At 32.1% G+C, this 129,789-nt stretch overlaps 3 protein-coding genes and 1 long non-coding RNA gene across 4 annotated transcripts; 2 read left to right on the forward strand and 2 right to left on the reverse strand.

Annotated features, from left to right (window-relative positions):
• Window positions 1–5,047: 5,047 nt before the first annotated feature.
• LOC114324748 (proton-coupled folate transporter) lies at window positions 5,048–76,142 on the reverse strand. The gene is made up of 7 exons (XM_028272578.2): window positions 75,992–76,142; window positions 74,768–75,025; window positions 45,885–46,059; window positions 26,374–26,551; window positions 24,996–25,377; window positions 13,373–13,613; window positions 5,048–5,366 (listed from the first exon to the last, which is right to left on the reverse strand). Exons 1-7 carry the CDS (start codon window positions 76,059–76,061, stop codon window positions 5,261–5,263), a joined length of 1,410 nt encoding a protein of 469 aa, XP_028128379.2. The 5' UTR covers window positions 76,062–76,142; the 3' UTR covers window positions 5,048–5,260.
• LOC126888028 (uncharacterized) lies at window positions 65,499–66,226 on the forward strand. The gene is made up of 2 exons (XM_050656034.1): window positions 65,499–65,757; window positions 65,834–66,226. Exons 1-2 carry the CDS (start codon window positions 65,550–65,552, stop codon window positions 66,046–66,048), a joined length of 423 nt encoding a protein of 140 aa, XP_050511991.1. The 5' UTR covers window positions 65,499–65,549; the 3' UTR covers window positions 66,049–66,226.
• A 14,472-nt stretch (window positions 76,143–90,614) lies between the features above and the next one.
• LOC126890665 (matrix metalloproteinase-16-like) lies at window positions 90,615–92,276 on the forward strand. The gene has a single exon (XM_050659789.1). It carries the CDS (start codon window positions 90,615–90,617, stop codon window positions 92,274–92,276), a length of 1,662 nt encoding a protein of 553 aa, XP_050515746.1.
• Window positions 92,277–121,720: 29,444 nt separating this feature from the next.
• On the reverse strand, window positions 121,721–124,511 carry LOC126888033 (uncharacterized). Its single transcript, XR_007699359.1, has 3 exons — window positions 124,263–124,511; window positions 123,705–124,011; window positions 121,721–123,284 (listed from the first exon to the last, which is right to left on the reverse strand). It is a non-coding gene; the product is annotated as an uncharacterized LOC126888033 (long non-coding RNA).
• Window positions 124,512–129,789: the final 5,278 nt, after the last annotated feature.

Raw genomic sequence — 129,789 nt, forward strand, 5'->3', positions numbered from 1 at the left:
AGTAGAGTTAGAGGATCAACCAACTCATACATATAATCCATATTCACAAAAGTGGAATTTAAAGAATGCCGACTGGAAATTATATGAACAGTATTCGGAAGATGTATTCTCTCAATTTAAAGATATAAATTCTTATGAACAAATTTTGCACAATATAAATACAACTGCATCCTACTGCATCCCCAAATTTAAAATAAAAAAACCGACTTCCAGAGGAAAATACTGGTGGGATTTAGAATGTGAAGAAGCAGTCAGAAGAAGACAGGAAAGTTTTTGTATATTCAAAGAAAATCCAAACCATGAAAACCTACTTAAGTATAAAAAAGATGATGCACATGTCAAGAAGATCACTAAACAAACTAAAAGAAATAGCTGGAGAGATTATGTCGGATCCCTAAATAGGTCAGTCCCTATTAAAGATGTATGGTCAAAAGTTAACCGAATAAAAAATAGAAAAACAAAGAACAAAGTCCCTGTTATTCTGTCGGAAGCTTCGTGGATAGAAGAGTTCCATCAAAATATCACACCGCCGTCTGCAGAATTAGTAATTCCTGATTTACAATTAAATGCTCTGTACGACTATCCAGAACCAATCCGTTTCCTAGTCAAACCATTTTCTGCCACTGAACTAAACTTTGCGTTGAAGAAAAACTCAAATTCAGCACCAGGTGCCGATAATATCCATTACTCGATGCTATCAAATCTTTCAAGAATTGGTAAGGCTGCACTACTAAATATATATAATGAAATTTGGATGCGCCGCATAAAGATTCCTGACGATTGGCACGTTTACACTATTATCCCGGTTTTAAAACCAGGAAAATCATCAAAGAATTGGGATTCTTACCGTCCAATCGGTCTGGCTTCCTGTATACTAAAAACATATGAGAGACTTATTAAAAACCGTCTGGAATTTTGGCTAGAAAAGAACGACCTATTACCAAGAAGTCAGTTTGGTTTTAGAAAAGGTAAATCCACACAAGATAGCCTCTGCCACTTTTTAATAGACATTTATAGTTCCTTTACTTATAAGAAAGCAGTTAGTGCTTTGTTCTTAGATATAAAAGGGGCTTACGACAACGTTAATCTTCACATACTATACGCGAAAATGTTGGAAATAGGAATACCCGAGATAGTAACATGGAACATCATTAACTTATACATTAATCGAGCAGTTCACGTTAGATTAAATGGAGATCAATCTAACTCCCGATACACATCTTTGGGACTACCTCAGGGTAGCATTCTAAGTCCTATATTATATATACTGTATACTGCTGACTTAGAAACTAAACTTCCTCAACACATAAAAATCCTACAGTACGCTGATGATGTTGCGATATATGCAGAAAATAAGTCAATAGATAGATGTAATAACTACCTTAAATCGACATTGAATATTATAAAAAAATGGGCTACCGATAATAACTTAACAATATCAGAGAGTAAATCAACCATTGTTACCTTTACTAAAAAACGATATGTTCCTCAAAGCCATCTACAATTTGATAATACTAGTATTCCTTATAAAACTTCAATAAAATTTCTTGGCGTATTTTTAGACTCCAAATTAAATTGGAAAGAACACACAAATTACATATTACGAAGAATGGAAAATGCAATGAATATCATGAAGACTGTAAGTGTCAGTAACTGGGGAGCTGATCCAAACATATCAATATTACTATACAGAAATTTGATAAGATCAATCTTAGACTATGGATCTATTTTTTATGGCTCAGCATCAAACTCTGTACTCCAAAAAATCGAGAGGATCAAAAATAAGGCACTTAGGTTATGCACTGGTTATCTTCGTAGCACACCTATATTGGTCATGGAATGTGAGCTTAATGAACCTCCACTTTCATTACGCAGGGAATACCTAAGTGAGAAATTTATAGTTAAAACAGCGGTTAACGATAAACTGCTATTAAATAAAATTGTTCATTTAACCACCTCATACCTAACTCATTATTACTGGGAAAAAAAGAAACTGCTTTTAGTTGTGGAAAGCTTCCTCAACGTTTCTAATTCCATTGGCGACATACACCAAATTGAACAAAGCTCGTCTCGAAAGCTAAATTATGAAGATTATTTATCTCCAGTTAACTGTCATTTAAGTAATATTCGTGCGACAGACTTCCTTACTAAAATAGACCACCTTCAGTGTGTACAAAAGAACTGGGGGAGTTATCAGAAATTATATACGGATGGTTCAAAAATGGAAGGAAAAGTTGGATATGCTATATATTACCCACAAAAAAGTATAAAAATAAACAACAGATTACCTGATAAAATGACAATTTTCACAGCTGAACTCATTGCAATCAAAGAAGCATACAAAATATGTATTAATCAAAAAGAACTCAATTATGTTATATTTACAGACTGCCAAAGCATTGTAAAGACATTGAAATATAATGTACATAATTTTGCAGAAAATTATATCATCAGTGACATCATAGCAATGAACAGTGAAGCTTTGAAATCGGGCAAAAATATAATATTGTGTTGGATAAAAGCACACATTGGTATAAAAAACAACGAAATAGTAGATGATCTGGCTAAAAAAGCAACAACGAAGGAATCCACTCTGCATACTTATCAACTTCCTATGGGAGACATAATTTCTATTATGAGATCTATCAAACGGACGAAATGGCAGGAACAATACAATAATTCAGACAAAGGAAATTATTACAAAAAAATCCAGCCTACACTTCCCATCAAGACATGGTTTAATCAAGTTTCCAAGAAAGGCTTTATCAAAACTATTTGTCGAATAAGAAGTAATCACTGTCTGACTCCAGTCTACAAAAGAGAAATAGGACTTGTAGATAATGATGAATGTTTATGTGGAGAGCTAGCTGATCTACAACATATGCTATTAGAATGTCCTTTACATTTTATTGAAATATCAAACTTTTTTGCCAATCTAGTTCAAGTTAATGTACAATTTCCTTTTAATCTTATATACCTTTTACAATCAAACAATCTAGATGTTTATAAAATTTTGTACAACCATGTTAATTGTTTAAAATTAAAGCTCTGAGAAAAAAAGAAAAAAAAATAAAAAAAAAATAATTAAATAAAATAAAAAGATACTAAGATCTAAACCTCCGCGAGGTTGAATCGGGTTTAGGTCTTAGCGCGATAAAAAAATATACAAAAAAAAATATACAAAAAAAAATATACAAAAAAATAATAATAAAAAAAAAATAAAAAATGTAATAAAAAAAATGTTAAAAAATATAATAAAAAAAACAGAGTAAAAAAAAACAGTAGTACTAATAGTTTTAAATTTAGATACTAAGCATATATTTTGTAAAAGAGAGAATTCAAAACACATTGACTGGCCAGTTGGTTGCTTAAACCAGTGCCAATAAAACGTAAACACACACACGTAGCTACATATTGGGAGGCCTAAGTATTTAAACTACATCATTTGTTTTATTATCCGAATCTCCAGCTCTACTTTACATCTTAGTAGATTTACTGTTATCACCATATACAGTGACGAGCGCACTAATAACCGGCAAAATAACGCAAAAGATGGAAAACATATTAAGTTGTGGGATAAAAAGGGATGAACCTAAAAGAGGTATTAAATTTAGTGATAGTAACTTATAGATTGACATTATATTGATTGTTTCCCACTTTAGACATATCGGATGAATTTGAGAAATGCCATTGTCACAGTGACGGTTTTAATTGACATACTTCTCTGATACCTCTAAAGGTGAGAAACAATCAATATAATGTTAATTTATATGTTACTATCGCTAAATTTAACAACTCTACTAGTTTTATTTCTTTTTATCTCACAATTTAATATGTTTTCCATCTTTTGCGTTATTTTGCCGGTTATTAGCACGCTCATCACTGTATATTTTATCTTTTTGGTGAAATTAACATGTTAAATTTTTTGGCGGTTACATGAAATTGGTGCAGAATACGTTGTAAATGATCTTCACTTTGAGAGATTATTATTGCATCGCATGTACAGCAGATTATTTTAAGGTGTTTCTCTAATATTTGGTCTCCTCTTATAGTTCTTACTTTTTTTATTATTTCATCCATGACCAGATTGAACAATACAAGACTTAGGGAATCTCCCTGTTTTATTCTATTGCTAATTTCAATTGATTGATTTCTTGAAATTTCTCCTTGGTATTTTTCTAGACAGCAACCTTAAATGGTCCCCTCATATCGATTTGTTAAGGAAAAAACTTTCTTCAGCTTGCTCTGCTATAAGATCTGTCTCGAATGGACTCAATTTAGCATCTTTCAAAATAACATATTTTTCTTTGTTCGAGTTGCATCTTCGATATGGTCTTTCTTTTTCTGGTTCTGGTACAGCTACCCAATTCGATTTTATTTTCAAATTATAAAAAAAGAACAATAAGAAAATATATCTCTTTGGCCTCAGAGGAACAACACATTGCAGAAGTCACTTCAAGGATCACGGAATTTTAACCCTTCCATGTTTGTATATTTTAGAAAGTATTTGCTCAATTCTGGTCATGTACAAGTTGTCACCTAAACTCTGCCATGTAAGGTTCTACCTACAATTTTCCAACCAATATGGTTGATGTCATGTGATGCCAGGGGTTAATCTAGAAATATTTTTAACATCCTTTAAAATCAGATAACATAATGTAACCCCAACTGTTGAAAATCAATTTAAGGGTTTTTACTCGTACATTTTGGTGGCTTAAAGCATGTAAACCTGTGATAACACTGATGATGGAATATTAATTTCGAAAACATTTTGTGATACAGCCCTTTTTAGGGATTTTAAATACATATACCTTTTACAAAATAAGGTTTTTTTTGTGATTTATGGTATTTAGGAATTTTTCCTTGTAATATTTTTATATTGCAAACGGTAACATTTCACATATTGTTTGTATTTTCAAAACCGCTCTGTAAATATAGATAATATATCATAGCATAATATTATGCTATCTGTAAAAAACTTTTTCTAAAAAAAACAAACTACCCACTAATAACCCCAGGAGCTGATGCGGTTAAAGAAAACTCAATGTGGAACCGAAAGGTCACATAAATTTTTTAATAATTATTTTGGTTAATAAAAAAGTGTAATAAAATAAAAACATATATTTTTCACATTTAAAAGGATAATTTAAAAAATCGGTATTTAAACCAAAGAGAATTTGTTCACAGAACATAATAAAAATATCTTGGTTCATCCATAATAGTAAGTACACCAGCGGACTGCATAATGTAGATTTACATTTTACACTTCACTTAGGTTTTTCTTAGTTTCCACTTCTTTTTCTTTGGCTTCTATCTTACCATTACTGTCAATTACTGGTTTGGGCATTTCATACCTCATTAGGTTTCTAGAATAAAAATGATATTACAACTCTTCCCCCACTGCCTCCCTTCCCCCTCCCTTCCAGTTCCCCCACCCCTTATTTTTAGATAGGGAATAGGGGTGGTGTGCTAGCTCATTTGAAAGGTTATTCAATTATCTCTTCAGTAATATTAACATCGACATAACTCTTTATACAGAGTGTCCAAGAAAAATTATTTTGAATTAAATTAATTGACTCAAAAAGAAGAATGTATGTAATTTATTTAACTCAAAATACATTCTACTGCTGACAGAAACAGAAAATAATATTTATTTGATAAATAAACATTGTTTGTTGCTTAAATTCAATATTCAACCTACCAAAAGGCAGATGTGTACCAGCTTTAGCATTGAAATTAAGCGAAAAGTAATGTTTATTTATCAAACAACATTTTCCTTTGTTTTGCGACCGCAGTGGAATGTATTTTGAATAAAATAAATTACATACATTCTTTTTTTTGTGTCAATTAATTTAATTAATTTTTTTTTCTTGGACACCCTGTATAAATAATTATGTTAATGTATAGAATACTGAATAGAGAATTTGATAACCTTTCAAATGAGCTAGCACACGATTTTATTAAAAATAAGGGGTGGGGGAAGTGGAAGGAAGGAGGTTAACAAATGACAAATGTATGTACCGTAGAAATGTGTCTCAATTAGATCAAAAATCGACCTGTTTCATGTCATTTCCTTCAAATCCAATAAATACTGCCAAATATCGAGATGGACTGTTTTCTTTTGCTCACCCTGTATAATAAGATTGTGCTACTCCAATGCGATAAACAAAAACCAACTGAAATAAATTGAATTATTTTTATACTGGTATATGAAGTTGCTTATAAAGTTGTGAAATCCACCTTGTAATACATTGAAATTTTTGTTTAGCTTAGTTGTTATGACTTGGAGGGCTACATAGTAATATTTATTTTATGTCTATATTTCTATTAAGTTAGCCTGTCGTTCCTACTACATTTAGGTCCGGTTTCACCAACAACAAATAAAACAATGAATAGTTATTCGGCAAATAAAATTTATTAGACGTTTATATTTTTATTTTGTTTCAATATAATTTTGATTCTTTCATTCATAGGAGATTCTGACCAATAGAAAGCTACAGAAATAAAAGTTAAAGTGATTATTTCATTCATAGGAGATTCTGACCAATAGATTCTACAGAAATCTGAATTAAATTGATAATTTTTGATAATATCCCGTCGTTAAGTATATTACGTCAGATGCCCTTCGTTGCTACGAAAAAATACATTCAGTGACATTAATGACAATTAATGTTTTAAAAATTATAAAAGTGATGACTTTCAATCGTCAAATATTTATAAAAACTGTGTGTTTAATGGTACTTACATAAATAAATTACAATAAAATTTTGGTTTTGAACAGGTTTTATTCATGAAATAATCGCAACAAATTGCACTCGACCTCTGAAATTAATATAGAATTTTTGCTCTCGTGACACTTTGACATACTGTCCAATTAAAACTGTCAAAGTGTCACTCGGGAAAAATTCAATAATTTCAGAGCTCTTGTGCAATTACTACTGATAATTTTTAATAATATCCCATCGTCAAGCATTACGTCAGATGTCCTTCGTTACTATAATCCGTCCCACCTTGACTTTACAATATAGGGAATACAGGCAATGCAGTCCTTATGAGAGATTTTAGCGCGATGATGCCGATTTTATCAAAAAAAAATTTGTATTCGAACATTATAGAGAGTCAGTTAAAACTGTTTTAGAAAGGCAATCTACAATTTTAAGATTCATATGCGTAATAACTAAAGCTCGGATTATAGGCAAAAAGAGGCATTTTAGGCCTATTATATTATTATTTATATTATTATATTATTATATTATTATTATTATTATTGGCCTATTATTTGCCTAGGCAAAATGCCTCTTTTTGCCTATTGTGTCTATTATAATTGTTTTTTGCACTTTTTGCCTTTTTTCGTAAATTCCGCCTATTTGTGCTTTTTTTAAAATTTCATGGTACTACCCATGATATTATTCTATTACTAAACCATTCTATAATAAAATTTTGGGTCAATAATAAAATATCAATGGTTTGTTTATATAACAGATTTCTAGGAAAATGTACCTGATCGAGACGTGAGGGTTAACTATTTGGAAATCCCTAAGCTTTATTAGTTTATTATCAGTTGTACAGTCGGTTACTGTATCAGAGTTTAGTCACAAATTGCTATATCCTAGTTTAGTTTTGTTGCGTATACCGAAAAGCAAAGAACACGTTTTAAAACGTTTTAGACATTTGTGTGAAAAGATGACATCCAAATTAAGGCTATGGATCGCACCTTATTCGGAACTTTCTCTAGAAGGAGATGGAGCATTTTGCAAATCGGTAAGTTTTATTTTTTCTCTTTTTTTCTCGTCCCACGACATAACTAAATTCTAAAGCGGTTTTAGAATTCTAATTATTTTTTTTTAATTCTCAGATTTCAAGTAGAAAAAAGTACTTTATTGACCAGCATTGTGGAACCCCACTTCATAAACGTAATTTGGAAAAATTAAATTCCTCTAAGTTAGCCCAAATATTTCTGCGGGATAGTTTAAGCAGTTCAAAAAAAAAGGAGCAAGACGCATTTAAATTTGATTTATGCCAGATGATGATTGCATCAAACATTCCTTTATATAAAGTTAATAACCCTAGTTTTAAATGCTTTTTCGAAAAATATCTTAATAAATCCTTACCGGATAAGAGTACATTGAGAAAACATACTGTGGAAAAATGTTATGTGGAATGTATTTCAAAAATTAAGCGGGAGTTAGAGGGCAATTTTTTGTATATTATCGTGGATGAAACGACAGATGTATGCGGCAGGTATATAGCTAATTTAATGATTGGAATTTTGAACGAATACTTTGCGAGAAAACCTTATTTAGTTGCCGTTAAAGAATTGGAAAAAACAAACAATTTAACAATAAGTCGATTTATACAAGATAGTTTAACAAACCTCTTTTTACCCAACCCTATACCAGTGAATAAAATAGTTTTAATGCTTTCAGATGCTGCGGCATATATGTTAAAAGCTGCTGTTAATTTAAAGATTTCTTATCCTAATTTAATTCATTGCACTTGCGTAGCCCACGGGGTAAATAGAATTGCTGAAGAAATAAGAAATCTGTTTCCGTTGGTAAATAATTTTATAAATTTTATGAAAAAAGTTTTTGTAAAGGCTCCGTTGAGGGCGCAAATATATAAAGAAAGACTTCCCGGTGTCCCTTTGCCACCTAAACCAGTAATTACGAGGTGGGGAACCTGGCTCGAAGCAGTTTTTTTTTTACTTTGAACACTGCAATGAAATAGAATTAGTTATGTCAGAATGTGATGATGATATTTCCGAAGCCATTCGAAAAGCAAAAAAAAATATTAAAAAATCCCAAATTGAAACAGGAACTCGCTTATATCAATGACAATTATAAATTAATAGTTACCACAATTACCTTATTAGAAAAACAAGAGATAAATTTATGTGAGTCAGTAAAATTAATAGATAATTTAAAGACGAAAATTAAATCGGCACATGGAAGTAACGGTCAATTAATTTAAAAAAAAAATGAAATATGTTTTCAACAAGAATGAAGGTTTTTCGTTTTTATCTAATATTGCTCAAGTTTTGAATGGGACATTTTCCGAGGAATTACAAATTATGCCAGATTTATTATCCGCTCTGAAATATGCTCCAATGACATCTGTCTATGTCGAACGTTCGTTTTCAATGTACAAATTAATTTTAAGTGATCGAAGACATAGTTTTAAGACCGAAAATATTGAAAAACATTTAGTTGCTTCTATTAATGATACAATTTTAAGTGGTTATAAATAATAAGTTGTATTCCTTTATTGCCTATATTTTGCCTAAATGTTAATATTCCTGCCTTTTTTAATAAAAATCTTTGCCTATATAGGCGCCTTTTTCTTCAATTTTTGTGGCCTATAAATCCGAGCTTTAGTAATAACTATAGTATATCAAATAAACTTAAACGCACTCGGATCCTAAAATTGTAGATTTTCTTTCTAAAACAGGTTTAATTTAATCTCTCTAATGTTCGATTACAAATTCTTTTTGATAAAATCGGCATCAGCGCGCTAAAAACTCTCACAAGGACTGCATTGCCTATGTTCCCTATACTGTAAAGTCAAGGTGGGATGGCGTGACCCGTCAAAATAGCCCGGTCAAAACAGCCCCGTCAAAAAAGCGCCGTCAAAATAGCTTGAACACAAAATAGCCCCGACAAAATAGCCCGCAAACAAAATAGCCCCGACAAAATAGGTCGCACACAAAATAGCCCCGGTCAAAACAGCCCCGGCTAAAATAGCCCCGGCTAAAACAGCCTCTTATAAAAAATTACATAATTATTTATACAAGGTGTCCAAAAACTTTTTTTAATTTAAATTATTTGACAAAAAGGAAGAATTTATTTAATTTATTTAGTTTAAAATGTATTTTACTGTTGCCCGAAAACAGAAAAAATGTTTATATCATAAATAAACATTGATTTTCGCTTAACTTAAATGTTCAATCTTCCAAGAGGCAGGGAAGACAGGACTCGAGTTCTCTGAAAAGACCATTTTTATTTAATGTGGTTAAGATAAACATCCGAATAGATGATAATTACCATGTCCGAAAAAATGTATTTTTAAGGAATTATTTCATGATGAATTCTGAAGGGAGCTTTTTTTGTCGGGGCTATTTTGACGAGGCTATTTTGTCGGGACTATTTTGTCGGCGGGCTATTATTCCGCGGCTATTTTGTCTGCAGGCTATTTTGTCGGAGCTATTTTGTGTGCGGGATATTATGTCGGGGCTATTTTGTCGGAGATTTTTTGACGAGGCTATTTTGACGGGGTACCGTGGGATGGACATAGGCAAAAATGAACATTAAGTGATTAATTGTCATGAATAATTAATGTTTTACAACTTGTCATAGAGAACATCAAGAAACCATTTAGCAAATATTCAGGTGAAGATATGAATAAAATATTAGTCAAAATTATTTAAAAAAAAAGACAGTTTTATTCATGAAATAATCTCAGCGAATTACCCTCGATCTCTAAAGTATGATCGAGTTGTTGTTCTCGTGCCACTTTGACATAATTTCACTCCCCTTTTAGTCGTGAAATTAAAACTGTCAAAATGTCACTCGGAAAACAAATCAACAATTTTAGAGCTCTCATGCAATTACTACTGATAATTTAAAGTTAACCTGACGAATTTACTTTTTTATAGATATTTACAGCGAGATTAACTTGCCAATGTATTCGAAGAGTAAATATTTATTTGAGAAATAAATAAAATAAGTCTTATTTGACATTAGTAAAATGGAGACATGGCAGGTTATTGGTCGAATAACTTTATTCATAGAATAAACTACTATTTGTCGTTGGTGAAACCGGCCATTGGTAATATGTAGGTAACTAGTAATAAAAAAGTGAAAAAATTTTTGACTGAACTACAAATACTTAAGAGGATGGGTACGTATTTTCGGCTGCAATGCTATTCAAATGGGGATTCATTTTTTTCCAATCCTGAGAAAACTAGTAAGTATGATTGAAAAATTTAAAAGCAGAATGAAAGATTACGTTATTAGCAAGGGTCAAAAGTTCCTGAGAACTTCTATAATGTTTATTTTAATAAATTACAGGGGTGAAAATCTAAGATAAAATTTAGTGTGATTTTTAATTTCAAATATCTGATTCAAAATAAACTTTTTATTTATTCTAAGGGACTTTCGGCCCTCGGTAATAATTTAGTCTCATTCTGCGTTTAAATTTTAAAAAATATTTATTGGTTTTCAGGATTCGAAAAAAATGAACACAATCTCCGTGGTAATATTTTCCAAATTTATCTTTGTCTTACAACGCACTCAGTCGAATAGAATATTGTCAGCATATTGTCAGTCAGACAGTGTCAATCAGTGACAATTTTAAATATTTGACATGGCATCGGAAATATTTTGAGTTGTTGATTAAATACTATTGATATATAGGGTATTTGATAAATAATTGATTGAAGACGTGAACTTAATAAAAAGTTATTTATTGTGTACTATTTGTGGAAGATCCAAGCAGAGAATACATCAGGATGATATATCCTGTGATCCAAGTATTTTGTTATTAAAGATGTTCAAAATTGTAAGCGTTCCATAGTAACAATATATTATTAAAAATCACTTTAAACTTTTGCTCTTTTCTCGATTGAGTATTATTTTTTGTTGTACATAAAAATTATTACCATCACTGAATACATCGTTAGTGAAAAAATTATCAGTAGTAATTGCACAAGAGCTCTGAAATTATTGAATTTTTCCCGAGTGACACTTTGACAGTTTTAATTGGACTATGTAAGTACCATTAAACACACAGTTTTTATAAATATTTGACGATTGAAAGTCATCACTTTTATAAGTTTTAAAACATTAATTGTCATTAATGTCACTAAATTTTTTTTTCGTAGAAACGAAGGGCATCTGGCGTAATATACTTAACGACGGGAGATTATCAAAAATTATCGATTTAATTCAGATTTCTGTAGATTTCTATAGGTGAGAATCTCCTATGAATGAAATAATCACATTTATTAACTGAATTAATAATTTGCAATTATACAAATGACAGTTATCCAAGAACATTTAAAAGCCATCTCTTTATTAATGATGACATTTTCAAGTAGAATGGCATTCTAGTAATGTTTGTATATCTATACCAGTGTCAAATTTTACTACACGTAATTTGCCGTGTAAAGACAGAAAAAGTAGGGACAGCCGTAAAATATTTGCGAATTATGTACCGATGGCCTTAACTAGTACATTTCCCATTAAGCCCGGATTACACTAGGTTTCAAATTTCATGAATGTAAATACATACATAGGTGTCAAAATTTCATAATTTAGTGAGGTAAACTTGCTTGCGGGTGGACCAACTACAAACAAGCATTGCAGCACGATAAATTTAAATTACTCCTCCTATTTGAAAAATGAGGATCGATTTTTCCATTTCTTTTCCATTTGGGGTTGAGAAGATTATGACGAATTTTTGGAAACAGTTCTTAATAATACATACATTTTATACATAAATTCGAAAAAAAAAATCGTTAAAAACTAATTATTAAAAATTTTCAAATTCACAATATGTTCGTACACGGAGCGAATATGGGATTGAACCACAATAAAATTATTGGTGTAATGAAAATTATATTTTTCATTCACTAATGTTTGTTGTTTCGATTTCCCTCCGAAAACAGTTCAAAACAAAATAATCTAAAAAATCTGGGAAGATTGTACATCCTAGATTATGTCTTTTCAAAACTTGACATATTTGGGCTAGAACTTACAGTCCAAAGCAAGTGTGTATTTAAAAAAATTTCTTTGGATGTGATTTTATTACCTGAGTGATATATAATTCTGACTGTTTTTTGTGATATTTTGTGTTATTTTTTTTTGTAAAATCTCTATCATAGATGTGGTTGTATAAATTAGAGAAGTTTTTGAACATTTTCTGTAGATAGAGTTTGTTCGTGTAGTTTGTGTTGCATATGTATTGTGCACGAGATTGTTGGTATTTATTCCTCGGCTTCCTTTACTCGCTATTTTTGGTATGTTCCTGTTGTTGACTTCTTTTTTTAGTATGGGGAACCAAAGCTGCTGAGATTGGTTGCTACATATTTTTCTTTGTTAAGTAGGATAAGGGCTTTTTGACTTTTTCAATTCTATTACTTTCATGATTATTAATGTTTTCATTGTACTCTCTGCTTTTTGTCCCAGACATGTCTTCATATCTGTGATTTCTCGTACTCTACATATCTATGTATTGCCTTTCTCCAAAGGTATTTAAATAAAGAACTAATATCTATATCACAGAACACTGTTTCCCATTAGTCTACCTTCGTATAAATTTAAAATTAATAAGTAAAAAAAACTGAAAAAGAGATAGGTGCCTTTTGGATACTTACAAGATAACCAGCACCAATATGCCATAAATTCCCATATTGACAAAATAGAAAAAACCACTGTTTGTGTTAATGGTAGCATTATATATTTGCGGATAAACGCTCGAAGACAGTAGTTGCGCTACACTGTCTATAGCAGAAGAAGTAGCGTAAACTTTTCCTAATTCGTGTGATAGTACCATAAATGATATCAAAGTTCGAACCATTGATGTGCATAGTGTTCCAAAACACCGGATTGTATAGGCTAGAAATACAAGGAATATCATATTATTAACATATTAAGTATTTATTTTACATAGCGCATTATATAGTCCCGAAATTGTTTTCAATAGTAATTTCAGCTTGCATGACAGGTCCTGTCGATAATAAACTATAAGTCACAAAATATTCTCTGGATTTTTGGTTTGGGATTTTACTCAAAAAATATATACTAAGATGGTCTGAAATATTGTTATTCTAATCCAGATATCTCATGACTAGGGAGCGGATTTATATGCGATCAATTTTGATGAAATATGCTTATAGGGTGAGGCAGATAAAGGGCCTATTAGAAATATCTCGAGAACTAAAGGTAACTGAATTATGAAAATTGGAATAATGGGGTTCTGAAGACTGATCTATTTAATGAAAATATTTTCATCTACTTGGTACTTCCGGTTATACCGGAAGTTGCTTATAACTTCGTTTTTTAAATGGGACACCCTGTATATTTTGACATTTTTGGATTCTTCTCGATTTCTTCTTTCTTAAAATATAATGTTTTGTAACATTATAGAGGGTAGGTTAAAGGATAATTACGTTTTTTATTAATTTCGTAGCAATATTCACACCCTGTAGGATTGTAGTAGTTTGACATAATAAATTCTATTTATATTCAAATGATTTTCAATATAGTCTACTTTTATTAGCAATTATTAGTATAGCTAAATTTTTAATTTTAGTATACAGGGTGGGTCTAAACTCGGAATGAGTATTATCTGAGTTTTCTTAAATGGAACACCCTATATTTTAGTATTGTAATGAAATGATATTTCATGGTACTTTTTTATTTTTTAAGCATTCCCTATACCTAACTGCTTTAATTTGTGCTTAATTGTTAATCGCACCAACAATCTTAACTTCGATGGTATTTTGACAGTTCAACCATTATTGGCAATTTTAAGTATCAGTCTAGATTAATATGTATTTATTTCCAAAAAATTATTTGTGATTGAATATTTTCACGGCCAACCTAATACAATTTCACATATTTTGTGTTGCAATTAATGTTTTGCTTGAATCACCAATAACTCACAAATTAAAGCAGTTAGGTATAGGGAGTGCTTAAGTAATTAAAATGTACCATAAAACAACATTTCATTACAATACTAAAATACAGGGTGTTCCATTTAAGAAAACTCTCATTCTAAGAAAATACTCATTCCGTGTTTCGACCAACCCTTTATATTAAAACGAAAAATTTAGCTATACTAATAATTGTTAACAATAGAAGACCATATTAAAAAACATTTGAACATAAATAGAATTTATTATGTCAAACTACTACAAGCCTACAGGGTGTGAATATTGCTACGAAATTAATAAGAAAACGTAATTATCTTTTAACCTACCCTGTATAATATTACAAAACCTTATATTTAAAGAAAGAAAAAATCGAGAAGAATGCAAAAATGTAAAAATATACAGGGTGTCCCATTTAAAAAAACGAAGTTACAATCAACTTCCGGTATAACCGGAAGTAGCAAAGAGACCAAAATATTTTCATTAAATAGTTCACACCTCAAAACCCCTGTATAACAATTTTCATGATTTTCTTACCTTTAGTTCTCGAGATATTTCTAATAGGCACTTTATCTGCCTCACCCTGTATATGCAGTAAAAAATTACGTAATATGCACACGATATCCACAAAAATTCAAAAAATGCGAATTTCGAGAAACCGCAAATTTTTCTTTCTATTATATTTTAGGAGGTTCTTTTATAGGTGGGGCGGCAATCTTATTTATTATCTTTCAAATAAAATTATTATTTGTTTTATGTGCAATTTATTCACATTTTTTACAAAAACTGATACCAATAGTTCCCTATTTAAAATAAAAAAACAATATCACCATATATTATATTATCTTCGATTATAATTCACTACAATGTGTTTTTCCAACTTTTTTACGAAGAAACATTTTCTTTGATCAGACAAAATATTTTTATAACTTTAAAAACTCCTTTCAACATCAACAGAAGTTATTCAAGTGTATGTAAAATAACTTGTTTAAGCCGAAAATTCTGCACCAAAATCAATTTCAAAATTTCCATTATCCCTTATCCGGGCAACACATTTTACTTACGTAACAAGGCAACTCGGGTCCGTTGGGCCCACAACTGTTCGTGAATGTACTATTCATATTTACCCATATATTTCTAATATTTTTTCATTTTTTAATAAAAGGAGCTACTATAGTATGCGGTCTACCTTGAGGGTGCGATCTACGTGAAGAACTTACCATATTTTCATGCCATACTTATCTGACTTTGAAGGCATATACTGCTTGAAAGATTACCTACCTCTATAAGTAACAAGTTGCTCATCTACCGTTGTTTTTTCGTGGTAAATAGTATTTATTAAAGTTTTGTTTGACTTGATTCCACACATCGCGTATTGCTGCTAATTTGTCGTCCCTTCTTCGTTCAGACCTCATGTCCTTATCGTCAAATCGAACAAATCTTAGCAAATTTTTGAATCGTTTTAACCCCATGGTAGCTTTAAATATAGTAGGTCCATAAAACTTAGTCCAAAGTATTATGGATTGTGGATCCACATTATGGATGTGGGCACTCAGGTGCCCTGCAGTTAGTAGTAGTCCAATAAAGGCATATAGCTCTGTAGAGTCGCAATATTTCCAGTTCTCTATCCCCAGGACTTTTTCGACTTCTTTATTTGTACACTTCACTATTTCGTTCATAATTTTTCTGTCCACAAACAAACAAAAGGAATCAACAGGAACATCTACACTTTGACCAGGGGCTAACATTACTTTGTGCGTTTTGCTTTTTATTATATCGCAAGATCGCATACGTCCTGTCGGTTGTGGTTGACTCTTTCAGTTAATTCTATCCTTAGTTTCAAAAATTACATACTCTGAAATCTGGGAACCTGTAGCTACACATTCTTCTTCATTATCACTCAATACTACTTGCTGATCATCCTCTTCTTTTGCTTCCAAAAAATGATCTTGAATTTCACAGTCACTTTCAATGCCACCTACTTCAGGAGATTCTTCATCATCGAAATCCCATAAATTATTAGCAATATCTTGCAGTTATGCAGCTGATGATGGTTTTCGGGACATTTTATTTGCACTATCTACTTTCACTGTAATTCAATATAATTTTAGGAACTTAGTTGTCGACACTACCATCGATAGCATACGATTGATAGCAGATGTATTATTTATTTCAAAATATGTATAGGTACCTACTTAACAATATTATTGCATTTCAACCATGATTATCAGAAAATTCATTTAGAATATATATAACACCTATTTTAAGCATATCTTTGATGTTCACATCAAAGAGATGTTTATATTGTTTGTTTCAGGTTTAGACTTTATTATTGGATTTCCGGAATCATAAAAGTCGTTTAGATAATCGACGAAAACATTACCTGACTGCTAGATTAACATCTGTAACAAAGATTTAGATTTTAGGTATAAATACAAATAGGATCCGACGGGCCCGTGTTGCCCCTTTACGTGACAAAATTCTTTCGACGCAATAATTTCAAAAATAATAACGTATATTTTGAATAGCTCATGACTATGTTGAAAGAAACATACTTTTAAACAAATTCAGTGATGCATAAATCTCAATAAATTTTTTTTATCAGTTTATGTTAAAAGAATTGCCGTCTCGGGCCTGTTGGACCCACCTTGCCCGGATAAGGGTTAAAAATTTCGCATGTTATGTCCTCCAAAGTTTTAAAGCCGTTTAAAGACGGGATCTGGTCTAAAGCATGAATATTTCAATTTCCGTTAGAAAATCGTAAAACTATGGTTAAAGGTGTAAATTCTCTTAACAATAGGGGATTTAAAAGAATCACCAGAATTATAATAAAAGTAAATAAAATTCAGATTTCCCGGTAAACCATCCTTCATCATTTTAACATCCTACAATCATTTTAAAGATCGACGTAGCGTAGAGACTTTGTGTAAAGATCGGGTATTTTCTAAGAAAAAATGAAAAGGCAGAGAATGAGCCGTCTCTCTTCAGGTAGTTCTCGAATTAATAGAACAGGTTTTGCGGGGAAATATTTTGTGTTGAATTAAAAAATTTAAATTTCTTTTGGACTTAAATGTTTTTAAATAGGCACAAAATATGCATGTTTCTTTGAAAATATGCAAAATTTAGTAAAGTTCTCAAATATGCGAAATATTCCTGCAATATGCATTTAGCATAAAGTCCGCTCCCTACTCATGACCACTTGTCATGAGATTATGTAAGTACATATTAGAAGAAACCAATAAAATTTCAAGTGAGTCCAATCAGTATGTTACTTTAATTAGCTTTGTAAAGCAAAAGTATTATGGTGCACGTTATGTTAAATATTGTTTCTTCGAGCTGTATTCGTTTTTACGAGGTAGGTTGCTAACCTTGCCAATCACCGTCCAAATTTTATTCTGGATTTGGACCGGCTACCGTAACGTTACTCGATCCACCCCGCAATTACTCCAGGCTAGAGATGTATCAAGTCAAACTAGTTTGATTCTATTCAACAAACTTGACTTGACTTGAAAACCAAACTTTTTTTCTAAAAAAGTTTGACTTGACTTGATTACGATATCTTTAGATTTGACATGAAATCAAACTTCTTCAAACAGTTTGAAGTTTGAATATCATATTGCGCAACGTGTTTATTTCCATTTCTAATTGAGAGGGTACCTACTACCTACTGACTTTTGTTTTGACTTATTTGGAGAGGTCTAAATCTGTACTCTGCTACTCCTCAAATTAGTTTGTAGTTCATATTAAGAAGTATGGGCTTGGCTTGTTTATTACGTTCGTTTTGAAGTATGTGCTTTGTGAAATAATATCTTATCTACTTCTTCTTTTTATATAGACATTACTCTCTCTGTTTTTCAATGTGCCTCCAGTAAGTTGTCATTTTATCTTTTTCGTGGTCTTCCCACTGATCGTCTTCCTATTGAGGAACCGTCTCTCGCCGTCCTTACTACTCTATTTGTTGTCATTCGGCTTATGTGGTCGTTTCAATCTACTCTTCTGCTTTTCACCTAGTTATTAATGTTGTCCACCTTGCATCTGCTTCGTATATCTGCACTTCTAGCTCTATCCCACAGCGTTTTACCATCGATTTTTCGCAATGTTTTCATCTCTGCTGTTTCTAGCATTCTTTTTGTCCTTTCTGTATCAGGTCGTGTTTCTGCCGCGTATGTCATTGTTGGTCTGATGACTGTTTTATAAATTCTTCCTTTCACTTCTTTTCCGATGTTTTTATCTCTCCATATTGTTTCATTCAGGCAACCTGCGGCTCTGTTTGCTTTATTCACCTGATCTTCCACTTCTGTTTCGAGCTTTCCGTAGCTGCATAGTGTGATGCCTAGATATTTAAACTCCATGACTTGTTCTATTATTTGACCCTCCAGCTCTAATTTACACCTTATTAGATCTGCTGTTATAACCATGCATTTAGTTTTTTTGGGGAAACTAACATGTTAAATTTTCTAGTGGTTATATTAAATTCGTGCAGCATACGTTGTAAATCATCTTCACTTTGAGAGATTAGTATTGCGTCGTCTGTATAGCAGATTATTTTAAGTTGTTTTTCTCCCATTTGGTATCCTTTTTTTGTTCTTACTTTTAATAATATCTGAACCTAAGTATTTTTCGGCTCAGAATAAGTACCAGATCAAATTGAGTCTGATTTTGAAGGTATCTCTTCTCTTCCACTGCAAAAATTAAGCGAAAAATATACTGATTTATTTGATATTGCGGCAGGTGATTTCAAAACAATGTAAATTGAAAAGTACATACTTGTATTATGTAAAAATAAAGAACGGTGTTATAAAATGACAATAAGTGAACTAATTCTTTAAGAGGACATTGCAAAAGTCGCAAAAAAATCCATTAACCTAGTCTATCAAAAATATAATATTTTGTTCCTCCTTCATAAATTTTTGTTAAAGGGGCTGTTCAAGTATCGTAACACAATTTTACAACCTCTTTATCCCATCTGTACCTTTTCATCTTTTGTTGTGAAGAACGGTCCAGCTATTTATTGCCAACATGTGTTACTGTGCTTGATCTTACAAATTTTAAGATTTTTTCACTTGAATACTATTGTCCTATTGTAACATGAGCGGTGCGTGTGGAGGCAATATAATACAATCCAGGGGTTCCATGTAAAATATAAACGAAAGTTGAAAAGTTGGGAGATTGTGATTCCGTAGTTTTTTTTATTTAAGTTAAAAAACAATGTTATGTAACGCGCTGTTCGCATCATCATCAGTAGCTCGACAACCCTTTTTGGGTTCTGGCTTGTTCTAAGATTTTCCGCCATTCTAATCTGTTCCCTGCTTTGTTCTTCCAATTGGTAATCTCAAGTGTTTTCAGGTCTTGTTCCATGTATCTAAGTTTGGTTCTTCCCTTTGACTTTCTCCCTACTGGTGTTTGCCTCATTATATGTTTTGGTGTTTCGGTCTCCAACATCCGTTTAACATGGTCCATCCAGCGCAGACGTCCGATCTTTAAGGATGTTATGACCTCGGGTTCGTTGTATGTTGCGTATAGTTCAAAATTATATCTTCTGCTCCTTAGGTCATTTACTTTCACCCCCTTATAATCGCTTTTCGACAGTGTCCATGTCTCTGATCCATATATAAGAACCGGTTTTATCAGGGTTTTGTATATTTTGCATTTGGTTTTTCTCGTGATGTTGTTAGATCTTAGATGTTTAATTAGTCCATTTACTAACTTGCGTTACCCTCCCCCAACTTGCGTTACGTAATGTTTTAAAGCTTCCAAAGTAGATTAAATTACACTTAGTATGATAAAAAACTATCCAACGAATTCTTTGTTTTAATCTAATGCCACTCTAATATAAAAAAGTTATATTGATAAAACAAAACTTACCAGCAAGCAATTATTCTAAGAATACATACAGGAATCATTTTCAAAAAATTTACCCTATTTTGATTATAATCGCTTCCTGTATCAATATACTTTTAAGTTGCACTCATTGTAATATTAATTTTCTTATCTTAATTAGCAACTAACATGTCAATCTCGACAAAAAAGTATATCTACTAAATAAATTATTTTTCAAACTCTTTCAAACTAGTTTGACAAACAGTTTGAATTTTCAAACCTGTACGATTGACCAGTTTGACTTGACTTGAATTATTTGTCAGAAGGATTGACTTGAGTTTGACTTGAAGTTAAGTCAAACTCAAGTCAAGTTCAAACATTCAAGTCAAACTTGTGCAACTCTACTCCAGGCTGAATACAACAAACCGGCATATTTTTGTTTCATGGACCTGAATAAGGCATTTGATATGGTTAAAATAAAGGACGTTATCCATTTATTGTACTCGAAACAGGTACTTCTAGGAATGTTTAAACGATGTAAATATCTACCAGAACAACACAATAAAAACAAAATAAAAAACAACACAGTGTATTATACATATGTATCATAAAAATAATACTGTAGTACTTATGTTATAAAATAAGAAATTTATGACTATTAATCTGCAATTAATCACAAACAAGTCTGGCTAATTGGCTCTGCCAAAGCCATTTTTCTGGAAAAGAAAACACAATGAAAGTAGGTAAGAGTAGAAGGTAAACTGACCGAATTGAAGCTGGCAATGGGATAAGGCAAGTAAATTCCCTGATTCTTCTATTGTTCAACCAATCATGGATGAAATAATAAAAAAGCATACCAAATGGGAGAAAATTACTAAACATACTCTGCTATGCAGACGATGCCATACTAATCTCTCAAAATGAAGATTTATAACATATGCTTCAATAATTTAATATAACCGTCAGAAAATATTTAACATATTAATTCCCTCCGAAAAATACAAAAGAATTGGTTACAACAGCAAATCCAATAAGATGTAAATGAGAGCTGGAGCTGGAGAGATAAAACTAAACAAGTGGTGAAGTTTAAATAATATTATCTACGCATCATACTAACTACCCAGGCAACCAAACCACGTTTTTTATAACGTAGATAAATCGTCATAAAAATGACCAATTGACGTGTTTCTAGGACGTAGTACTAACGTTAAAAATTACGTGTATTGGTCTCATCGATTTGACGTCATAATTGTGACGATTTTAAGACGCCATCAAACCTACGGTTTTTTCACGTCGAGATTGTGACGATTTTCAAACGTCAAAAAGATGACGACTTTTGTACATCGGTAAAATCACGTCTTTAATACTTTTATATATATCTATTTACTGTGTCAATCACTGAAACAACATATAAACTAATAAATAAATTTATTAACAAATTATTTAACATGCACATAATTATTAGTTCATTAATAGAAAATAAACATCCAAAATAAATAACCATAACCTCAAATAGTTGTCAAGAAGAATCACTGCATTAAACTAACTCACTGAGCAAAAACGAAAAAAATCTCTTAACACGTTTCTTCGACTAAATATGTAAATGAAAATCTTATTATATCACACAAGACACAAACCAGGTAAACAATAAATGAGAAATTTCTCATGAACATTTAACGTTATACATGAAACCGTTTGGAGTCAATATAAACAAGATTTAAGCTCCTCCCAATTTTGTGAGGTCAGACTTAGGCTGTCTGAAATGAAAACGTTTTTTAAACGTATTTTAACGTCATTGGTCTTACATATTTAAAATCACCTACAAAAGACGTCTATATAACGTAATGTTCAACCACGTGTGTATATTCAACCAAAAACTGACGTTTCCTCGACGTTATATGACGTCTCTTGGTTGCCTGGGTAGCTATGGAATGCTCGAAACCGAACTGGAAGATCACGTGAAAAGAGCAAACAGAACTGTAGGTAGACCGGCTGAAGCAATAAAAATATCGGAAAAGAAATTTACAAAAGACAGAATTTACAAAACAGTCATCAGACCAATAATGACATACGCAGCAGAAACACGACTTGATACAGAAAGCACAGAATGCTAAAAACCGCTGAAATAAAAACTCTGATAATCTTATAGTGAAGTAGCAACTTGTTCAAAGATACTTTCCCACATTCTCCTGTCCATGGCGGAACGTGACAGTATAAAAAATTGTAAAGTTCTTTGATGAAACTGGATGAGTAAACGGTGACATTCGAACGGTCAATATGTGCCTATCCGCATGTCAGACATTAGAGTCAGTGTACGGAGGATAGGGCCAATACAAACTAAATGAGAATTTTCTTGACAACGTTGCCGCTCTCAACCGCAACGGCTGTGAAAGGTAGTATTAGGTCCGGCGCAAATTGAACCTAAGCGAGACACAACCTGCGTCGGCGAATTGCGTATAGAGTATTGCTCATCCTACAATCAGTTCATGCGTTCGCAGGTCTCGCCTGGGAACGTGTGTCATCGGCGCGTACAGTTTTCTTGGCCGTGGGACGCGTGACTCACCGCCAGATGTTTATTTTTACGTGTTTTTGTTTGCGAGATGGAAGTATCTGAAATGAATACGAATGGTACCTAAGTACAATTTATTATGATTTATGATAAATAAAAATATTAGCATAGTCAACACCCCGAGTGAAAATTGCGTTGTCTTTGTCATTAAATTCTGACAACTTTTGGCAGACTAAATAAGCAGCGATACGAAATTAATACTTTTAAAGTTATGCCTTTACAAAATCACATTATTAGAAAAATAAGGTGAAAAATGAGCATGTTACTTAAAACCGTAATCGATAAAATATCGTATTACCCTCAAATTCAACTTGTCGGCATATTAGATTTTTGTTTATTACATCATTTTTGTTTATGCTTAAAAATTAGAAACGAAATATGCAGATAGTGTTATTTTTTATGAGCGATCAATAGCGGAGGGATTATGAATTATGACCTGCAGTAATTGTAAATGATTGCGATCTTGCAGTAATTGTAAATGATTGTTATTCGAGCAGTAAATTGAGGAATATGAGTTATGACCGAGCAGTAGGAGAGAGATTATTTTAAATAATATAATGTGTATGTTTATGTGCAGAAATAAAATACTCAGTGTAAGATATCTTTTTATGCACCCGCTTATGATCAAATTCGGGGTTTTCGAAAGTCATACCGCTATGACTACTAGGGACGTGTAAGATATTTTTAAAACGCTACTAGTTACAAGTACGGAAATACCGATTTTAAGTTGTTTACTCAATTCAGTACAAGGATCAGATACATCAGTATTTTGTAATAAGTATTTGTACTCAGTACCACTTAGAACCGGTATCAAAAGTAACCGTTACATGTCCGCACTCATTTTGCCCGTCTCTATTCGCACGTCGATGGCCAACGGTTGGGTTGGCTTGTGTTCAATGCTAGAAAAATAAATGCACGGGTCAATTCAATGGGCACAGACCAACTGAGTTGGTCTGTGCCCATTGAATTGGCAAGTACCTAGTATCTTCGAGCAGGGAACCATGGCACCCTTTTAGCATGTGTTCCACTTTATCCATTAACATCGACTTGTAGTCATAACATTTTAACATATTACATTATGTAAACCATATATGATGATGTTAACACTATTTACGGTGTGCTAGTTTCAAAATACTCGGTAGGATGCACTGAAGATGTTCTGTTTAGAACGAAAACGTTCTGCATTCGATGACATTTTATAGTTTTTAAATAAACGATTTTATACCAGAATACATCTCGAAGTTTTTACTTCTGTATTGGTTTTTTAAACTATGGTATACAGCCAACTATTGGGATTTTCCCATTGATTTTTTTTTATAAATAGGAAACATACATTGGAAAAGTAGAATTAGTAAAACTAAACCAGCAAGAGTTTCAGAGATAAGGCAAAAAAATATCAATGAATCTATTTAATTTCTAGAGAAACATGGACACATGTAACAGACGCATTCTACCATTGTTTAGGATACTATCAAATTAACAATGGAGGACACTGTGAACACTAGATTAGGTAGACATTTCATATTTTAGCAATGTTGTAAACTTTTTATTATTATGTTCAAAAGTTGCACATACGTAATTTGAATCAAAAAAGTTATTGAGACATTTAAGCGATTCTAAGGTTTTGTTTTACCTTTTTGTGATATTTCTGATTACATAAAATCTAAAGTACTGTATAAAGTTAAATTGGTATTTAAGTGTAGATTTCAATATATATATAGGTACAATATAGAGTGTGTTGTATTTAAAAAAGATTAAAGTGAACAATGATACGAGCAAAATGCTACATCTGGCAACGTTACAAACATCAAAAATTTCAAATCTTCATATTGCAAAATACAAGTTTTGTGTAATAAGGACCAACCATTTAAGAGGTTATTATGCGTTCTCAGACTTTTAGTCCATTCTGTAAATATATACATAATATTAAATGTATGTAAATATAATAAATCTTACCTGCATATATGTAGATGTCACTAGTTGCTAATCCATTAAGAATACACGTAACAATAGATATTACGAGTGACAAAACAACAAGCTGAAGTTCTTTCATTTTAAGCTTCTTATATAATATTGTAGTTCCAAATATTGTTCCTATAATCACTACAGCTTCACCATAAACTTGGGCATTAGTAATTTGGGACAATGTCCAATGAACTTTTTGTCGCAAGAAGAGGGTTCTTACTGACATATCCCCTCCCATAACAAAGTTGTAACCCACAAGTGTCCCCATCAAGGTTAGAATGTAATATCTTGTGTTATCTTCCCTCCTTATAAACGGAACTCTAATAATTTCTTTAATATTTACATCTGACATCAATTCTGTTAAAGAGGGCATCTACAAAAAAAATATATATACCGGTATTTTAGGCGTCAACTCCCTTCCGGTAGGGATCTATGGAAGAGTATCACCGAGCCGCAAGCCATTATCCCTTGCCGTACTGCTCCCTGATAGGCCGATCAGATTCCCGCATATTCCAGTCTAAGCACCAGATTCATATTTAGAATTTTATACTGACGCGTTAGCCTTTTTGTTTTTCGATGTCCTGGCTTGGGCTTGAACTCACATACCTCACGGCAAAGTGAAGTGCGAGTCAGCCGCTAGTCGCACTGAGCTATCCGGGAGTTTCAAAAGTTTAAAAATCAAATAAATACTAAAATATTTTTTTAGCTTGGTCAAAATTTTTCAGTGCCAACGTACATTTTCTAAATTTAATATACAATCATTTGAACTCAAATATAGTTTTTGATGTCAAATACAGTTCTACAGTTCTACAGGGTGTGAATATTGCTACGGAAGTAATAAGAAAACGTAATTATCTTTTAAACTACCCCGTACAACATGTCAAAGCCTCATATTTCTAGAAAGAAAACATTGAGAAAAATCCAAAAATGTAAAATATACAGGGTGTGCCATTAAAAAAAACAAGGTTATAAGCAACTTGCGGTATAACCGGGACTAGCAAATAGATGAAAATATTTTCATTAAACAGCTCTCTCTTCAAAACCCCTTCATTCCAATTTTCATGATTCAGTTACCTTTAGTTCTCGAGATGCTTCGAATTGGCATTTTATCTGCGTCACCCTGTATATTATGGTATAGTTCCCTGTGCGTGGCAAGACAAATTCTTTTTTATTCTGGTCTACAATATTCCTGCTTTATTGTCCTTTCGTTATACGCTTTTTCTAGAATACCTATTTGCAGATAAAGTTTTTTTTACATTTATTGGTTTAAACATACCGTATAATTAAAAGATGTTGATTGAGAAAAAAAACGTTTTTGTAAAAATATAATATAATAGCCAAAAATTAAAAATTTTAAAAATGTTCTTACCTTTTTTTCAACTTTGAGAGATTCCGGTACCAAAAATATACTATACAAAAGACTGACACACATCATTGAAGTTGAAATTATGTAGATAGTTACGTAATTGGTAGCATAGAATAGATAAGAGGAACAAAGACTGCCAATTATGAATGAAAGAGCGACTCCTGCTTCAAAAAATCCCATTCTGTAAAATATAAATAAAATGTTTATTTGTTACGCTTTCAGATTACATACCTGGGATATCTGGCAGAATACACAAGGTTAACAATCAACAATAGAAATAACATAACACTTCCACAAGGAAAAAGTTTTCATGTAGTTGGCTGTATACCATGTAATACAAAAAACAGTAAAATCCTTTATAAAAGGTATACTTAAAATCCCTCAAAAAGGCCACATCAAAATCAAATAACTGGTTTACCAGTCATCATCAGTGCTTACCTAAAATGAATATAACCTGATAAAATAATACAAAGGTATTGAAATTTTGACTACGGTTAAAAAAATTATAGGTTATACTCCTGTGCAATGTACATGCTAACCACCAAGATGTTATTTAACAAAAATATGTGGGTCAAAGCCCAGTAACAGTAGTCCGTCAAGGAAACATTGGTTTAAAATGCTACATTAAGCGTGGATGTGTAAAATATTTTGCTAATCTGTCCCAGGTAACATCTGAGCTGTGGATTTGACTTGTTCACATGTTAAAAGTATGACGGCAAGTGACAATGAAATGGATAGAAACCTCCGAACGACGACAAGACAGAAATGACAGGTCCACAGTAAGTTGAAAATTAACCTGTCATATTTAAAGACTATGGTGTAACAACACACTCCATTGTGAAAATTATCCTTTAAAATTCATTAAACTAGTTGTTATAGTTAAAAATGTATTCACGTATACTGTAAGTGGAGTTAGATAGGCAAACCACACTACACAAAAGTTTTGTATTCGAGAACTAAATTCAGTAATCAAATCTTATTATCAAGAGATCTAAGATTTAAAAAAGCAATTTTGTGTTGATTTAAAGTTATCGAATTTATTTAACTTATTGGTAGCTGTTGGAATTTGTGTAGGTAAGTGTGTAAGAAATCACAAGACCTCGCAGGCTGCCCGGATCCCTAAGGGTCCAAAAACCAAAACCGTAATAGGATGATGACAGTAGGGGTTGGGGGGTAAGAAATGTCTGTGAGGAAATTAGTGAGAAAGGACCATGACCGAGACCCAGAAAGAAAATTAGATTTTTGAGTTTTTTTTACGAAAGATGAGATAAGTTAGTAATGACAGATTGAATAGATAGGGTGAGAATAGCCATATGTAGAAATATGGTGGTGGGTTGTATGTAGACGAAAATTTGTATAATATGGATGATGATATCAGTAATTTATATGTATGTTATTAATAGATAAAAGTGGTTAGATGGCTAAAGATGACAAAAGGATTATTGTGGCTAGTATCAGATAAATTATTATAAGTGTGAATGTGAACGAAGCAATAGAAGGGGGGTGAAAAGTGATATTGTAAATGTGTTAAGAAAAAAGTTGTCGATGGAGTGGTTGGAAGTCCAGATTGAACGAAACATGGCGGTTGACACAATTCGGACTTTTTTGTTTTTTTTTTTGATTATTTCTAGGTCCTTGAACAAGTCTAATTTTAAGAAGTTTTTTGTGGGATGTTGTGAAGTAGAGCGACATCATCTGGGATATTCAAGGTATGATTTTTTTGTTCGAGATGTTGAGAAAAGGTAGAGGTGTTCTCGTCAATGTTTCCTTGACGGACTACTTTTACTGGACTTTGACCCACATATTTTTGTTAAATATCTTGGTGGTTAGCATGTACATTGCACGTGAGTATAACCTATAATTTTTTTAACCATAGTCAAAATTTCAATATCTTTGCATTATTTTATCAGGTTATATTTATTTTAGGTAAGCACTGATGATGACTGGTAAACCAATCGAAAACTAGTTATGTGATTTTGATGTGGCCCTTTTGAGGGATTTTAAATATACCTTTTATAAAGGATTTTACTGTTTTTTTAACATAACACCTTTTTTCTACAACCGTGTTAAAAATGAAATTTTTAGCACTCCATACGAGCGTTAAAAATGCTACTTTTAAGGCACTAGTGCTTTAAAAATTTTAAGGCACTGCAGTTCGTATTGACCGTATAGGCAATTTTGATGTAATTTCAAAAAAATATAAAAATGGAATGTCAGTTCCAGTAAGTTCAAGTCAGAATGTTCAAGTAAAAATTTTTGTAGATATTGTCCTGTAATTACGTTTGAAGAAAAAATATTGTATGATATGCGTGTTAAAAGTACATTTTTAAGGCACTCAGGTGAATTGCAGAACTCGCTTCGCTCATTCTGCAAACTTTCACATGCGTGCCTTAAATGTGTACTTTTAACATTTATATCATAAATAACTATTAATATAAAGTTGACAACATCTATCTATCGTCCGTTCGGCAAATTCAAACAAAAATATAACTCCAGACCATCTTTTACTACCTTTAGTCCAGGCAAATTAATATATGTATTTAAAATATTTTTACCACCAAAAATGAGACGATTTAATCAAATATTGCTTCAATTATAATCTGCAGAATAATTTTGAATCACGTTCCGCTAATGAATTTGTTTTTTGTCCTTAAAAGTAGAGAAAAGTTTCAATTCTATTGCTTAATATTTCATCTAAATATAATCGTCTATCAATTTTAACTGTACTAATGCCTAAGTATACATTTTCAAGTGTTAAACTGATTGATTTACGATGAGTAACCCGGTTGTAAAAATACGGGCATGTGCCTTAACAAAGGGACATCGGTTTACTCGAATTTCATAAAATACAAATGTTATCTGTTTGAATTTGCCGACGGGCGAAATATCTATGGACCCGACTTTAATATGGTCAGATCACAGTTTGGTGATCTAGACAAAATTTCTTATCAAAATACTGACATTTAAAAAAACCTCCAAATACTTTCAAAACTAAACAGAGTATGTAAATGAACTGAAAAGTCTCAGATACAAAATGCACCATTACAATAAAAATTAAAATGGTAAATATTTATTTAAATCTGAAACTTTTCTTGTTGGAAATCATTTCTGGTACGTCCTTAATCTGCGACTTTTACAATTTATAAGACAGCAGACGAAGAATAAAGAAAATAAAACGGACTCCACTATATGCAGTCACATTACGTTTTCATTCGTCTAGGAAAAGGACATAAATAAACTTCCTAGTACTCAAATCTGAGTAAAGATAGAAAAGTAAAAGATGGTTTTGCTTGTTTTTGATTCAGAGGGATGCACATGCACAATTATTGGACAGCTATTACAACTATTTCAGGCTTTATCAATAGCTCTAGCGTGCACTCCTCTGAATCGAAAAACAGCTTCCCATTAATTTAAGGGGAATTTGAAAGATCATTCAAATTCATATTGGGACGCAATCCAGCGACAGATCTTAACAAATTGAAGAGCCTCAGATGCAGAATCCACCATTAAAAAGGTAATTAGTAATTTAAATCTGAGACTTTTCTTGTTGGAAATTCTTTCTGGTACATCCTTAATCTACGACTTTTACAATTTATAAGACCGCAGACGACGAATATTGAAAACAAAAAGGATTTCTTGCAGTCACATTCCGTTTTCATTCGTCTAGGAAAAGGACAGAAAGAAACTTCCTAATTGTACTCAAATCTAAGTAAAGATAGAAAAGTGAAAGACGGTTTAAAAACCGTCTTTTACTTTTGGTGTATGTAAATGTTAGAAGATCAATCCACAAATTTCAAGTATAGCAAATGATTAGAAGAACAATTTAAGGTAAACCTTGTAAAAAAAGAAAAATATGTAAATGAAATATTAGCACAAATCTAATGGACATAATACAGATATTACTAATAGAAGTTATACCAATTAGGAAAATTAACTTAGTCGAAACAAAAATATCGAAGCAGTCGTTCAACACAACGAATATTGGATTCAATGTTCCAAAAAGATGGAATAAGACCTGTGTTAATTATAACGAAAAGTGTTAAGGACAATCCTTAAAGAATATAAAAGCAAAATAATAAATTAAAAATGTGAACAAAGCAATGGATGGTCAAGAAAAAATAATTTAAAATGGAGCAGCACTTTGCATGTAGCAGTAGAATAAAAAAGTGGAACTGATGATTAATTTAGCATTGATATCACAAAACGGCCATCAGGGATTAGACCAGGGACTAATTTGTAAAAAAAAGTATATTTTTGGATGTGAGAGGTGGCATTCGGATTTTTGCAGATAAAGTTAGGTGACACCTTCAGTAATAATAATTGACTTATGCTCCTTCTTAAATATGCCCGGAACATTAATAAAAAAATTAAAATATTTAAAAATTTCGAAAAACATCGATTTTTTCTGCTTTCTTTGCTTATAACTTTAAAACGGCTCGTTTTGGAACAAAGTCGTATAGAAATAAAATAAAGATAATTGAATATTGTATGATATACGACTGGTCAAAAATGTCTTAACGTATTACCTTTTCTGCAATATAGAAATAAATACAAAATAAGGGGGCAAAATACGCCTGTTGTTATTCAATGTTTCTTAACTACTTTGGTGGCACTTAGAACCTTAGTAATTCGCTTAGAAAATTCTTATGACTGACTTAAATGATCTACCAAATTTTATTAAAATCGACATAATAGATTTTGCATAATAAATTTGCAATCTAAATGTTTTTAAAAAAGTTCAAATTTTTTAAAATCGTTCTGAACAAAAAGTAGACCATTTAGAAGTAGGCTAATTTTTTTACATATAAAAAGATGCTCTATCTATCTAAACACTTTACAGAATTAAAATCGGATTATTTAAGGGGCCTCAGCAATGTTTTAAAATTATAAACAATTTTTTGGCTTATAAACAAATATCTTTGTTTAATAATAAAAAAATTAATTTTTAGCAATGCAAATAGATAAAACCGGTATAATTTGACTAAAACTTTTAAATGCTGTCAGCAGAATTGCTATTTTGTTTTTTAATCAAAAGTTATTCTCGTTCAAAAATGACAATTTTTCGATTGTTTGAATGTTTCATCGCGTTTATCTCGAAAATTATGCATCCTACGAAAAAACTTGTAAGAACATTTTTTGCTTAGAATTACCCACGAAATGAAAAAAAAATGTTTTATTTTGCGAAAAATCGATGTTATGTAATTCCTCAAGTTCTTTGTTTATAACAATCTTATCGACATCCGGATCAACTTTTACCCAAAAAATTCGTGTTCTACGGGTCAAAATACATAAAAAAAAACTTGGGTATGTCTATCTATATAAAGGAGTCCGTAGCACCCCCTCCTGGACACAGCACTAATTTGTTTATAAGCCAAAAAATTGTTTATAAATTTAAAACATTGCTGAGGCTGCTTAAATAATCCGATTTCAATTGTGTAAAGTGCATTAGATAGGTGGAATGCTTATTTATATGTAAAATAATTGACAAATCTTTGTATGTTCTAGTTTTGGTTGTGCAAGATTTTAAAAAATTGTAATTTTTTAAAAAAAGATTAGATTGCAAAATTATTATGCAAAATCTAGTAAGTCAATTTTAATGAAATTTAATTGACGGTTTTAGCACTACAAAAATTTTCTAAGCGAATTAGGAAGGTTGCAAGTGTAACCTAAGTGATGAAAAAACATTGAATATGGACAGGCTTGTTTTACCCCCTTATTTTATATTTATTGCTATTTTGCAGCAAGGGTGTTAAATTAAGACATTTTTAACCAATCGTATCTGATAGAAAATTTAATTATCTTTGTTTTATTCCTATACGACTTTGTTCCACAATGAATCGTTTTAAAGTTATAAGCAAAGAAAATAGAAAAAAAATTTTTTTTAAATATTTTATTTTTTTTATTAATGTTCCAGGCGTATTTGAAAAGAAGCATAAGTCAGTAATTATTAACGAAGTTATCACCTAACTTTATCCGCAAAAATCCGAATGCCACCTCTCATATCCACCTAAAAACAGATCCTTCCTGGTCTAGATAGCATAATATATTAATGAAAAACTACAAAACTCATGGACCCGATAACAAGGAGCGAAAACAATAGTTGGAAGCAAAGAGGGACACCTTCAACAGGATGGAGACCTTCTTCAAGAACCACAACCTATCTATCTCTCTCTATTGGCATAAGATTAAGAATGCTGCGATGCTACGTCTTCTCTGTCCTTTTTTGTGGCGTTGAATGGAGAATCTTGAACGAATACATGTGCAGAAAATTGGAAGTATTTGAGATGCGACTATATCGGAGAATTCTTCGACCAGAACGAACAGACGGCTGTTCGTTCGTCTTCTAAAACATGTAAGTTACTTTATGTTTCATTTTTTGCAGGAATTTTTTACAAACAAGTATTTCGTCGCCAGAACTAGGTTAAATAGGCTTGTCTTGTTTTCTTTGGTTGGATCGTATTTTTTCCTTTCCTTTTATATATATGTTATAGGTATGTGAAAATAGTCACCTTGAACCACTCAAGGGTTACCGACTCTTTGGTTTCTCAATATCAGTTCCTATTTCATCATCCTTTCAGCAAGCGTTCCCATAGAGATAGCTGACCATGCATGGACATCAACCTCTGACCAAAGCTGGCCTTTCGTGGGAAACGTCGACATCACATTTTGTAGGAAGATTCATGCACTAACCATTCATCGACGAACATTTGCCTTGGTTCACTATACTGTCTTTATCATTAATTATCATTCTAGTTTTTGTATACATCTTCTGCAAATGTAGACGCAAAAGATTTCCAAGACTTGCCATGAATTATTCGCAGGACTCACCTCCACCTTCACCACATCGCAGCAGTTCCATTAAACAGAAACTTAAAGGATTAACCTTTAAAAGAAGACCAGACGTACACCCAGAAAATGAAGAAGTATCAGAAACCCCAATTGAACTTTAAAAGTCGAAGCAACGCATCGACTTTTCACTAATGAGGGGAGCTGTTATATGTGAAAATAGTCACCTTGAACCACTCAAGGGTTACCGACTCTTTGGTTTCGCAATATCAGTTCCTATTTCATCATCCTTTCAGCAAGCGTTCCCATAGAGATAGCTGACCATGCATGGACATTAATCTCTGACCAAAACTGGCCTTTCGTGGGAAACGTCGACATCACATTTTATAGGAAGATTCATGCACTAACCATTCATCGAAGAACATTTGCCTTGGTTCACTATACTGTCTTTATCATTAATTATCATTCTAGTTTTTGTATACATCTTCTGCAAATGTAGACGCAAAAGATTTCCAAGACTTGCCATGAATTATCCGCAGGACTCACCTCCACCTTCACCACATCGCAGCAGTTCCATTAAACAGAAACTTAAAGGATTAACCTTTAAAAGAAGACCAGACGTACACCCAGAAAATGAAGAAGTATCAGAAACCCCAATTGAACTTTAAAAGTCGAAGCAACGCATCGACTTTTCACTAATGAGGGGAGCTGTTATATGTGAAAATAGTCACCTTGAACAACTCAAGGGTTACCGACTCTTTGGTTTCGCAATATCAGTTCCTATTTCATCATCCTTTCAGCAAGCGTTCCCATAGAGATAGCTGACCATGCATGGACATCAACCTCTGACCAAAGCTAGCCTTTCGTGGGAAACGCCGACACCACATTTTGTAGGAAGATTATAAATTTATAACATATTTGAATTATACAATTTTATTTGCTTTATTTTATCGTAGAACGAAGTGTAACTTTTAATTTTGAAATAAATCTTTTTTTTTTAAGTCAATTAAGAAGTTAGTGATTTAACATATAATTACGGTGACCATATGTACTTATTTAAGTAGGACAGTACTTATTTTTAAATATTGTCCTAATGTACTTTAAAACCTTTCTAAGGACACGCAAATGTACTTATTTTTTCTAAAAAATGAATATTTTTTATCTTTTACTACTTTTAAACAAATTTCTTTGTATACTGCTCCATGTATTGCAGCTTTTGTGTCTTGATGGTTTCCAATATTTCCATTCTTTTGTTGACTCTTCTCATGACTTCGTTGTTTGTTATAGGCTCGGTCCATGCTATCTTCAGGTACCTTCACCCACAGTTCAAATGCTTCCAAATTTTTAGTAGTCGACGCGTTAATTGACCATGCTTCTATCCCGTAAAGCAGAGTCGAGAAAATATAACACCTTGCCAGCCTAACTCTCAAGTCTTAATTATTTCAATTGGAAAAAATATTGCCGTTTCAATTGCCGTTTTAACCTACTTAATTATTTCAGTTCTCTTGCACAAACTACCTTTCCCATTTTATTGAAGTTTGTTCTTGTCTTCTCTATTCGAACTTTGATTTCTTTGGAGTAATCGTTTGTGTGATTAATTATTGTGCCAAGATAGTTGTAGTTTTCAACTTGTTTTACCTTTAATTGTCAGTCTTTTATCATTACTTTGGGTTTTTGATATCCTCATAAATTTAGTTTTCTTGATGTTTACTGATAATCCATATTTTCTCCATACTCAACTATCTTGTTCATTAGCTCTTGGAGGTTGTCCGCTATTATGATAGTATCGTCCGCATATCTAATGTTGTTAGTTGGCGTTCCATTTACCTTTATTCCTGCTGTTCCTCCCTCAAGAGCTTTTTTCATAATTTCTTCAGAGTATGCACTGAATAGTAGTAGTGACAATAATACACACCCCTGTCGCACTCCTCTTTTAATTTCGAACTGTTGTATGTGTGCCTGCTGTTTATACTTAATATAGATTTGTTATAATTCAAAAGTCATTGTATTGCAATTTTTTTGCTTTAAGGACGTCCATTAGCTCTTTGTGGCCGACTTTATCGAAAGCCTATCGTAATCTATGAAACAGACGTACATATCCTGGCTCACATCCAAGCATCTCTGGATTAGTACGTTGAATGCAAACAGAGCTTCACGGGTACCTACGCCTCTACGGAATCCAAAGTGGGTTTCTTCAATATCCATATCAAGTGTGTGGTAAATGCGTTTGTGAATGATCTTTAAAAACCTTTTAAGTGTGTGAGACATCAGGCTCAGGCAGATCTCAGACAAACAACCGGTATCGCAGATGTTGTAGAACGTATCACCAGGCTCAAATGGAACTGGGCAGGACACGTCGCCAGGCTGAAAGATTCAAGATGGGCACGAAAGCTGATGGAGTGGAGACCAAGAGAAGATAAACGAAGTAGAGGAAGGCCGCCTACACGATGGACAGATGATATCAGGCGGATTAGTAAAAACTGGCAAAAATCAGCACAAAACCGTGAGGTGTGGAAACAATTGGGGGAGACCTATGTCCATCAGTGGACGTGAATTGGTTGGATGATGATGATGATGATGATGAGACATCAGGCTTATGGTGCGGTGGTCGTGCACAAGACTTTACTGCACAAGTTAAACATTTTTACACAAAATACCTACCTTTTACCTACCTAGAAAACTGGAGTACAAATGATCATTAATTTACAGTATTCAAAAGGATAGATCTAAGAAGTGAAATAACATGGAACGATGTTTGTTATTCTCTCGAAGCTTTTAAATTGTATAGGTATCAAGGCAACCATGTTAAATGAAGATCAACTCTTTGACGAACTGGGAATTTTGAAAGACGTGGCTACAAAAGAAAAAATTGCTGAGTGGAACAGAGAAGAAAATAGTCAGGATCGATGGCTTCAAGTTTTTAAGTGTGTGGATCATGGACGTATAAATAAAGATCTTTATAATTAAAAATCTTTATTTATACGTCCATGGTGTAGATCAATTCAAACTTAAAAACTTACAAATATTATGCGAATTTATTTTTTGTCTTCCGGGTACTGTTGCGGCTATCGTGCGTTTATTTTCTGTAATAAATAATTATTGGACGTCGGAAAAGTCACAAATGTCCATATTCACTCTCAAGGCAGCGATGCTGGTGTACGCAAATTTTGATGAGACTTGTATGAAATGTTTCATTTACTTCAGTCGAAGCCGGACCTTCTTAAATTAATTTTAAGTTCAGAAAAATATGAATGATGCAGAAAACCGGAAGAAGATGAGGCTATTCCAGGTCCCTCATCTAAAAACTCTTAATTACAGGCTTGTAACTTTTTCAAGGTTAATATAACGTGTTATGTTTAGTTTAATTTATATAATTTTTTATGGTTAGCTACATAGCTTATTTATTTTTAATGCCAAAAAGTTATATTTGTCCAATAAAAAGATACATTTTGCGTTTTTAATACATTTTTGTTTTTTGTACTTTTTTTTTCTTTAAAAAGATATGGTCACCGTACATATAATATAACGGATTGTTACGGCTATCGCCGCTTCTCCGCCCTCCATTTCCATATTTTTCTGTCATATGCAGTTCTTGCTTCTTCTAAGTCTCTTGCCGCCATTGCTTCATCAATATCGTTGCGCCAACTTCTCCGTGGTCGTCCTCTCTTTCTTCTTTCAGGAGGGATCCATTCCAGTACTCTTCTAGGCCATCTGTACTCTGGCATTCTTTTAACAGGTCCGAACCAGATTAATTGTTTTCTTTCTATGTCATCATTGATATTTCGCTCCATTTTCATTTCGTTTCTTATTTGTTCGTTTCTAACTCTCTCCAGTTTCGATCTACCGCAACTTCGTCTCAAGTAATCCATTTCTGTCGTCATAAGTTTGCTTCTATTAGCTTTGGTGACGTCCCATACTTCCGAACCGTAAAGTGTAATACTTTGGACAATACTACCGTAAATGTGTTTTTGGTTTCTCGTCGAATTGTTTTTTGCCAGAGAAGGGAGTTTAAGGCACGGGTCACTGCTCTGCCCTTGTTTATTCTTTCCCTGATTTCATCTGCGCTATTTCCCTTCTTGTTGAAAATTACCCCCAAATATTTGCAGGATTGCACACCTTTGATTTTGTCGTCTTCCAATACTAGGTCACATATTTCATCTGTTCCCGATATCCACATTTTGTCATATTCATGTTTAGACCTGCCACCTCATATTCTTCGTGCAGTTTTCTTACCATATAGCTAAGATCTTCGCTGTCTTCGGCAATTACTACCTGGTCATCCGCAAGGAAAAGTGTATATAGCGTGTTTTCTTCCACCGTTATTCCCATGTTTCTACATTTTTTTACCCATTTCACTAAGGATTTGTTCAAATAGATTTTAAATAAGGTTGGTGACAGGCAGCAGTCTGGTCTTAGTCCCTTTGTTGTTTGAAAAGAAGAGGTGATTTCTTGTCCCATTTTAATTCTTGCAAAGTTTTGTTCGTAGTATTTTTAAGTGGCGTTAATAAGAATTGGGTTTATTTTCACGTTACACATTTCTATCCATAGTTGGTAGATCGGTACACTGTCATTTGCTTTTTCCAAATCTATTAAAGCTATATGGGTTTCTCTATTTCTCTGCATTCGTTTTTCCATTGTAATTTTTAATGTGAAAATATTATCCATAGTGGAGCGTCCGACCCTAAATCCCGCTTGTTCTTCGGGTTGTTTGTCTTTAATATCATTTTCTGTCAGGTTTCGTAGTACTTTTGAGTATAGTCGGCCTATAGTAGCAATCACTGCGATCCCGCTATAGTTTTTAGGATCCGTCTTTGTGCCTTTTTCTGTATTGGAGAGATATACGATTGTCTCCATTCTTCTGGAACTTCTTCTCCGTTTAAGCATCTTTCGAATAATTTTCGGATCATTTCAAACAGTCAAACAGTTTTGATGATCAATACCTAATCAACTCTGGATTTATTCCGCCTGGGCCTGGAGATTTTTTTAATTTCATTCCCTTAACTGCTTCTTTCACTTGTTCTTTCCTTTGTTCTTTCCTTTTACTATTCTTTTATTTTTATTTTTACCAAACTTAGCGTCGAATTCTTCTACTACCATCAGCATGTTATTTACGGAAATGTCTTCATCCACTGATTGCTCAAAAATCTATAACTCTGTTTTAATTTTCATAAGGTCATGAAAGCGGGTTCTTACCGTTTCCTTATTTTTTGTCCCGTAGGATAATGGCAAGTTTTTCTTTTTTAATACTTTCTTCTTTTCTCACCCTATTATTTGAATTGCTTATAATAATATAAATATAATGGTAGGGGAGCCCAAGCGAGGATTTTACGCGTTACTCGAGAGCGTCAGAAAATCACATAGGGAGAAACCTTGAATCCACTCTGTAAATGCACTCCTACCATATATGTGGACTCTTAATACAGGGGCGTACGTTGGAAGCAGTCCGTAAAAAAATATACCCTTAGAAAAACTCGAAAACTTCACATTAAGACAACGTAAGTTAAGTAGGTACATGAAGAACAGTGTATATTTTAAAAATGTTACGATTTAAGCGGGCATAAGGAAATGGGCAAGTCACAAATGTTCACAAAAAAGCGACTATTTCGCTAAACGAACATCAGACTAAAACACTGAAAAATACGTGTTCAATATTTTTTAAATATCAATCGATTGATACAAAATACGATACCCCACAGAGGAGGTGGGGGTAACTGTAAACTTTTAAAAAAGAACCCCGTGATATTTTGCTAAATGAACATCAGATCGAAAAACTGAAAAATACGTGTTCAATATTTTTCAAAAATTTATCGAATGACCCCAAACATGACCCCTAAAGAAGTGGGACGCCGGGTTATTTTAAAATAATAAATAGGAACCCCCATGTTTTATTGCAGATTTGGATTATACAGTCCTAGTCAAAAGTCCGTACCCCCCCCCTCATATCTTTTGAACGGTTATACCTATAATAGTGAAATTTGGAGGGAGAAAATAAACGGACGTAAGCTTCTTAACTACTAGTCATGACAGGTGACGTAATAGTAACAGATGACGTTACAGAGCCACTGTGACCGATAATTTTAAATGGGACCTTATGGTAAGTCATACCTCGTTTGAAAGGTATTCAAAATACCTATTCAGTCATAATAATTTTGTTTGAGTTTAAGCTAATTTTGATAAATAAATGAAATAAATATAAAATTGGAGTTTCACATTTAATTAATAAAAATTCAAAATTCGGCATATAATTACTTGTCAAAAAGGATGACATTGACGTAAAAACTAATAGAGAATTGAAAAATGTCAATCTTTTTGACAAAGAAACCATAGGCGGATAGTGGAATTTTTATTAATTAAATGCGAACCTATAATATTATATTCATTTAATTTATTCACCAAAATTCAGATCAACTAATACCAAAAAAAAAATTAGTATGACTGAATAGGTATTTTGAATACCTTTCAAACGAGGTATCACTTGCCATAGGGTCCCATTTAAAATTATCGGTCACAGTGGGTCTGCAACGTCATCTGTCACTATTACGTCACCTGTCATGACTAGTAGTTAAGAAGCTTACGTCCGTTTATTTTCTCCCTCCAAATTTCACTATAATAGGTATAACCGTTCAAAAGATACGAGGGGGGTACGGACTTTTGACTAGCACTGTATGTAAAAATAAGTAACTTTTATTCGAACACATTTGGTTTGGATGAATTCGGTGAACATTATGGCTAGATGGCGCTATAATTGGAAATAACGATTTTTGGAAGTGGAAAATTAAATTAAAAAATGAAAACTTAACTTAAGTTCTTTTCGTTTTAGGACCAAATCATCACAACCCATTAGCTGTTCATGACGCTTTAGTAACTGCAAATTTAGCATCTAAGGCTCCCCTACTATCAGTATAGAGGGTGTTTCATTAATAATTGTCCATATAGTAACTGGAGAAACCTTAGCACAAAATACGAAGATTTAACCTAAAACACTTAAATAAAATGTGGTTCCTTACTGAGTTACATGGTGTTTTATCTAAAAATTTAAAAATTATTTTTGCTAAGCATTTTAAAACTATTCGACGTATCCTTTTCGTACTTGACATAAAGTGCTACTACTATACATTCTACTAAATTATGATAAACAATCGTTTCTAGCTACTACCAGAGGCGTACGACAGGGGATAGTGAATGGTTGACCCTTCTCAAATTCTACGCCACTGGAGGAATTACTATTTTAGTGCCATTATTAGATTCTACAATACTTTCTACGTAAATAATATACTCTTCATTAGTAACGATAAAGTCATTAGTTTTCGAGATATTTGAAGTTAAATATGAAACGGCACAGTTATTTTGATTAATTTATATGATTCATATATGATTAAAATTTAAAAATTATTTGTACCCAGTATTTTAAAACTATTTGGCGTATCCTTATCATACATGGCAGAAACTGTAGGTACTCTACACCCTACTAAATTTAGATAAATAAAGGTCTCTAGCTACTACCAGAGGCGTACGACAGGGGATAGTGGCTGGTTGACCCTTCCCAAATTCTACGCCACTGACGAAATTGCTATTTTAGTTTAATTTTTTAATTTTCCAACACTTTTTATGTAAATAATATACTCTTTATTCGTAACGATAAAATGATTAGTTTTCGAGATATTTAAAATTAAAAATGAAGTAATACACTAATCAAAATAACCGTGTCGTTTAATTTTTAATTTCAAAGATCTCGAAAACTAATTATTAATCATTACGAATAAAGAGTATTATTTTCGTAGAAAGTATTGGAGAATCCAAAAATTTTACTAGGATAGCAATTCCACCAGTGGCGTAGAATTTGGAAAGGGTCAACCATTCACTTTCCCCCGTCGTACACCTCTGGTAATAGCCAGAACGTTTGTTTAACATAATTAAGTAGTTTGTACAGTACCTATACTTCCTGCCAAGTCAAAAGGATACGTCGAATAGTTTTAAAACACCGAGCAAAAATAGTTTTTAAATTTTTAGATAAAACACCCTATAACTGAGTAAGGAACCACATTTTATTTAAGAGGATCGGTACGTATTTTCGGCTGCAATGCTATTCAAATGGGGATTAATTTTTTTCGAATCCTGAGAAAACTAATAAGTATTTTTAAAAAATTTAAACGCAGAATGAAAGATTACGTTATTAGCGAGGGCCGAAAGTCCCTGAGAACTTCTATAATGTTTATTTTAATAAGTTTCAGGGGTGAAAAACTAAGAGAAAATTTAGTGCGATTTTTAATTTCAAATATATCATTCAAAATAAACTTCTTATTTATTCTAAGGGACTTTCGGCCCTCGGTAATAATTTAGTCTTTCATTCTGCGTTTAAATTTTTCAAAAATATTTATTGGTTTTTTCAGGATTCGAAAAAAATATACACAATGTTGTGGTAATATTTTCCAAATCTATCTTTGTCTTACAACGCACTCAGCGGAATATAATATTGTCAGCATATATTGTCAGTCAGACACTGACAATCATTGACAATTTTAAATATTTGGCATTGGATCGGGAATATGTTGAGTTATTGATTAAATATTATTGATATTTATGTATTTGATAAATAATTGATTTAAGAAGTGAACTTAATAAAAAGTTATTTATTGTGTATTATTTGTGGAAGATCCAAGCAGAGAATACATCAGGATAATATATTCTGTGATTCAAGTATTTTGTTGTTAAAGATGTTCAAAATTGTAAGCGTTCCATAACAATATATTATTAAAAAATCACTTTAACACTTTTCCTCTTTTCTCGATTGAGTATTAGTCTTTGTTGTACAAATAAATTATTACAATCACTGAATACATAGTTAGTGAAAAAATTATCACATTTATTAACTGAATTAATAATTTGCAATTATAAAAATAACAGTTATCCAAGAACATTCAAAACCCATCTCTTTAAATTAATGATGACATTTTCAAGTAGAATGACATTCTAGTAATGTTTACATATCCATACCAGTGTGAATTTTACTACACGTAATTTGCCGTGTAAAGACAGAAAAAGTAGGGATACACGTAAAATATTCGCGAATTATGTACCCATAGCCTTAAGTGCTTTAGGTTAAATCTTCGTATTTTGTGCTAAGGTTTCTCCAGTTACTATATGGACAATTATTAACGAAACACCCTGTATTATATTATGTAATTCCTTCTTTTTCTCTGTTGGGCTATTGAATTCTTTCTACTGTTAGGATAGTTTTTACATTCCACTTTACGATATTTACTTTATTCCTCATCTTTTTTACGTCTTTTTTGATTTTTGTGTATTGATTTCCAGTTTTGTGATTTCTATTATTAGTGAATTATTTATCCATGGTTTCACAGCTTTCACGTACTCAGACAAGATTTGTTTCTTATCACTTTACTTCCTAAGGGCTCTGGAGTTACTGTATCATTAGCCTTGTCAAATTCACTGAATATTATAAAGGTGTTTGTCTGTTTGTATCCATTTAACTCAAATTTACACACATACAAATCCATGGAGACATAATAGACACACAGAGGTAAGTTGCATAGTAAAGATATCTTTTATGAAAATATTATGTAATAGTAAGGAACATGTTAACTAAGAGTCAAATATGGGTACATCACGATGTCTGTACCTTTCCCCAGAATATAATAATATATAAGAAAGCAGTTTATTAACGAAAAGACTTAGATTTAAAATATTATTTATTATATTTTTATTTCAATTATTCTAATTTTGTTTAAAAAGTAGTAAACTTTGTATCTAGGGCTTTTCGTTGTTTTCCTCGTAATACGAGAGAGAGAGAGAGAGAGAGAGAGAGAGAGAGAGAGAGAGAGAGAGAGAGAGAGAGAGAGAGAGAGAGAGAGAGAGAGAGATGTCTCTAGATTGCGTCTCAAAAGGTAGAATCATTGTATCGCGATGGTTTGCCTTAAATAGGCAGATTGTTGATATTTTTTCTTTCAGAGTTGTGACTGCATAGCTTCACTGAAGATGCATGAGGATGCTGAAATAGCTATATGGAGATAGTGGTCCAACTCTGAATCAAATGTAAACAAAAACTGCCTTTATCTTTTTCATTTTTACTCAGTTTTGAGTATTTAGAAACTGTTTTTCGGTCCTTTTCCTAGACGAAGAGAAGGTAAATGCGTGGCCTAAGTGTCCTTTATTTGCTTTCTCCTATTTTCGTTGTCTCTGTGCTTATATATTTTGTAAAAGCCAGAGATACAGGACGCAGCCAGAAAGCAGTTTATTAACGAGAAGTCTTAGATTTAAAATACTGTTTATTATATTTTTTTTTCAATTATTCTAATTGTTTAAAAAGTAGTAAACTTTGTATCTAGGGCTTTTCGTTGTTTTCCTCGAAATAGGAGGGATGTCGCTAGATTGCCTCTCAAAAGGTGGAATCATTGTATCGCGATAATTTCCCTTAAATAGGCAGATTGTTGATATTTCTTTCAGAGTTGTGACTGCATAGCTTCACTGAGGATGCATGAGGATGCTGAAAAATAGCTATATGGAGATGGTGGTCCAACTCTGAATCAAATGTAAACAAAAACTGCCTTTATCTTTTTCATTTTTACTCAGTTTTGAGTATTTAGAAACTATCTTTCGGTCCTTTTCCTAGACGAAGAGAAGGTAAATGCGTGGCCTAAGTGTCCTCTATTTGCTTTCTCCTATTTTCGTCGTCTCTGTGCTTATATATTGTAAAAGCCGGAGATACAGGATGCAGCCAGAAAGCAGTTTATTAACGAAAAGTCTTAGATTTAAAATATTTATTATATTTTTATTTCAATTATTCTAATTGTTTAAAAATAGTATAATATAGTTGATCCAAAAGATGGCATAACCCAGACATCCAAAGTGAAAGTTATCCTTCAACACCAAATTGTTCTATATGGTCCACACAATGTTTGGGGGGGGGAGGGGGGGGAGAAATCGGTAAATTGGTAGTGTAGTTTTTTAAGTTTTTGTCAATATTTCTAAAACTGTGCGGTTTAGCATGAACAACCTTCTATACAAAATTGTTCTACATTAAATTTGAAATAAAAAAGGCTCTATGCATAATCTTTCTAAAATGCATGGTTCCAAAGTTACGGAGGTAGTATAGTAAAACTGGTCCAAAAGAAGGCCTAACCCAAACATCCAAAGTAAAAGTTTTACTCCAACACCAAAAGGGCACCAAAAGAAATAAAAAAGGCCCTATGCCTAATCTTTCTAAAATGCATGGTTCCAAAGTTACGGAGGTAGTATAGTATAACTGGTCCAAAAAAAGGCCTAACCCAAACATCCAAAGTAAAAGTTTTACTCCAACACCAAATTGTTCTGTATGGTCCACTTATTGTTCAGTACAAAGTTACACCATTTTGAGCGTCCGTTTTGGGGGGCAGATGGGGGAGAATTCGGTAAATTAGTAGTTTTTTTAAGTTTTTCGTCAATATTTCTAAAACTATGCTTTAGCGTAAACAATGTTATATACAAAAATGTTCTACATGAAATTTAAAACAAAAAATCTTGTATACAGAATTGTTATAACATCAACGATTTCATAGTTACGGAGGGTGAAAAGTCGAGGTTTTCGATACTTTTTATATTTTTTGGGCAATCTATGGTAAAACTATACCAAAAACCCAGACATCCAAAGTGAAAGTTATCCTCCAACACCAAATTGTTCTATATGGTCCACATAATGTTCAGAAAAAAGTCACACCATTTTGAGCGTCGGGTTTGGGGGCGATAGGGGGGACAAATCGGTAAATATAAAAAGTATCGAAAACCTCCAATTTTCACCCTCCGTAACTCTGGAACCGTTGATTTTATAACAATTATGTATAAACCTTTTTTGTTTTAAATTTTATGTAGAACATTCTTCTATAGAACATTTTTTACGCTAAAGCATAGTTTTAGAAATATTGACGAAAAACTTAAAAAAAACTACTTATTTACCGATTTCTCCCCCATCTCCCCCCCAAACCAGACGCTCAAAATGGTGTAACTTTTTACTAAACAATATGTGGACCATATAGAACAATTTGGTGTTGAAGGAAAACTTTTACTTTGGATGTCTGGGTTAGGCCTTTTTTGGACCAATTATACTATACTACCTCCGTAACTTTGGAACCGTTCATTTTAGAAGGGTTATGCATAGGGCCTTTTTTATTTCAAATTTAATGTAGAACAATTTTGTATAGAAGGTTGTTCATGCTAAACCGCATAGTTTTAGAAATATTGACGAAAAACCTAAAAAAACTACGAATTTACAGATTTCTCCCCCCTCTCCCCCCACCCCGCAAACCCGACGCTCAAAATGGTGTGACTTTTTTCTGAACATTATATGGACCATATAGAACAATTTGTTGTTGGAGGATAACTTTCACTTTGGATGTCTGGGTTTGGGTACTATACTAAAAGTAGTAAACTTTGTATCTAGGGCTTTTCGTTGTTTTCCTCGTAATACGAGACATGTCGCTAGATTGCGTCTCAAAAGGTGGAATCATTGTATCGCGATGGGTTTCCTTAAATAGGCAGATTGTTGATATTTGTTTCAGAGTTGTGACTGCATAGTTTCACTGAGGATGCATAAGGATGCGCTATATGGAGATGGTGGTCCAACTCTGAATCAAATGTAAACAAAAACTGCCTTTATCTTTTTTACAATAATATATCTTTGCTATAAAACATATAGTACATATATGATATTTCTAATAAAATAAAATAATATTTACCTAATGGCCCTCGTCTTTGGTGTCGTAATATCTGCCATATAAAGTGTAATAATGAGAAATGTTGTACTAAATCCTCCAACTAAACTTCCTGGTAGTGAAGCAATAACAAAATACCAAGGTGAAAGATATTCATAGTATGCAACGAAAGTATTTAGAAGAGTATGTATTGTTGTTCCTAAAAGTGATATTATGTAAAAGCTATTATTATTATAAAATGCATGTACAGTGCGTCCATAAAGTAACGCATAAATTCGTTATTTCGTAAACCCGCAACTTTAAGGTAAAATCCCGTAACAGGTCGATTTATATTTTTAAATTACGATTTTTTGGCATATATATTATACTAGTTACGTAATCCGTCTGGGTGTGATGACGTAATTGATGATTTTTTTTATTGAGAATAGATGTCATGTGATAGCTCATTTGAAAGGTTATTTTCAAATGAGCTATCACATGAACTGAATAGATAATTGAATACCCCTTCAAATGAGCTATCACATGACTCCTATTTTCATTTAAAAAATCATCGATTACGCCATCACGCCCAGATAGATGACGTCACTAGTATGATATATATGACAAAAAATCGTAATTTAACCCTTAATATCCTGAATTTTAATTTCTTTGCAACATTTTATTTTTTTATTTCGATGTATACGGGAGTAGGTTTTAAAAGAAAATACTTACACTTTTTTTCTTAATTATTTTGGATTTCCTAGAAAATTGCCGTGACATATATGTTACGCTAGGAAGATATAGAAGCAAAAATATTTAAAATATTCCCTGTTATAAATATAAAAATAAAAAGCAAATACAAAATTAGATAAATGAAAAAATATAATCAAATTATTATAGATGAAAATCTATGTTGCACTCGATGCATACTCCCACATTGCACTTGCAACACTTGGTACGTACATGCCAACTGCAGCCCTAATGTGCAGAACGTCTCCTTTTTATCAGGAATATAGGCCAGAAGCTGGTCAATCTTATCATTTCTTATATGTCTGACTACTTTGGACGAAGATGGCCTGTCTGCACCTTTTGGTACGGTATCATATTTCTTAATATACAATGTTACTAGATACCATCGAAATTCTTGATGTGGTATAGGATCATGGGTTTTGTTATAAAGGTACGAAGCATTTTGAATAGCTATGCCCAGCATCCGTGTAAATAGACACGACAACCATTTTTAGAGTGAATTCCTACTCGGTATCTATCTACATTCTGGTCCATAAGATCAACTTCAACTCTTCTTTCACTTGCTTATTAGCCTTTGCTGATGATCTGGAAGGCCCAACCTCGTCAATATCATTATATATTTCGGAATATTTTTCACTATTTCGTAAAGCAAAGTTCAACAGGTGCCGTAAGAATTCTCCCGGACAACTTGTTCAAATCATTATCTTCCTCATCACCAGACTCCTCGTCTGTACGCACATTAAATTCTGGGGGTTCAGTATATATATATATATATACAGTACCTAAATTTTAAACGTATCTACTAGTGGGTCTGTCCCTATGTTTTTAACATTGTTTTATTTTGTGACGTCTATTATTGTTATTGTTCACTGCCAACTTTACATGCAGGTCACGTAATGATCTTGAAAAAGGCAAGGATATTCCTGTCGAAACGTCGATTAAATGATATGACATAACATCATAGCCATCTCTTTTTCTTTGTGAACCTAAGCCCAAGAAACCCAAATTAAAAAATATATATATATATATATATATATATATATATATATATATATATATATATATATATATATATTTATGCACAGATATCAAAGTGAGGTCCTGACATTACGCGCACTTAGTGAGGACCGGTAGAAAACGTAGACATAATCGTTTCAACTCTTCATAGTGACCTTGACAAGTCAATAGCAATTAAAAAATGACGAGTATACACAAAAAATATTACGTATATGTGCCCCGTATTGTTCAAGTATATTGCCACCCAAGTGAGGCCATTACACGCAGCTATTAAAGTGAGACTGTATATACTTTTTCGTTATGCGCACAAAGTGAGGACAACTTTACGTGTATATTTCCTTACAGCTCATCAAGTGAGGACCATACAGTGTTGTCGATAAATATGAGATTAATCGTTTCTACTGCCTTTTTCTGTATAACACAGTAAGAATTATTATTGTTTCGTTGTTTCAGTCACTTGTAGTTATAAAAAGGATGTGGACTCTTTGTTCTTGCTCGTACTGTTTGTTAATTTTATAACATTTTAGTACCTCAGCATTAAATCACGGTAGCCTTATCGGAGACTAGCGTTAATAAAGAAATAGTTTTATATTTTTTAATAATTTACGTTAAAGATGGATAGGAAAGCAAGAATTTTGAAAATAGCGTTAGTTGAGAACAATAATAATCAAAATGGAGGATACAGTGATAGTTCAGTTATGTGAAATTTATATTGAACTTAACATATAAATATAAAAGCCCGACTTTTGATCTAAGGGGAACACAGTTTTTACGGTACATACATATCTGTCATTTGTCAACCCCCTCCCTTCCATTTCCCCCACCCCTTATTTTTAAATAGGGAATAGGGGCGTGTGCTAGCTCATTTGAAAGGATATTAAATTCTCTATCCAGTATTATTAACATTGACATAATTATCTATACAGAGTGTATTTTAGTATAGGTACTGTTGCCCCTGTCGATTTTCATTTTGAAACGACAATTTTCCAACCTTAATTTTAGTATACAAGATGATTTACTTAATTTAATTAAACTTAATGTACCTTTTTTACTGACTTAATTTTACAGTTATTCCACTAGATGGCAAATACAGTGAATATGATCATATGTTTTATTTCGAATAATCATTTTAAAATAGTTTTAGTTTTCTATTTTCTCTGAAAGTTGTTGCAAGCTTCTTGTTCTTATACTTAAAATCATGTCACTACAAATTTATACGAGACTACATATTAAGAGTATAGAAAGTATTATAATATATGACATACATGCTTTTTTCCATTTATTGAAGATATTTCACCTTATCCTGAAACAATGCAATGTGAACAAGTGTCCTCAACTAAAAAAATATATCAGACTATTTTAATACTAAGTGTATAGTTTGTATCATAAACCGTATTGAAATAGATTGCAACATGTGTGTGTGGTTGGGATATTGACTGCGAAACCTAAGGCTTCATTCGCCTAATCATATTTACCTTTGATTCTTATAACAATAAATAAAATTGATTAACATTTTATATCAATATTATTAGTGTTTTTAAACAATATCAGTATGATATATCAGTATGATAAAGTCAAGATAAACAATACTATAATAGAAAGCTTTGAGGTCAAACAATGACTGCGGCAGGGTGATCCATTATCGTCAATAATGTTTAGCATATTACTAGAAAAGGTTATACAGGAAGCAAACATTAATAGAACAGGTCTGATCTACCACAAAAAACATCAGTGCTTGGCATTCGCAGACGATTTGGTAATCTTGGCTAGGAGCAAAATAGAACTTATAGAAACAGTCATGAAACTCGAGGAGAGGGCAGCAACCAAAGGATTGTATATAAATGAAGCAAAAACAAAGTATATGGAATGAACAAATAAGCAATTCGTTCGGGGGCAATACATAACAATGACAACAGCGAAGGGAACACAGTATAAATTCGAAGAAGTTTAGAGATTTGAGTACTTAGGAACTGTCTTCACAAGAGATCCTAACTGTGAAGAAGAAATACAAAAGAGAATTATGTCGGGCAACCGCGCTATATTTGCTTTTAATGGGTTGTTAAGAAGTAAACATATATCACGAAGAGCAAAACTAAGAACTTACAAGACCGTAATAAGGCCGATAGTAACGTATGCTTCTGAAACATGGGTCACAACAAAAAAACATCAAGAGTTGTTGTTCCACCCGGTGGGAAACTGAGCTCTATCAAGATCCTAACATACTAGCAGTAATTAAGGCGCAAAGACTTAGATGGTTGGACCATGTGCAGAGGATGATTCCATCTAGAATTCCCAGAATGGTACTATCTAGTGCATTGGCAGGGAAAAGACGAAGAGGAAGACCGAGGTCACGATGGAGTAATGGAGAGAAGATATGAGAAGAATTAACTTAAGGAACTGGGAAACAAAAGCGACTGACAAAAGGGAGTGGAAAAGAATAGTACATCAAGCCATGGGCCTACTAGGCTCGTACTGCTTACATATTATAATATCAGTTTTCTAATATTATCCAGTTCCATATCCAGTTCCGAATCCAGTGGTTATATTTCTTCCGTATTGTTTAGTTTCGCTTCCAGTGATTGTATTTTTTTTTCTTGTTTTTTTTTGAAATATTTATTTATTATTTTATTACTATATTTTTTTATTGTGCTCATAATAGATTGCAACATGGTCTACAGACATGAATGCAGTAACAATAAATAAAAAAATCGGAGATCCACACCCCGGATTTGAAATCGAAACCTCTGCTTTACGAATCCGAGATCCGAGGTCTACCCACTAGGTCACTAGGCTATCGCTCTTAAGACAATATTTTTTCCTGAAACGGGGAACTTCTAAAGCCGGGTCTAGACTATGTAACAAAACATGCTAATAACAAAGTTGTACAACAAATTTGTTGTACAACTTTGTTATGTAACTTAGTATAATATAGCATGAGTATCCAGACTATATAACAAAAAACAAAACAACAACATGCGAATAAATTTTGCAGCATTTTAGATGGATAGCTGGTAGGTTAGGTAGTATATAGAATTGCGTCATATAAGTATGGAGGATCTCTTCATAGCAACAGCAGCTTGTGTAATATTGTGGAGGCGACACCGGCGTGTTAAATTAATATTTTGGATGTGTCCTTCATTAGCAGCTCGAGCAAAATATAGGTAGTGGTACAGCTCTTTTAGCTGATCTGGAAAGAGATAACATAGACCCATCGACAGGAGACATTAAATGTGATGGCAGTTTTAAAAACTTCTTAAGAATAGAAAGTTCTGATTTTGAATTTCTTATAAATGACATCGGCCATAAAATAGGCAGGAAAGACATTTCGAGATGCAATTCCAATAAGAGAAAGATTAACAGTTATATTATTAGCAAAGTATATTTTTTAAACTTTTTACTCATTGTTTCAGAGAGGAAGTATAACATTTGTGTAAAATTTAATTCCTCAGTATTATCGTCTTCACCTGTTCATGATTGAGTGTCACTGTCTGTTTGAATTGGTGTAGCTGGAGAAGTAGCGGATGTAGGTGTAGTGGACGGAATAGAAAGGCTCAGATATATTGTATGATTGAGTGCCTGTTTGAGTAGCTGATGAAGCAGTCTGCATCTGTGTAACGAATGAAGTGAATGTTACAGGTTTTATGTCTGAACACTCTGCTCTGTAGAGAATAGTATTTATGTCAAATTTAGAGTTGATTTGCACCGATTTGCTGTTAAGGTTCCGCGTACTGCTTTTCTTTTGTTGGCTTGAGTTATAGGCGTACGTGCATTGCATTAGTTTTAACTACAGTTTCTGTATCTATTTTCACTTCTATTTCAGTCTATTCATCGTGTTTTTTATTTGTTTTTTAAATCAATAAATGTAGCTCATCCCATAGCAATCCCATAATACTCGTTACTTACGAAATAGCTCAATTAAATGAGTAGTCAGTTCTTTCGACAATTTCATCGCGTAAATGACCCTACGTGAACAGAGCAAAGAAAAATCTAGCACAATCACTCCAGAATGAACAAGGCGATATGACTCCAACGGTTGCTGCTCGCGTAGGTACTATGCCAGAGAATGTTTCAATAACATGTTTTTAGGTGTAGATCAGTCGCGGTGCGGTTTTATAATTTTCTTTGATGTTTACCGACATCTGTTGGATAACATAAAACATGCTATATAACCAGAAAAATGTTATACAACACTGTGTTTTAAAACTTGTTTTTTTTAAATTTTGTAACAAGTTACAAAACTTTGTTATTTAACATGTTTTGTTACATAGTCTGGACCCGGCTTAACGGTAACTGCTTATAGGTAATACACTACAATTTCTGAATATTTTTTCTGAAATCTATCGAATGGTACCAAACACGACCCCCACGGAGGTGGGGGGGGGGTTACTTTAAAATCTTAAATAGGAACTCCTTTTTTTATTTCAGATTTGGATTCTTTGCGTAAAAATAAGCAACTTTTATTCGAAACGTTTTTTCTAATCACGGATAGGTGGCGCTATAATCGGAGAAAACGGGTGTTGGAAATGGAAAATTAAATTAAAATATGGAAAGTCCCCACCAAAATGGAAAATTTTACTTAACTTTTTTGGTTTTAGAACCTAATAATCACAACCCAATAGGTCCCCAAAGCGCTCGAGTGACTGCACATTTAGCATACTTTGCTCCCCTACTATATGTATTATAAATAATATGCGAAGTAATTATTAACCCAAACAACCATAATTCAACTTTTATTTACTAATAAAGAACTGGACGAAAGTGTCACATCAGCTTTTATGAAACACATGAATATTTACATAAAAAGGTATGTGATCTGCTTGAAATCGATATTCCCAAAATCATCTAAAAATTGTTTATACATGAGTACTTTGAGACTCTTGTATGAAATGTGAATACCGAAATACGATTAGGAATCTCCATTATGTAAATTTTAAATAATACATAATTCTTAGGAAATGAAAGGTATTATACAAACGTGTTAAAAAATACTACCTACTGAAATTTTTTGATGGCAATAAATGATGAATTGGTTTATCGAATTTATTTTTAAGGTGATACGGTAGCGATCAACAGGTAGCCAAAACGCGTTCCAAGATTGAGGCTGTAATTTTGAATATTTTTTCGAGATATTTGGCACACGTATTTATAATATAATAAAGAATGGCGGTACAGAGCCCAATTTGAAAAATATATTAATATGTGGAAATTACTCTGTAAATAAATACAATATTAAAAAAACGAGTCTGTACCGCCATTAAGAAGAACAAAAAAATACACTTTCTTCAAATAAACTTTTTTATCAGATGCCTAGATTTTGTGTCATTTTGGAACTACTAATGAAATAAAAAATTTTAGTAGTTCCAAAATGACACAAAATCTAGGCATCGGATAAAAAAGTTTATTTGAAGAAAGTGTATTTTTTTGTTCTTCTTAGTGGCGGTACAGGCTCGTTTTTTTAATATCTATTGTATTTAATTACAGAGTAATTTCCACATATTAATATATTTTTTAAATTGGGCTCTGTACCGCCATTCTTTATTATATTACCAATACGTGTGCCACATATCTCGAAAAAATATTCAAAATTACAGCCGCAATCTTGGAACGCGTTTTCGCTACCTGCTGATCGCTACTGTTTCCTCTTAAGTAAAATATGTCATTCGGATATTTTTTTAAACTCGATAGATCCTAGGGACATGTCGGTAGATCGGTAGGATCATCACTTTTGGGAGTTTTGGGAATATCCCAATTGACAACGCAATATACACCGACGCCGTCTACAACGAGCGACGAATCAGAGATGCCAGATTGGGGTACTTTCGCCCATTTTTAGGGTAATTTGAAAGCACATGGGAAAATTTTTATAGGTTGAATTGGTTGGGGAATTTTTCGGGAGGAAAATTGAGCAAACTGAATTGCAATATAAATGTATGTAACATATAACATTATATTAACATTATAACCTATCGAGTATATAAGAAGGAAGAGAGACAGACCCCGAAAATCTTTTAGAGATAAAATGGACGAAGCAATATTAGAAAAGAAACCTGCAGGACTGGAAAAACAGAAAGAACTGAAAATAACGGTCAAGTGAAATAATACAGGAAAAACTATGGAAATCCAGGGTGGTCAAGAAAAAACAGGATGTTTCTAAATAAATGCGACAAACTTTAAAGGGTAATTCTATATGAAAAAATAATGACAGTTTGCTCTATAAGCATATGTCAGCAAATACTTCGTTTCCGAGATATGGGGTGTTGACATTTTTCTTACAAACTGACGATTTCTTTATTGTTCTAAAACCGGTTCAGATATGCAAATGAAATTGGATGTGTTTTAAGAGGTAATTATTGCGCATTTTTTGACATAAAATTAATAATTTTATATCTACTGTTGAAATGGTGTGAATTTTTTTAAAGAAAAACATAGTACGCCACTGAGATATTTCAAATAACAAATCATTTTGGAATTACTCGTTCAATTTATGATATATACAAAAATCTATTATTCCTTTTTTTCATACGTCGTTCGTGCCGTTTTTATGCAAAAAGTGAAACATCTTAACGCGTACAAAGTATTCGAAATAAATTTCTATATATTCATATTATGAAAAAGAAATTGTCAATTCTAATTCATATAGATATACCTGGTTTGTTTTTTTTTATTTCAAATTACACACCCACGGACACACGACAATGTTGATAAAGCAAAGTTTACAGAACAGGAAGACAAAACTATTTAACCATTGAGGCTATAATGACAAGCAGCAGTATAATAATATCACTGACTATTCATAAATTTGTTGATACTTCGTAAATCTGATCTTCGTGTATTTTAAGTATGTATGTATACCATTGTAATACCATAAAAGTGATAGGTATTACCTGACAAATGACCTTTAAAAGCCATAACAATTTTTAGGTTGCATTATTTTTATTAGAGAATTTTTGTGAGCTAGAAATAGTTTTCTTATTGTTACAATTATTTAATATTAATTGTCTTAGGAGTAATCTTAGCCCAAAGATAATCTATAAAGTCCAAAAAAATAATGAATGTAAAAAATATTATATTTTTTTTTGTTTAGCTAATGCCTCGACAACTAATGGCCATTGGCATGGTAGGTACGGTAATTTTGAACAGTTAGGTACCTAGTGTCATGTGTAAGTAGTGTGTGTTGAGTAAGCGCCTTGTTACTTTGCAATGTCGACGTCATTGTCTTTGCAAAGAGACGCTAATTGTATCCGAACGTCTGCGGTCCCTCCGGTGAGAACCGATCCCACGAGGACAGAAACTATATTCATTTATTAATTTATAATAAATGAAAAATTTCCGACCCTGGTGAGATTCGAACCCACAACCTTTCGGATTTTTTAGATCCACAGGCAGGCGCTCTTACCACTGAGCCACGGAGGGGGGTAAATATTATATTTATATATCAGCGTCTCTCAAAATTTGGCGCCCCCAAATTCTGGCGCCCCGGGCGGTCGCCCGGCTCCCCTTTATCCGGCGCTGCTTTAAGGCACTAGTGCTTTAAAATTTTTATGGCACTGCAATTCGTATTGATCGTATAGGCAATTTTGATGTAATGTCAAAAAAATATAAAAATGGAATGTCAGTCAAGTTCAAGTAAAAGTTTTTGTAGATATTGTCCTGTAATTACGTTTGTAGAAAAAATATTGCATGATATGTCTGTTAAAAAGTGCATTTTTAAGGCACTCATGTGAATTGCAGAACTCGCTGTCGCTCATTCTGCAAACTTTCACATGCGTGCCTTAAACGTGTACTTTTAACACTTATATCATAAATAACTATTGAAATACTGATTACAAAAATTTATAGTATTTTAAGCCTTTCTGAGAGCATATGCGCAAAAATTTCGCTCGAATTATTTTTAAATGCGTTCATTTTTTTCGAATACTGAGAAAACCTTAAGTATTTTTAAAAAATTTAAACGCAGAAAGAAATATTACTGTATTATCCATGGTCGAAAGTCCTTGAGAACTTCTATAAATATTTATTTTAATAAGTCACAGGGGTGAAAAAAAATAGTCTGATTTTTAATTTTAAATATATCATTCAAAAGAAACTTTTTGTTCATTATAAGGGACTTTCTGCCCTCGGGAATAATGTAGTTTTCTATTTTGCGTTTAAATTTTTTTAAAATACCTATTAGTTATCTCAGGATTCGAAAAAAATAAATGCGTTTAAAAAGAACTCGACCGAAATTTTGCGCCTAGGCTCTCAAAAAGGATTAAAGTATTAAACATTTTTGTACTGTTTGAATTTATGCGACGATTGACGATCCACTGTTTTAAAGATTGGTTGAACAGATGTTGCCAGTTGTATGGTCCTCACTATGTGTATCGTAAGTTATTCAACAGGGCATAGAATATACATGGTTAGAAAATATACGCCAAAGTCAGCGCCTCTATGCGGAAAATCTCTGAACTAAAAATTGATGTGGACCATACAAAGTGAGGTCCCACTTTTTTTTGTAAAAAAACAGTGTTTGCTATCAGTACATGTCTACAAAAAAGTCTTACATTGATTGACTAAGTGAGGTCCGTATACTGGACCTCACTTTGTACAGGACCTCACTTCAACCGCAGTTTCTTTTGATATGTGGCTCACTTCATACGCTGGGAGTAAATATATATATATATATATATATATATATATATATATATATATATATATATATATATATATATATATATATATATATATATATTGATGTGATCTTGATTATTGATATGAGATAATAATTTTATATGTCATTTAATTTAATCAATGCTTTAATAATAATCTAATTAATTTACCAGATCACATATCAATATGTTTTCAATCTCAGGGCTTTTTATAAAATTAATTACTTACATACGTGGCTTCTAAGTATTTCTCAATGGTTCCTAATCGGGATAGGAAAGAAAAGAGTAAAATAATAACACATATGGGTTACAATTGTAATCAAAATATTGTTTATTTTATTTAAATGGCAATCACTGCTTATTAGTTGCTATATCTTATTATTCTTAAAAATAACATTTACACATGGGAATCTTATTTCCTTTTGGTTTCCAATTGAAAGTTTTTATTAACATTTAACTATTATGATTTATTAGCAACAATTCTATTTAAGTTTGATGAAGCTTTTCTGATATTATTGACTATGTTTCTTCAATTTTAAATGTGGTATTTAATACGAAAAACCCATACATTCATGTCCAAACAAATGAGACTGACCTTTTTCTGGTGAACTGAGAATGTCTTCACACAAGACCCGTTTCCTGCTATCCTTGGCTGCAATCAAAACCTCGTCCTGGCTTCCAGTAATGTTCTCCTCTGAAACTAGCTCGTATAGCTCTCGTTTCCTGCTTCTGTCGTGATGCTGTGTTCTACCTTTTTCGAAACTGCAATCAGCTACCGGGAACTCTTGGCTCAAGGAGGTTCTTTTACTCTCAACCTGGCCTACCTCTCGTTCCGCGATAGATACTCCACACTCACGGAACTACACCGGCTTTCTCACTCTCCGTACACTACCGTCTACTACTCGACTTCACTTCTCGACAGCTCAAAACATTCTGATCTCTATTTGTCATTCATTCCCCTACTTTCTAAATATCCCTTCCAGATTCACAAATCAAACTTCCACCACCAACTCTCATTCGCAGTATTCCTCAAAACCAATTTTTAAACTTTCTAAATATGCTTAATGGATTTCAAAGAAAATAGTTAATTCCCATTCTAAAATTACTTTCTACTATATACAAATTTTAATGACCTATTCTCTATTTCCACTTAGTCTTATTTAGCATCGGCTAATGATCGATCCTTCCGCGAACAACGATAATGACCTATTAACGATTTCACTTGAGTCTTATTTAATCACTTCTTAAAATTAAATATAACAATTTGTTGTATACAGGTTGTTCTAAATTTATATGCCCGTGGTTGAGAAAATTGAAAATATTTTATATTAAATTGAATTCTGTTTATAATTATCAAATTTTAATTTTCATATCAAATAGAAATATAACAATATATATATATATATATATATATATATATATATATATATATATATATATATATATATATATATATATATATATATATATACGAATTAAACGAAAAGGTTTCTCTGGTATACAGAAGAAATCTTTTCCGTAGCGGACGCGAAAATGTAAATTTCAAAGTCTTCATAAAAGACGATGAACGACAAAAGACACCTCTTTGTGTCACAGATTTGTCTACAAAGCCACGTTATTCGCTACATATTCGTCAATAACGGAGAAACCGTGATATGAAAGGAAACGGCGATTGCATTTTATTTCACTTCGACCACCACCGATATTCTACACGACGTGTTTCGAGCTCATGTCAAGCTCTCGTCAGGAACATCTAGGTGGATGGTAGAGGTGTAACAAAATGCATTTGGCCTTTCTGGTAATAATAAAATAACCAGACTTCAGTACACTTGGTACGACATCTATATGAATTAAACGAAAAGATTTCTCTGGTATACAGAAGAAATCTTTTCCGTAGCGTACGCGAAAATGTAAATTTCAAAGTCTTCATAAAAGCCGATGAACGACAAAAGACACCTCTTTGTGTCACATATTTGTCTAAAAAGCCACGTTATTCGCTACATATTCGTCAATAACGGAGAAACCGTGATATGAAAGGAAACGGCGATTGCATTTTATTTCACTTCGACCACTTTTATTTTATTATTACCAGAAAGGCCAAATGCATTTTGTCACACCTCTACCAACCACCTAGATGTTCCTGACGAGAGCTTGACATGAGCTTGAAACACGTCGTGTAGAATATCAGTGGTGGTCGAAGTGAAATAAAATGCAATCGCCGTTTCCTTTCATATCACGGTTTCTCCGTTATTGACGAATATGTAGCGAATAACTTGGCTTTGTAGACAAATCTGTGACACAAAGAGGTGTCTTTTGTCGTTCATCATCTTTTATGAAGACTTTACATTTTCGCGTCCGCTACGGAAAAGGTTCTTCTGTATACCAGAGAAATCTTTTCGTTTAATTCATATAGATGTCGTACAAAGTGTACTGAAGTCTGGTTATTTTATTATTACCAGAAAGGCCAAATGCATTTTGTTACACCTCGACCATCCATCTAGATGTTCCTGACGAGAGCTTGACATGAGCTCGAAACACGTCGTGTAGAATATCGGTGGTGGTCGAAGTGAAATAAAACGCAATCGCCGTTTCCTTTCATATATATATATACATATATATATATATATATATATATATATATATATGAATTAAAACGCCATAATACATGGCATTGGAGCACAAATTCGTCAAAACTTCCGCGATTTAACTGGTACCAATAGACTGATATATCGATATTTCAAGGTCTCCCTCTCATCAGTCAGTCGAGCTGGTACTACAAATTAAATCACGGAAGTTTCTCTGAACGTCTCCAAAAATTTCTCCACTCTAGTGGCAGCTTACAGAGGCGCCATCTCTTTTGATGGCAGGTAACGAAGACGATTTAATAATACCGTCTCCTATCCTCTGAGCTATCGGAATGTGCAAAAAGAATAAAGCTTCTAGCAAAGCTTGCTATTGCTTTTATGAATTAAAACGCCATAATACATGGCATTGGAGCACAAATTCGTCAAAACTTCCGCGATTTAACTGGTACCAATAGACTGATATATCGATATTTCAAGGTCTCCCTCTCATCAGTCAGTCGAGCTGGTACTACAAATTAAATCACGGAAGTTTCTCTGAACGTCTCCAAAAATTTCGCCACTCTAGTGGCAGCTTACAGAGGCGCCATCTCTTTTGATGGCAGGTAACGAAGACGATTTAATAATACCGTCTCCTATCCTCTGAGCTATCGGAATGTGCAAAAAGAATAAAGCTTCTAGCAAAGCTTGCTATTGCTTTTATGAATTAAAACGCCATAATACATGGCATTGGAGCACAAATTCGTCAAAACTTCCGCGATTTAACTGGTACCAATAGACTGATATATCGATATTTCAAGGTCTCCCTCTCATCAGTCAGTCGAGCTGGTACTACAAATTAAATCACGGAAGTTTCTCTGAACGTCTCCAAAAATTTCGCCACTCTAGTGGCAGCTTACAGAGGCGCCATCTCTTTTGATGGCAGGTAACGAAGACGATTTAATAATACCGTCTCCTATCCTCTGAGCTATCGGAATGTGCAAAAAGAATAAAGCTTCTAGCAAAGCTTGCTATTGCTTTTATGAATTAAAACGCCATAATACATGGCATTGGAGCACAAATTCGTCAAAACTTCCGCGATTTAACTGGTACCAATAGACTGATATATCGATATTTCAAGGTCTCCCTCTCATCAGTCAGTCGAGCTGGTACTACAAATTAAATCACGGAAGTTTCTCTGAACGTCTCCAAAAATTTCGCCACTCTAGTGGCAGCTTACGGAGGCGCCATCTCTTTTGATGGCAGGTAACGAAGACGATTTAATAATACCGTCTCCTATCCTCTGAGCTATCGGAATGTGCAAAAAGAATAAAGCTTCTAGCAAAGCTTGCTATTGCTTTTATGAATTAAAACGCCATAATACATGGCATTGGAGCACAAATTCGTCAAAACTTCCGCGATTTAACTGGTACCAATAGACTGATATATCGATATTTCAAGGTCTCCCTCTCATCAGTCAGTCGAGCTGGTACTACAAATTAAATCACGGAAGTTTCTCTGAACGTCTCCAAAAATTTCGCCACTCTAGTGGCAGCTTACAGAGGCGCCATCTCTTTTGATGGCAGGTAACGAAGACGATTTAATAATACCGTCTCCTATCCTCTGAGCTATCGGAACGTGCAAAAAGAATAAAGCTTTTGACGAATTTGAGCTCCAATGCCATGTATTATGGCGTTTTAATTCATAAAAGCAATAGCAAGCTTTGCTAGAAGCTTTATTCTTTTTGCACATTCCGATAGCTCAGAGGATAGGAGACGGTATTATTAAATCGTCTTCGTTACCTGCCATCAAAAGAGATGGCGCCTCTGTAAGCTGCCACTAGAGTGGCGAAATTTTTGGAGACGTTCAGAGAAACTTCCGTGATTTAATTTGTAGTACCAGCTCGACTGACTGATGAGAGGGAGACCTTGAAATATCGATATATCAGTCTATTGGTACCAGTTAAATCGCGGAAGTTTTGACGAATTTGTGCTCCAATGCCATGTATTATGGCGTTTTAATTCATAAAAGCAATAGCAAGCTTTGCTAGAAGCTTTATTCTTTTTACATATATATATATATATATATATATATATATATATATATATATATATATATATATATATATACTGATAAATGACACGTAACGGAGCCCGAAGACAAACGGGCAGTTTCAGAGCCCTGCACTTCCTATTGGTTACGGCGTGTATACTTTGTACCTATCGCCTTAAAATCACTTAAAACCTATAGAGGGGAAAGCAGAGGGGTAAAGTTTTTTCCGTAGAATTGTCGTTAGAAACGAATTTCACCTTTTGAAGCCCAAAAGATATTACTTGAACCTTTAGAAGCCCACTGTTTAAAAATCTATATACTATTGCAACGTTTTAAAGCCTAGCGGTGTTGCCAGGTTACTGATACTATTAATAGTACATCTATTTTTAGACTCAAGGTTATATTTGAATATTGTCCATTATTATTATCAGTGTTATAGGAGAAGAACCGGGCTTCTCACAGTTGCATTCGTGTTGTTTGCTTTTATATGGTAGTATTACTACTTTGATATTGGGAATAAAGTAAGTATTATTTTACTATTTATTTTAAACGATTTTTTCAGTTTAATATGGACTGAATCGTATTATAACGAAGATAGATTATAGAGGCTCTCTATCAGATTATCAAACATTGCTTAGGAACTATTGCTCATCTACGGAAGATGATGAGAGAAGGTTAATAAAACTCTTATACAGTGTATTTACATAAGTTTTAGCATACAGGGGAAAATATTTTATTATAATAATTAAGAGAAAAAATCATTTTCCATCAAGATTTTATCAATATTATACTAGTTTTGCCTGTGAATGTGATTATTGCTGAAAGTAAAGTACATTTATTTTCGACAATATTAAAAATCATTATAAAGAAAAGGGGTTTAGAATTGAATATATTGTTTATTTACATAAAAAAAGTTAAAATAATTTTTATTTTTTTGTCATTTACTTTGCGATAAACTTTTAAAATATAAGTTTGTACCTACCTACATTAATGTATAATAAATATGGGAATATTGTTTATGTTTGAAAAGGTAGAACTACAAGCAGCATTAACTACATAAGGAAGATAAAATTCACCTAATCATCATGGCCTATGAATGAATACTTTGGATGTTTTTCTCATTATATATTTGTTATAATCTGACCTTGACTCCAATTGATTGACTTGCTCTTTTCCAGAATAAATTAACCTCCATCAGTCATGAAAAAACGAACGGAAAAAATACTAAATCTGACGCGGCGTGACGAGAGTAATCTACTTTTTTTACCAGATTACGAGACAACAAAGGGTTTACAAACATATTATAAAAATAAAGCATTAACCCATCTAAGTTTGACAGCTGCTGCAAAAGGTGAGCTAAAAGATGTCTATGATTTTGAAGATCATGAAGAAAAAGATGTACAGCTAGTTAAGAGACACAATATTGAGAAATCCAATGAAGAAATAAATAAAGAAATAGTTGTATTGGAAGATCAACAAATAAGACCGCAACCAGACCACACCAGTGAGAAAATTTTAGAAGCGTACTCTCCTCTTAGACATGTACCTCGAAGACAAAGACCCAATAAAGAAATGGAGAAAAAAATAGTTATATTGGAAGATCTACAAATACTACCACCATCAGACATCACCAGTAAGGACATTTTAGGAGCGTACTCTCCTCTAAGAAATGTAACTCGAAGACAAAGAGAACCGTCAGAAGAATCTAAAGAAAACTATGATATTGATGAAATGGAAGAACCTTCTCGATCTTCTGGGAGTGAGTATCTACCTTCAAGCGATGATGAGGAAAATGAAGAATTTCCGCTTATACGTTATGAAAGAATTAGTAAAGCTGAAGGTAAAAGTACCAAAAAAACAAAAAAATATATAAGCAACAATTATTCTTACAAGTCTAATGAAATATCCACAACTACTACCTTGCTTGATCAAAATTTAAAACCAAAAGAAGAAAGCTTTGAATTAGAAACTACAAGTAAGCACGTAGACCCTTTTATAGTTAACTTCGGTAAATTTGTAGGACCCTCTCATGTTAAAGTTGAGTCACACTTCAGTCGTTCACAAGACAAAAAAACAACATGTCCGTATTGCTTGGACGATGTAACCCATTTTGCACGACACTTGATTAGAAGACATTGTGATCAAGGTGCTGTTAAGGAATTTTCGTCATTTCCTCCAAATTACCACAAAAGAAAATTATTGTTAGATGCTATTCGCCGTCAGGGAAATTTTGTTAATTCCTTATCAACTAATAATATAAGACCTGTACGAAGACCCAAGGAAGCTGAAGATGTAGATACATCATTATTTGTTTCTTGCCCCGATTGCATGGGATTCTTTAGAAGAACGTATTTAAGAAGACATAGAAAGCAATGTCCTGCCAGATCTAAATGTAAAACTGTCAAACGTGAAAATCATTTATCTTTATCACAAGTATTCACTGTATGTTCAGGTGTACACGGTGATTTTCTTGCTTCTTTGCGTTTAAAAGAAGAAGTTTTTCCAATTATGCGAAGTGACGAGATTTCAAGAACTGCTATGAAAGATATGCTCATTTGCTCATATGCTGAAAGCTTGCTAAGAAAGCACAAGCGTGCTCAAATAAGAAATGTTATCTCAAATAAAATGAGAGAATTGGGACGACTTTTTATAAGTTTGAGAAATACAACTGGAATTCAACTACTATTTGATGCTTTGAAACCACAGTTTTTTGATAATATTGTCGGAGCTGTAAAAGTTATTAGCGGATATTGTGAAGAAACCAAAACCTTTCAAGCGAGCAGTTTGGCACTACACATGGGGACCACGCTTAAACAAGTTTGTGACATAGCTACAAAGAATATTATACAGAAAAGTCCTATTATAATCTGTACTACTGCCGAAGAAAGTCTTAAAGACATTAAGCGTTTAAAAAATCTTATTGAAAACCATTGGACATCTGAGATTTCAAGCCTTGCACTGAAAAATTTAAAGGAAAATAATTATGTTTCTCCAAAATTGTTGCCATTGACCCAAGATGTTATAAAATTCCAAACTTTTGTAATGAACGAAGCCCATGAAGCTTCAGATGCATTGAAGAAGAATATCCACATTAAGTTGAACTATCGAAAGCTGATCGAGTCTGTCTTAGCATTGACATTATTAATAAATAGAAAGCGCATTGGGGAAATTCAGTACCTAAAAACCGAGACTTATAATTCAACAGTCAGTGAAAACCAGCAAACCGAGTTTCTAGATTGTCTTTCAAAAACTGAACAAACTTTGTGCAAGAATTACAAAAGAGTAGTGACCGGTGGAAAAGGAAGCAGACCTGTTGCAATTTTATTTCCACCGGACCTTCAGAAATTCATTGAACTTCTTCTAAGTTTCCGAAGTATTTGTGTGACTCCGACAAATCCGTATTTATTTGGTAATCCTAACACAGAGCTGTGGTTGAGTGGCTATCATATTGTGAAAAAGCTGGCGACAAAAGCTGATGTTTCGGATACAACTCTGTTTACATCAACCCGTTTAAGAAAACAAATTGCCACATTATTGCAAGCAATCAATATTAAGGATGACGAAATGGAACAGTTTGCTACTTTCATGGGACACACCAAAAAAACACATGAATCGTATTATAGGTAATTATAAATTCAATTTTTTTATCATTTTTATCAACGACCATTTAAAAACTACATTCACTTGTGTTTTATCAAGTATAATGATGAACTTTATTTAGTCGTGAATAATGAATCATAATTCACAGGTCATAAATAAATGACAATTTGAGTTTATTTATATAAAAATACAACAACTTACATCTGAAGAAAAAATAAAAAACTTCTTACACCGTAGGGGATCGAACCTATATGTTTAGAATAGTATTTGGGGTTTAAAATCTTAATTTCATTGCTTTTGTTCCAATTAAACAAGTTACACCAAAATCAAGTAGTATCTACTACATTTTTGATTTAAAAAAATTCATGTGTAGTACAAAAACGTTTTCATTTTGCTTTATTTATTTAAAAACCGTGCTTATTACCTATTTTTTGTGGCACTGTCCATATTTCGCATACATTTTTAATGGGAAAGTTCTGTTTTCCAATCCTCTTTTAAAAAACAGAAACTAAAGGTCAGTCTACTTGGCTACATACTCAAATGTACGTACTTCTGATACTTTAACTAGTTCTGTCTCGTAGGCTTCCTCAAGACTTGTATCAGACAGCAAAAGTTGCCAAATTACTTATCGCTGTTAATAGTGGACAAGTAGCAAAGTATAAAGGAAAATCCCTTGACGAAATAACTTTGTCAGACAATGAATCATTGCTGGATGAGACTGAAGCAGAAAAACCTTTATTTCGTGGTAAGAAATTCATAATTATTTATTTTCTTTTAAGGTACCAGAATGAAGGAAACTTTTTTATGACAATAAAGTTTTTTGTAAAATCAACAACATAAATTCCAATACCGTAAAAGTGAATATTTTGTTTGAAAATTAATAGGTTAATGAAATCGTTTGTTATTTGCTGTCATTAGAACACGAAGTACTGCGCCAAATTCATTACTGTAATATTGATTCGGAACACAAACAATAGTGCAATGAAAATCTTTAAATTTCAGTTTATTTTCAAAATTCGCCCCGTTAAAAAAATATAGATGCTTAAATTTTCAGTTAATACGTTAACTAGTATCTACGAAATATGGAGGAATTTAAAACATGCTTTACTCACCACGTAACTTTAGCAAATCAGGTTGATATTTCATTAGGATTACTAGAAAAAATTAATATATGCAGGCATGAAGATTTAATATATATATTGTTTTTAGATCAAAATATTAATGAAAATGAAATAGAAGAGACGTGGGAACAGCAATTCGGAGAACAAGCAATGAAAAATGCGGTATTAGGTAATTATCTATTTTTCCTTATCCAGAACTAAGAATTCAAAGAACGTGGAATGAAAGATAAACTGTTATGTTTTAGATGAAAGGGAAAATAGTATAAAAAAAGGAAAGCGAGGAAAGTGGAATTCAGAGCAAAAAAATGTATTGAAAACAGCTTTCAAAGATCACATAAAAAACAAAAAAGCTCCGAGAAAAGAAGAAACCGAGTTGATAATGAAAAAACATAAAGATTTATTCAAGGATAAGACGTGGGCCACAGTGAAAGCTTTTGTTTATAACTGTTATAAAGGTTAAACAATTGCTAATTTACTTTAAATATTTTAGACTTGCACTGCGCTAGTATAAACGTTTAATTTTATTTCAATGTTTAATAATTATTTTAGTCATTCTCAGCATTAATTATAAATAAGATAAAATGTAAAATAGCTATTAACCAAATATTTAATGAAGTACTCGTATTTACTTTTGTACTTTTTTTTTCTTGCAGCTGTTTGTATTTTCAGTTTAAATTTTTTTCCATAATTCGAAATATAATATTTTATTTATTATTTTGTATTATTTTCTGGTTTTTCAGACATTTTTTTTAAATCTGTAATACCTGTTGCAGGAAATTTACTCAATGAAATCGAGTAAAGAAATATTTAACAATACATATAGGTATAGGGTGTTTTATTATAAAACAATGTATTTGTTTTATTTTATACTAAATACTGTATCAAATTTTGTTTTCAAGATGAAAAGAAGGAGAACTTTATATTTCACCAATACTGTCGATTTTTCCAAGGTGGGCATTACCCACTCGTGTCCCTGAGAAGCTACACCGATGTTTGTGTTCTTTATTGAATTAGGCACTCTGTATAGTATTTTTAAGATTGATTATCTTTATATATGTGTGTCGTTCTTACTTCTAACAATTGTGATTTACGCCCAATGGTATATATGTGAAAATAAATTTCACGCACGTTTTCAAGCCCAGCGGCGTTGTCAAATGTCGGGCTTCATAGCGATTTATTTAAATATAATAGTTCAAATGTATAAAACTTATACACGAAAGCGCCCCCTACCGCATGATTTTGGAAACTTTTTGTATAAGTGTATGTATAAGCTGTACGTTGTGAAGCCTTCGCAAAAATTTGTCCAGTTGGGTAAGAAAGTAAGGGGAATCCAATGGTTGTTAGATACTCGGGCGACGTTTCGAAACCCGCAGTCGGGCTCCAAAAGGTAGTTGCGGGCTTGTAAACGTTCAAAATATATCTTGTACGGGCCTGTATAAGAGCGTTTATATGTGTATATATATATATATATATATATATATATATATATATATATATATATATATATATATATATATATATATATATATATATATATATATATATATATATATATATATATATAGCATTAACGTTCAAAGTTTCAGTGGCATCAATCACATCCAGCGCTTCTTGAAGAGAAAACCATTTTCTGCTCCCACATGTTCATAGCGTTACATATATGTAACACCAAAAATAAAAGGAATAATTTACAAAACCATGATAAAATTTCGAAAAATTTATATTATCAATAAGAAAAGACATTAATTTTGGCTCAATTGAAAATACTTTAAACAAAATATAATAACAAAATAATAGTAAAAATATAAAATAAAAATGTATACAATTTTTATTATTCAGCTGCAATGCGAAGGCAAAACAATCTTACTGTTCAATTAGAATACGGAGTGCAATCCAGCTGTCTGAATCGCGATTTTTGATTCTTATTGGAATCTCATCGGAGAGAGCGCAGGCTTGTTCTCCATATCCTAACTGACAAGCACCGAGAGCTTTTCCCACACATTGCAACTGAAACAAATAGGGTAGGTGACTAGCGTCATCTGTCAATTGAAAGATAAAATTTTTCCATCCTAAAAGCAACATTAATAATATTGAAAATATTAAAAATATTACTAAAAGATTTTTAAATTGAAAAACTTATTGGTACATTTTCCTGGTGACACCTCCAAGGCTTCTACAATTTGCAAGCCAAATGGATGCTGCAGTGAAGACAAAGGGAATGAATTCTACACTATACAATTCACATCCCCGTCTGCAGCTTGGTAAAGTTCCAACGGAAAATGCACCTAGTTACTCTACGGAGTAATACGAATATAAAATAAAAATGTATACCATTTTTATTATTCAGCTGCAATGCGAAGGCAAAACAACTTACTTTTCAATTAGAATACGGAGTGCAATCCAGCTCTCTGAATTCGCGATTCCTTCCCTTTTTCTTCACTGCAGCATCCATTTGGCTTGCAAATTGCTAAATCTGCAGACGGAGATGTGAATTGTATAGTGTAGAATTCCTTCCCTTTGTCTTCACTGCAGCATCCATTTGGCTTGCAAATTGTAGAAGCCTTGGATTTGTTGTAAGAAACTCGCCTTAGCTTGCTATGCTATAAGATTTATTTCGGAGGAAATCAATGTAGGATCTCATCGATCAGGATATTCGAGTCTCATCTTCGAGATGGTCTTCCTTTTTGGGGTTCTAGTAAAGCTGTCCAATCTGATGTTATTTTTAAATTACAAAAAAGAGCAATAAGATATCTGTTTGGCCTCAGAAAAACAACACGTTGCAAAAGTTACATCAAAGACCACGGAATTTTCAGCTATCCATCTTTGGACAGGGTGTTTCATTAACAATGGAAAATCCATATCGTAACTGGAGAAACCTTAGCACAAAATACGAAGTTTTTATCCAAAACCTATTTAAATTTAGCCCATTGTTCAAGCACCTTTTAATATTTTTTGTTCAAACTTGACACACAGTTTACATATGTTAGGGTACTTTAACTAGTCTTAAAAAATAGTTTTTCGCTGTACCAGAGGCGTGCGGTAGAGATATATACTTCATTTTCGCCCCTTTTTCCCTCTCACAATCTACGCTACTGTCGTAATAATCATTTCAGCATGTTTTTTTATTCCTTGTCACTGTTTACATAAATATCACCCTTTTGTCTCATTGCGATAAAGTAAGTAGTTTTCAAGTTCTTCTTCTTCTTCGTCTAACCATTCATGTCCACATCTGAACATAAGCCTCTTTAAGTCTTTCTTTACATTATTTTTTGTTGCACGCTACTTGTAGCCAATTTTCTCCGGCAGTCCGTTTCAGATCATCTGTCCATTTCATAGGAGGTCTGCCTCAGGGTCTTTTGTGTTGGTATGGTCTCCAGGTTGGAATTTTTCTGTGCCATTTGTTTAGATCGCTCCTAGCTACATGTCCAGCGTATTCCCATTTCAATTTTAATGATTTTTGTACCACATCGGTGACTTTGGTTTTCTGTCTTATCCATGTGTTTGTTTTCCTGTCCTTAAGTGATATACCAAGCATTGCTCTTTCCATCGCGTGTTGAGTGACTCTGAGTATGTTAATATTCTTTTTGAAGTTATACTTCTTTACGGGCGTAATGACGGTGAAATTTTATATGGGAAAACCTAGCGACCGGGCGCATGCGCATTATAACTTTGTTCTGATTGGATGTTCAAATGACATGACAAAAATTATCCAATATGGCAGCTGTGGCACAGCTGTGGAACTGTGCATGGTTTGGTTATAATGTATGCTTGTTGCGTTTTAAAATTTGTAGGAAGAGAAACAACAAACAAAAAGTTAGATAATGGTTATACTGCCTTTTTAAATAGTTTTCATATTATATTTTTTGACTTATTTACATAGAAGAGATGATTGTTGCATGCCAATGTGAAAGCTCATCAAACTGTGCCTAGTATGAGTGCCGCAGATCTCGCTTATTCAAAGCTAAAGAATCTTTCACTGGTAAGTGTTTTATAAATAGTTGATCAAATTTTGTTATGATATTTGAACATAGCCATTTTGCACGACGCAAGTGATTGCGAAATTTATTAGTCGTTATACGGGCTCCGATACCTACCTTGAACCTACCAAAATACATAAGTAGTATGTAATACTTTTATTTACATAATTTGATTACCATCAAAATTTCTATCAATATTCACCTAATATATTGTCTTCTTACTCTATGTTTTGTTGTATTTTTTCAATTCTAAATCATTTCAATTCAAAATCAAAATAATTTGATTTACATAAGTTAAAAATGTCAAAAGGTTAATCTGTTTAGTTAGACGATCTTCGCACATAATGACAAGCTGTCTCTGTGGCGAAGTTTTAATGCGGGTGAATCCCAATACAACGCAAATACCAGCCGCGTGGTAAGTTGGTTCGAATCCCAATAGAAACTTTTATTTTTTTATTTTTTTTATACATTTTATGATTGTAAGTATATTTATTATATAATTTTATTTTCAGAAAATACGTATTTAGTTAAAAATTTTTCCGACAATTAATGTTCAGAAATCATTTGTGGCATTTTTAATGTGTTTTTTGGCATTGTTTTAATAAAAATGTTTGAGAAGTAGTAAGTATAAATTAATTTAATATTTAAATAAAATATAAATAAAAAGTATATTAATTTCGTTTATAATCATATAATCATATAATAGAAGTATAACTTCTTACGTGCGTACAAAGTACACACACATTCTTTTTTTTGTGATTTTCCATGTTTGTGCCCCATCTGGTAATATCGGAATAATGCATGCATCAAAAACTTTAGATCTAAGATGTAGTTGAATTTGCTGATTTCTAAGTATATTCAGTAGTAGTTCAGTTTGCTGAATGCTACCCATGCTAACTTTCTTCTTCTTTTTATTTCTTCCGTTTGAATTTCCCTATTTAGTATTATTTTTGTCCTAAGTGTATAATATATTCTTCAACTTATTCTATAACTTTGTCATTTATTATTGTCACGGTTTCTTCGGAGTGCATGACTTGTGTTTTGTTTAAATTCATTTTCAGTCCTATTTTAAAAGATTTGGTGTGTAGTTCTGAAATCATGGTTTGCCGTTCTTGTAGATCATTGATGTTCATTTCCTTATATTTTCAATTTAGGTTTTTAAAAAACGTCCTCTAAAACTAAGGTGAACAGTTTGGGTGATAGAGTGTTTGACTCCCCTGTTTAATGGTACAGGGTTCGTGTATTCATTTTCATTTAGGTAATATGTACCTGTAGCTTGGTTCATAGTTTCTTTTGGACCAAGCTACAGCTACATACTACCTAAATGAAAATGAATACACGAACTGTGTACCATTAAAGTTGCTTGCATTTAAAGGTAATGGATTCGATAAGACTATGTACCTACTTTAAAGTACATTCAATAAGATTATGACATGTGTTTAAAACACATAAATCTTATTGAATCCATTACATTAAAACGCAAATAACTTGAAAACTACTTACTCTATAGCATTGAGGCAAAGGATGATATTTACGTAAAAAGTAACGAGGAATCAAAAAAACATGCTGAAATGATTATTACGATAATGGCGTAGATTGTTAGGGGAGTAAGGGCGAAAAGGAAGTATATATCCCTACAGCATGCCTCTGGTAACAGCGGAAAACTATATTTTAAGACTAGTTAAAGTAACCAAGCATGTGTAAACTGTGTGTCAAGTTTGAATAAAAAATATTAAAAGGTGCTTTAAAAATGGGTTAAAATCATTTTAGAACATTTGTAATAAAACGCTGTATTTCGGTAAGGAAGAATATTTTATTTAAGTGTTTTGGATTAAATCTTCGTATTTTGTGCTAAAGTTTCTCCAGTTGCGATATGGACAGTTGTTAGTGAAACACCCTGTATATTTTAGAAACTGTTTGCTTAATTCGTAAACACCTACCAGTACATGTCTTTTCAGCAAGGCCTCATCAAGACTACTCTACCAGAAATTCAACCTTTGATGTCTATTTACCGATCACGTCCATTGAGTTAATAAAGAAATCTATATTATATTACGCAAAGAAACTATACAACCATCTCCCTTTACAACTTAAATCTGCAACTTATGTATTTCCGTAAGTTCTGTAAAATGACAAAAGCCCATCCCTCTAAAAAAGACCATATTATTCAGTAGACGACTTTCTTAATGACTAACTAATAAATTAAAAATAATTTAAGTAACTAAACTATATTAATCTATATTTGGGTGTCATACTATTATCATATATGCAACTGCTTAAACTTATTAGTTACTATGGTTGTATGTTTTATTTGTTATACCGGGTGTCCACTTATATTTTCCCCCATTTTAACTGCCTATAACTTCTAAAAGGCTTAAGATAGAAATATGCGGTTTTCGCCGAAATGTTTTATTTTAGTAAAAGTTTTGTCAGAATGGACTGAGTTTTTTATATCGCTTTCAAATACAAAAAGAAAAATGGCGGATTTGTGAAAAAAACGTTGTTGACTTTTTTTAACGGAACACCCAGTATATTTCTCTTTAAACTGAAAGAACGGTCATTCACCTATCCAGCGATATAAAGTTTTTCAAAATCGGTTGTTAAATCACTGAGTAATTAATTTTTAAAAAGAGCGGTGCAACGTAGATATCACATACCTAAATAACATAAATAGGCAAAATGATATTATGTTATGTGATTTCCACATTGCATCTTTCATTTTAAAAATTATTTGCTCAGTCATTTGACAACCGATTTTAAAAAATTTAATATTGATGGATAGGTAAATGACCGTTTTTTCAAGCTACAAAAAAATATACTGGGTATTTCAATAAAAAAAAGTCAACAACGTTTTTTTTTACAAAAATCCGCCATTTTTTATTTAAAAGCGACATAAAAATGGTCATTTTCCTAAAAACTTGAAAAAACGGTCATTTGCCTATCCATCGATATAATTTTTTTTAAAATCGGTGGTCAAATGACTGAGCAATTAATTTTTAAATTGAGAGATGCAATGTGGAAATCAAATATTATGTTATTTAGGTATGTGATATCCACGTTGCACCTCTCAATTTAAAAATTAATTACTCAGTGATTTGACAACCGATTTTAGAAAACTTTATATCGCTAGATAGGTGAATGACCTTTCTTTCAATTTGCAGAAAAATATACTGGGTGTTCCATTAAAAAAAAGTCAACAACGTTTTTTTCAAAAATCCGCCGTTTTTCTTTTCGTATTTGAAAGCGATATAAAAAATTCAGTCCATTCAGACAAAACTCTTACTAAAATAAAACATTTCAGCGAAAACCGCATATTTCTATCTTGAGCCGTTTAGAAGTTATAGGCAGTTAAAATGGGGGAAAATATAAGTGGACACCCGGTACCCCTAACCTAACCTAACCTAACCGAACCTAAACTAACTTTTAATTTCGTAATTATAACCTATTTTTAAGAAAAAATGTCTTAAAGGTATTATGTTTAATTTGCAATTTATACAAATTTTTCAATTATATTGTTTTTTCTTTACTTTAATAACTTGTATTTTTGTATTATATACTGCTAAGTTTTGTCCATAAAACTGTAAAACTTTCAGTGACAATAAAGCATATTTCTATTCTATTCTATTCTAAGTATCTTCAGTGAAAAATATAGACAAGAAATGAATATATAGGGTGTCCCAAAAGTAGCGGAACGGTCTAATATTTCGCGAACTAACATCGCATCAAAAAACGAAAAATACGTGTTCAATCATTTTCAAAAATCTATCCAACGACACCAAACACCAATCCCCACTACACCCCCTGGAGGTGGGGTGGGGGATAACTTAAAATCTCAAATGGAAACCCCCAGTTTTTCTTGCAAATTTTAATTCGTTACGTAAAAGTAGGCAACTTTTATTCAAGACATTTTTTCGAACTGTGGATAGATGGCGCTATAATTGGGGAAAACAATTTATAATGGTAAATAATAGGTAAATTATAGAAACGGTCTAATATCTCACGAAATACACTTCCAAATCAGAAACCAAAACACAGATTTTTAATCTTTTTCGAAAACTTATCGAATAACAACCAACATGACCCTCTAACCCACCCCCTGGAGGTGGGGTGGGGGGTAACTTTAAAATCTTAAATAGCAACCCCCACTTTTTATTGCAGATTCGGATTCGCTATAAAAAATTAAGCAACATTTATTCGAAACATTTTTTAAAATTTCTAATAGATGGCGCTAATAAATCGTAATATTCCAGTTAAAGCGCCATCTATTAACAATTCTAAAAAATGTTTGGAATAAATGTTGCTTAATCTTTCATGACGGATCCGAAATTGTAATAAAAAGTGGGGGTTGCTATTTAAGATTTTAAAGTTACCCCCCACCCCACATCCAGGGGGTGGGTTGGAGGGTCACCTTTGATGTTATTCGAAAGGTTTTCGAAAAAGATAAAAAATCTGCTTTTAGTTTCTCATTTGGAAGTGTATTTCGTGAGATATTAGACTGTTTCTATAATTTACCTAATGGTATCAGGATAAATCGTTTTTCCCAATTATAGCGTCATATATCCACAGTTCGAAAAAATATCTTGAATAAAAGTTGCTTACTTTTACGTAGCGAATTAAAATCTGCAAGAAAAACTGGGGGATTCCATTTAAGATTTTAAAGTTACCCCCCACCCCACCTCCAGGGGGTGTAGTGGGGGTTGTTGTTTGATGTCGTTGGATAGATTTTTGAAAATGATTGAACACGTATTTTTCAGTTTTTGGATCCGATGTTTAGTTCGCGAAATATTCGGCCGTTCCACTACTTTTGGGACACCTTGTATAAAAAATCATACAATGTAGGGGAGCGGATTTTTGCAGTTACTCGAGCGCGTCAGATTATTACATGGGTAGAAACTTTGTACCCTGAAAATGTACCTCTACCATATATTGGCTCTTAATGCAAGGGATTTCGTTAAGGGGGGCCGAAAAAAAAATCTATCCTTGGAAAAACACGAAATCGTCAGATTAAGTTAAGATTAGTTAAGTACATGCAAAACAGTGTATATTTAAAAAATCTGACGATTTGAGCGTAAGGAAATGGGCGAGTCCCAAAGTATCACAAGAAAAAAGCGAATATTTCACGAAATGAATGACAGATCGAAAAAATAAAAACCTAATCTACTATAACTTCTAAAATTAAAAGATAATTTAATTACAAATTACCTGTAATACCCATCACCAGGAACGGCTTTCGCCCAAGTCTATCTGATAATGTTCCAATAAAGAGGCTGAGAAAAATTGGCAAAATTGACCCTGAGATTCTCATAACAGTTTCGATATTATTAACCGTCGGTTGAACTAATGGCTCTAGCCATTCGGTAAGATTATTCCTTTCATTTCCTAGTTGTTCACATTGTGATTTATCATACTCTAGTATTACGTAACAGGTTCTGTAAATAAACAGATTGGATGAAATTTGACCTAAAAATAAAAAAGGATTTTATGGTGACAATATTGTAAAATAAACATGTAGGTGCAAAATTACATAACAACTATATAGTATTAGAGAAAGTCTAGCCATTGACTGATTTGGTGCTACTTATAAGTACATCCTACATCTAGTTGTACTCTACATCAAATAGTATATCTGGAGTCATACGATATTATACCTACTATTATTATTACAAATAGTGGGAAGAATACTACAAATCTGTATTGTCTGAAGCAAGACCTTATTGGGAAATAAATTACCGAGACTTCAGAAGAAATCCAATAGACTAAGACGGAGTACTTATAACCAATCAGTGTGGACTAGATAAGACGAGCCTTAAAGGAAATATGTTGGCCACATGTTGTACTTCAAAAATATAGAAAAAAGAGCAGCCAGAAATTTACCGACTCATTTAGTGTTTGTTGACTTAGAGAAGGTGTATGATACAGTACACTTAAAAATATTGTTTTGAATATTGACAAGGGCAGAACTAAGTAATGCATACGTCAACGTGACCTACGGATCGGTCGCCAAATGACGATGAAAAAACTGGAAGGGGTAGAAACTGACTATCTATGAAGAGCATCTCAGATATCTAAACTTGATCGCATCCCAAATGAAGACATAAGAAGAATATGAGTAAATAACATTACCGTAGATACTAAAGAAGCCAAACAATTTTGATGGTACGGACACGTAAATGAGAATCAAAGACGAACAATGGCCAAAAAAGATAAGCATTAGACTGAAGAGAAGGAATCAGGGGAATAATAAAAGATAGAGTCATAGATGAGGAGAGATGGACAGACCGAAAAAGGTAGATCAAAATGCGAGACGTGGCAGAGACAGTGAGACCCCGTAGACTTTTAGAAAATTTTCTCGTGAAGCTTTTAAAAATATCTTTCAAATTATATTAACTATCCAACACTCACAAAAGAATAAAATGGATTACTTGCCTAGCAACGTTTGACTAAGACTACATAGCACTAAGGGAATTTCAACAGGAAAACTAAATTTGAAAACCATTTTAACCTACTGAAATATTTTATCAGATCTTGAAGAATTAGGTACTGCAATCAGAATGTGGTTATTGGAAATATATATACTCTAAATGTTAATCGTTAAGAGATAATCTCGTATTTTAATGATGTAAATAGAATATCATCAAATATGATAATGCATATTATTAATTTGTACTTTATATATTCATAGAGGTGATTTTTAGAAAAAATTTGTGCGTCTGTCCGTCTTATCTTTTGCATGTATAAAGATACATACCTACTATTTTTTTTTCTTTAATACGTATTACTGTAATCTCAAAGAAATTTGCTGTTGATTATTTGCGAACAAAATCTTTTTTGCAGTAGTAAAATCGATTTCAAATCTTTACTATATGGAAAACTAACATATTAATACAGTCGTATTGTATATCTATACATATTATACTAATGGTAGGAGAGCCCAAGCGGGGAATTTTGCAGTTACTCGAGCGCGTCAGATTATCATGTGGGGAGAAACGTGGTACCCTGCAGATGTACCTCTACCATATACTGGCTCTTAACACAGGGGAGTTCGTTCAGGGGGCCCGAAAAAAAATCTATCCTTAAAAATATTCGAAATTGTCAGATTAAAATAAGGTAAGTTAAGTACATGCAAAAGAGTGTATATTTAAAAAATCTGACGATTATAGTGGGGTGTACGGAAATGGGCGAGTCAAAAAGTTTTACAAAAAAAAAGCAAATGGAAAATTAAATTAAAAATGGAAAGCGCCCACTAAAATGGAAAATTTTACTTAACTTTTTTTGGTGTTAGGACCTAATAATCACAACCCAATAGGTCTCCAAAGCGCTCGAGTGACTGCACATTTAGCATACTTTGCTCCCCTACCAATATTATGCTTATAATATGGCTATGTAGTAGGCTATTGATTATGTATTTTAGAAAGGAACTACAACGCTAACGGGGTTTTATCGTTTCATATAGTCAATGGACCTCTATATATGAAAAACCCGTGGAGTGCTACCATTATTAAAGGGGTGCGTTTTTGAGAAAGGAGTGAATTAGTCCCTAGGCACAGGGCAAATTAGGGTGAGTTCTATGGCACCTTTGGTGTAAACACGTCTACAGGAAAATTGTTCCAGATTAAATTTAATATCGAAACATCATATTTTAAAGTCAAAAATTTTATTTTTTTACAAACAATTTTCAAAAGAAAAGCAAGAAAAATACACGTAAGATATCAATTCTCTTTTTTGCCCCATAACTTTTTTCTACGGGGATATAGGTATAGCCAATTCTCACAGAAACAAACTTCTATCCTTCCTCTTTAAAATGGTGTCAGATAGAAGTTTCTATGATTTATCGTTTCTAAAATATGATTTTTCAAATTTCGCCACTCACAGCGATTTTGGCCCATTTTTCTTGTTACTTCTCAAACATTGTTCTGTAAGTTTTTTCTACGTAGCTTTAGGTATATGAAATGTCATATTTAATAGGAAGAAAAGTCAATTACCTTTAAAATGGTCTATTATAGAAATCTCTATGACTATTTTTAAGCAAGATATGGTTGTTTTCAAAGTTTTATACTTTTAAGGATTTTTGATATATTTTATGATTATTTTTAAATTTCTTATTATAACTTTTTTATTGTATCTTTAGGTATACACATTGTACAGTAAACAAGAAATTTTATTTTCTCTACTTTAAAATGGTGTATTGTAAAAGATTCTAGGACTATTTTTAAACAAGATATTATGCTTTTCAAAATGTGACATATACACATGCAATAGGTCCCACTAAGTTGGAACCATATGGAAAACTTATTTATTATATGCTCCGCATAGTCTAAAACCTAAGATGCAATAATCACATAAAATTCTATCAATAGTGTACGAGGTATTTTAAAAAATGTGAATTTCGCTCATGAGTAAAGTACCTTTGTATTTCACAATATCGAAAAGTGTTATTAAGAAAACTTATTTGGAATTAAAAATTATGTTATAATATGTAATTATGTTCTTCTAATTGAAAAAAAAAATAAAAATAATTTAAAATGTTTTCTCAAATTACGGATACCCTTGGATATCCTACGGATATCTTGTTTAGAAATAGTTCTAGAATTTTGTGCAATACACCATTTTAAAGTAAAGAAAATAAGCTTTCTTTTTTTTCACAATGTATGTACCTAAATGTACAAGAAAAAAAGTAATAATGAGAAATTTTAAAAATAATCATTAAAAATATCAAAAACCATCAAACCTTGAAAAAGCATAAAGAGCTGTATAGTCTTATACAATAGACCATTTTAAAGGTAATTGACTTCTCTTTCTACCATTGTATATACTTAGAGATGCAGAAAAAGTTACAGAAAAATGTTTGTGAAAATAATGGGGAAATGGCCCAAAAATACTGTGAGTGGCGAACTTTGAAAAATCCTATTTCGGAAACTATAAAAATCATAGAGACTTTTGTAAAACTTCATTTTAAAGAGGAAGAATGGACGCTACTTTTTCGCTGAAGCAATGGCTATACTTTTATTTCCGTGGAAAAAAGTTATGGGGCAAAAAACAAAATTGCTTTCTTTCTTGTTTTTTTCTTGCTTTTCTTTTAAATATATTTTTGTAAAAAAACATATTTTTGACTTTAAAATGTGATATTTAGATAGTAAATTTAACCCGGAACAATTTTCCTGTCGACGAGTTTCTACCAAAAGTGCATAGAACTCACCCTAATTCACCCTGTGCCTAGGAACTAATTCACCCCTTTCTCAAAGAGGTCCATTGACCATATGACATAATAAAATCCCGTTAACGTTGTAGTTCCTTTTATCTCTCTTATTTTGAACATAATCAATAGCCTATAGTGATGAGGCTGATGACAATAAAATTCTGTTAAAAATTTTTAAAAATCATTGGAATTAAATTATCCGCAAATTAATAATTCCGTTTTAGTTGACGTTCAAATTTGATAATAACTGTTTACTCTATATTGATACAAAGTGCTATTGAATGTTTAGGAATAAAATATTTGTTACAGTAATTAAAACAATTTCCAAACTTTAACCTAGGGATAATAAACAATTTTTCTATTAATATGTTTATATGGGATTGAGCCACAATTGTTGGTGTAATTAAAATTAAAAATCTTAAATAACTATTGTCGACACTCCGGAAATCGTCCTCAGAAAACTAAAAGAAAATTAGGTTTATAAATTCTGGGAAAATTCTCGTATCCTGATTTTTACGTTATGTTTACCTACTTTCCTTCAAATTTCGAATAAAATTTTGGTCTCGATCTTAGAACCCTATCTATCTGTGGTTGAAAAAACATTGTTTGAAGTGATGTTGCTGTCACCAATGGTATACAATTCTGACTGTTTTGGGAACTTGGGAATTTGAAGGAATTTAGATATACATAACGTAAAAAGATGAAAATCATTATGAGAATGAGTATGAGAATCTTCCCAAAATTTTCAAACCTAATTTGCTTTTAATCTTCTGAGGACGATTTCCGGAGTAGAAACCGAAACGTCAAACAATAGTTTTTTAAGAAATGTACTTTTCATTACACCAATAATTGTTGCTTAATCTCTTTCTCCCCTTCCTTATACCCTTTCAGGTGTCGGATGTTGCTCAATCTCATATAAACATAATACTAGATTAAACATGACACAAGAAAACCATTTCGAACCTTGCAAACATTTTATCTATACAATCATAATTGTTTATGTACATGTAAGTAGTGTAATTATGTACTAGCAAAATGAGCAGAAATGAGCAAGGGCCATCTGGCAGTGAACACCTGCATCCGGTCTAAAAATAGGGTGGGGGAATATATGATATTGTATGAGCAAAATGAGAAACATCTGGCATCCTAAAAATAGGGTGGGGGAATATATGATATTATTGTGTGCAAAATGAGGAACATCTGGCATCCGGTCTAAAAAATAGGGTGTGGGAATATATGATATTGTGTACAAAAATGAGGAGCCCAATGAGGGTATATCTAGTCTAATATTTATCCTTTTAGGGAGAGAAAAAGATTCTAAACAATATCCGCGTTAAAAATAGTCTAATTAACCACTGGTCACCCACCCAGCAGGATATCGATTACTAAACAATAATTTTAAAGGTCATTTCTGGCTGGAGTGGGCATTTTTCAAATAAACAAAAAGAAATTATTTTAATTTTTATCATAAAAAATAAATTACATAACTCCATTACCGATGGACATCATGGACAGTGGTCATTTCTGGTTGGGTTGGACATAGTCCCAAATAAACAAACATAAATTATTTTAATTTTTATCATTAAAAATAAATTACATAACTCCATTATCGATGGGCATCATGGACAGTGGTCATTTCTGGTTGTACTGGACAGTCCCAAATAAACAAAAAGAAATTATTTTAATTTGTATCATTAAATATAAATTACATAACTCCATTACCGATAAACATTGATCACGAAACAATAATTTTAAATGAACTTCTAGCTGGCTGGATTGTCGCAATGCATGTTAATTGCATAAATTAAAAAGTCATTCCCGCCAAATATGAAAACTAATTAGACGGGAATGTAAAATACCATTCGTTCCCAGTGGCTTAAAACAAAACAACAAAAAGTTTAGACAAACATATTCCCCGGCAAATTAACTGCAATAGTGTCTGACTTTCAATTCCCATCGCATCTTTAATCACATCTGGCTTGCTATTACGCACCATAAAAAATTTTCCATATATGCGGGATGTTTGCCTCTACTTATTATTAAACGTTATAGCAAGCACAGGGGCGTCCTAAGATCTATTTATCTCTCTTTAAGCTATCAATTATGTATACATATTTTTTAAGACAAAAATTATTGAAAATAACCATATAATAATGCTCTTATTAATAATATATGTTATAGCAAGCACAGGGGCGTCCTAAGATCCATTTTCCTCCTCTTTAATCAATTTATGTATTAATATTTTTTAAGACAAAAATTATCGAAAATAACCATATAATAAGTTGTCATACATTGTTTCTGTCTTTTAAAATCAGACTCATTGAAAAATTATTCAATAGATGGCTACGTTTTTATTATAATCGGTTGCATGTGATTTTTTTCAATTATTTAGGTATGCTTCAAAAAATAAGTTTTATAACTTAGTCAAACTTTGGTTAATGCAAAAATCTTTATGTAAAAATTAATAAAGCGTCCTTTTATCTTTTCAAATAATTATCAGAAATACGCAAACACTGTTTAAATTTTTTCTTAATAACAAATGAGAAAAAAAAGAGTAACACATGATATTCATGTGGGAATTCATTTCATGGTTTTTCTCACGCAAATTGGCAGAAAACAGTTGTCGTAAAGCATAAAAGACATCTGGACCTAATTAAAAATTTAACTGAACCCCTACACATACGTGGGTGGTATTTTTTGTGAAAAATATAACTATGCAGAAACATAACACAAACAGACTGTGAGAGACACATGGATGGTGTTTTTTTGCAAAAATCATATAGATGGTGATTCAGTTCCCACAGTTCCTTAAGAAGGAAGCTCTATTTCCATGGAGGGGGGGGGGGGGGGGTAAAAACTTACAAGCCAAGCACCGATATGGGCGTGGTCTAGCTATCCCATTGGTGTGCCTCGTGGGTAACAAAATGTTCTAAGAAGCGGGGGATTTTAAAATTTTTAGATTGGTCTACTTTCTTTCCCACTTCAAAAAGCTATAAAACCATAGGTAGCAAGTAGATTAGTTTTATTAAAATCAGTAAGTTCTGTCGAATATTCCAAAATGAAAGTGAAGTTTGCAGTACCTGAATGTTCGACATCAAGTGCCAAAATTATTTCGCACTTCAGAAAGTCCCCCAATGGGAAAAAATTTAGTGAAGTTAAAATCCAACGCGGGCGGGGAAACATTTAATGAAGTGATCTTCCAGCGTAGAACTAACCGAAGGAGATTTTACTTGCCACAGACCAATGGAGGCCATTTGAGCAACAAGTTATGGCGTCATCCACCCCAATGATCGACCCAAAATACGATACTGTATCATCTGACGACGAAGAAGAAGAAGAAATAGGTAATCTTATTCAGAGTGATGATTTTAATGAAAGCATGGAAGTGTACCTCATGGTGAAAAAGAAGAAGACGATCTAAATATTACCACAAATTATGATAATATTGACAAAACTGTCAAAACTACAGATGATGAATATGACAGTAAACATTTGTAAGTGAAAATACTCGTTATTTGGAAGAAAACCAGATGGGCTGTGCTACTTAAGAAGATTAGTGGTTATGAGAAAAAACGCGATAGGGCGCAAAGGAGTTTGGACAAAGTTTGGACATTGGCATCTGCAACCAAATTCTGACATCTATAATGACCTGTAAACCTGTGGATAATTAGTGTGGATTGCAGTGATAAAAAACGTTATATTTTTATGTTGTATTCTAAATTGTTTGCTTAACTATGTAAATTAATTGTTTTTTTAACTATGTAAATTAATAGCATTTTTTGCTTATTGGTTTATTTAGTTAAACAAACATATTCCAAAATGAAAATTTTACTTTCATTTTGGAATATTAGACAGAACTTACTGATTTTAATAAAATAAATATTTTATATAATATTTTAGTTTTTTTTACCCACACCTTAATAGCAAATCGTCGGTGATGTGGCAATACCTTCTACCTGCTATTACATGATTTTTTGCAGAAGTGATAAAAAACCTTTTTCCTGTTTTCATATGATATTTTTTGACTTATTTTCTAGTAAATTCATAATGAATTTACTAGAAAATAAGTAAAAAAATATCATATAAAAACAGGAAGTGAACCTAAAAAAAGACGCTTGGTCGCTTCTAAAAAATCATGTAATAGCAGGTAGAAGGTATTGTCACATCACCGACGAAGTGAGTTATACTATAATGCACACAATAATAACATGCAAAATTACAAAATAGAGCCAACAATACAACTACCTAGTTTGCCAATAATTACCTCGTAATATATAAACATTCACCTATGTAATATTCCGATATTTGTCATCACAAAACACAAATCAAATTCCCTTTATAAACTTCACTAAACACATTATTTGTCCCTCTCGAATATGACCCGCATTTCAACCGGAGAAGACTAAATTTAAAAATAGGCGCCGTGCTCTCTTCATTATGCGAGAGGTCAGAATGTAGAAATGCATCCTAAAATAATTATGTCATAAACGTACTCGAAAAATTTTTAAGCTAAAACATTTATTGATTTAAAAATTAATTTTTCACTTCATTTATGAAAATTAAGAAAAGATATTTTAGAATCATATTTTAGAAGTATAGGTCTAATCAAAACTTGGAAAAAAAATTTGTATTAATAATTTTTAACGGGGGGGGCCCATCAACAAAAATTTTGTCAAAACAATATAATGTCGCATATCAAGAGGAAAAAAAATAATAAATTCGAAAATATATAACTTATTTGTTTAAAATTCAATACAGGGGGCGTTTCATTTGCACATAAATAAAATTAAAGGGAAAATGGAAAAGGGAATTGAATAAAAACCTTTTTATTGTTGTAGATTTATATTATTACAAATAATACAGTATTTACATAAGCAGTAAATATATAAGTTCATATTGCAACAAAAACAAGTATGTGTACTAAGATTATCTGCCTTCCCACTTGAATGTTCCGTAATATGAACAGCTGGAACGTATGATGGCACTCCGCTAACAGTCTCAAAAAAAACAAGAAGGGCACAAACTTTCATTGTCTATTACGTAATAATATTTGGTCATACATACTGTTTGTCCGCTTTCATATGACAGAAAGCGGACATTGTTGACATCATCCACTTTCATTATTTTGTTCTCTGCCTCTGGGGAATCCATATCTAATACCTCACAATCTTCCAGGTCTGACAAATTTTCGGTGGATACCGAAAAACAAAACTTTCGTTAGAAGAGGCACTATCACTATCTTCAGCTTCATGTGGTGGTATGACATCCAATGGATTAAGAACTGCTTCATCCATTGCTTGATTTTCATGGTCACTATCTTCAGCTTCATATGGTGGTATAACACCCAATGGATTTATAACTGCTTCATCCATTGCTTGATTTTCATGGTCACTATCTTCAGCTTTATATGGTGGTATAACACCCAATGGATTTATAACTGCTTCATCCATTGCTTGGTTTTCATTTTCTAGCACCATTTTGATATTATCACAAAAATTATAAATGCATCAGTTTATATATTTTCAAGTAGAATAAAGAGGGGGGTTAGTGCCATATGCTTTTCACATCTAAAACTAGCTCAAGGGTCAATTAACTGGACATCTGGTGTGTATAGACAGTATCCAATCTAAAAATAACTCAAGGTTAACGGCCAATGTCTAAAAAATAGCTCAAGGTCAATGAACTGATCATCTGCTTGTCTAGACAATATCCTGTCTAAAAATAGCTCAAGGTCAATGAACTGGCCATCTGCTTGTCTAGACAATATCCTGTCTAAAAATAACTCGGGGTTAAGGACCAATATCTACAAATAGCTCAGCGATCTGGGCATCTGTTAGTCTAGACCATATCCGGTCTAAAATGAGGTAGAGGGGGGGGGGACCCATCTGCAACTGGTATCAATGAGAGTGGGGAGGATGTAAGAGTACAGAAACATCGATAATGTTAACAGTATGTGCTCAAGAAGTCTTCGTGAACGTGTTGAACAATTTAGTAAAGGTATTAACAGAATAAAGCGTGATATTTTAGTTTATGAAAAAACAAGAAATATTAAACAGTTAGAAAAGAAAACCAGTTAATAAAAAAATATAAAGACAAAGAATATATGTTTAAAAACTTTTCACGACTTAGTATAAGTGATGCGTTTGCGTAGTGGAATACTCCAGAAGAAGAAAATAGACTATTTTTTGTTTCCGCAATCGAGGAGCAAAAGTGGATAGACTTGGTGTTTAAAAACATTAATCGTTTTAACAATAATGGAATGTTGCCAGAAAAGAATTGTGATGAATCAACACCCACAAAAACCTTTGTACCTATTCACAGAAGCAGAACTACAAAACTTTACCATACCATACATTAGAAAATTTGTGGATCCATACGAACTACTTCAGTCTTGGCATCTCCTACCCCAGAAATTTGTGCAAGATTTTGAAATTCGAACTCGACTTCCGTGTTTTGTTCATTTCAATCGTCCCGAATGGAGAACAGAGGAAGAAGGATTAGCTTCTGCCCAATCCAGTTGCCGTTTATGCAGATTTGCACTGGAAAATTTATGTAACAATTATAGCGGTTAAATAAAGTACTATTTTTTATTAAGGTTTTTTATTAATAAAACAAAATGTAAAAAAATTCTTTATTACATCATAAAAGTATCATACAAATAAAATACATTAGATAACGCACATACACTATTATTATTTAAATGGTAAGGACATTTGGGTTCCATAAATTGAGTAGGGAGCCGCGGAAGATAAAAAAACAAAGAAAAACTGTGGGTTGGTTTAGGGTCATATAATAATAATAACTTTTCTGGAAATTAGCAAACATCTCACATAGTTTGGTAAACCTATTAGTTTTAAAGTCTAGTTGAAGGTCATTATAGGGATATCTTTCAGAATTTAAAAACACTTTGATATTTTTTAAATTGCAATGATCAAATTTACTCACATCTTTTGTTAATTTCAATTTTTTGGTTCCCACTGACCATGTATGACGTGTATAGTTAGTTAGCGCTGGATATGGTAGAGTTATATAGTGCATAAGACTAGGGTAGTTAAAAGTGTAACTATGGTAGTTTCACCCCAAAAGTTCCAAATTCTCCGGCAAGATGGGAGGGACTATTTTAATGGAATCTACAATATAGGCTGTCATAGTTCGGTTATTATCCGCTAGGTGGCTATTTTTACGACATTTTCTAATTTTAATTAGAAATTAATATGAATACATAAAACTTGATTGTTGTAAGGATGTAGGTATATTCATAAACTAAACATATTTTTTACAATTAACTATATATAGATGTAAGTTTAGATAGCAGAGTCTTTAATTGATATAAAATATTTTCGTTTGGACAAGGCACTCCAAATAGATTCCAACTAAATTGTCCACCTGCGACAACTTTTACTTTAGTCGGACGGAAAACTGAATGGTGATAAGTTTTCCAGTTCCATGCAGAAGCTTCAAAAGATAGTAATGGTGATTGCCTACCTCCGTGGAGGGAAAGGTATGTGGAGAAAAAATATAGAAGGTGGAAATAATAAATTTCGAAATAAAAAACACAAAAGAGAAAAAGGATTTAGACCGCGAAGATCATGAAGGAGGACATGGAAAGACGGGGACCTCATTTGGCAGGTCAAAGGAAATGTTGACGGAAATCGACTGCTTTCAGTATATCTACGAATTACTTGAAGTGAAAACGGAATGCAACTCTAGTAAAAATTCAGAAAGTATATGTCTTCAAAAAATATGTTAAATTAAAATTAAATATTACAAAAAAATAAATTTATAAGATTTTAAGCATAAGTAAAAAGATTGCAATACTCAATTTTTAGTATCAGTCAATCATAACTAGAATATACAACCTGAAATGAAAACAATAACTTATTAAAACCATTTAGAAGGACCTATCTACGTCTCTGGTAATCTAAAAATACCATATTAGTAGTTCAAGTATAAAAATATACGGTCATAAACTTCCAGATGCGAAATATGAATGAAAACGTAACGCGTAAAGGCGGTGTAAAAATAATTCTTTAATATTAATAAAAATACATGAAATAATTATCTTTTCAGTATGTTTATTATTAAAAGTATGCTATATTTATAAATTCTTCCGAAAAGATTGTTAACAGCGGTTAGAGAAAAAAATTTAGTTCAAACAAATATTTAAACACAACAATGTTTTGTGTGTTTTTTTAGAAACATTTGATTTGATTATATATGAGCTAGCGTCAGAATTAGGTAGTATTTCGCCTCGACATACAAGAAAGAATGAGGAAAAGAAAACAACGGTTTACAGTTTTAAAATTAATGTACAATATGTTAGATTTAATTATTTCGATTATAGTCTAAGTGAAACACTCTCTATAATTTACTGAATTTATTTAAACAAAATTTTAATAATTGTTAAGTTATAAAGACTGAGCATGGTTGAAAATAGAAATTCGTAGTATAAAACAAAAAAAAACATATATTAAAATCATTACTAGGTGATTTCAGAAAGGAGGATTAAATAGTTCAGTAATAAATTTAAGTTATTTTAGAACAGATGTAGGATAGATTTAGATTTCGTGTGAAAATAGGGACACATCAGGGATCCATGTTAAGGGCATATTTCTCCCCATTAGAGCTGAATCAGTTAATATCCAAATTGAGCCATGAACTCCGCCTCCACTCTTGTCTGTGGCTGCTTTTCCCCATACACGGACTCCTAAAAGAGCTTGTACGTCGCTGTTTACTGTGTCTTTCCAGCGCATTCTTGGCTTTCCAACTGGTCTCTTTCCCTGCATTCTAGCATTCAGTGATCTTTTTGGTAGCCTATCCTCTCCCATTCTTATCACATGTCCCCCCCCCAATCTTTGTATTCTAATATAGTCTGACAGAGGTGTTTCCTTATGAACTAACTGACCCAACTGAAGCCAGCAATGGGATAAGACAGGGGGATTCCTTGAGTCCTTTATTGTTCAACCTGATCATGGACGAAATGGTAAAAAAGTAAGAACTAAAAAAAAAGGATACCAAATGGGAGAAAAACAACTTAAAATAATCTGCTATGGGGGACGATGCAATACTAATCTAAGTGAAGACGATTTACAACGTATGCTGCACCAATTCAACATAATCGCCAGAAAATTTAACATGTTAATTTCCTCAAAAAAGACAAAATGTATGGTTATAACAGCAAATTTACTAATATATAAATTAGAGCTGGAGGGTCAGGTAATAAAACAAGTGAAGGAGTTTAAATATCAAAGCATCACACTATCTAGCTACGGACAGATCGAAACAGAAGTGGAAGATCAAGTGAATAGAGCAAACAAAGCCTGAACGACACAATATGGAGAAATAAAAATATTGGAAAAGAAATGAAAGGTAGAATTTACAAAACACTCATCAGACCGATAATGACATACGCGACAGAAACACGACCTGACACAGAGTGGACAAAAAGATTGCTCAAAAGAGCGGAGATGAAAACCTTTCGAAAAATCGATGGTAAGACTCTATGGGACAGAGCTACAAGTACAGATATACGACGGAGATGCAAGGTAGATAACATTAATAACTGGGTAAGAAACAGAAGAATAGAATGGAATGACCACAAAAACCGAATGACAACAAATAGGGTAGCCAGGGCAGTGAGAGACGGTTCCCACTAGGAAGACGATCAGTGGGAAGACCACGAAAACGATGGAATGACAACTTACTAGAGGCACATTGAAAAAACACACAGAGTCATGTCTATACAAAAAGAAGAAGAATAATAAAGTATTTAACAAACAAATTGCAAGTAGAAATCGATAGCATACAAAATTTTAATATTTAAATTGTTTTTTTATTTATTTTTGTGTTTTGTGATGATATTATCTAATTATGTTTAATATTTTCAAATTACTAATTATAGAAATAGCTTCCATAACTTCATCATTTTTCACTAAATTTTTTAATCTACCTACTAGAATGTTTGAATCGGTTTCATACTTAAAGTTTTCGTGTAAAAACAAATGTTTCGTAACTCTCACATTATCAGTATTCTGTATATGAGAACATAATCGTTTATTTTTTTTAATAAATAGAGATCTAATGATATTTTCAAATTTCTGTGGGTCGGCTCGGTGGTTTAATCTACCTTTTAAATCACGGTGAACACCTGTTATTTCTAGAATTTGCTTATAAATATATAAATCTTCTTGCGTAAAGTTGGTTGGTTGTTTGAAAAATATTAAATTAAGTAATCCGGGGGTAGCCTTAAATTCTTTTGTTTCAAGATAAATTTTTTCATCTTTAAAAGATATTTTATAATTTCCCATATTCCATATTGAAGTTCTCCAGTTATAGTTAGGACCGTATGCTTTATCGATATCTATTGAATCTTGCCAATATTTTTGAAAATATGAATTCTGTAGATCTTTTATAGTTTGTGTCAAACCAGATTTTGGTGTGGATTCCTTATTTACCTCATTTTGATTCATTTTTAATTTTATTGAGCTGTTGTACTGGTGCAATATTATAAACTGAAACTTATCTATGTTTTCCTTATATATACGGTTAATTCTATAGACAAAAACAGTGACGGGATAGGGGGGGCGAGATAAGCACGTGATAAGCACGAGATAAGCACGAGATAAGCACGCGATAAGCACGAGATAAGCACGTGATAAGCACGAGATAAGCACGTGATAAGCACGAGATAAGCACGTGATAAGCACGAGATAAGCACGTGATAAGCACGAGATAAGCACGTGATAAGCACGAGATAAGCACGAGATAAGCACGTGATAAGCACGAGATAAGCACGAGATAGTGACGAGATAACCACGTGATAGGGGCGGGGGTAGTGACAAGGAATGAAAAATAATTTTATTTAAATTTTTTTATTAATTATCTAAGTCAATAATATTTTCATCAATCACCTATCATTTCTGTCCATCGAGTCTTTTCCACCCTTCCTCTAAAGTTCTCTTCCAGAAATTTCTTTCATCTTCTCCTTGATGAAGAAGCTTTCTTCTAAGTAAGTATCTCTAAGTTAATATAGGTCTCGATTCATTCATTCTAACAGAACTATCATTCGTTACACTTAGTTTTCATTTTTGCGTCTAATGTGACGCAACTTCAGTATTTGTTCTTAAATATTTTTTTAAAGCCTTAATCAAGCCGTTCCTGTTTAACTTAGCATCAACTGTAACATTTTCATTTCAGCTACCTCCATTTTTCGAATCTTCTTTATATACTACACTTCACCAACACACTCTCATTACACTCTTGAATAGCTTTTCTTCCGACCCTTTTCGATTTTGTGTCTTTCAAGTAATCCAAAAAGTGTCATAGTCGGCTTTTATCTCACTTTTTTATTGTTTAACAAAGACCATTTAAGATTTATTGGTCATTTGTATTAAGATATAACTCCGTCTACAGTTTGTGTGACTGTGACGATTATCAACGATACCGTAATCTCTTTTGATATAATAATTTGTTAAGACGAAGGTTAAGTGGTATGACTATTTATAGCGATAAAAAACTATTACATGAGATTTAAGAACTTATGTCAATATTTGTTGGGTGCAGCATTTCGATATAATAAAGTAAATAAAATTTGTAATGCCATTTTTGCAGTAAGGCAATGATAGAAGGTAAAGAAGACATACTGCAACTATCTTAAATAACTCATGTGGTCCTGTTTGCTGGATAATTAAAAGTGCGAATAAAGTTGCAGAGCGTAGAAACCTGGTGTCGCTTTTACGAACTTGCACGGTCCCAATATTCCCATCACCAATATGAATAAAAGTAGAAATCTTAAAAAATTCGTAAGCGATTATATTCTTGTTATTTAATATTTTAAAATTAGTCTTCATCAAGATGTTGAATGGGGTAGATGTATTAGTTTTTCTCCTAAGTCTCACATATGTGCTTTGTGCCGATTTTTCTGAAAAAGATGCTATTGTTTATCTAAATAGATATGAACATAATATCGATAATAAAACAGATCTCTCAACTTCGTTGATTACCTTCCAAGAAAGGTATAATTTACCGGTGGATGGATTGCTTAATAATGAAACTATCAAATTTATGCGTCGCCCGCGTTGTCAACACAGTGATAACGATTTTATAGCAAGAACAGCATGGAAGAAACATCACCTGCAATGGTATTTTCCTCAAAGAACGGTTGATGCTCAGAAAGATGCGGAAATGGCTTTTCAGATGTGGCAAAATGTTTCAAACTTAACATTCACAATGGTTACAACTCCAGGTGTGGATCCTCCTGATATTACCATAACTATGGTAAGTAAAACTCATTATTTTAGAAGAAATTGTATGGGTGGTGATGAATGCCCAACTAAAGTAGGTGGAGCTGTTTTAGGGCATTCTTACTTTCCTAATGCCGACGGAACATGTATAGAAATCCATTTAGATATAGATCAGTCCTGGCATTTTGGAACTGATTCTATTCCCGAAGGTCGTACTAGTTTTCTTATGGTATTAGTTCATGAAATCGGACATGCTCTCGGAATAGCTCATAGTGCTACTCCAAATGCTATCATGTATAGCGTCTATGCAGATAAGATTCGTGTTTTACATGATGATGATATAAATGCTGTGCAATATTTATATGGGGCTAAAAGTAAATACGCTCCAATCCCAAAGTTCACAAACATGCATATACCAACAAATATCTCAACAACCACAATACTACCACCTTCTAGTAGGCAGTCAATCCACCCGCACCATACAACGCCACATTTAACATCAACTACAACCACAAGACCAGCACCTCCTAGGCAGTCAATCCACCCACACCATACAACGCTGCATACGCCATCAAGTACAACGACAAGACCTACGACTCGTAAACAGCTGATCTTCAAAAATTTGTGTGATATTATTCCAGATTTTATGTTTCTAGCCACTGCTCCAGAGTTCTCAAATTATCGATTATATATTGCTCATAACAAATTTATATGGAAACTAGACTTAAATGGAATGATTATTCCATCTCAACCAGAACTCCTTATCGATTATGTACCTACAGAATTACGTCAGTACACTTTACAACACATTTTTCAAACAACAAGCGGTGATTTGGTTACAATTGTGTCTCCCAACAAATATTTCTCAGCATCATTCCCTAGTATTCAATATATTGATAATTTTTCACTTAATATACCTAATAAAGCGCGCATCAATGCTATTTTTCAATCAAATGCAGGGCGATCCTATACTTTTTATAATAATATGTCATATATAGAATTTTCTAATGATTTTATGACTGAGAGTGGTAGAGGTAAAATAAAAGACCTATTTCCTGGTATACCTGAAGATATTTCTCTCGCATTCCGATGGACTGATGGCCATATTTACTTTTTCCGTCAAAGTAATTACTATAAATTTAATGAATTTACAAGAAAAGTTGTCGCAGGTGGACAATTTAGTTGGAATCTATTTGGAGTGCCTTGTCCAAACGAAAATATTTTATATCAATTAAAGACTCTGCTATCTAAACTTACATCTATATATAGTTAATTGTAAGAAATATGTTTAGTTTATGAATATACCTACATCCTTACAACAATCAAGTTTTATGTATTCATATTAATTTCTAATTAAAATTAGAAAATGTCGTAAAAATAGCCACCTAGCGGATAATAACCGAACTATGACAGCCTATATTGTAGATTCCATTAAAATAGTCCCTCCCATCTTGCCGGAGAATTTGGAACTTTTGGGGTGAAACTACCATAGTTACACTTTTAACTACCCTAGTCTTATGCACTATATAACTCTACCATATCCAGCGCTAACTAACTATACACGTCATACATGGTCAGTGGGAACCAAAAAATTGAAATTAACAAAAGATGTGAGTAAATTTGATCATTGCAATTTAAAAAATATCAAAGTGTTTTTAAATTCTGAAAGATATCCCTATAATGACCTTCAACTAGACTTTAAAACTAATAGGTTTACCAAACTATGTGAGATGTTTGCTAATTTCCAGAAAAGTTATTATTATTATATGACCCTAAACCAACCCACAGTTTTTCTTTGTTTTTTTATCTTCCGCGGCTCCCTACTCAATTTATGGAACCCAAATGTCCTTACCATTTAAATAATAATAGTGTATGTGCGTTATCTAATGTATTTTATTTGTATGATACTTTTATGATGTAATAAAGAATTTTTTTACATTTTGTTTTATTAATAAAAAACCTTAATAAAAAATAGTACTTTATTTAACCGCTATAATTGTTACATAAATTTTCCAGTGCAAATCTGCATAAACGGCAACTGGATTGGGCAGAAGCTAATCCTTCTTCCTCTGTTCTCCATTCGGGACGATTGAAATGAACAAAACACGGAAGTCGAGTTCGAATTTCAAAATCTTGCACAAATTTCTGGGGTAGGAGATGCCAAGACTGAAGTAGTTCGTATGGATCCACAAATTTTCTAATGTATAGTATGGTAAAGTTTTGTAGTTCTGCTTCTGTGAATAGGTACAAAGGTTTTTGTGGGTGTTGATTCATCACAATTCTTTTCTGGCAACATTCCATTATTGTTAAAACGATTAATGTTTTTAAACACCAAGTCTATCCACTTTTGCTCCTCGATTGCGGAAACAAAAAATAGTCTATTTTCTTCTTCTGGAGTATTCCACTACGCAAACGCATCACTTATACTAAGTCGTGAAAAGTTTTTAAACATATATTCTTTGTCTTTATATTTTTTTATTAACTGGTTTTCTTTTCTAACTGTTTAATATTTCTTGTTTTTTCATAAACTAAAATATCACGCTTTATTCTGTTAATACCTTTACTAAATTGTTCAACACGTTCACGAAGACTTCTTGAGCACATACTGTTAACATTATCGATGTTTCTGTACTCTTACATCCTCCCCACTCTCATTGATACCAGTTGCAGATGGGTCCCCCCCCCCCCTCTACCTCATTTTAGACCGGATATGGTCTAGACTAACAGATGCCCAGATCGCTGAGCTATTTGTAGATATTGGTCCTTAACCCCGAGTTATTTTTAGACAGGATATTGTCTAGACAAGCAGATGGCCAGTTCATTGACCTTGAGCTATTTTTAGACAGGATATTGTCTAGACAAGCAGATGATCAGTTCATTGACCTTGAGCTATTTTTTAGACATTGGCCGTTAACCTTGAGTTATTTTTAGATTGGATACTGTCTATACACACCAGATGTCCAGTTAATTGACCCTTGAGCTAGTTTTAGATGTGAAAAGCATATGGCACTAACCCCCCTCTTTATTCTACTTGAAAATATATAAACTGATGCATTTATAATTTTTGTGATAATATCAAAATGGTGCTAGAAAATGAAAACCAAGCAATGGATGAAGCAGTTATAAATCCATTGGGTGTTATACCACCATATAAAGCTGAAGATAGTGACCATGAAAATCAAGCAATGGATGAAGCAGTTATAAATCCATTGGGTGTTATACCACCATATGAAGCTGAAGATAGTGACCATGAAAATCAAGCAATGGATGAAGCAGTTCTTAATCCATTGGATGTCATACCACCACATGAAGCTGAAGATAGTGATAGTGCCTCTTCTAACGAAAGTTTTGTTTTTCGGTATCCACCGAAAATTTGTCAGACCTGGAAGATTGTGAGGTATTAGATATGGATTCCCCAGAGGCAGAGAACAAAATAATGAAAGTGGATGATGTCAACAATGTCCGCTTTCTGTCATATGAAAGCGGACAAACAGTATGTATGACCAAATATTATTACGTAATAGACAATGAAAGTTTGTGCCCTTCTTGTTTTTTTTTGAGACTGTTAGCGGAGTGCCATCATACGTTCCAGCTGTTCATATTACGGAACATTCAAGTGGGAAGGCAGATAATCTTAGTACACATACTTGTTTTTGTTGCAATATGAACTTATATATTTACTGCTTATGTAAATACTGTATTATTTGTAATAATATAAATCTACAACAATAAAAAGGTTTTTATTCAATTCCCTTTTCCATTTTCCCTTTAATTTTATTTATGTGCAAATGAAACGCCCCCTGTATTGAATTTTAAACAAATAAGTTATATATTTTCGAATTTATTATTTTTTTTCCTCTTGATATGCGACATTATATTGTTTTGACAAAATTTTTGTTGATGGGCCCCCCCGTTAAAAATTATTAATACAAATTTTTTTTCCAAGTTTTGATTAGACCTATACTTCTAAAATATGATTCTAAAATATCTTTTCTTAATTTTCATAAATGAGTGGTGAAATAATTTTATTTCAGTACAAATGAAACGCCCCCTGTATTAAATTTTAAATAAGTTATATATTTTCGAATTTGATATTTTTTCCTTATTGATATGCAACATTATATTGTTTTGAAAAAATTTTTGTTGATGGCCCCCCCGTTAAAAATTATTAATACAAATTTGTTTTCCAAGTTTTGATTAGACCTATACTTCTAAAATATGATTCTAAAATATCTTTTCTTAATTTTCATAAATGAGTGGTGAAATAATTTTATTTCAGTACAAATGAAACGCCCCCTGTATTAAATTTTAAATAAGTTATATATTTTCGAATTTGATATTTTTTCCTTATTGATATGCAACATTATATTGTTTTGAAAAAATTTTTGTTGATGGCCCCCCCGTTAAAAATTATTAATACAAATTTGTTTTCCAAGTTTTGATTAGACCTATACTTCTAAAATATGATTCTAAAATATCTTTTCTTAATTTTCATAAATGAGTGGTGAAATGATTTTATTTAAGTACAAATGAAACGCCCCCTGTATTAAATTTTAAATAAGTTATATATTTTTGAATTTATTTTTTTTCCTATTGATATGCAACATTATATTGTTTTGACAAAATTTTTGTTGATGGGCCCCCGTTAAAAATTATTAATACAAATTTGTTTTCCAAGTTTTGATTAGACCTGTATTTCTAAAATATGATTCTAAAATATCTTTTCTTAATTTTCATAAATGAAGTGAAAAATTAATTTTTAAATCAATAAATGTTTTAGCTTAAAAATTTTTCGAGTACGTTTATGACATAATTATTTTAGGATGCATTTCTACATTCTGACCTCTCGCATAATGAAGAGAGCACGGCGCCTATTTTTAAATTTAGTCTTCTCCGGTTGAAATGCGGGTCATATTCGAGAGGGACAAATAATGTGTTTAGTGAAGTTTATAAAGGGAATTTGATTTGTGTTTTGTGATGACAAATATCGGAATATTACATAGGTGAATGTTTATATATTACGAGGTAATTATTGGCAAACTAGGTAGTTGTATTGTTGGCTCTATTTTGTAATTTTGCATGTTATTATTGTGTGCATTATAGTATAACTCACTTCGTCGGTGATGTGACAATACCTTCTACCTGCTATTACATGATTTTTTAGAAGCGACCAAGCGTCTTTTTTTAGGTTCACTTCCTGTTTTTATATGATATTTTTTTACTTATTTTCTAGTAAATTCATTATGAATTTACTAGAAAATAAGTCAAAAAATATCATATGAAAACAGGAAAAAGGTTTTTTATCACTTCTGCAAAAAATCATGTAATAGCAGGTAGAAGGTATTGCCACATCACCGACGATTTGCTATTAAGGTGTGGGTAAAAAAAACTAAAATATTATATAAAATATTTATTTTATTAAAATCAGTAAGTTCTGTCTAATATTCCAAAATGAAAGTAAAATTTTCATTTTGGAATATGTTTGTTTAACTAAATAAACCAATAAGCAAAAAATGCTATTAATTTACATAGTTAAAAAAACAATTAATTTACATAGTTAAGCAAACAATTTAGAATACAACATAAAAATATAACGTTTTTTATCACTGCAATCCACACTAATTATCCACAGGTTTACAGGTCATTATAGATGTCAGAATTTGGTTGCAGATGCCAATGTCCAAACTTTGTCCAAACTCCTTTGCGCCCTATCGCGTTTTTTCTCATAACCACTAATCTTCTTAAGTAGCACAGCCCATCTGGTTTTCTTCCAAATAACGAGTATTTTCACTTACAAATGTTTACTGTCATATTCATCATCTGTAGTTTTGACAGTTTTGTCAATATTATCATAATTTGTGGTAATATTTAGATCGTCTTCTTCTTTTTCACCATGAGGTACACTTCCATGCTTTCATTAAAATCATCACTCTGAATAAGATTACCTATTTCTTCTTCTTCTTCGTCGTCAGATGATACAGTATCGTATTTTGGGTCGATCATTGGGGTGGATGACGCCATAACTTGTTGCTCAAATGGCCTCCATTGGTCTGTGGCAAGTAAAATCTCCTTCGGTTAGTTCTACGCTGGAAGATCACTTCATTAAATGTTTCCCCGCCCGCGTTGGATTTTAACTTCACTAAATTTTTTCCCATTGGGGGACTTTCTGAAGTGCGAAATAATTTTGGCACTTGATGTCGAACATTCAGGTACTGCAAACTTCACTTTCATTTTGGAATATTCGACAGAACTTACTGATTTTAATAAAACTAATCTACTTGCTACCTATGGTTTTATAGCTTTTTGAAGTGGGAAAGAAAGTAGACCAATCTAAAAATTTTAAAATCCCCCGCTTCTTAGAACATTTTGTTACCCACGAGGCACACCAATGGGATAGCTAGACCACGCCCATATCGGTGCTTGGCTTGTAAGTTTTTACCCCCCCTCCATGGAAATAGAGCTTCCTTCTTAAGGAACTGTGGGAACTGAATCACCATCTATATGATTTTTGCAAAAAAACACCATCCATGTGTCTCTCACAGTCTGTTTGTGTTATGTTTCTGCATAGTTATATTTTTCACAAAAAATACCACCCACGTATGTGTAGGGGTTCAGTTAAATTTTTAATTAGGTCCAGATGTCTTTTATGCTTTACGACAACTCCAAATTTGCGTGAGAAAAACCATGAAATGAATTCCCACATGAATATCATGTGTTACTCTTTTTTTTCTCATTTGTTATTAAGAAAAAATTTAAACAGTGTTTGCGTATTTCTGATAATTATTTGAAAAGATAAAAGGACGCTTTATTAATTTTTACATAAAGATTTTTGCATTAACCAAAGTTTGACTAAGTTATAAAACTTATTTTTTGAAGCATACCTAAATAATTGAAAAAAATCACATGCAACCGATTATAATAAAAACGTAGCCATCTATTGAATAATTTTTCAATGAGTCTGATTTTAAAAGACAGAAACAATGTATGACAACTTATTATATGGTTATTTTCGATAATTTTTGTCTTAAAAAATATTAATACATAAATTGATTAAAGAGGAGGAAAATGGATCTTAGGACGCCCCTGTGCTTGCTATAACATATATTATTAATAAGAGCATTATTATATGGTTATTTTCAATAATTTTTGTCTTAAAAAATATGTATACATAATTGATAGCTTAAAGAGAGATAAATAGATCTTAGGACGCCCCTGTGCTTGCTATAACGTTTAATAATAAGTAGAGGCAAACATCCCGCATATATGGAAAATTTTTTATGGTGCGTAATAGCAAGCCAGATGTGATTAAAGATGCGATGGGAATTGAAAGTCAGACACTATTGCAGTTAATTTGCCGGGGAATATGTTTGTCTAAACTTTTTGTTGTTTTGTTTTAAGCCACTGGGAACGAATGGTATTTTACATTCCCGTCTAATTAGTTTTCATATTTGGCGGGAATGACTTTTTAATTTATGCAATTAACATGCATTGCGACAATCCAGCCAGCTAGAAGTTCATTTAAAATTATTGTTTCGTGATCAATGTTTATCGGTAATGGAGTTATGTAATTTATATTTAATGATACAAATTAAAATAATTTCTTTTTGTTTATTTGGGACTGTCCAGTACAACCAGAAATGACCACTGTCCATGATGCCCATCGATAATGGAGTTATGTAATTTATTTTTAATGATAAAAATTAAAATAATTTATGTTTGTTTATTTGGGACTATGTCCAACCCAACCAGAAATGACCACTGTCCATGATGTCCATCGGTAATGGAGTTATGTAATTTATTTTTTATGATAAAAATTAAAATAATTTCTTTTTGTTTATTTGAAAAATGCCCACTCCAGCCAGAAATGACCTTTAAAATTATTGTTTAGTAATCGATATCCTGCTGGGTGGGTGACCAGTGGTTAATTAGACTATTTTTAACGCGGATATTGTTTAGAATCTTTTTCTCTCCCTAAAAGGATAAATATTAGACTAGATATACCCTCATTGGGCTCCTCATTTTTGTACACAATATCATATATTCCCACACCCTATTTTTTAGACCGGATGCCAGATGTTCCTCATTTTGCACACAATAATATCATATATTCCCCCACCCTATTTTTAGGATGCCAGATGTTTCTCATTTTGCTCATACAATATCATATATTCCCCCACCCTATTTTTAGACCGGATGCAGGTGTTCACTGCCAGATGGCCCTTGCTCATTTCTGCTCATTTTGCTAGTACATAATTACACTACTCATGTATCCTTAAATCATTATGGTAGGAGAGCAAAGTATGCTAAATGTGCAGTCATTCGAGCGTTATGGGGATCTATTGGATGGTGAAGAGTAGGTTCTAAAACCCAAAAAAAAGTTAAGTAATGTTTTCCATTTTAGCGGGACTTTCCATTTTTAATTAAATTTTCCATTTCCAACAATCGTTTTTTTAGATTATAGTGCCATCTATCCATAATCGAAAAAATGTCTCGAATAAAAGATACTTATTTTTACGTAAGGAATCAAAATCTGCAATAAAAAATGGGGGCTCCCATTTAAGATGTTAAAGTAACCCCCATCCCACCTCCGTGGGGGGTCGTGTTTGACGCCATTCGATAGATTTTTCAAAAATATTGAATAAGTGTATTTTTTAGTTTTTCGATCTGATGTTCATTTCGCGAAATATCGCGGAATTCGTATATAAAATTTTAAATTTGCCTCTCACGCCTCTCCTTGGGAAGTCGTGTTTGGTATCATTCGATAGATTTTTGAAAAATATTGAGCACTTATTTTTTAGTTTTTCGATCTGTCATTTATTTCGCGAAATATTCCCTTTTTTCTTGTGAAACTTTGGGACTCACCCATTTCCTTCCGCCCCGCTAAAATCGTCAGATTTTTTAAATATACACTGTTTTGCATGTACTTAACTCACCTTATCTTAATCTGACGATTTCGAGTTTTTTCTAAGGATAGTTTTTATTTTCGACCCCCCCCCCCCTTAGCGAACTCTCCTGCATTAACAGCCAATCTATGGTAGAAGTTCCTTTTACAGGGTACAAGGTTTCTCCCCATGTAATAATCTGACGCGCTTGTGTAACTGCAAAAATCCCCGCTTGGGGGCTAACCTACCATTAGAATGTATCGAGGTAAAATAAAATTAATCGGCGTACACTCAACGAAAAAGGTATGTAATATCAATAAAAATGTTAATTCAGACAACAAACGCAATACTTAAAATTTGTCAAATTCTTGGTTTTATTGGAATGACAAAGAGATGTTCATCAATTCATTCTTTTCGTTAGTTGAGCCAATGTATTACGTTCATTGAATGTATGAACATTCATTATGTATACCATAATATCACTTTTTCTATTCTCATACTATAATAGATTAGGTCTGGATCCCGCGTATGAAAAAAAAGTTGATTAATAGCAAGCTGAAAATTTGTTAATAGCTTAAGGGTGTCTAGTCGGTTAAACTTTGATATATGGGAACACTGGAACAGGGGCAGTTTTAATTGTGGAACAGGTTAAAAATTTGGTAAAATTTGGTACGGTCACATCACGAAAACGGCACATTTATTTTGTCCGACAGAACAGACTTAAACTCTCCGAACAGAGATTAAACTCTCATGCAAAAATCAGACTGCTATTTATTACCTGTCATAATTCCTGTCATTTGACATATTCTACATGTTCCACTCATAATAACGCCCATTTGTTGATAAATATCAGTCTGATTTTTGCATGAGAGTTTAATCTCTGTTCGAAGAGTTTAAGTCTGTTCTGTCGGACAAAATACATGTGCCGTTTTCGTGGTCTGACCGTTCCAAATTTTTAAACTGTTCCACAGTCAAAAACTTCCCCTGTTCCAGTGTTCTCATATATCAAAAATTGTCCGACTAGACACCCTTAAGCTATTAACAAATTTTCAGCTTGCTATTAATCAACTTTTTTTCATACGCGGGATCCAGACCTTTATCAATTATGATGCCACCACCTGTATCATAATGATCTTCATTATGATACAGATTTTCATTAAGATACAGATTTTTAACCAATAGAATCGCGATATGGCATTCGCGATAAAGGTGGTACACGCGCAGTGACCAATAGCGAGTCAAATACATACGCTTTGACAGTTCTCAATATCTAAACAAACCGTCAAACTGACAAACTACTTAATTTATTTGTGTTACAAAATTAATAAATTTGAATATATTTTTTTTGTTAATGATCATAGAAAAAATAGTGTATACAACTTATATTTAATTATCATTATGAAGCTCGTACTCTATACAAAACTCGCCGCATACGGTTAGTTTCGTAATCCTCATACTCGCTTCATAATGACAATGACCAATGACCGTCATTCAATGCTCGTTGCATAATATACTATTATTGATATTACGAACTCTGTTCACTGAGTCAACGAACATTATTCATTGAAACAACAACGTCGTTAATTGACCGACGAAGACTATTCGTTGTGTCAATAACCGTGTTATTTCTCCTAACGTATTTCGTTTATTTCTAAAATTATTTCTGTTTATTCTTACAATTAATTCCGTTCATTTCCACAATAAGGTTATTCTTATAAGGAATTCTATTCATTCTTACAATCAGTTTCATTCATTCCTACTATGAACGTATTTTATATTAATAATTACTAAATTCAATAGCTTAATGTATGATATTGATTAATAATAATTTTTTAAACCCTCCTTTTTTGTCGTAAACCTAATGGACTTTACACTGTGTGATTTCTCATATGATTTCACTTATACATTGCGCTGGAATAAGTGTTACACTCCCCCGCCCCCCTTATTAACGTATTTATTTTTACCACAATGCTGGGACAGGTCGATTATTAAAATAATCAAAGTATATTATAACATCAATGTTTCGAACTTTACACGTCCCTCTTCAGGTGACAGGCATAACTTTGATTTTTTTTAAAGGAAAGTACATCATCTGATAGCTCATTTAAAAGCGTTTGAAATAATGATTCCAAAAATGTATAACACTTTAATTCTTTTTGAGAGCGCAGGTGCAAAATTTCGATCAAATTCTTTTTAAAGGCATTAATTTTTTTTGGAATCCTGAGAAAAGTATTTTTGAAAATTTTAAACGCAAAATAAAAGATTACATTAGTACCGAGGGCCGAAAGTCCCTTAGAGTAAACAAAAAGTTTCTTTTGAATGGTATATTTGAAATTAAAAATCATACTAGATATTCTCTTTTTCATCCCTTTAATAAAATGATCATTATAGAAGTTCTCAGGGACTTCAGACCCTCGATAATACTGTAATATTTTATTCTGCGTTTAAATATTCAAAAATACTAATTAGTTTTCTCAGGATTCGAAAAAAAATGAATACATTTAAAAAAAATGAGACAGAAATTTCACGATAATAGACACACGAAATCTTCCTTCTACTACGGACTAAACTTGGAAACGAAATGAAATTATTATTCGGCACTTCGACAGAGGTAACAGAATGGTTCAACAAAGAATTATTTTTTAAACGATGGTAACACAGAGAAGCTAGGGGTATCACGATAAGGAAAAGCCGTTATATTTCAAATGGTTAAGCAAACCATTTATTGTCTCAACAACTACGTTTATTTTCACCATGACGCATTAATTGTAGTTGCTAAACGCAGTAGTAGATTGATTAATGCATTCGTTGTCACAACAATCAGTTTACATCTATACAATAATCATATATTACTCTATATTAACAACATTTTTACATTGCTTTAATGAAATCTGTACGTTGTCACGATAAACCAAGGTAATTGCTTGTCATCTACGAAATCAAGAAAGTTAGTTGCTGCCAGAATTAACATTATTTATTAAATATACGAAACTAAGTTATTGGCTGAATAAATTGAGTGTTATTGATTAATGTACTCTAGTTATTTTCACAATTATTATTCAATCATTCAAAATACATTGGTCAATGTCTAAAAGTTCGTTGAAACAAAAAATTTAATTGTTGTTACAACGAAATACTATTCAATAATCACTGTTAATCAATATTACGAACTAAATTTTTTTGAGTGTATTGTCCAAAACACAATTTATGCTACTGCATTATTGTAGAATAATTTGGCGTAATTTTTTTACTTCAAACCCCAAAGAATCTTATTGTTAGAATTTTTATAACTAACAAATTGCTCAGTAAGCGTTTAAAAAAAAATTATGACATTAATAAAGATTATCTACAAGTTAAAGATTATAGTACGAGATCCCACTGCAGAATCACTACCGTTCATGAGTTAGTTAAATAAAATCACATTTTTATATAAATTTACTCTATCGAAACTTCAGGCTTTTGAGCTATGGTTGTACAGAAGGATCCTAAAGATACTATGGCCGGACAAAGCCACCAATGAAGAAGTACTATGGAGGATGAACACAACGGCAGGTTTAGTCAACATCGTGAAGGGCCGTAAGCTGCAGTACTTGGGACATATAATGGGAAATCAAAGCAGCTACTAACTACTCCAATGCATTTTACAAGGTAAAATTGAAGGAAAAAAGGACCCAGGTCTAAGAAGAATATCCTGGCTTGGTAACTTGAGAGCATGAGTATAGAAAGACCTCAACACAACTATTTCGTATAGCAACCAACAAAGTCATCATAGCCAGGATAATAGCCATCGTTCAGAACGGATAGGCACAATAAGAAGAAGATATAAATTTAAGAATAGGGGAATATATTGATAACAGGTTGCCAGTCAAAAACTGGCCTCAAACAGTTTTAATTAAATTAATGATAATTTATTTTTGAAAAAGAAATCCGTTCCTGACGTAGATGCATGTTTTTATATCAAATTATAGCTTTTTTATAAAACAATAATATAAGGTTGCCTGTAAAAAAATTGCCGCAAATTTGGGTTGCCAGCGTTTAAAAACGCGCGGTATCAGAGTTAAAGTCAAAGAAAACTAGCGCACAACGCCACTGGTTTGACAACATGACTGCTTTAACAACGCACATTTGCCATCAAACTTGTTTATCAAAAACGCCGAAACCCCTCGATTTTTATACTTTAAAAGCTGCTTAACAGCCCGATCTCAACAAATTACATCATGTAGACTCTATTGTGAACAATACTAGGTGAAATTTTGAATTCAAGTTGATCAAAGCATAGCTTGTGTCCATACCATTTGCAAAGCCAAATTGTGTGTCACTAATTTCATATTCCAGAGTTTTAACAATTCTGCTGTGTATTATTTTCAAAAATGTTTTAGTTTTATGTGACTCCTTAGGCAGGCCGCACATCAAAGAAACATGAAACGTAAATTACGTTTCATGGAAATAAACCACTGCTAAACAAATATATGTCCGGCCATTTATGAAACTCTCCGAAAATAAAAATGTGTCATGAGCATGAATCACACTCGTTTCATTGGTAGGCGGACTTTGAGATTTGTTTAGCAGTGTTTTCTTTTCATGAAACATGTTTTTCGTTTCATGTTTTTCGTTTCATGTTTCTTTGGTGTGCGGCTTGGCTAAAAGCTATCGGTCTGTGATCTGAGCAGGTTGTTTAACTTGACTTTTTGGGAGTTACTACAAAGGTCGATTGCAGACCATTATCTGTAAAGTGCAGTATCATTCTGGCGCTCTGATTTATTAAAGAGCATAATAAAGAATTATTTACGCATAATTTTAAAAAATAATTAGAATACCGCTTAACGACGAACAATGATTTTAGTACTACGAGTGTTTTGTTGTGACGTTCGAGTAATTATGCGAATTATTTTACTATAATGTTATCTTGCAAAAAATTTTATTATAATAACAAAATTGTAATATATAAAGTATTTCCCCTTATAATAATGTGGGTGTGAAAAAATGCAAGTTAAATTTAAATGTACATTTTATACAGGGTGTAACAAAAATGCAGGTCATAAATTAAACCACATATTTTGGGACCAAAAATAGTTTGAGCCTTAAAGCTTTACCTTACCTTAGTAAAAATGTGCACAAAAAAAAGGTACAGCCCTTTTAATTTACAAAATGAAAATCGATTTTTTTCAATATACAGGGTGTCCAGAAACTCTACCGACAAACGAAGACAGGAGATTCCTCAGGTAATTTTAAGACAATTTAACCAAATTCACCTAGTCCGACAATGCTTCCTAAGGGAGCTAGAGCTCTTTGAAAATGGCGTCTTGTAATTAGATGTTCTTAAATACCTCCAGAACGCTTCTAGTTAGAAAAACAAAAATTGGTACGCATATTTATCTTCCGGGGATAAATCAATTCCATCTATTGCGAATTCATAGTACCGGTCATAGGCGTCCGTTTTGGGTAGGGTAAAGGTTATTTTATCGCATAACTTTTTTGTTTTTAAATTTAATGTATTTTTCACTTTGGATTATTAAATTGTGAAGTATGCTAGTACTAAAAGATACTCTTGATTTAAGTCCGTAGGACACACCGTTTTCTAGAAAAATCGATTTGAAAATTTTTCGTCTCTTGAATTTGAAAAAAAATAAAACTTTTCAAAAAGAAAACGGTGTATTTTACCAACTTAAAGCAAGAGTAACTTTTACTACTAAAATACCTAATAATTTAATAATCTAGTGTCAAAAATGGTTAAAAATTAAAGACAAAAAAGATATGCGATAAAATAACTGTTGACCTACCCAAAACCGACGCATATGACCGATACTAGAAATTCGCAATTAATAAAATCGATTCATCTCTGGAATATAACTAAACGTACAAGTTTTCGTTTTTCTAAATAGTTTTTTTTACTGAAATAATTTTTTGAAATTTAAGAAACGAAAAATTTTTAAATCGATTTTTCTAGAAAACGATGTATCCTAACGACTTAAAGCAAAAGTACATTTTAGTACAAGAATACCTCACAATTTAATAATCCAGAGTGAAAAATGCTTAAAAGTTAAAGACGAAAAGTTATCTGATAAAGTAACCGTTGCCCCACCCAAAACGGACGCGTATGACCGGTACTAGAAATTTTTAATGGGTGGAATTCATTTATCTCTGGAAGATAAATACGCCTACCAATTTTTGTTTTTCTAAATAGAAGCGTTCCGGAGGTATTTGAGAAAAACTAATTACTAGACGCCATCTTCAAATAGGTCTAGCTCCCTTAAGAAGTGTTTTCGGACTAGGTGAATTGGGTTAAATTGTCTTAAAATTATCTGAGCAATCTCCTGTATTCGTTTGTCGGTAGAGTTTCTGGACACCCTGTATAGAAAACTATTATAGATTTGTTATTGAAAATGTACATGTGGCATTCTTATGGAAGGAACATCTTAAAATAAAATATCAGGGAAATGTGTACATCCCATAAAAATTTTATGGGGTTTTGTTCCCTTAAACCGCCCCCCCCCCAAACTTTTGTGTACGTTCCAATTAAATTGTTATTGTGATACCATTAAATAAACACAATGTTTTTAAAACTTATTTGCCTCTTAATATTTTTTAGATAAGCCAGTTTTTATCGAGATGCGGCTTCTTTTGTAATATGTTTACATAAACATTTTATGGGGGTTTTGTTCTTTTAAACCCCCCAAACGTTTGTGTACCTTCCAACTATTATTGTGATAACATTAGTTAAACACAGTGTTTTTAAAATTTTTTGCCTCTTAGTATTTTTTCGATAAACTACCATTTATCGAGATGTGGCTCCTTTTTTCATATGTTTCAAAATATACCTAAAAATGTAAATTATAAATAAATTTTCAGATTATTAAGAGGTCTCTATAATCCTACTTAATCATATAAAAAATATTTGGTGGATTATCAAAAAAGAACTGGGAGAAAAAAAAATTAAAAACAGTGTTTTTAACTAACGGTATCACAATATTAATTTAATTCGAACGTACACAAAAGTTTGGGGGGTATAAGGGAACAAAACCTCATAAATTTTTATAGGGTGCACAAATTTAACTATATATTTTTTTAAGAAGCTCCTGCCATAAGAATGTCACATGTCCATTTTCAATAATAAATATATTATAGTTTTCCTACATATTGGAAAAAATCGATTTTAATTTTATAATTTTAAAGGGCTGTAACTTTTTTTATGAGCACATTTTGTACTACGGTGAGTTAGGTTCAATCGACCTATTTTTGGTTCCTTTCATGACCTTCATTTTTGTTACACCCTGTATAATGCATATTTATAATTATTTATCTAGATATGTATCTGTAATCGTATAAATAATGAAAATTCAATTCACATTTATTTCAGGTGCAGTTTCACTAAATCGGTTTTGTTGTGTTGATCTGAGATTGGGATTCTTTGATGAGGCGAAAACCTGGGCTTTATTGGGAAACATTACACGAGCGGCGCACCCTCAAAAAAGCGCTTAGTTTTTGAGATAATGACCACGGAGGGGTGAATGGCTAATTTCATTCATACTTTATATTTTCGAGGGTGCTGAAAACGAAAATGAGGTTTATTTTAAATTTTGTGTGGGAGAACATTGTCAAAATCGCAAATTTAACCTAAAAATAAAAAAAAATAAAAAATTACGTTTTTTTGCGTTTACCTCGCTACAACTCTGTTCCATTTTATTATTTTTTTCTGAAATTTTTACAGTATATAGATCTAAAATTTTTGAAGACAACGGTACCTGCTTCAAGCTTTTGTTCTTATCATGATAAAGGTTATGAATTTTTCAAAAGAAAAGGAGCAGATTTGTGCATTGCAAAGTCTAATCGCAAAAGTTGTGTGACGAAGTTTAAAATTTCGATTCTTAATCACGTTTATGGTAAAGTAGAGAGTGCAAAGAAGTGTTCTGGTAAGTTTAAGACCTAAATGTTTTATAGAAAAAACATAGTGCAACTTTTAATGTCGACATTAGAAATCCCCAATATAACGCTTATTTTTCGAGATATTGACCATGGGTGGCGAACAGCTAATTTTGTCCTTAAATTATGTTTTTGACCATGATGAAAACGAAAATGAAATTTATTTTAAATTTTAGGTGGGGAAATATTGTCACAATTGCAATTGTACCCGAAAAATGAAAAAAAAAATTAAATCACGTTTTTTGCGTTTAGCTCGCTACAACTCCGGTCCACTTTAATATTTTTTTCTAAAGTTTGTACACTGTATATCGCTCACTTTTTTGAAGACAATGGTTTCTGCTTTAAGCTTTTAGTCTTATTCTAGTAAAAGTTATGATTCTTTTAAAGCATAAGGTGCAAATAAATTGCAAAGTTTAATCGCAAAATTTGAAGGACAAAGTTTGAAATATAGATTTTAAATCAAATTCAAAAATGAGTACAAAGAAGTTTTCTGAATCCCCAAAATAACGCTAAATTTTCGAGATACTGATCATTGATGGTAAACGGCTAATTTTGGTCTTACTTTATGTTTTTGATGGTGCTGAAAAATAAAATCAAGTTTATTTTGAATTTTAGTTGGGAGAAAATTGTCAAAATCGCATTTTTGTCCTAAAAATAAAAAAAAATGTAAACCAAGTTTTTCTGAAAATTAAAGGTTGCAACATATTTTTTCTATAACACATCTAGACCTAAAATTCCCCATAAAACTTCTTTAAACGCTATGGTTTACCATAAACGTAATCAAATAGATAAAGTTTAAATTTTGTCACTTAATTTTTGCAATTTAACTCTGCAATTCACGAATCTGCAGCTTTTATTTTTAAAAATTCATAACTTTTTTTATTTTTAGGTTAAAATTCCGTTTTTGACAATGTTCCCTCACATAAAATTCAAAATAAACCTCATTTTCATTTTCAGCACCATCGAAAACATAAAATATGACCAAAATTAGCCATTCACCTCCTATGGTCAGTATCTCGAAAAATAAGCGTTATTTTGGAATAACCTCTATATTAAAAGATGCGTCATTTTTTGTATTAACATTTGTAAGTAAAACTTTTCAGAAAACTTCTTTGTACTCTATGAATATGTACTCTATGAAAAATTAATAAGATACATTTTAAATTTTGCCTCTCAACTTTTGCGAATAAACTTTGCAATTCACGAATCTGCACCTTGTACTTTAAAATATGCATAACTTTTACTAGAATAAGACTAAAATCTCTAAACAGATACCGTTGTCTTCGAAAAAGTGAGAAACATATAGTGTGGAAACCTTAGAAAACAAATATTAAAATCGACGAAAGTTGTAGCGAGTTAAACGCAAAAAACGTGACTTCACTTTTTTTTATTTTTATGGTAAAATTACGATTTTGACACTATTACCCCACCTAAAATTTAAAATAAATTTTCATTTTCGTGTTCAGCGCCGTCAAAAACATAATCTAAGACCAAAATTAGCCTTTCACCATCCATGGTCACTATCTCGAAAAATAACCGTTATATTGGGGATTTTTAATGGGGATTGTCCATTATAAAAGTTGCACTATTTTTTTTTCTACACAACATTTTGATCTAAAATTTTCCAGAAAACTGCTTTGTACTCTTTGTTTTAACATAAACGTGATTAAAAGGCTAAATTTTAAATTTCGTCGCTCAACTTTTGCGATTAAACTTTGCAATGCACAAATCCGCACCTTTTCCCTTGAAAAATGCATAACCTTTATCAGAATAATAATTTAAGCTTGAAATAGGTACCGTTGTCTTCAGAAATGTACAGGGCTATATATTAAAACGGAACAGAGTTGTAGCGAGGTAAACGCTAAAAAACGTGATTTTTATTTTTTTTATTTTTAGAGTAAAATTGCGATTTTGGCAATGTTCTCCCACATGAAATTCAAAATAAATCTCATTTTCGTTTTCAGCACCGTCAAAAATATAAAGTATGTCTAATATTGGCCATTCACGTCTCCGTGGTCAGTACCTGGTCATTTTGGGGTTGCCTGCCGCTCGCCTATATTTCAATGTAGTAGAGTAACTGAAGGTTTTCACCTCCGATTTCGTTGAACCTCTATCGATTTTCATGAAAATTGGTGTGTAATTAGAGGATACCTCAAGGAACAAAGGTGACATGATGCCAACTTGCGCTTTTACCCTGGGGGTGGATGCCACCCCTTCTCGGGGGTGAAAATTATTTTATTAAAAATAATACCATAAATCGATAGAGGAATAAATTATAAGCAAAATTTTTTATATTAAGTTTTAATATAAATCAACACTTTTTGAGTTATTAAAGACCAAAGATTTTATTTTTTTCTTAAAAAAACGCATGTTTTAAATCGGTTTTTCACGTATAACTCAAAAACTATAAGTTTTTACAAAATAGTTATTATTACTGAAATTGATGATAATAAAAAACTGAATCTATTCCTCACTTAAAGAACTAAACTCATGTTAGTTCAAAGTGAGTTATTGCCAATTGAATGTATATTCTTTTTGACGAGAACCTACTCGAATCTAAGTATTCAAGCTTAAATAACGGGAAAACGATGCAACGTATAAAATATACTTTCTAATCATTTGTCAACGTACTTCAGAATGCCTATTAAATGAGCTTCAAAACAAGTTAATAGCATCAAAATTAAGCAAGTTATTTATTTATTTATTTATTATTCATTTACGGACCGAAGTCCATTAGTACATGATACAATTAAAATTTTTTACAATTAAAATGTCACACAAATTAGAAAAATAAGATCTAGTAGATACAAAATTGGTAAATACATAACAAACAATAATAAAGAATAAACTTACTTGCTCTCATTCAACAATTGAGAGCTAGAATATTTTGAAATTGACAAATACAACTTATCCTAGAACAAAGACAATAACAGTAGTTGACAAATCAGTCTTGAAATTAGAACATTAAGTTAAGTATAAATATAATTGTGTGGAAAACGCAGTAAAGTCGTTCACAAAGAAATCAATTTGCGGAGATAATGTGTTTGCTAATTTAAGAGTTTTAGAGAGATAGGAACTTGAACTATAATTTGTGCGGTTAATGACCTCGTGGAAGGTGGTCACAGAACGGGTGGTTCTTGAAGGTACATGTAGACCAATTTTATTTAAAAGTGGGATACAGAATTTATGACCATGAATTAAGTTATATAAGAAGCAAAGATCTTTATGTTGACGACGACTCTGTAATGAGTCAAGTCGAATAATTTGCAGTAAAGACTCATAACTTTGACCAGTGAGATGCATCTTATAAGCATAATAACGTAAGAATTTACGCTGAACTTGTTCGATTTTATTAATATGACAGTTATATTGAGGTGACCAAACACATGATGCATAATCTAAATGTGGTCTAACCAAAGAACAATAAAGAAATTTTAAAGAACGACCAGTCGTAAAGTCATAGCTGCATCTTTTAACAAAGCCAAGCATCTTTAATGACTTAGAAACCATGCTATTAATGTGTAGGTTGAAATTTAAGTTAGTATCAAGAATAACACCCAGATCTATAACTGAGTCAACTAATTGTAACCTAGTGTCCCGTATAAAGTAAGAATTATTCTCAAAGTGTCTTAGTCGAGTAAAAGTTATAGCATGGCATTTGTTTGCATTTAAGTCCATACCATTAAGTGAGCACCATTCCACAAGACCATTAAGATCTGATTGCAAATTGTAGTGATCCAAATCAGAGGTAATTATGTGAAATAATTTAAGGTCATCAGCAAATAGAAGAAATTGAGCAAAATTGAAGCTTTTATTTATGTCATTTATAAATAAATTAAAAAGGATAGGTCCTAAGTGGGAGCCTTGAGGTACACCCGATGTAACTATAATTTCATTAGAGAAATAATTCTTAATACGAACTATCTGCCTTCTATCTAATAGATAATTTCGAATCCAACTAAGCAGAGGATCAGAGAAACCCAACTGTTCGATCTTATGTAACAATAACGTATGGTTGACTCTATCGAATGCCTTGGAAAAATCTGTATAAATCGCATCTACCTGTTGTTTACTTTCCAATGCTTCATTTAAGAAGGAGGTATAATTTAACAAGTTCATTTCAGTTGATCTCCCCATAACAAAACCATACTGTTGTTCAATGATTACATTTTGTATAGTAGGCTTAATTTTGTCACATATTAAACTCTCGAATAGTTTAGGTATAGTATTAAGGATACTAATAGGTCTGTAGCTCTGTACCCCGCTTCTATCTCCATTCTTGAATATCGGTGATATAAAACTAACTTTCCAAACGGGAGGGAATTCACTCGTTTGTAATGATTTTTGAAAAATAAAGAATAAGGGACGAGCAAGATTAAAACTACAGTATTTCAGTAACTTGGGTGGGATTCCATCAGGCCCTGGACCCTTATGTATGTTTAGCTGGGATAATTTGGTATATACCTCTGAAATAGATAAGTCACAACCAGTAATGTTGAAACTAGTGTTAGCCCTTGCACTATTTGGAATAGGACATTCGTCCTCACTATATACTTTATGATAAAAGTAAAAGAACCCTTTCGATCTTTAAAAAAAAAAGTGAAAAATAAAACATGCCATTTCCACAAAAATTAAAATTTATAGTAATCCATACAAGAACTTCTTTATATTAGCATAAGTAATGATTTCAATAATTTTGACCGGTTTAGAATACATATTTTTGAAAAAAAGATATAATTTAAAAAAATCATAATTTTTTAAATTATTGTAATTTTCAAATTCTTTTGATAATAACTCCAAAAATACTCAACATACGTAAAAAATGATATAACCCCAATTTTTAGTTTTTTCTGTATCAAATATTTTACCTATTTTACTATTTCCATAGGGTAAAAAATAACCGAGGTAGAAACGTTGAAATCTTAAACTTTGCTGTGAGAACACAGACTCCTACATTTACAAGCCATTAAGTAGAAATTTGGCAACGTCAAATGGTAGTCCTATTCGAATGTGGAAAGCTGATTGCAGTGCATTGTAAATGTGTGCCATGTGTGGCAGCTGTTTGTAAATTATATTTTTGTACTTAATATTAAATATTTATATTACTTTTAATATTAAGTATATATTATTAGGGAAATTTCAAACAGACGTCATTGAAAAAAGGTTTGGTCAATATAGATACTTATCGAGGTGTAATTATAGTGTATCATATACCCAAATTCTAGAATCTAAAAAAAATAATTCACAACATTTTGAATAAGAATATGGCAGACTTAAAATCTTGTAACAAAAATCCATCTAATGAGGACATATTAAATGATACCAATGTTGACATATCACAATTCCTTAATATTTTTGATTCAAATTATTTACAAAATTATAAATTGAATAAGTCAACCCAAACATATGTATGTGGTTATGTAGCGCATAACATTTATAAAAATAAGCATATAACAATATGTGCTGCATGTAAAAACTTCGTTGTTCAGAGTGTGGGTACTACTGTTAGAGCCAATTACTTTGATTATTTACAAAGGGCGGGCTTATGTGTAGCTACAAATGAAATCAAATTTTTATACTTTCACATGCCTATGTGCACTTTAAGAATACATAATTGATAATAAAGAAATCAATATAAACTTTATTAAACATAGATAGATGATAAAACATTGTTGGCATTACTAGCTATGGCAAGTCTTGAAAGTGATCAGTATTATGTAAACTTTAAAAAATATGTATTTGTGAACAAAGCGCAAATTATATTTATATTGTTGCATCAAAAATTTTAAGCAATATAATTTTAAATAATTTTACTAAAAAAAGCAGATAAACGTAAAAAAAAGGAACTGTTGAAACTGCATCCAAAAAAAGAAAATTATCAACATTAACAAAATAATATAGTCATTTTAGTCAAGTGGCGTTTAGACTAATATCTCTCAATATAATGTTTCAAATCAGTATCGTTAACTTTGTAAAATTTACTAGGTATTCTTATCGACAGTAATCGTAAATTGTCCCTGCATACTGATTCCCTAGAAAGAAACTAACCTCAGTAACTAGCCTTCCTTAAGTAAGAAACTTGCTTTGCAATAAGATCTGTTTCAAATGAACAAAAATTTATCATTTGCAAAAATGACATGGTATTTATCATTGTTTAAGTATCATCTTCGATATGGGCATCATTTTTTGGGGTTCTAGTACAGCTGCACAATTTGATACTATTTTTGTACTTTTAAATTACAAAAAAGAGCAATTCGTTACCTATTTGATATTAAAAAACAACTTATTGCAAGACATACTTAAAAATGGCGGAATTTTAAAACTTTCCTCTATATATTGTTACGATTTACTTTTTATTACTTTAATATCAATGAATCTTTATTTGATTACTCCAATTAATTATTTAATTAATTATGCAATTGTCGCAAATCTTAAAAAAAAACTAAGAAAAAATCTCAGGGTGTCTTTTTATAATACAAAAAAATATCTAAATTATCTTATGTTATACTTATCTTCTCTCGTGGCTTCAGTATCTCTTAGTTGGTTCTAATCGGGAAAAAATATTAGGAAAGGGAATTAAATAGAAATATAAAATAAGCATACAGAATTGTCTTTTACTATCAAAATAATACTCTAAAAATCGAAACAAATTTAAAACCGGTGGACACAGCTGTCCGAATGAAATTGTTGCCACTTAAATTTATTCTAGTTAAAAAAACAATTTATCGGTTTGTTCCCGATGACTTTGATAAAACAAGCTAAACAAACAAATTTAGGTATTCGCAAATTACCTATACTTCCTATTTAGTTTTTGAAATAATGGAATTTTAATTCATATGCTTTTACTCAAAATTTTAGTTTCCGAACTTAAAAATATCTTTCACATAAATTGACTGACCTTTTGCTTCACTCACTCTGATGTCTTCTCTTGACCCAAAACAGCTCTCCCTCGTTGACTATGTTAGGCTACCTATCAAAGCCCTCTCCGTTCTCAAGCTTCAAATCTATCAGCATACCAGCACCAATTCTCCAAAGAGCCAGGCCTTTTTTAACCAGAACTCGATTCAAACAGACTCCAAAAATTCTCTCCTTTCCTTCTCACAATAATACAGAATCAAAGAGGTATTTCGTCTCAATTTGATCTGTCTCTCGTTCCACTTTTCAGCTCTATTCTCCACTATCAAACAACCACTGGTACTTGCTATCTAACTATCCACGAAAACGTTGACTGCTCTTCAGCAATGCCAATAACATAATAATCTTTTTTTTCAAACTCTCTCAACTTTCAAGCTTCTCTTTCCCCCTTCCAAATTGTCTAGCCAATCAGAAACATTTATCTCTCCACCTTCCTTTCTTTTCATTCGAAAACAAACAGTCATTCTTTCAAAATTATTCCTACCATCATAATAATTATTTTCGGGGAATTCTACAACATTTACTCGGGGTTAAACAAAAAGAGATTAAAATTCCAAACTTTCTTTTAAACTATTTTTCTAGAAACTAATAATTACTTCTACCTGTAGATTCTACTTTTCCCGTAATAAATAATCTTTTTAAATTATGATCCTAAACAAATCTTCCTTTCACTTTAATTATTCACAAAAGTCTTTAATTCTTCATCGAAAAGCTCATTAAAGGACAGACCCACTTACATGCAAGCTAACTTCTAATAAATATTTACAAATCAATATACAGGGTGGATCAAATTTATGTGCCCGTGTTATATAAAAAAATAAATTTTTTATTCTATCTTTGATTGATAGATTGATCCACAATAACATCCCCGCCTTGTTTTGAGATAAAATCGTTTTTAATAAGTGCAACAAAAAAATGATTATTTTCTCTCGACAACAACAGTTTTCTCTTATGTCAAAATATTTATTCCCGCCTGAAAAACAATTGCTTCCTTTGTCCCAGTGTCTGTACTTATATGGGATTGGGTACGTTTTCGACCGAAAATTTCCTACATCTTTAACCTCAAATGAATGTTCACACTTTTTGGCTACTCTGTTTTCTTAATTTATTAGATTTTCATACTCCCTCAATATTACACGCCGTTCCTTCTCCTTTTCTTCTCCACATGTCAATTTTCTTTCGTTTTCTTCCGATTCTTTATACATTCTTATTGTGTATTCTGCCTCCTCCATTTTGCATACTTCTTCTTCAAATAACACAGTTTCAATGGTATCTCTTTCGCCTTCTTTTTCTATTCTGATCTCTTCTTCTTCTGGGCTCATCTCTTCTTTTGAGGAATTCCAAGCTTCATTTTCTTTTGTCGATCTTTTTTTTCTTCTTCTTCTTCTTCTGGGCTCTTCTCTTTTTTCGAGGAATCCCAGGCTTCCTTGTCTTTACTTATCTTCTGCTGCTTTCTCCTCTTCCTTCTCTGTCCTTGCTTCACTGCCAAATTCATTTCCACCGTTTGTTTTTTGTCTACATTATCCTTTTTCCGTTTCTCATGTTCCTTGTCTATTTCCAGAATGTCCTGTTCTTCTTCTTTTTCCTCTGTGATTTTCATCGTATTATTTTTGAAATCTATCACCACATGTTTTTCTGACAATTCATCCACTCCTACGATCATATCATGTATCATGTTCGGCATTATAACACATTGTAGTGCATAAAATGTCTTGCCCAATCGTATCCTTATTCGTATTCCTTCATTTATAGTTGCCAAAGTCCGTTTATTTGCGCCCACTAAATTTACCCTGGGAATTTTGTAAATTAAGTTCGTTAAATCAACCTTTTCTATTAATTTCCTGTTAATCAATGTAATTTCCGAACCAGTATCAATCATAATTTTAATCGGTTTCTCATTGATAAAACCATCTACAAATTTTAAATTTACTCCACTTCTTTTATCATTATTTCCTGCTAATTTAATAAATTCCTTCGGGTGACAAAAAATTCCTGTTTGTTCTTTTGTGTTTAGTGAGCGCCTTCGTGAAAAAAATGCTTGCTGTTCTTCTTTGCTTCTTCTTTCGTCGCTTTGTCTCTCATCCTCATATTCGCCTATTTGTGTATTGTTTACCGCTGTTCTATTTTCTCTCGGTCTGTTGGACCCGTATCGGTTTCCAAGATTTTCCTGTTCATTCCTTCTATTATCATTTCTGTCTTCTGGATATGTGCGGGTGTTATTTCTATTTTGATTTTCTCGATATCTGTCTTCGTTCCATTGCCGATTTCTTTGTTCATAGTTTCCTCTTCCATTGTCTCTATTTTCGTTTTCACTTCTCGGAATAAATTCTCTTCTTGTATAATCTCTCCTAAAGTTTTGTCTTCTATCTCTATAGTCTTGATTTTCGCGTTGTCTATAATTTTCTTGCGATCTTCTTATTTTTCTTTCTCTCATTTTTGCTTTTCGTATTTGTAAGAATTGGCACAAACTGTCGATATCTTTGTAGTTTTGCAAAGTTATGTGATCTTCTAAGGTATCTTCAAAATGTCTGGCTATTAGTTCTACTATCTGTTCGGACGAATAATTGTAGTGTAGGTGTTTTGCATTGTTGTATAATAATTGTAGCGCGTATGTTTGTTCTGAAATACCCATTCTATCACGGTACCTCCCGTTTTGCAACTCCTTGTTTATTTCTACCTGTTGTATTTTTCCCCAAAAATAACTCAGGAACTTTTGTTCGAATTTATGCCAATTGTCCAATTCTTCTTCTTTGCTATTAAACCATAAACTCGCCTTATCTTTAAGATGGTTCCTTATCGTTTCTTTGGCTGTTTCGAAGTTACCGATGTATCGTACTTCCTTTTTTAGATCATTTATGAAAATTACTCTGTGTAATTTTTTTACATCCCCGCCAAATTTTATTTTCACATCCTCTGTACTATGGATAATCGTTTCCCTTCTTTCTCCGAAATTCTGTTGCGTCTTGTTTTCGCTGACTTGTTTTCTATTCCTGTGATTCTTTTTTCCACTTCTTCTCTGTCTACTTGGATAGCATTTTCCAACTTATATTCCAAATTTTCTAGTTCCTTTTTCTGGCAATTGTTTATCTCCTTCATTTTGATTTTGATTTCTTTAATCTCTATCTCCTGTTTCTCGCTCTTTCCTGCAATCTCTTCAATTTTTTTAACCATTTCCTTCTTGATACTCTCTATATTTCTGTTTTTTCTTCTATTGCTTGTTTTGTTTCTTCCTGATTTTGTTGCATTTTATCCATTTTCTGATCCATTTTTTGTTGTGATTCATCCATTTTTTGACCCATTTTTTGTTGTGTTTCATCCATTTTTCGTTGTGTTTCCCTTTGATTTTCTTCCATTTTTTGTTACTGGAGTTGCATCAGTTGTAATAATTTATCTATTCCTGATAATTCTTGTTTTTCTGATGCCATGATTGTTGTTTCTAAAATGGCTCCTTGTTCTATATGTCCTTCTTGTTCCAAACGTTCTTCTTGTTCTAAATGTTCCTCTTGTTTTTTGTTTTCTTTGCTTTTGTTTCTGGTGGTCGGCATGTAGTTAAATTTATCCCCGCCTAATATGAAATTCGAAAATACCTTGTATGCTGTAGAGACGAAAATTTTTCTCTCCCCAAATATAATCAATTTATCGCACAAATTTTTAAATTTATCAAATTCAAATCAATCAAAAATAAAATAAGTATGTAAATTTTTGCCTAGATAAAAGAATAACGCCAAACAAAATATTTCATAAATTTTTAAATATATCAACTTTTTCCGACGGGCAAATAAATTTTCCTTCACCTGTTTTTCCGTTTCCTATCCCTTCAAATTCACAACCAGAGGTACCTTCACGCCACACGTTGGCTCGCCATGTTGTTATTATTTACTTTTTATTACTTTAATATCAATTAATCTTTATTTGGTTACTATAATTAATTATTTAATCAATTATCCAATTGTCGCAAATCATACAAAAAAATTAAGAAAAAATCTCAGGGTGCCTTTTTATAATACAAAAAAATATCTAAATTATCTTATGTTATACTTATCTTCTCTCGTGGTTTCAGTATCTCTTAGTTGGTTCTAATCGGGAAAAAATATTAGGAAAGGGAATTAAATAGAAATATAAAATAAGCATACAGAATTGTCTTTTATTATCAAAATCAATACTCTAAAAATCGATCAAATATAAAACCTGTGGACACAGCTGTCCGAATGAAATTTTTACCACTTAAATTTATTCTAGTTAAAAAAACAATTTATCGGTTTGTTCCCGATGACTTTGATAAAACAAGCTAAACAAACAAATTTAGGTATTCGCAAATTACCTATGCTTCCTATTTACTTTTTGAAATATTGGAATCTTAATTCATATGCTGTTACTCAAAATTTTAGTTTCCGAACATAAAAATATCTTTCACATAAATTGACTGACCTTTTGCTTTACTCACTCTGATGTCTTCTCTTGACCCAAAACAGCTTTCCCTCGTTGACTATGTTAGGCTACCTATCAAAGCCCTCTCCGTTCTCAAGCTTCAAATCTATCAGCATACCAGCACCAATTCTCCAACGAGCCAGGCCTTTTTTAACCAGAACTCGATTCAAACAGACTTCAAAAATTCTCTCCTCTCCTTCTCACAATAATACAGAATCAAAGAGGTATTTCGTCTCAATTTGATCTGTCTCTCGTTTCACTTTTCAGCTCTATTCTCCACTATCAAACAACCACTGACACTTGCTATCTAACTATCCACGAAAACGTTGACTGCTCTTCAGCGATGCCAATAACATAATAATCTTTTCTTTTTCAAGCTGTCTCAACTTTCAAGCTTCCCTTTCCCCCTTCCAAATTTTCTAGCCAATCAGAAACATTTATCTCTCCACCTTCCTCTCTTTTCATTCGAAAACAAACACTCATTCTTTCAAAAATATTCCTACCATCATAATAATTACTTTCGGGGAATTCTACAACATTTACTCGGGGTTAAACAAAAAGAGATTAAAATTCCAAACTAACTTTTAAACTATTTTTCTAGAAACTAATAATTACCTTTACCTGTAGATTCTACTTTTCCCGTAATAAACAATCTTTTTACATTATGATCCTAAACAAATCTTCCTTTCACTTTAATTATTCACAAAAGTGTTTAATTCTTCATCGAAAAGCTCATTAATGGACAGTCCCACTTACATGCAAGCTAACTTCTAATAAATATTTACAAATCAATATACAGGGTGGATCAAATTTATGTGCCCGTGTTATATAAAAAAATAAATTTTTTATTCTATGTTTGATTGATAGATTGATCCACAATAATATATTTTAGAAACTGTTTATTGTTGTATTCACGAGCATCTAAACATTTTTCATGAAAGACCTGATCATGGCTACTCTTTTTAATTTTACTAATTTAATATTGTTTTTTCTGATGGTTTATATTTTTATATTATTTCACTTTTTTGTTAGCTTTGTCCATAAAATTGTACAATTTTCAGTGACAATAGTGATTACAGTGCTAATTTAAGTTAGAATGTTTATTCCTCCGTTTATTCCTGTAATAATAATAAAATTAATAACACGTATACCTAAGTTGTGCACTGAGCTAGAAAAGTATCTAATGAAAAGTGTTTTTTTTTTATACATACTTTAAAGAATATTGTAATCCACGATGCTTGAATTACGACTCCCTGTGTGCGATTTTATGGCTTTTATACTGAGTACATACCCGTATTTTCTCTTAATCTGCTAGGTACTACACATTATTAATTATTAAAACACTAGATTTTAAAAATTAAAAATAGTGATATTTCCTATACATTTCTAACATTTGTATGAAAAATATATATTACTACTAACAAGTTACTACTAACTTATTTATTTCATACTTTCCTTTTTAAATCTCAATTTAATTAAAATTTCTCTTATTTGTGCAATTTTAAAAAGAGATTCATGCATTTTATTTAAAATATTCCGTTATGAAATGGACCACCAATTTTTCTTAGTAGGACTGGGAGAGATTAGATGTCCAGCAAACGACGGCACCGTTGCCAGATTTACCTTTTTCCTTTTAGCGGGAATTTTAAAATTAGTCTAATGCCACTTTGGTTTTAAAACAGTTCTGTATTCTTAAATTTTAATATAACCTTACTTTTACAAGTAATTAGGATTATTTTATTTACATGTAAATATTGGAACAAGTATTGTACTGTGTCATAATTTAAAACTCATATTGCAGTATTTTGAAAAAAAAATTAAGCTCAAAAGAAATATACTTATACAGTACAAATTTTTTTTTTAATGGGAATGGAAATTTACGATTTCAAAGGTGAAAATTTGTTGGGATAGTATAGGGTATAGATGGGCACTTTTTTATTTTAGTATTAAGTGCACTTGCATGGTTACATAATTATTCAGAATATTAATAAAATTACTAGTAATTTGAATTAGTTTTAATATGTATTATAATAGTATTAATTCTCATCAGGTATCTGGCTAAATAGCTAAGCGCTAAAGCCACAAAATAAAAAAAATTGAAAAAAACATTCTTAGTGGCCTAGCACCTTTACTTTGCCTGGGGGCGAGGTGAGTTAATAAATTCTATTTTCTTACTGCAGTCATTTTGTGACGGCTTAAGAAGTTACATAAATGATGTCTTTAGGCTGTGAAATTTTAACCGTAGAAAGACATCTTTATGACTTGTATTTACATGATATAGGGCTTTTCACTCAGTCATTTGTTTCGAGCTTCTGTCATGTGTTGTCTAATATTAATATATCTATGTCATATGTTATTGATATTGCCAATGTTACAAACCAAAGATGTATGACGTAGATATATTAATATTATGTGACACTTGACCAAAGCACGAAACAAATGACAATCGATGAAAAGCCCTATTCAATAGGCCATTTCATTCACAGTCATTTGTTTCGAGCTTTTGTCATGTGTCACATAATATTAATATATCTACGTCGTACGTTATTGGTATATACCAATGATACAAACCAAAGATGTATGACGTAGATACATTAATATTATGTGACTCATGACAGAAGCTCGAAACAAATGACAATCGATGAAAAGCCCTATTGGCGTCTGCATATCAGGATCCGGTAATACTATATTATTTATCTATGATCAGGATATTGCTGGGTGTACACAAGTAAACAACACTTTTTTGATTAAAAGGTTTATTTCATTAAATCAAAACTTACATGGATACAATTTAAATAAGATATTTTTTCTATTTAAGGCAATATAATATAAGATATATATTTTAGTATAACTCTCCTACATTAACAAGCTTTAACACATTGAGTGGCCATGACGTATGGGTAGCATCACGAAGGTTTTACGGAAAGTACTGACGACACATAAGTTATGTGAGTAGTACTGTGTAACTAAATAAATGATTTAAGTATGTGGTACCAGCCAAGTGGAGCTTGTTCGAGATGGGCACCAAACATGTTAATCTGGTCATGCACAGAGACTTATACTATAATATGTTATATCTCATATTGCTCACTATTGTTATGAGTGAGCCTGCATACACGAACTATAATATATTATTATGGTTCTGTGTATGCAGGCTTACTCATTACTACTGTAGTGAACAATATGAGATGTAATATTATGAGATATACCTATTATATATTATGATATAGCTCTCCATGAGTGCCAAGTTTTAAACTTAACTGATAACAACTAATGGATACCCTTTTATCCAAAATTTTATGAAAATTTTGAATGGTCATATTGGTATTAATTCCACAACCCCTTCCTATAACAATAGGCCCATTGTTGGATGTTATTGCAGTAGTTCTACTGGAAATACTTACTAAAATTGTATGTATCTGCATCACTTAGAAGTCTACCCAAAAAGCTATTAATACTCTGTAAACCATCATTAATACATCTTGTATACATAATAGGATTTTTTTTTCAGAATCAGATATTTTATTAAGATTTACTTACCATGCCCTATCTATGTGCCAGGCACTTAACAGTCTATTAGGAGCAATACCCATTACATTTGACGAGGCAATGTAAAAGGTGTCGCTTATGCCTGACATGAAAACATTTGACTATACATATAATACCAACACAGACATGTATTTAAAAAAATTGGTAAATTAAAGTAGGTATCTTTTCTATTTGAAAATAAGAAAGCAGTACAAAATCCATTCCCAAATTCATCTTTTACTAATACTGTCATAAGTTCAAAGTCATAGGAATTGAGCCCATGAGTTCCATCGATTGCGATAAAGGATTTACCAAACTTAACTAACATTTCCTTTTGGCACAGTATTAAGGAAAATAAGAAGTAAATGTTAAATTAAGAATGAATATCCATTAGTATGCCCTGTTGTTTGTAAAATAATATTGGACATGAGTCTGTAAGCATTCAACCCAAAAATAAACACTGGTTGCATCATCATTGTACATATACCCATCTTTCAAATAATGCCATAAGAGAGTTTAACGTTTGTGATATCTTTTCTTGTAAGTAAATCAATTCTTTTTAATTCGCCTCCTATGCTATTATGCTATCCTGAACAGTCTGAAGTTTACTAAAAAAGTAAAATATAGGTATAGTTTGAAATACTACTGAAACACACTAGTTTGAAATTGTAAACTCTAGTAAATATTCATGATTAATATTTAAAAAGTGGTTTAGTGGTAACATTCTTGTTCTAAATTATATTGTGTATATCGACGGTGGAAAGGCAGGACCTCATAACTGAAAAATTTGTATAAAATGAGTTACTTCGGTTTTCACTTTAGAATAAGTGTATCAGCACCTATTAAACAGCTTTTAGAGCTGGGAAAGCCTTTTGGAAGCCTTCCAGAAACTTTCCCAGCTGTAATCGCTGTTTAATAGCTGCCGATACACTTATTCTAAAGCGAAAACTGAAGTAACTCATGTTATAAAATTTTTTCAGTTACGAAGTCCTGCCTTTCCGCCGTCGATATGCAAATATTTTACTTACATTTTTGAAGAAAGTCTCAAAATAAACTTTGAAGAGATATTTATCTGATTTTGGTATTTATGTAAGTGCTCTATATCATCCTCATGCCCGTAATGTGTTTTAAAATAGTTTCAATATTTTTAGATACTATTATTCGACTAGTACACCAAATAAACACTTTGCAGGATCCTTGGGATTTTAAAGCTCTTTCTCTATCTTGTTTTGTAAAATAATTTTTTGAGGATCACATACATATACATTCATAATAAGATGTTTCATGTTCTTGTACTCTTGTTCTCTTTTCCTGTGCCATCCATACAGTGCAAATCTAAAAAAACAACATAACAGGTGATTACATGGGCAGTTATACTACTTGCAGCTTAATTTGTATCTAATCTATTATCTAGTATTACTCTCTATTAGTATCTACCTCATGGACCTATAAATAAAGAACCTATCTTTATTTATAGGTCCATGATCTACCTACATAAAACTATCTTTGAAATCTAAATTTTTGATATCAACATCAACCTTAATACTTAAAAAATCAATAATAATGTGGAAGTTATACGTACCTACCTAAAAGTTTTTGAATTGCAATTTTATCAACTGGAAAAGACTGCAACATAATGAGTTTGAAATTATGACACAGCACAATATTTATCGTTTCAATTTACATGTAAATAAAATAATAATAATAATCCTAATCACTTGTAAAAGTAAGGTTAAGATTTTTGACTTGAGAAAACAGAACTGTCAAATTTAAAACCAAACTGCTATAAAATTTTAAAATTCCCGCTAAAAGGAATCTGGCAACATTGCCGTCGTTTGCTGGACATAATCTCTCCCTAGTAGGACTACCTATATCACGTGTTGCGACGTTGCCTTTTTTACTTCATGGCTTGTAAGTGTAGGAGGCTGTGTGTGAGAACCATGCAACCGGGGCCATTTAACCTTTTATTTTTTAAAAAAGTAAGGGGTCTAAAGATTAAATTTAACGTGGTTAAATAGCCCTTGGAATTACCTTTCAAACGGTTTTTTAGATAAATCGTAATAACGTAATCGTAATATCGTAAAAACAAACGGAGTTATTAAAAAAAACAATAACATTTTTTGGAAAAATTTTTAAAATATAAATTTTGAAAAAAATTTGCTGCATAAATTTTAATGCTATCAACATGTTTGGGGGCTCATTTGATAGATATTTTTATGTACTTTGACAAATGTTTAATAACTTTATGTTACAAAATGTATCATTTTCCCGTTATTTCAGCTTGAATACTTAGATTTTTTTACTCGCCGAAAAATATATATATTCAAAAGAGAGAAAATTTTGCCGGCAATATTTTCGACCGGTATGAAAGTTTGTTACCTGAAAAATTTCATAAGCGAAAATTACCAAAATACAACGAACTTGAATGAAACCAGGAGAAAATTTTTGCCGGTAAATAATTTTCTCTCGAATGATATTCGACAAAACTATTTCACGAGACAATTAATGCACCATATCAACGAAATATAATCTTTATTTATTTGTTATTACCAGATACTTTCGTGACGGATCTGTCATAATTTTGTCGCTGAGAAATCACGTCGCTAAGGAGTTTTGTCAGTAGAAAACGATGCGTTGTTATGCCGTTTTATCAGTTAAAAACAGTCTAGTGAAATAGTCGATTAAATATAACTCACTTTTATTTAACAATACAAGGTTTTTCTAGTAAAGAGTTTATTTCATTTTTTATTAACTTCAATTTTAGTAATAATAACTTTTTTGTAAAAACTTATAGTTTTTGAGTTATTGATGAAAAATCGGTTAAAAACATGCATTTTTCTCAAGCAAAATTAAAATCTTTGATCTTCAATAACTTAAAAAGTTTTGATTTATTTTAATACCTTTATGTAACAAATTTTGCTTAGAATTTGTCCCTCTCTCGATTATGGGGTTATTTTCAATAAAATAATTTTTACCACCGAGAAGGGGTGGCATCCATCCCCAGGGTAAAAGCGCAAGTTGGCACCATGTCACCTTTGTTCCTTGAGATATCATCTAACCACTCACCAATTTTCATGCAAATCGATGGAGGTTCAACGAAATCGGAAGTAATAGCTCATATCCACCTTCAATAACTGCACTAATGATCAAAATGTCACCCACGTAAAAGTAGTCAGAATTTGTTTAACCGTTAATCACTGACATGCGGTATGCCTAGTGTGACCAACTCCAATTCAGTAGAATTCGGGATAAGCCTGAAAAAATACCTAAAATCCGGGCCTTTTTAATGAAAATCGGGCCAATTTTTTAAATATCGAACTTTAATATTACCATTTTATTTATTATTTAACATTTTTATGTTGACAATGATATTTTTGATGGGATTCAGCTACAATCGGTTGTAATGATAATTACATTTTTCTTAGTTTTTGACGTTTCGACTTCCAATCCGGAAATTGTTCTCAAAAAAGGAAAAATTAGAAAATCAACTGATGTTGAATTTCCATGTAAATATAACCTTAGGTTAATATAAAAATAACTATATCATTACAACCAATGGTGGCTTCATCCCATGAAAATATTATTGTCAAACATGCCAAAAGAAATACGCTTCAAAACATTTTTATGTTGGATTACTTCTTACTATTGTAGCTTGTTTCTTAAAATCCACGTAAATACCAAAAAATATACGTAATAAATACCACCATATAAAATGTATGCGTTTTGGATGTGTTATTAGAATATTACACTTTAGAAATTGTCGAGTTCGTTCAACCAATTCAATTTGATGTGAATTCCTCAGAAAAGTAACGTATTCAAAATTTGAAAATAGAATTCGGATGGCCTTATCCGGGACGCCGGGACACGACTTCGTAATTCGGACCATGTCCCGGATTTTTCGGGCTAGTTGGTCACACTAGGTATGCCATACCGTACTGAAAATTTATTTTGTTGTAAAACGTGTTTTATAAAAGATTCCTGTCCAACTTCAAATATTCAGAATTCATATCCGAAATTGGACATTATAATTTTATCACCCCGTAGATCGCAACGAATTTATTTGTTATTATATTTACTCATGTGGATAATTATTTTAGATACAAATTGGTCAATTATAAACAATATAATTTGGACATTAGGCAAAAGTGCTGACGAAAGTAAAACAATTTACATTAATTAGATACACAAATCACGCGGGTCCCGTGTCAACGTTGACCCAATTTAATCTTCTATAAAACTGAGATGTCTCGACTAGAGAAACAGTCTTCAACAGTCTTCAACTGTAACGCGTACAAGTTATTAGTCTTTACTCAAAGTTCTCTCGGGTCACCACCCATAGTGTACGTCTCATTAATAAATTCTCGCATTGCTATTTTGGTGTTTCCATTCTATCTGAACAACAGCATCCACTGGGCTCATAGGGGATTTTATACAATTCCCAAAAGACCATCTGGGTACCTTCAAGGGGTGTGTAATTGTAACTGATCTCAACTGCTGCAGTTTTAGTATGACTTAGTCTTTGAGCTAGTAAGTTTTCTTGCGGTTTCACCTGGGCTGATTATCGGAGAATAGACCATTTTTGGGAAAAGTTATTTACCAGCAATTTTATTGCTGGAATCGAATCTTATGATTGTATATATTAATAATATAGGTATGCAAAGTCCGCAGATAGTGTGCTACTTTTTTTATAAACAAAATGGCGCCCGAAAATTGTGTTTTTTTCAATTTTTGCTCTTTAACTCCAAAGATTTTAACTTTACACCAAAAATACCCAAATAAAAATTCACCGCAATTAAATTCTGCATAGAAACGTGTTTTTTTCGATTTACTTTGACGAAAAATTTCCCCGGAAAAGCGGGGTTTTCCAACAAAATCTTTAATTTTCAACTAAACTTTTAGATAAGTAATTGTTAATCAATAATTAAATAACTTGGTAATGTAAAAGCCCTTTTCGTATAAATTATAATTCCAGAAGACGATGGAAATTGAATGAACAGTTTAGCAACAATTGAATTGTTAATTAAAAATTTACGGTAGATATAATAACGAGAATAATTAAAATGTATAAGAATAACTATGATTTTTTCATAAAAAGACACTATACCTATCTAATGTACTTTACAAAATTGAAATTGGACTATCTAGGCGGCCTCAGGAATATTTTAAAATTATAAAGAATTTTTTGGATTATAAACAAATAGAATATCTCGGGAAATATTAAACTAAATTAAATATTAAAAATAGTATTCGAAAAACAGCGGCATGACGCTTCTTTTAAAAGAAAAAACGTTTAATTATGATGAGTAGTTCCTGAGATACAACCGGTCAAATTTGACCGGAATTTACGGCAAAGATATAAACAATAGGATCATGCCTTTCAAACCATCACCTTTTTATTTTTGTCCTCTTTCTCCACACCAATTTTCATATCCTTAAAATACTCATAACATATATTACTATAATAAAAACTATCGATAATACGTGCGAAAATTGACAAAAATAGCAAAATTCCAATCAAAAATTAGGTTGGAGAAAATGTAACCCTCAAAGTTCAAAATCGGTATACTTAAAAAAAATGCATTTTCTCAGCTTCCCATGGAGCAATTTCCTTCATTCTTTTTTTGTTTCTAAGTAACTAGGCTAGAGCCATCGAACTAACGCATTATTAAATGTCAAACTTGCTTTTATTTTGTTATAATAAATTAATTTATTTATTATAACACAAAATTTTAATTTGTTTAAATAAAAATTGTTTAAATAATTACACAGCTTTCAAATGAGAATATTTATGTTTTTAACTTTAAAAGGTACACTTGTATTAAGTTTATCTAAAAAAAGCCTACAACTGGAAAAAATATGTAGTTTTCTGTTCTTATAAATAAATTAATCTATTATAACAAAACAAAAGCAAGTTAGACATTTAATAATGCGTTGGTTCGATGGCTCTACTCGAGTTATTAGGGAACAAAAAAAAAATGAAGGAAATTGCTCCATGGGAAGCCGAGACAATGCATTTTTTAACGTATACCGATTTTGAACTTTGAGGGTTACGTTTTCTCCAACCTAATTTTAGATTGGAATTTTGCTATTTTTGGCAATTTTCGCACGTATTATCGATAGTTTTTATTATAATAATATATGTTATGAGTATTTTAAAGGTATGAAAATTGGTGTGGAGAAACAGGACAAAAATAAATAGGTGATGGTTTAAAAATTATGATCCTGTTGTTTATATCTTTGCCGTAAATTGCGGTCAACTTTGACCGGTTGTATCTCAGGAACCACTCGTCACAATTAAACGTTTTTTCTTTTAAAAGAAGCGTCCTGCCACTCTTTTTCGAATACCGTTTTCACAATTTCATTTAGTTTATTATTTCCTGAGATATCCTAGGTATTTAAAATGGTTAACTTTTGTTATTGATTCATTACTGACAATTAGTTGCATAGGGCCGAACGTCTTGTTTACTAACCACAAGTAACTTTGTCTTTGTTGCATTTATGTTAAGTCCGTTATTGGAGCATTCTCTAGTGACTCGATCTATAAGGAATTGAAGATCTTCGATATTTTCAGCCATGATCGAAGTGTCGTCTGCATATCTGATGTTGTTAATAGTTTCTCCCCCGATTTGAACTCCACATTGTCCTTCCAAGGCTTCATTAAAAGTTATTTCTGAGTATACGTTAAACAAAGTTGGGGATAACACACAACCCTGTCTGACACCTCTTTGAATGCAAATTTTGTCTGTTTCTTTGCCGTCTACCAGAATAGAAGCTTCTTGATTCCAATATAGATGTTGTAAAAGTCTCAGATCTTTATCATATATTCCAATCATTTCTAGATATTCAAACAACCTATCATGTTGAACTCTATCAAACGCCTTCTCAAAATCTATAAAGCAGATGTAGCATGATCGTTGGAGTAATGTTAACATTGAGAACAAAGCTTCCCTTGTTCCTAATCCTTCTCTGAAACCGAATTGTTTGTTTCCCATTGTCTCTTCACATTTCTGCTTGATTCTATTAAGAATTATCTTAAGAAGTAGCTTGAGAGAGTGGCTCATGAGACTAATTAGTCTAAAGTCTTTACATGATGATGTAGTAGGTTTTTTGGGA

This window comes from Diabrotica virgifera, chromosome 1 (genome assembly GCF_917563875.1).
Source record: "Diabrotica virgifera virgifera chromosome 1, PGI_DIABVI_V3a".
Lineage (NCBI taxonomy): Eukaryota > Metazoa > Arthropoda > Insecta > Coleoptera > Chrysomelidae > Diabrotica > Diabrotica virgifera.

Excerpts from the sequence above, each read along its gene's own strand:
- LOC126890665 (XM_050659789.1), top strand. The coding sequence starts at position 90,615 with ATGTTGAATGGGGTAGATGTATTAGTTTTTCTCCTAAGTCTCACATAT.
- LOC126888028 (XM_050656034.1), top strand. The coding sequence starts at position 65,550 with ATGGAGGAATTTAAAACATGCTTTACTCACCACGTAACTTTAGCAAAT. Across the intron at positions 65,758-65,833 it reads AATGAAAAATGCGGTATTAG|ATGAAAGGGAAAATAGTATA; the intron begins GTAATTATCTAT and ends GTTATGTTTTAG.
- LOC114324748 (XM_028272578.2), bottom strand. The coding sequence starts at position 76,061 with ATGGTTTTCAAATTTAGTTTTCCTGTTGAAATTCCCTTAGTGCTATGT. Across the intron at positions 46,060-74,767 it reads CCTGGTGATGGGTATTACAG|GAACAACAATACATACTCTT; the intron begins GTAATTTGTAAT and ends TATCACTTTTAG. Across the intron at positions 25,378-26,373 it reads CTCTCAAAGTTGAAAAAAAG|ATGCCCTCTTTAACAGAATT; the intron begins GTAAGAACATTT and ends TTTTTTTTGTAG.